The sequence below is a fragment of the Adiantum capillus-veneris genome, chromosome 22 (assembly GCF_014529385.1).
Source record: "Adiantum capillus-veneris isolate H3 chromosome 22, ASM1452938v2, whole genome shotgun sequence".
Classification (NCBI taxonomy): Eukaryota; Viridiplantae; Streptophyta; class Polypodiopsida; order Polypodiales; family Pteridaceae; genus Adiantum; species Adiantum capillus-veneris.
In genome coordinates this window covers 95,576,771-95,720,949 of record NC_140952.1, presented here as the reverse complement: position 1 = coordinate 95,720,949, position 144,179 = coordinate 95,576,771, and positions in this window count along the sequence as shown.

Here is a 144,179-nt window from a genome sequence, read left to right as displayed (position 1 = left end):
CTCTCCCATACGAGAGGAGGAATCCAAAGAACAAGAAAGTAATTTCCATCTCTCTCTCTCTCTCTCTCTCTCTCTCTCTCCTCTCTCTCTCTCTCTCTATGTGTGTGTGTGTGTGTGTGTGTGTGTGTGTGTGTGTGTGTGTGTGTGTGTGTGTGTGTGTGTGGGTGTTTATAAACCATCCCAATTACCCTTTCTCTCTCTCCCCATGTGGACCGCCCCCATCCTCCTCTCTCTCTCTCTCTCTCTCTCTCTCTCTCTCTCTCTCTCTCTCTCTCTCTCTCTCTCTCTCTCTCTCTCTCTCTCTGTTAGGGCAGTTACGCCGCTAGCGGAAGCTAAATAGCGAGAACTCAACCAACAACAGAATTTGTCAGACGAGGACGGAGCTTGACCCGCAGGCGCATGGAAACAACTAGGTGGGTGTCAAATCACCTACTCGACCTTCTAATGACAATCGCTACTAAGGAAATCAAATCTAAGTTCTAAAATACGCAAGTGACTGAAATCCGTACTACGAACGAATGCTATACGAAACAGGATCTAGAATCATTGAATCGATCTCAAACTCGAGGGGAAGTCTATACACTAGGTAAGAACAACACCCTAAAGACTTGAACTGCAAAATCAACCTATAACCACTCCGTGCGGCAAACGCGTATGAAGACAGGCCGAAAATTACAGGTGATCAAAACTTGACCCCGATGGTACTAATGCGTAGCTCTACTTGTTGTGGTTCTATAGATATGCTGCACGCTCTATTCCGACACACGAGTTGGAAGAAAACTCACACCGAAGCTCGTAGGAACTTACCACACATAGAAGCCGATAGCGCGCACTCTTGGTATCTGTGTGTAGCTCTCACCGTTGCTAACACAATGGCGATGTCGCTTCTCCAATGGCGGCCCCATAGCTCGCGTAGCAAGGAGATAAGACTCTCTCTCTCTCTCTCTCTCTCTCTCTCTCTCTCAGACACAGTCACGGCGCTCAAAAAACTCACTTTGATTAATAATTGAATCTCTCTTAGGTTACAAAACTTTGGCTTATATACCTCAGCCTTGGAGGTGAGAACATCTCTAAATATTTACATCAGCAGGTGAAATTACGTCGGGATTACAGGCTGGAAACTCAATTGAGTCCCGTTACTTAATGAATGGCTCAAATCAAAATTAATGTCGAAAAGACATTTATTACAATCAATGGTTACAAAATGATGGGTGTGAGCAAAAATGTGGGTGTGATCCTCTGCTGGCTCAACACTCCCCCCCTCCGCGTTCATGTCGTCCCTGACATGACTTTTAGGCTTGGTCAATAGAGTCCTGTCGTCTTGAGCATCTGCAAATGTGATTCGTAGCGTAGGTTGCCGATGGTCAAGGTTGGGCCGAATATTTTGCTTTCGTGAGTGAAAAAGCCGGTGTAGAAAGATTCTTCGAATGTTTGCATGTGGAAGCTAGGCAAAAACATAATTCTTTGGTATAAGAGATGTAACACCTTTGGGGATGGCTGCAATGAAAGATCATACATCATATCCGTCACTGTGTCAGCCGTTGATAGTAGACTCGAGGTCGTGGCTTTATCTGGCGCGAACACTTCAATGCATGCTAAGAGAGTCCTGCAATTTTCTTTAGCATCTGACACGAAAGGTCAGGAGAGCCAGTAAAGAGTTTGATGGTGCCCGTTAGGGTTTTCACCATGTAGGCTTTACCTATTCTCTCTCCTTCCTTTGGTCCTGGCATCCTGGGATAATTAAGCCAATTTGGCTTCTTTTCTGCAATCCTGCCATGCTCTTTCCAGCTTCTGACTCTTGGCACCGGGCAGAAGGTTGCATCCTCCCGAATCTCCTTTGGAGCCTCTACCAAGTAGATGAGGTAGGCTGGGTATTTGTTCAGCCAACCTTTCCTCCATCTAGGTTGAGAATCTACAATCTTCTTTGATTGTTCATCCTTTGTGATGTCGCCTTCGTAAAGAGCGACATACTGCTCCTCCTCTATTCTCTTTTTCGTCTTTATCACTTCAAATTTCATCAGAGGGAAAGGCAGGCTGGGTTGCATCCACTCTTCATGGAGCACTTTTGTGTCTAAACCTTGAAGTCTAATGGAGATGAGGAGTCTCCTTTCCCATTCCATTTCCGCCTTGGCACTTTCCTCTGTTGACTTTTCTATTTGGTCCTGGAGCCTTTGTTCTTCTTCTTCAGAGATTCCTGAAGTCGAGGCCACTTCTTGAACTGGGGCTGGATCTTCAATTGTGGTTGCCTCTCCAGTTTCTGGTAGCTCTATGGCTGCTCCTCCTGCTTCTTCTTGTGGTGGCTCTGTTTCTCTTCTTTGTTGCTCTTGGAGGTCTTGGAGCTGTTTGCGGAGGGCCTCATTTTCTGTCCTTAGTGTTTGGTTTTCTGATGTGAGCCTCTCCTCTGCAGCCAATGATCCCTCCGCCATGTGCAATCTTTGCACTTGCTCTAACCTTAGCTCTCTTTGCAAACTTCTGACCTGATCTTCCAGAGCTGGTACGAGGGCTCCCTCTTGTTCTGTTCCTGCTCTGCTAGCTCTAGGGGTGGTCCTGAGTCTCATGATTGTCCTTTCTTGAAGTTCGACTCTTTCCCTTAGCTCAATGAGCTCATCCTTGGCTGCCTCCAGCTCATCTTCTATTCGCTCCTTTGCTTCCTGTGAACTTGTTACCTCTCTTGAAGCTTCGGCTAGTTGGAGTATCAAGCCGTCTCTCTCGTTTTCTGCGTCGTAGAGTGATGCTTTATGACTTTCAGATTCAGTCATAGCATTCTCTAACTTCTTCTGCAACTCTGCTTCCTTTTGTTTTGCTGTCTCAAGTGCTACTTCCTTTGCTCTGGATCTTTCTTTAATCTTGCTGAGCAGTTCATGCACCATGTGCATGTCTTTTTCATCTTCATCTGTCAACTTGACAGCTCTTTTGCCACCACCTCCAATGGCTTCGGCTCTTCTAGTATGTTCTGTTCGTCCATTTTCTCTTTACTCTCCATTGTACCCTTTGTCTTTTCCTTCGTCCCTTTCCGATCATCTTGTTTCCGTAGGGATATCCCATAAACTGCCTCCAGGGCCTCTTCTTCACTGTATCCGATCGCTACCAGATCCTCATAATCATCTTTCTTTTGCTGAACTGGATCTATCTCCTTTTCCTTGGTCCCGGCCTCCGGCTTTTCCATAACTTCTGTTTCTATTTCTATTGTGGTTTCCTCCACAATAATTTCCATCTTCTTCGGGCTTGGTACAACAGTAAAGGAGGGCTGATTGTCCTCAGTCATCTTGGCTTTCCCTTTGTTTGCTTGCCCGTCTTTCTCTTGAGGTTCAGTAGACTCATCTACTTTCTTCTTCCCCTTGTCGTCCTTTTTCAGCTCAGCTTTTAAAAGCTGTACTTCCTCTTCAGTATAAGGCTCGACAGGTTGCTGCTCCAGTATGGCCTCCGACTCCTCATAAGCTCTAATATATTGATCATATTGATCAACATGTGGCCTGGCTGAGCTGGTTCCGACTTTAGTGGGGTCTGGCACCCACATTTCTTCGAAGTCCCCCTTTAGAGCTCTTTCCGCTCTAAACTGCTCTACCAGCCTTTCCATTCTTGCGGCTTTTTGACTTTTGGTTTGCTTGGGATCGGCCTTCTTCTTCACTTTCTTCTTGAGCGGCTCGTCCACAGCCTCTTCAGGTTCTGAAACTATTTCTAGTTTTTGGCGTGCTCTTGTGGACGCCCTCTTGGATACTTCTTGCTGTTCTTCCTCCTCATCGGCTTCTCTAAGCCACTCATTCTGGGAGGGAACCCGTGGCCCTTGATCCCTAGCTCCAATAGCTTCATAAGATATTCTTGTTAGGATTTCTCCTCCTCCTATGTACTTTGGCTTCTGGTTGTGCATGGCGATTACTTGTTCGTGGATGTATTGAGCATAATTCACCTCTTTTGGCACGTTGCTCTTCAGTGCCCATGTGATGGTTGTCGCAATGGCATGGGGTGGTGTAGTATACTTTTGCGGTCTTTTACTGCACACATGGAAAAACTGGTTGTATAATCGGCAAAGGGTTGCCGCTCGTTGATCTGCCATATCTCCGTAGGTTGTATTTTGTTTCTTTGATCCATAGACCTCTATGGCCTCCCTTCTTTCTCTGACAGAACTCCCTTTGTTGTGTAGCTTCAATGCATCTGCAATGAGCTGTGGAGTGATCTGTACTTCAACTGTTTCTCCATCCATGGCTGTCAACGTGGCTTTCCCATCCTTCTGAATGGATGTTGCCAACTCATACACTCTTCTTGTATCACACCTGATGGTCTCGAGGTGAAGAACCTGTGTAAGTCAGCCTTTTCCAGGTATCTGCTGATGTTCTCTGACCTGCTATAATCCACTAATTCTCGTGGGATCATAGGTACATCGACCGATTGCCCTTGAGGATCTCTGAAAGTCCCCTGGTAGATCTTTATTCCCTCTTTTTCTAGTACTGCTTCCTCCACCCAAGTCTTGGTTGGCTTAGGGTTTCTGTTGGAATATCAAAAGGTTCTGCTTCTGCAAGAGCATCCTTGATGGTTGGTCTTTTTCTCTTAGTTGCCGATGACTTAGCGGAATCCATGGATCCTGTAACTCCAATTTCAGAAGTTAGCGTCTTTTTAGTACTGAAAGCCGAAATGAAGCTTTTAACTATTCAAATGACTTGAAAATTGAAACATGAGCTATTCAGGGCCTAAGGATGCAATGTAGGTGAAAAAATATGCAAACTGGGCTCAAAATCATGCTGGAGACATCATACGCGTATGATGTCTTTTGTGTCAAAATGACTTCATATTGGTTGTGCTTGTAGCTGATAGTGTATACATGAGTATCATATGCTTGGATTTGAGTTTGGATCCCATTTGGTCAAGTTTTGGCCAGTTTAGTCCGGTTCAGGCTCTTGGCAAAATTTTGAAAGGGAAATGGATTTTATGATCCAAATTGTGTAAAACTTGGTGGATTACTTTCAAATGGCATGTAGAACACTTCTGTTTGGTGGTTGAAGCCCTGAGGTGCCAAAATCACATAGTGAGACATCATACGCGTATGATGTCTTTTAGTGTATTTTTGGACCAATTTTCTCTATAAGCTTGGTTTTGGCTTTAGATAGGCTTATTCAGTGGATTTATCAAGTTTGGATAGAATTTGGACTAAAAATGGCTCTGGAGACATCATACGCGTATGATGTCTTTTTCATCAATTTTTTATGGGATTGGTTCTGTGGACTCTCCATGTGCTAGTGAAGGACTGTTTATACTCAAATCTTGGTTTGTACTTGAATATGTTGGATTTGGGACAAAAATAGGCTTTGTATGAAGGATTTTCTCTTAATTGGGCTAATGGGGTGATCCACTTGACCAAATGGTTCCAAACTTCATATGTAGCATGTATTAGATATATATAATGGATGTATGATGACAAATGAGCATTTTTGGCTCTGTAAGTGCAAATAGACATCATACGCGTATGATGTCTTTTGTGTCAAAATGGTGCTTTTTGGTTCAAGATAGCTTGTAGATGTGTTAATCAACAATCCTACAAAGTTTCCATGAGTTTGGAGTTATTTTGACAAAATTAGGACCAAAAATCAATTTTATGGCCTACTTTGCGTCTTTTTGGTTTTCCTTGGGTTTTCTAACTCCAATTCTCATGATACTTGGTTCATAGGATGTGATTAACATGTGGAATGAGGCTATGCACTCAAATGTTGAAATGGATGTGAAAATCATGCTGTGAGACATCATACGCGTATGATGTCTTTTCTTGAAATGTTGGTCTTTTTGTGCAAAGAATGCTTTGTGCTAGTGCCCTAAGCCCTGCTAACTAGTTTTCAACTTAAAAAGTCATCAGTTTAGCTAAAAAGCCCCCTTATAGGCATTTCAGTCTCCGAAGTCGTCTTTTTGCCTTGGAGTTGAATTTCTTCAACTTTTCTTCTTGAGAGTTGCATTTCCAGCTCATTGGATATGTTGTGAAGCCATCCAGTTGGTTGGACTTGACTTTGGCTCCCCGTTCTCCATCTTTCTCCATTTGGTTGCCCGAAAGCGTCTTTTTCACCATCGGTAAGTGAATCAGCTTTCTTTTGGGTTTTGCTTGCAAACATAAGTCATCCATGTATAGTTGAAACTGCTTGTGAAGTTTCATGTCATTTGGTCGTCAATTTTAGCCGTTATGCCAAAATGACGCTTTGTGTGTCCGCGCCGAATCGGTTGTTCCGACCTACTTTTGGTGATCCAAACCCGGAGATACTCCATGGTTGCATTGCCCTCGATGTTGTTAAGCTTCCTGAGAAGTTTTGTGTCGTTCCGACAACTTTTTTCTGTTTGCCTCTTGCAGGCTCTGTTGACCTAGGGTTTTTCCAGTCGTTCTTTCTCGAGCTTTGAGTGCTAGAAACTCATCTCCTATACTAGGGTAACCCACCTCTAAGTTCTTGCAAGGTTTGGTTAGGCGGTTGTGCCCCTACCTAGCGTTCTTCCCCATTCCCCGTCTGCTCTTGTTTCTTGGTTTTGGTGAGTTTTCGCGACAAAAGTTAACGATAAGCATCAAAAGCTTATGGCAACGAGTCTACCTCTCATGTCTGGTGTCCTCTGAGCTCTCGTAGCAGTCGTAGAAGGCGGTAGAAGGTCGGATGCTCCTGTGTGCTCTTTGCTCTCTCCAAGAAGGTAATAGTGGAAATGAGCTTGATAGTGAAGTGAAAAATACTTAACTTCGGGCTTCCCGGATCACTTGTTACCAAATTTGACATGTGCTCCTATCTCGTCGTGAAATGCACTTTAGGATTTGAAATTTCTCAATTTGGACTCCGTTTGACCTGTTTCTGAGAAATCTGTCCACTTTGCCAAAATTCTGTCATTTCGGGCTTTCCGCAACTTTTTCAGAATTGTACCCCATTTTTACCATGGGTTGCCCTTGTCATTAGGATCATCACCGTCTATTCTTTTCTTTTTTCCGATCTCATTTCACCTGCTTTTTTATTTTTCTTTTATTTTTATTAAGAAAATCATAAAAAATAAAGGAAAATAGCAAATTGAAGCCAAAAAATTCCAAACATACACGATAAATAGCTGGTAACCCTGTGTATATGAATATACACTTCTTTGTGAATTCTGGACTTGGATTACCACTTTTTTCCACTTTTTAGCCCAAAAACACTCTTATTTAGTGATATTTACACATCTAGAGACCCAAATTCATCATTTGATCTCTTCTTGTTGCAAAACAAGGTATATAAGGGCATAAATATTATCAATATCCGCAATCAAACATAAAAAATTGCAAAATCATGTAAGACACTGCCCTTGTAATATAATTTTTGTTTTTCTTTGTTTTTCCCGCTTGTAGCTGCTTTGTAGCTCCTGTATACCTCCCCCCCTCCTAGTCTGAGTCCTCCCGGACGACTATGAAGTGTCTGTGGGTGAAGCATTGTAGTTGTTTTGGTCATAAGTTCCCAATGCAATTGTAGAGCGATGATACAACAGTCTTTCCAATAAAGCTGCTCTTTGTTTGATTGAAGGATTGGTGGTCGGGTTTTGGGTTGGTTTTGGCACTTCGGTAGTAGAATCAGTAGATGGATTCTTCATTACCTTGTTGTCTTTTTTCACAATCCAAATCTGCTTCCGCTTTGCTTGTGCTTGCCACAAACTCTTTGCGACCCAAACCTGCTTTGTTCTGTGTGTTGATTTCCTCGCCTTGAAATACCTAGGAGTTTCCGTTGATTGTATTGAAGGGAGTTCCTGTTTACAAATCTTTGGGATCCAAATTTGCTTGCTATAGCTTTGTGCCGTCATGAACTTCTTTGGAATCCAGATCTGTTTCACTGTCCTTGATTGTCTGGAATCACTCTGTTGTCTGGTATTGAAGACTCTGTTTTCCACCTTTGTGTTCTCTGGCACACCTTTTTTGGTCTCCATACCAACTTTGACTCCGTTTTTTTCCAAGGTTGAGCTGTTATATTATTGCTTGTCTTCCTTATCCACTGTTGAGAATTCCTCGTCGAAGAGTAATCCGGTTGTATAGAAACTTTTGGTTGCCATTGCTTCTTCTTTTTCTCTGGTTGTTGTTTATCTTTGTCTTTGGATTCGTCCTTTGGAGTTGGCTCTTCTCCTTTGGTGAACTTAACTGATTGACTTTCACCTTCGTATTTGATAAGCACTGAATTAGAACTCCAGTCAATCATTGCATTGTATTGCTTCTGCCATGGTTGTCCTAGCAATAATGGATGTTGTGTAGCTTGGTCTTCAACCACGTAAAACATATGAGGATACACATATTGGTTAATCTGTATATGTAAAACTGTGCATCCGACAGTTTTGATTGAATTCTCAGAGTAACTCTTTAACTCTTGCTTGGCAGTTTGTAGTTTAGTGTCATTTGTCAATTGTCTATACAAACTGAGTGAAAGTAGGTTAGCTTGAGCTCCTGAATCCAATAGTGCTCTGGCTTTGATTTGGTTGGTTCCTACTTTGCATTCAATGATGGGTTCTTCTTTGTCATTCCCCATTTCTGTTATACTAACTGCGTTTATTCGTATTGCTCCTTCATTGCGCTGTTTCTGACGCAGTAGTCTTCTTTTCTCCATTCTTTCCTTCGCCTCGGCTTGCGCTTCCTCCCAATCTTTTTCTTTTTCTGGACACGCAGCTTTTCTTGATGTATTTTGAGAAGCATGTCTTGTGTTAGCGGCAACAGATACTTTTTCACTCTGCATCCACTAATCCAATTGGGCATTTCTTCTCCGTCTAATGTAGCAAGCTTGACGGCTCCACTTGGTGATAGATCTTTAATCACCAGAGGTCCCATCCCTCGCTTTTTAAGCTTCTTAGCATGCTGTTTCAGAGTGTAAACTAGGACATAGTCCCCAACTTTAAACTCTTTAGTCCGCACATGCTTATCAAAAAATTCCTTTTGTCGCCTTTTTTGAGCGTAGATGGAAGCTACTGCTTTTAGGCGAAGCTCATCTAGCTTTTCCAGGTCATCTATTCTATCAGAGAGCTCGTGCCCTGTCCACTCTAGATCCTTAGCCACCCTTAAGGTTGAAATCAAGAATTCTATTGGTAAGATAGCATTTAGCCCAAAAACCATGTTATATGGGGTCGTTCCTATTGATGTTTTATATGCTACCCTATATGCCCATAATGTTGAATGCAACTTTTGGTCCCAGTCAGTTCTCGACTCAGATACAATCTTCGTAAGGACCGTGCATATGGTTTTGTTTGTTGCTTCAGCTTGTCCGTTTGCTTGTGGATGATACGGGGCTGATTTCCTATGGATTACCATGAATTCATCTAGAAGGATCTTTATCACTCATTTATAAAATGTGTGCCTCGATCACTCACAATTTCTATTGGCAATCCATATCGTACAAAGACGTATTCATACAGAAATTGTGCCGTGGTCCTGGCATCTGCTTTTTGAGTTGCCTTTGCTTCGACCCACTTTGTTAGATAGTCTGTAGCCACAATGATGTATTGTGCATGAGTCTTATATGCAGGAGGTGAAATGGGTCCGACATAATCAATCCCCCATTTTGCAAAAGCTCTTGCCCCCATCATTGGTCTAAGCGGCATATCATCTCTTTTAAGTGGTACTTTGGTCCGCTGACAGTCATCACACCGTTTAACGTATTTCTCAGCGTCCATATGTAATGTTGGCCACCATATTCCTGCGGCTAAGACAAGTTTTGCTGTCTTATCACCTGAGAAATGGCCTCCACCTACTCCTCCATGAGCTTGCTCCAGGATTATCACATACTCAGACTCTGATGCGCAAATCCTAAGCTGGTTGTCTTTACCTCTCTTATAGAGTTGATCTCCTATTAAAGCGTACTCTCTAGCTTCTGTCTCTACAGATTTCTGACGAGCTTTTGACGTTCCTTCTGGGAAAGTTCTATTTGTGAGATATTCAACAATATACTGACTCCATTCTGGAGCGATCATTATCTGATATAATGTCGAATACTCGGCTGGCGGTTTTGATGAACATACAATACATACTGTGACATATTCATGTACGCTTTCTTTCATTCCTGGCCAATAGACTCCCAATTGTAACAAATTCCTATATGTGTTCCTTCTTGAACAATGAAATGCACATTCCTGAACATGTGCTTCGCGCAGATATATACTATATTCCTCAGGATTGATGCATAGTCGTAAAACATGATCATTTCCCAATTGATACAACCTTCCTGCAACCAATTGAAGATTCTTGGATTGCTGAATAGCAATATGTTTCAGGTTGTATTCTCTTCTATCGAACTCTCCTCCATAGGTTAATAGGTTAACGACATTTTGAGACCACTTAGGTATCATTTCTATGTTGAACAAGTACGCGTCTGGCATGTCGTCATCTACTCCTATAGGGTCTTCTCCATTCGTCAATCGCGAAAGATGATCAGCTCTAAGATGTGTTTTTCCTTTCTTTACTACTACCGTGAAGTCGAATTCCAGTAAGATAATGAACCATCTCACTATTCTCCCGGTATTGCATGGTTTATTCACTAGGTAGAGCAAGGCTTGGTGATCCGTAAAAAACACAAACTTGTTGGCTAGAAGATAATGCCGAAATTTCTTCACAGCATAGATCATTCCTAATCCTTCTCGCTCTGTTGTGGTGTAATTCTTCTCTGCATTGTTGAGCTGTCGACTGGCGTAACAGATAGGAAAATCCATGTTTCCTTCTTCTGGCTGAGCCAGAATGCATCCTATTGCATATGCCGAAGCATCTATGTGCACATGGAATATCTTCTCCCAATCTGGTGATTTCAAGACTGGAGCAGTAATGAGTGCCTCTTTTCAATTCTTGAATGATTCCTCACACTCCTCTGTCCATTCAAAAGTTCACTTTTAGCCTGTAAAGTGGTTGGCCTATTATAGCGTACATGTAAATGAATCGTCTATAATATCCGCAATGTCCCATAAAGCTCTGTACTTGTTTCGCATTGGTTGGTCTAGGCATATCCACTATAACTTTTATCTTCTCTAAATCCGTGGATATTCCGTTTTGTGAGACAATATGTCCCAGAATTCTGCCCTGTCGGACCATAAACACACATTTCTCAGGATTGAGACAAATGCGATATGTCCTACATTTCTCAAATACTTTTCTTAGGTGTTCTAGATGCTCATCTCTCAGAAGAGAATGTACACATAAGTCATCCATGTATATTTATAGAAACAACCTTAAGTATTCTTTGAAAGCATGCGTCATCAGCCTCTGGAAGGTTGCGGGAGCATTGGTTAGACCAAAAGGCATAACCCGATAAGCATAAATTCCCCACTCCGTTGCAAAAGCTGTTTTATGTTGATCTTCCAGTGCTATGGCTAGCTGGTTATATCCTGAAAAACCATCAAGAAAAGGAGTATGCTGTTTTCCCTGATACACGCTCTAGAACATGATCAGTTATCGGCAGGGGATAATTGTCCCTGATTGTTGCAGCATTCACTTTCTTTAAGTTGACACACACTCGGAGTTTTCCGTTCTTCTTGGGTACTACCACAATGGAGATACCCAATCGGTGTGTTCAATCTCGTATATGAATTCAGCTTCCATTAGCTTATCTATCTCTTCTTTGATTCGCTTAGCAAACGTATCATTATATGTGTATGGTCTCTGTCTGCTAGGCTTTGCGTCTTGTTTTAGTGGGATTGTGTGTGGCATATCGATGGGTCAACTCCCTTTAAGTCCTTATAAGACCATGCAAACACATCCCTGTACTCTCTGAGAAGACTCAAAAGTCTCTCTTCCTCGCCTGGAGACAAATCTGTGGCTATGTACACCGGTCTAGGTGTCTCACCTGGAGCTGCTAAATCAACTTTTTTTGCATCCTCCGGTCCGTCATAAGATTCGTTCTCCTTTCTCTCTCGAATAGGTTGGGTTAATACCACCTTCCTATCCTCTATTGTGAATTTCCTATAGTGAGAGGGAACATCCATGTTTTCCTTGATTTTGGCGTTTTCGTCCTCTCCACTCTCAATTTCTGTCGTCCAAACTTCTTTCAGAGTTTTCTTGAGCTCTCTGTACTTGTTTCTACGTTCTAACTTGGACTCCGTGTGTTCTCTGTTGCGCTTGTTCTTTTCTGATTTTTCTGTTTCAGTTTTCGTTCCATTCCTTTGAACTTGATTTCTTGAGCCTCTTTTGTCTTTTCGTAAGCTCTTTTGATCATTGCCTCTCATTCTTCCAAGAAATCTTGTCCTTAACACAATCTTCGCCTTTACTAGCATTAGGAATTGATTTTTTCCTCTTATTCTAGGCATCGGATTGGTTCTAACCCCCTTTGTTTTTCTCTTTGCTCTATAGCGTTTCTGGCGTTGTTTAGTTTGGTTCGGAAAATCATAAAATCGGAACATCTCATTATAGTTTCTTCGTTTCGCTTGTATTGTCGTTGGACTCGTGTCTGCTTCATTTCCCCACTTGAATGATTGGGAATGTCGTGTGATCACACCTCTTTCTTCATCTTTCCTTTTCCAGTGTATTCGTTCTTTTCTGTTTCTTTTTCGAGTACAGTTCTCAACATGAAATACGGAACCACGTCGTTCCGTCCTTGTCGCAAAATTTCGTTGTGGGACCATCCGGAATTGCACAAACATCTAGGGTTGCTAGAATGTGTGTCCATTCTAATGGTTCAAACGTGTCCTCTGGAAAGGGTTCTCCTACATAAGTTTCGTCTTCGATAGCCCTTTCTAGTACACATTCTTCTCGTTTCAGACTTCCACATTTCGAAGCTCCACACATCCATAACTCCTTGGGTTTACCTAACCAAGCTGGAAATTCGGATCCCGCCAAAGTAGCTGAATCAAACTCCTCCACCGGTGTTCGGTTCACATCTTTGTAGCTATGGTCTTTTAGGTTCACACGTGTAGTGGTTTCCATATTTCTCAAGTATATGTGATCGTAGCCCCAATCTTGGACCATTTTCAACTGTCTCATGAATGGTCTTCCCAATATGATATCATAGTTATTCTCCTTGGCAAAATCGACAATAGCAAAAGTATGTTCGTATTCAATGCCGCAAGAAGTCACTACAACTTTCTCTAATAACCCATAGGTTTCTCCATGTGTCCATCTGCTAATTGGAGTTTCAACCTAGTCTTCCTTATTGCTGGTTTCCCCCATTTTTTCCAGATTTCTTTTGTAGCAATGGCTACCCCAGGTCCGCTGTCTAGTATTGCCATCGTCTTCACTCCTTGGAAATCAACTGGTAAGGTTGTATTCCCCTCTTCACCTTCGCAATACTCTCCGACCTTGTTTAAGGGTACAGGCTTAGCGTTCTTTTGTGGCTTGCTCAGCTCCTCTATGCTCTCTTGCAATCTCGATGTTGGATCTTTTATCCCGAATTTCTCCAAGCATTTTCCTACAGTGGTCCACATATTTGGTCTTAGCCTCAAAAGCTCAGCTAGAGTGATAGTGCATGTCACTGGTGTTGACAAAATCTCTATCAATCCTTGCGAGTCCATGACTTTTTCTGATGAGATTTTTCGTGAGGGAAGTGCTCTAATCTCAGATTTTGCTTCATACTCTCCTAAGTATGAAGGTAAGGTTTTCAGTGAATGAGGTTTGCTCTCATTGTTCTAACAGAGCCCCCATCTCCCCAGTAAGATTGCAGATCCAAGTCCACTTGAGATCCTGCCTCAAATTCCACTATGGGAGGATTCCTGATGTCCTTTTCCCAATTTGTCTGATTAGCTTGGCAACTTAGCTCGTTTGCAAAGTTTGCCTCTCTCACTTGTTTCCAAAATTCATTGTAATCCTCATCTTTTCCGTAAATCCTCTGTATGACTGGATGAAAACTCTCTATCTCCAGATCGGTTGTGTTCAATACTATGCGGTCATCCTTTTGTGTATTTTCAGGCTTTTGTGCACTGGGAGTCTTTTCAGCTACCCGTGAAACGATAGTCTCTTGCTGAATTGGGTTTTCCTTCCCACAATTCATTGTTTCTTTTGGTGGTTCTAATAAGGCTTGTGCAGTCTCGATCATTCTCTGGCACATTTCAAGTCTCTGCTTTTTCAATTCCGCGTTTGGGTATGTCATCCACCTCTGTTCTTGTGTTTGGTTGTTCTTTAACCTAGCTTCGTAAGCTCTCATCAGTGCGTCCAATGGTTCGTGTACTTTGTCGACAGTCTAGCACTGATCCCCCTGAGCTTAAGCTCGTTGTTTCTTTGATACTCTTTTGTTTCGTTCTTTCCGGGCTCATCTCTCGTTTCCCGTTTTGACTCTCAAGTTTTTCTAATTTAGCTTTAGTTTGCTTTAGTTCCTCAGCTAGAATAGCATCTTCACGTTCTTTTCTCAACTTCATGCGTGCTTTTCTAGCTTTCCATGTGTTTTTCTGACTCCGCGGTCCTTGACTAACCACTTCAGTCGCTAACTTTCCATTCTCAGGTTCTCTAGTGGTTTTCTTAGCTTGAGCTCTAGTAACAACTTGCGTTGGTATCAGAGTTTCATTTTCAGATCCACTGCTGGTAGGAATAGTTTCTAGCATATTCAATGTCGTCTTTTGCACTTTGTTTGGATTCTTTGAACAATCCTCAATGAAGTGAGTAACCCCACACTCAGTGCAATAAGCGTTAATTCTAATGATTTCCGTATGTGGGCAAACATTCATCAGATGGTCACCTCCACACTTGTAACAGGGTCCTAGTGCTGGTCTTGGTCCCATTTGATTCGTCCTTTGTGGATAGGATGGTCTTTGTCCTGTTAACCCTCCATGAGCTATGAACATCAATGTTCTTGCATCCAAATTGTATCTCTCTTCATCAGAAGCACTTGTAATTGTTGGTATTCCAACATTCCCCATCATGCCCCATGGTTCTGGTTGTTTTGGTTCTTCTGGTGGGTAATACATTGTCGGAGACATGTGTGCACCCGATTCTTCATAATAGGCTTGAACAGGCACTAAGGCTTGTTCTTCCTGATTCTCTAAGGTTGGTGCATATCTAATGCCCACTGGTCTTGCTCCTGGTAAAGGTGGTTGTTGTCCCAATACCGGTTGCGGTCTTTCTATCCCCATAGGTCTTGGTACATTTCCCGTTGGGTATCGAGGTACTGGATGTATCTGAGGTGGTGCTAATTGAGCAGGAGGTGCATACTGGCGCTCCCTTACATACCCTTTGTTGTAATGGCACTCCTCTGTTGGATGATTTGTCCATTTTTGTTCAATAGCACACCATTTCAGTGTTTTTGGCAATGGTTTTTGGTATGGTGCCATCCTTTTTAGAGCATCTTCTATCATTTGCTCTACATTTGGCATGGTTTTTGTTTGAACATTCTTTTTAGTGGTAGTCTCGCTCGCTACGGAGGAGGAGCTACTGGATGCAAAATCTGTATCCGCTGACACCTCTCCATAAACCGTACAGTTATCCACTAAGTACAATGCCTCTCTCGTTACTTGCTCGAAACTTGTACAAGCTTTCAAGTGCAAGTCCTTCTTGAGAGTGTCGTTCCTCAGTCCCTCAATAAAGAGAACAGATAGTCTGTCATCTTGTGGTCGTTCACGTACTGGACATCTCTCAATGTATTGTTTGAAGCGAAGTGAAGCTTCCTTCACTTTTTCGTGTTCTCTCTGTTTAAAAGCATATATTTGTGAGACCGTATTGTGCTTAATCCCTCGTTTTGAGAATTCCTCAGCAAACTCTCTTAGCAAATGGTCAATGTCATGGAATCCCCCTATGTTCATTGGTTGAAACCATGTCAATGCAGTACCTTCTAGAGTAAGACCAAATCCCTCGTATTGTGTATGGAAATCTGTTATCTGCTCAGCTCTTAAGACTTGCTTAAAGAGTGACACATGTGCATACGGATCTCCTGAACCACCATACTTCTTTGGCATACACTTGGCTACTTGAGATGGTCTCATACGTCTATGATCTGCTACCAATCTCATTGCTCCTGTGTCTCGGCTAAAGCTTTCTCTAGCATCATGGACTTGATGGGTTACCCTTGTCGGTTCCTCTGCCCTGAATCTACTACTGGGAGGTAAATGTGATGGTTCCGCTTCAAACCTTGGACCTGGAGTGGTATAGGTGGGGATTGGAACTACACTACCTCGATTCGTCTCCATTGACTCTCTGGAATGTAATGATCCCATTGGTCCGAGCTTCGAGTCCCAAGGTTGACTGAAAGAGTCAGCAACCTGAGTTCTTTGTCCTCCTGTTGTCATGGAGTTTTGCACTCCAGTTGTTGGTGCTGGTCTATGTGAGCTAGAAGTAACATAATACTGATGTAGTGGTCCCCCAAAGTATGTATATCCTTCTAATTCTTTCTTGCCCATTGTTGAGTATTGCCTGCCATACTTATCGTAAGCGGCAATTTTCACTTCCGATCCCTCTGTGTAGGTAAAGACATAGAGTCTTTTTTTGTCTGTCAACTCTCCGGTGTAGGGTTCTTCACATCTATAATAGAGATCTTGCTCCCCATTATTATATTTGTATAGCCCCACATAGAGGTTATCAGTGTTGATCCTTGTAGTTTCATTCTCTCTTCTTAGCCTCGCATTAGGGAAGTTCATTATTGGTGCTTTCTCCTCGAGTTCTTCATCTATTTTGGCTTTGGTGCCCATCAATCCCCACTTGTCCACAATGTTAGGGTTTAGGACTACCAAGTACATGGTACCCTCGTCATCTAGATATCTATCTCCGCTATAGCTCACAGGCACTAAGTCCTTGAACTCACTAGGTCTATCTTCTATCTTTACACAATAGCGGTCCATTCCATCTTTGTAGATCTTGGCACCTTGCTCATTGTCGTACTGGTATTTTATGAACAATAGCTTCATGGTGGCGGAAGGGTTTGATGATCCTGCTGCCATATTTTCTCTGTTGTTCAGGTTCAAGTGTTCCAAGTTTTCGGTGAAAATCTCGTAAGATCTCTCCGAAGAAGTATCAGAGACACTTCCTTCAAAGATCGGCTCTAATGGTGGCACCCAAGTTTGGTTTACACTTCCCTCGGTTGATATGGCACTTGCTGGTTCCCCTTGTTTTGGTTGATTATTCCGGAGATTCCTACCCGATCTCAAATTCATCAATTCCCCTAAAGGACTGTAACTTTTCTGTCTCGGCAATTTGTTTTCCCCAAGTTTTTGTGGTCAGAATTGATCCAAACTGATTGATACTTGGTCAACTGTTTAATCTTGTCAGTTGGACAACTTCTGTTTCATCAAGTGAGAATTTTGTCGCAGTTATGCTGAAATAGACATTATACGCGTATGATGTCTTTTTTCACAGATTTGGACAATTTTGGTTATGCTCACTCTTAGTGGCCCCTTTATGCTCTGTTCACTCACAAAATTCAGTTTGAACTCTGTTTGAGCAAGTTATGGCTAGTTCAGGCTTTTCTTGGCAATTTTCCGCTTTTGACTTGTTTTTTGGGTCAATTGTGATCCAAATGGGATGAAACTTGAAATATAACCTCTAGACAGCTATTACCATGGATCTGTGTTAGCAAAGTATCAAAATATGTCCAAAATTATGTCAAAGACATCATACGCGTATGATGTCTTTTTCATCAATTTGGGTCCAAACTTGATATTTGTGCTTTCTACAGTGTTTGTAACAATCTTGTCAGGTCAGATATCAAAATTAAGCAGTGGATGTGCCAAAAGACATTATACGCGTATGATGTCTTTTGTCCCAGATTTTGACTATTTTTGGTTTTAAGCCTTCTCCAATGTTTATAATTGAGTTTCAAGTGTTTTTGTCAGGTTTGAATGTAAAAACAAGATTTGAATCCAAAATTTCCTATTCTTTGCGTTTCTTGGACTTCGACTTGTCGTTTTGGGTTTCTTTGAGTGTTAATGTTCTTGTTTTAAGTTGATCTTAGGGTAAAAACCCCCCTTCTAAACACTCTGGCAATGTCAAATTTTCAATTTTAATCTCTGTTTAGGTCCTAAGACATCATACGCGTATGATGTCTAAAGTTGCAGATTTCCAGTTTTTCAGCACAGAACTCTTCCAATAGCTCTTTTAAGTGCTCAGCAACAATCAGTTACACAGAAAATTTTTCTGAACTTTGTTTATTGCATATTTCACTACCAAAGCGACTTTTTCAGTGATCTAACATGCAATCAAACACATCAAGCAAATAGAACACCAATTGATAGCTCTAGATCAGGATCAAATCAGGCCCTACCTAAGCTACTTCTAATCATAAAATGGATTTTTTGCAATTGAAAATATAAAGAGATTTACTACCACACAAAGAGTAGCAAATGCTTTTTATGTCAACAACCACTTAAACACCATCGAAAACAATCTAATCTAAGCTAAACTAAAAATACTGTCAACACGGAAGACCCAGGAATACCCCACTTCCTAGTATCTCTCGAGACCTTCGGAGTCGACCACTCCTAGATCTTTTCTAACTAAAGTATACAAAGTAGTTTATACGACTCACCTCGTAGGAATAGTCTAAGGTCACCTACTTAGGGCTCTCGTCCCCGGCAGCGGCGCCAAATGTTAGGGCGGTTACGCCGCTAGCGGAAGCTAAATAGCGAGAACTCAACCAACAACAGAATTTGTCAGACGAGGACGGAGCTTGACCCGCAGGCGCATGGAAACAACTAGGTGGGTGTCAAATCACCTACTCGACCTTCTAATGACAATCGCTACTAAGGAAATCAAATCTAAGTTCTAAAATACGCAAGTGACTGAAATCCGTACTACGAACGAATGCTATACGAAACAGGATCTAGAATCATTGAATCGATCTCAAACTCAAGGGGAAGTCTATACACTAGGTAAGAACAACACCCTAAAGACTTGAACTGCAAAATCAACCTATAACCACTCCGTGCGGCAAACGCGTATGAAGACAGGCCGAAAATTACAGGTGATCAAAACTTGACCCCGATGGTACTAATGCGTAGCTCTACTCGTTGTGGTTCTATAGATATGCTGCACGCTCTATTCCGACACACGAGTTGGAAGAAAACTCACACCGAAGCTCGTAGGAACTTACCACACATAGAAGCCGATAGCGCGCACTCTTGGTATCTGTGCGTAGCTCTCACCGTTGCTAACACAATGGCGATGTCGCTTCTCCAATGGCGGCCCCGTAGCTCGCGTAGCAAGGAGATAAGACTCTCTCTCTCTCTCTCTCTCTCTCTCTCTCTCTCTCTCTCTCTCTCTCTCTCTCTCTCTCTCTCTCTCTCTTAGACACAGTCACGGCGCTCAAAAAACTCACTTTGATTAATAATTGAATCTCTCTTAGGTTACAAAACTTTGGCTTATATACCTCAGCCTTGGAGGTGAGAACATCTCTAATTATTTACATCAGCAGGTGAAATTACGTCGGGATTACAGGCTGGAAACTCAATTGAGTCCCATTACTTAATGAATGGCTCAAATCAAAATTAATGTCGGAAAGACATTTATTACAATCAATGGTTACAAAATGATGGGTGTGAGCAAAAATGTGGGTGTGATCCTCTGCTGGCTCAACACTCTCTCTCTCTCTCTCTCTCTCTCTCTCTCTCTCTCTCTCTCTCTCTCTCTCTCTCTCTAGTTATCACCATTTTCTGTTGCACACACGTTTCATACATACACTTACTTGTTTTCATAAGAAAGGCTTTCCCTCAAATTCCCTTGATCTTTTTTTCAGAAGAAATGTTGCACATGCAAGAAGAATAGTTCGAGGGCTCATCAAAGCTCCCATGGAACTGGGGTCCGACCTCATCTTCTGTGGCACCCGGGAATCGCTCACCTCCTTTCTCTAACTAAGCGCACAACCTCCACCACTCCCCTCCTCCAACTAGAAGACTCATGGTTGCATCTTGTTTGCCTGCTAGTGTAAACAAGTTGCGCATCGGCCTTTTTGTGTCAAGGAGAGCCATGGCTCTGGCTAGTTTCCCTGTGCATCTGCCTCTATGCGACAAGGAGACTCGTGGCTCCGGATAGTTCGCCTATTGGTTTAAGCAAGCTGCACATCTGCCTCCTTGCAGCAAGAAGAGCCATGGCTATGGTGTGTTTCTATTTCTCTCCCTCCCTTTCTCTACAAAATCTGCATGTTTATATTTGCAATTTTGATTCCCCCTCTATCATGCCTAGCACCTAACACAATCAGGAATCCATTTCTTAACAGTTTATGTATCTCTTCACACCTGCTTATTTTGCAAACTCAAAGTTTTATGAGCATCAAATTTCTGGGAAGTATCTTTTTAAAAAAATTCATGCCTTACAGCTAGCTGCGGCTTACTTTGATTGGGATGAGAGCCTTATGGATCTAGGACACTCTGCCGATAATTTCCACCCCTCTGTAATTGTCCAAGGTTTGCTCTTTGTATTAGCAAACCTAGCTTTCACTCGAGTCTGCTCAAAATTGATGCCGCTATCACTTCTCAACAAGCTAAATATACCACAATCCTATCTACTCTTGACCTTCCCGCGTGGTTTCTCTTGTACACAATGGCACGGGAAAATCCACCTACTGCAATTACCTGCCTACACGACTTGGATGAAAATGTTCCCGCGATTGTTGATGCAAATGAGTGTCAGTGGAAAGATTGGCTCGAGCATGCACCAAGTTTGATGCGTGGCTTCATGGAGGGTTATGGAAAGCGGCTGCAAAATGACCCACTAGCCTGACAGCCAAAGAGGCATTTGGTTAATGGTTTTCTGGAGATCATCACAATGCCACCAACTGCTATTGAGAGTTCACTCTTACCTATGGATCTTGACAAAGAGGAACATATGCTTGCAAACAAAGACTTCACCATTGCCACACCTAGTCAAAGCCTCACCACAAAGCCCTTTAAAACCTATACCCATCCCTTCATCTCAAGCCGGATTTTGGAGATGTTTTTGGAAAAATCTCACTACGAGGCTTGGTCCTTCAATAATTTTACTTTACTTGCTTCCCTCCCTGAGAATATTCTCCTTACTCTACTTAATGATCATGATAAGACTGCATTCAAGCAAGGTCTTATGCAGATTCTTGAGGGAAATAACTCCAACCTCTTTGAAAACACTCTAATTGCTACCCCCTGTCTCTTTGTCGTTTTCTGAACCATGCCATTGCAATGCCTTTTGGTTGTGTCATAATAATCAATATCTAATTCTCCTAAATGATTTTCTCATAATTAAACTGATCATTTAATGTGGGGAAGTGCCAAGGGAGAAAAAGCTAGAATATTGGTTAAGTTAGCAGACCGGCCACAGTAGGGATCCAAAGGGGGGGCCATCTGCAAAAGAGCCATGTGAAACAATGGGCCAAAAAGACCCTAAGGTTCAGCCCATTAAGACTTCCAAAATGCTAAGGTTCCAAAATTCAAAGGTTGTGTCCAAAGGTCAACCCTAGGGAAAATTGGATGCTTAGTGTGTGCCCAAAAAGTCTTTGCATATCCCTACATGGGAGGGGGCGAGCCCCAAAGCTAGGGGATGAGAGAGAAAGCCACACACACACACACAGGCTCCCTTTACACAAAGGGAATGAGGGACACATGTCAGCTCCCTAGGCCAGATGCCCACAAGGTGTGCCCAATTCCTATTGGAAGACCCTTGAAGTGGACCAATGAGAATTAAGCTAGAGTAAATCTAGTCTAATTAATTTAAAAACATTTAATAAAAGAAACCAATAAGAATTAAGTGTCCTAGAAGACTATTGGGCAGTCTCCCAAGGGGTCCAATGAGCATTCAGGAGCCCCATGGCTTGCCTGATTCCTATTGGCCAGGAGGCAAAGGGGTCCAATGAGAGTTTAGTTTAATTATTTAATTACCTAAATCTCTCACTAAAGGGGAAAGGGGGACACATGTCAGAAGGCTATCACTTATGCTGCTTAATCCCTATTGGCTTGACCTGGGGAGGTCCAATGAGGCAAAAACCAGACTTACTTAGCAGCTAGGGCTCGCCCAAGAGAGAGAGGGGGCTGATTTTTGCTTGGCATTGACACACACACTCTCACACTTGACCATGTGTGAAGGGAAAATACTCTATCTCCTCCCAAGCTTTAATGGAGAGCTCATCACCTACTCCAAGCTTGTGAGATAGAAGCCTACATCAACACTCTCTTGGCATGTGGATGCAAATCCAACCAAGAGCCAAGCTTCAATGCATGCTCATCTTCTCTACCAAGCTAATTACTAAGCTAAGCTATGCTAATATGAGTGATTATGTGAGGAGATGTACTTCTTTCTCGTAAGATACTTCTTTTTCCTCTCAATCTACTCTCATACCCTGCTAGCTCTCACCATCTTCGAAGGTGTGTGAGGTCTTGGGTCTGAGAACGGGGATAATTCAAGTTGTGTTTGATTAAGTGTTTTGCTTGGTGTATGAAGCTTCCATCTTCATTGCACTAGCTAGTCTTGAAGGAACACAAAGAATTGTATTGTACAATGTCTCTCTTGATGGGAGAAACCATAATACAAAGCCTTTTGGAGGGGGGACCGGCTCCATGCAAATCCGGTCCTCAACTGTTGTCAATAGCTTAATTGCTCTCTCTTTTGAAAGTATTGTCGATGCTATCTAACTAGGTGTTATGCTTTTTGTTGCTCTCTCCACCCAAGCACTCTTGTAATTCTCATTAAGAATCAACTCTAATGAAATGCCCACTATGTTCATGCTAAATTCCGCTACACAAAAGATTTTAGGCCATTAAATGTTACATTGGTATCAGAGCTCAAGGTTTCTCTTTTCTTGCTCAAGAAGGGAGGTCCTCAAGCTAGCTACAAATGGTTGGTATTATTAATTGCCTGTGAGTAAGTAGAATAGGGATTTTTCAGCCTTGCAGTGCGCCTGCCTTTGTGCAGTTAACGGGGCATCACCGTCGAGAGCTATGGTCTTAATAGTGGAGTCCTACGGGCTTGCCTACGGCTTAACCACTATTGAGCTATTAGAAGCTTGACAGGAGCCGGTGCTGTTTTGGTGTCGAAAGACCCTCTCTTCTATTCCTTGCAATTAATGGTATTCGAGCCGCGGGTACAGTAGCTTGAGTGCTTTTTCTAAAGGGGTAAAGAGGAGTAGCAACTAGGGCTTGAAGTGCCAAAGTACACCTAAAAAGTTTACACCTAAAAGTTGTTAGAATGGCTGACAATAGTAAAGAGAGTGAAATTAATGTTGATAACTTTGATTTTGCTCATGAGCAAGCTACTAATGATGCTTCAATGCTTGTTAACTATCTTGTTTCTAGGCTTCAACAAGCCATGTGCAATCCATCTCTCCAAAGTGAAGTGCAACGGCAGCTCCGTGCTCACGGGATTCTCCAAGCTCATCACCATGACGAGAGAACACCTAGGAAGCCTCCTTGTGAGACTACCAAAAGAGGTCTCTCTCCGATTCGGGAAGAAGAAGAGAATCCATATGAAGGGCTCAAGAACTTACTTCTTGATGATGCATCTCCTTCCCAAAGGAGAACTCAAGAGCCTCCACCGAAGGAACGAGAAAGAAGCGAGTCTCCCGCCACCTCGGCGGAGATGGCTCCACGAAGACGGCGGGCTAAACGCTCTCCATCACCACCAAAACGGAGAAGACCATCATATTCTTCTCCTCACCACAATTCAAAGAGGGATGATAAAAAGCAAGAGAAGAAAAAGGCGAGAAAGAGGACACCCTCTTCTCCATCTTCTTCATCCTCTTCCTCTTATGAAAGCTATGGTGAAGACAACAAAGATCAAGACAAGAAAAAGGCGAGAAAGAGGTCACCCTCTTCTCCACCTTCTTCAAATTCTTCATCTTCTGAAGAAAGTGATGGTGCAACTTTTGAACCATCAAAAAGAAGAGGCCATAGGAAATCCTATGCCGCATGGAAGAGGTCGTCCAAGCTGAAGAAATTCAAAGAGGGAGGGAAGAGCATCTCTTTCCTTACCTATGATGGCACCTTCGGTGCTACAGACAAAGTTTTGGCCTTTATCCAGCAATTCGATGCGGCGTTTGGAGATGAGGGCTTCACGGAGTCCTCTAAGCTACGCCATGTAGCTATGCACTTTCAAAAGTCCGCCAGACAATGGTGGTCTAGCCTATGAGCCAACGGTGAAGCTCCACGAACATGGAAGGCTTTAAGAGCTTCCATTATGAAGCAGTTTTTGGCCACCGATGCCAAAGACAAAGTACTCACCGAATGGCGAAGCTTAAAGCTCTCTCCCAATGAATCCATCCACAAATATGTAGACAAGTTTTGGGACTTACAACTCAAAGCCACTGTCTTCAAAAGGTTGGATTTTGGAGAGCAAAAGCAACAATTTTGTGCGGGCTTAACCGAAGAAATGGCGGAGTATGTCAACTCCCAAAGGCCACGTACCATATCGGCGGTAATACACCATACTATGGTGGCCTCGCGAATCAATTTCCAAACGGGGGGTAAAAGAAATAATAAGCCCCCGGAAAACAAGGGTTCCAATGAGCCTAAGGGGAAGGACAATGTCCAAAAGTCTCCTAAGGGCAATTCCAACAAAGCCAAAGAGAAGGGAGTTTACAAAGGAAAGAATAAACTCTCTCCTGAAGAGCTTGAGCGTTATCGTAAAGATAACCGGTGTTTCAAGTGCGGCGAACAAGGGCATGCGTACCGCGCTTGTCCCCAAAAGAACAACCGCCAAGATCCTCCTAGAGCTTCTTTGGTTGAAATCCAAGAGGAGGAGATTCACCAAACTCACCACAAAGGATCTCCTCTATGCCATGCTTGGGGAAAGGTAAGAGAACATGATGCTTTTATTCTCTTTGACCCTGGTTCTACTCACAATTTCATATCTATGGAGTTAGCCACCAAGCTAGGTATACAATCCTACGAGATGGGAGATATCCTACCCGCAGACAGTGCCTTCAAGGGGCAAGAAGCTTCAGTCACTCCCTTAATCGGGAAATTGAGGCTTCATGTCCAAGGCTATGTGGACAAAGAGGACTTCTTTATCTCTCCTCTCAAGCATGAGGATGTAATCCTAGGGGCACCATGGTTTGACCGTCTGGCTGCCCATGTTAAATTTCCTGAAAGGAGAATCTCCTTTAAGTTCAGGGAAAAGGACATGTATATAGATGCTAGGGAGATGGGTAACACCATCCCCATTGTACATACACCAGCTTTCAACAAGTCAATAAAGAGCTCTATTTCCGTGTACATGATTTTTGTTAAAGATTCTCAAAATGAACCTAATGCTTTAGCAAAAGAAAATAAAAGCAACCAAAAGGAATTAGAGTTATCCAATTTTCTCAAGGGGTTTCAAGATGTCTTTATTAACGACATCCCTTGTGAGCTACCTCCTAAACGAGGTAATGACGACCATGCAATTGAACTTCTTCCAGGAAGTTCACCGCCTAACAAACCTCCTTATAGAGTTTCTCAAGCTCAACAAGAGGAGATTATGCGGCAAGTGCATGAGTTAATTGAGAAGGGCATGGTTAGGCCTAACTCATCTCCATTTTGCTCACCTGTGCTATTAGTGCAAAAGAAAGACAGCACATATCGTATGTGTGTCGACTATAGAGCACTAAATAGGATCACTATCAAGAATAGGTTTCCCGTTCCATGGGTAGAAGACCTATTTGATAAGCTACAAGGATCGCCCTACTTCAGTAGGATTGACCTAAAAAGTGGCTATCATCAAATAAGGATAGTTGATCAAGACATTGTAAAGACCGCATTTCGTACTACATTTGGTCTTTACGAATACATTGTCATGCCTTTTGGCTTGACTAATGCACCAGCCACATTTAACCGCTTGATGGAGAAGCTGTTCAGACCTCATCGAACCTTCACTGGAGTGTTCTTTGATGATATTATCATCTACTCTAATTCATTAGAGGAACACAAGCAACACCTCCAGGTAATATTTCAAGTTTTAAGAGAGAATAAACTTTATGTTAATCGAAAGAAAAGTGAATTTTTCTTGCAAGAGATTCAATATTTAGGTCACATTATCTCTCAAGATGGAATCCAAATGGATCCATCCAAGTTAGAGGTAATAAAAGGATGGCCTAAACCAAGGAATCTTCATGAACTAAGAAGCTTTATAGGTATGTGTGCATACTATAGACGCTTCATAGAAAAGTTCTCACAAATTGCGGGACCATTACATGACCTAACAAAGAAAAATGTTAGGTATACGTGGTCTGCTAAGGAGAACAATGCTTTCGAAAAGCTTAAAGAAAATCTTATCTCTCAACCTGTGCTTACACTACCGGATCTCTCAAAACCATTTGAGGTCCAATGTGATGCTTGTGGTGATTGCCTTGGGGCTGTTCTACTCCAAGAAGGGCACGCCATAGGCTATGAGAGTCGAAGGCTCGACCCTGTTGAGCAAGCTCTAGGCATATACGAAAAAGAACTCCTTGCAGTTCTACATGCCTTAGACTCATGGAAGCACTATTTATTGGGGACTCCTTTCATTCTGCGAACGGATCACCAAAGTCTTAAGTACTTCATGACGCAGACCAAGCTCTCCGACAAACAAATGAGGTGGGCAAATTTCCTTTCGCAATTTCATTTTCATATTGCTCACATTGCTGGCAAGCATAATCAAGTAGCCGATGCACTCTCAAGACGACCGAGAGTGAATGCGGTTTCCATAGCAACTCACAATGATCTATCTTTAATGATAGATGAGTATGCTATTGATCCCGATTTTAGAGATGTGATTTCAGCCCTTGCATTAGGGAAGAAAGAAGAACCATTTACTTTACAAGATGGTTATCTTCTCTATGGCAATAGACTATGCGTTACTAACTCACTACGTGAGAAAGTAATGTATGAATCTCATGCTCCCCCATATGCGGGGCATAGAGGGATTCAGTCTACCCTAAAGGGAATTGAAACATATTTCTATTGGCCTACCATGAAAGTGAACATACACGAGTATGTTTCCAAATGTGTGGTATGTCAAAAGACAAAATTTGATAGAGGGAAGCAACTTGGATTGCTTCAACCCTTGCCAATCTCTAATTCACCTTGGGAGAGCATATCCATGGATTTTATCTTTGGATTGCCTAAGTCTATCCATGGGAATACGGGAATATGGACGATAGTAGACAGGTTCAGTAAACAAGCTCATTTTATACCTGTCAAAAAGACTATCAAAGCCCATCAAATGGCAACCCTCTTCATTTCACAAATTTTCAAGTACCATGGCTTGCCAATGTCCATAGTGTCGGATAGAGATCCTAGAATGACGAGTAATTTCTAGAAGGGTCTCTTTGAGAATTTAGGAACAAGGCTAAACTTCTCTTCGGCCTATCATCCACAAACTGATGGCCAAAGTGAAATAGCTAACCTAACTATTCTCGATCTACTAAAAGCCTATGTAACGGAAGTAGATCAAAGATCCCAATGGGAGAAGTACTTACCCTTAGTAGAGTATGCTTACAATAACACTGTACATACTTCTACAGGAAAAGCACCTTTCGAGGTAATTGAGGGAAGATCAAAAAGTCCCTTGCTACTTAAGGTACATGGGAAGATCTTCGCTGCAGATGAGTATAGCCGAGACCTACAAGAATCTTTCCAAAAGATTAAGGATGCTATCTCTATCTCACAGCAAAGGCAAAAGACTGCTGCTGACAAGCACAGAAGAGCCCAAGCCTTTAAAGAAAACGATTAGGTCTTGTTAAAGTTTCCCAAGGCTCGATTAAGGCACACTACGGGCAAGAATCCTACGGGCCACCAAAAGTACTATGCTAAACTAGCAAAAAGGTACTATGGTCCCTTCCAGATTCTTAGGCCAATCAATGAGATGGCCTATCAACTTAAGTTGCCCAATCATTGGCTCATACACAATGCTTTTCATGTGAGCCTCTTAAAGCCTTACAAAGGAGAGCCACCTCAAGAACCAACTATTGAAGACCCACCGGAGATCGAGGACCAAGAGGAGGTGCTGCAGTCCGAGTCCATTCTCCGACATGAAGACAAGGTATTAAGAGGCGGTAAGACTATCAGACGATATCTTATTAAGTTTAAGAATTATCCTTTTGAAGATGCTAGATGGATGCAAGGCATACAATTAAAGGATAACCTAAACCTTGTCAAAGCTTACAATGCTTCCCAAGAGTAAGCAAATGTACAAAATGTTAAAAATGAACAAAAAATTTTGTCTTATAAGACTCCCTTTTTCTTTATTTGTGCACAAAAATGAAGTAGTATGCATGCTTAGATCAAGTTTGCGGGGACGAAGTCTCCCAAACACCAAAGTAGGGCTTGTCACTCTACTATGGAAGACTGATAGGACTAATGTGCAGACATGCTTGCGGCAGCCTCAGGCTCTCAAGCGCCAAATGGACTAGTCATCCATTATGGAATGATGTCGTAGGGTAACATAGGGATCCTCTACCCGCTAAGAAAAGGACTCATGCGTATGCTTTATCTTCTCTACACCATAGTCGAGGACGACTATGATTTCAAGAGAGAGGTAATGTCATAATAATCAATATCTAATTCTCCTAAATGATTTTCTCATTATTAAACTGATCATTTAATGTGGGGAAGTGCCAAGGGAGAAAAAGCTAGAATATTGGTTAAGTTAGCAGACCGGCCACAGTAGGGATCCAAAGGGGGGGCCATCTGCAAAAGAGCCATGTGAAACAATGGGCCAAAAAGACCCTAAGGTTCAGCCCATTAAGACTTCCAAAATGCTAAGGTTCCAAAATTCAAAGGTTGTGTCCAAAGGTCAACCCTAGGGAAAATTGGATGCTTAGTGTGTGCCCAAAAAGTCTTTGCATATCCCTACATGGGAGGGGGCGAGCCCCAAAGCTAGGGGATGAGAGAGAAAGCCACACACACACACACAGGCTCCCTTTACACAAAGGGAATGAGGGACACATGTCAGCTCCCTAGGCCAGATGCCCACAAGGTGTGCCCAATTCCTATTGGAAGACCCTTGAAGTGGACCAATGAGAATTAAGCTAGAGTAAATCTAGTCTAATTAATTTAAAAACATTTAATAAAAGAAACCAATAAGAATTAAGTGTCCTAGAAGACTATTGGGCAGTCTCCCAAGGGGTCCAATGAGCATTCAGGAGCCCCATGGCTTGCCTGATTCCTATTGGCCAGGAGGCAAAGGGGTCCAATGAGAGTTTAGTTTAATTATTTAATTACCTAAATCTCTCACTAAAGGGGAAAGGGGGACACATGTCAGAAGGCTATCACTTATGCTGCTTAATCCCTATTGGCTTGACCTGGGGAGGTCCAATGAGGCAAAAACCAGACTTACTTAGCAGCTAGGGCTCGCCCAAGAGAGAGAGGGGGCTGATTTTTGCTTGGCATTGACACACACACTCTCACACTTGACCATGTGTGAAGGGAAAATACTCTATCTCCTCCCAAGCTTTAATGGAGAGCTCATCACCTACTCCAAGCTTGTGAGATAGAAGCCTACATCAACACTCTCTTGGCATGTGGATGCAAATCCAACCAAGAGCCAAGCTTCAATGCATGCTCATCTTCTCTACCAAGCTAATTACTAAGCTAAGCTATGCTAATATGAGTGATTATGTGAGGAGATGTACTTCTTTCTCGTAAGATACTTCTTTTTCCTCTCAATCTACTCTCATACCCTGCTAGCTCTCACCATCTTCGAAGGTGTGTGAGGTCTTGGGTCTGAGAACGGGGATAATTCAAGTTGTGTTTGATTAAGTGTTTTGCTTGGTGTATGAAGCTTCCATCTTCATTGCACTAGCTAGTCTTGAAGGAACACAAAGAATTGTATTGTACAATGTCTCTCTTGATGGGAGAAACCATAATACAAAGCCTTTTGGAGGGGGGACCGGCTCCATGCAAATCCGGTCCTCAACTGTTGTCAATAGCTTAATTGCTCTCTCTTTTGAAAGTATTGTCGATGCTATCTAACTAGGTGTTATGCTTTTTGTTGCTCTCTCCACCCAAGCACTCTTGTAATTCTCATTAAGAATCAACTCTAATGAAATGCCCACTATGTTCATGCTAAATTCCGCTACACAAAAGATTTTAGGCCATTAAATGTTACAGGTTGTATAGTCAGGGTCAAGGGTGTCCTCTCTACCACAAACCAAGACACTAATTATACTACACCAATTATGGAATGTGCACCGACCTTTTCTTAAGTGCGGTTGCGAGCATATTGGGAAAGGAGATCATTGCCGGGATAACAGTGTTTTGTGGTTTGATCATGCTTTATGGCTTGTTCTCAATCAACTACCTCGCTTCTTCCGTAGCTCAAACCTTTAACGGTCTACTATTGCCTTTATGAGTTGGGTAGTTAAAGAATCCCAAGAAGTGATTAAAGCTCTCCTCCTCCATGTATTCTACAAGAAAAATCTAAAAGATGCTACCACTCATTCTGTTTTGTTTAGTCACACAGCACCTTCTTGCAGTTCCATCCTCGAAAGTGGATACTTTTGTGAATGCAGCAGTAGCTCCAATTGCGAAGGCACCCTATGATGCTCCTTGATCCAAAAGAGCACACAGAGAAGGGAATCAAACCACACATAGAAGAGGAAGGAACTTCCCCTTTTAGTGCTTGAATACCTCTACTACACCTCCAAGATGGAAGGCAACCTCCCCAGCCAACTCCACCGCTAGTAGACGAACCCCTCAACACCCCACCCCCACTTTCCCACCATACTTCTCACAGGCTTCTGCCCCACCCCCCATCCCAACTACAAAAACAAAAACCACTGTTACTCAGGCATGCATAACTAGTGCTAAATCCATCCTTTATGATTGATGCAGGTTTCCAAAGATTTGCATGGACGCTTTTGGTTCCTCCCCAAGAGCAAAAACTCCTACAAGGCAACAATTTTACATCATCTCCTCTCAGGATTGAAGATGCTACAGCCCTTGTCATAACATTTCTCCCTCAATACACTTTTCCCGAAAACCACTCCCTCCCCTATCTCACCTGCCCGGGGAGGTCACCTAATAAAAATGTAACCTATCACTTGAGTTCAACAGAAGGGTATTTAAAGTTCTTGAAACTTACAGAAATATATATACAGAAGAGCATTATGTTTTCAAATTTGAAAATAACTTATAGATTTAAAAAGAAAAGGATACATTATATTCCTAACAAAATTCATAGATAAGGGGTTTTACAAATATGTCTTGAGCACACGTGATATGGTAGTTTTACACATAGTGAACCCCCGAGCTCACCGGCATATACAAGCTGCATAAAGCCTCTTTTAGATGGATAAAATGTGGGGATGCCTGTTTTTACTTAGAAATCTCTACACTTATGGCTGGCTTACTAAAAACTTGTATACCACTACTCAAGGAACAAGCCAAAAAACTTAACAACAAAGCACTTTTATGTCACCATGTTCATCTACAATCTTGGTGGATTGTGGATTCAGTTTACAATTGCATCCTCAACCTCCCCTCTCCTGCAACACAAATTTATTAGGGGATGTGAAAAGATGCCTCGAGAACATCCCACACTCAGGGGTACAAGGCCTAATCCATCATCTCACCTTGTTAATATCCTATGCCTTCTCTGCATCTCTAGAAACGTTCATCTATTTCAAGAGTTCCCCTCCAAATGCATAGAAGGCACTTGGTCTTCCTATAGATACAAATCAAGCCTTTCATTTAACCTCAAGGAAGTACTCCAACTAAACGATTGGCTCATTAATAACATGGTTTTAAAATGTCAAGGGAAGATTTATTGGCAAACTAATGGAATTCCAATGGGACTTGCATGCTCCCCCGTATGGTGCAATCTCTACCTCTACTCCTTAGAGTTTGAGTTCCTCTCAAACACTCTCAACACACATAGTGCTAAAGCGATCCTCTCAACTTTGGGCCATTCCTTTAGATATTACGATGATATCTTACTCATAAACTCTACAAACCCATCATTCTTCATAGAGCAACACAAAATCTACCCTAGTTGCTTACCCATTCAAACCACCACTGGTAACTCTACTAATTTTCTAAACCTCCATCTCTCTACCCAATTTGGCTATCCCACAAAAAGCCTTGCACCAAAAGAAGATAAACTCCCTTGCACACCCATAAGATATCTCAAAAGATCCAGCAACCGACTTTCTAATTGGGAACATAAGGTCATTATCTCACAACTCAAAACCACTACTCTTTTTAAACTCCAATGCTACGGAATCCGCTAAAGACATTAAAATGAATGTGGACTCTTTTTGTAAAAATGGTTTCAAGAGAGTTAAACTTTTGAGACTTGTGAGAAGATTCTTTTCAGAGAGTTCAGCTTCACAATTCTCATGCCACCCCACTCTACTCTTGGACTTACTAGACTTTGGAGGGCCCACGACCCCTTGGGGGGCCTAGTGCCCCCTTTGGGACAAACCCTCATCACTCCTAGTGCCGGTGGAGGAGGGTCTCTCTCACTAGCACAAAAACCACCTTTAAAGGATAATCTAGCACACCCCTTAGAGCCTAGACCAATCTGCTCATAGGGTAACAAATTTTGGATGGACGTACCCTTTACTTCAACCTCACCCCCCAATTTTAAAAAATAAACAAGACTCCACTAGCCCCACTCTACCCCTCCCTAACCATGCACTTTTTGGGCTTCCCTCTTTTTTTTGAGGTTTCCCCCTTCTTTATCTCTAGCCTATAAATATGGAGGCTTGGTTCTCCTTTCAAGGTGACATTTTAGTTCACAAACAAGCTGTCAAAAAAAAAGAGAAATCTCACCACACCCTCTCACCACTCCGCTCAAATGGAATCTTCCTCTCAGGTTTGTAGCTTACCCTTGCTTTTGATTGTTCTTTTTTAGCCTAACATCTATGACATGTTGGATAATCCCATGACACCTGCCTTCCACCATTTTCTACTAAAATTTTCATGTTTGTTTTGATGGTGATGGTGATGGTGACAGGTAATAGAGTCTTCCTTTGGCTAAAGCATTGCAATCTAGATCAAGCTCCCAAAGTTTAATCTTTTCTCTCTCTATTTTTTTGTAAACAAGCATTTTCATAATAATGGCTTTCAATAAGAGTTTTTTCTAGCATTCCCCATCTCTGTGTTTTAATGGTTAAAGTGGTGTCTTTATCTTGTAACTTCTTAGTAGCCTACTCTCTCTCTCTCTTTCCAGTGAGAACCACCCCACATCTCTCTCTCTCTCTCTCTCTCTCTCTCTCTCTCTCTCTCTCTCTCTCTCTCTCTCTCTCTCTTCGGCTAGATCTTTAAGGTCTCTTGGGATAGTTTCCTACGATGTTGAAAATCTCTTTTTCTTCTTCTTCTTTGTTCTTCTCACGTCAACGACCATCCTTGCGGAAAACATGGGTAATGATCCTCTTACCAATCTCTTTGGATACGTGGTTGATAGTCACATCTCATTTTGTTGGATTGATGCACATGTTGTGCCATACAATCACTTGTTGTCTTGCATCTCCCTTTGCTATCTTTTGGCCAACCTGACCATTAGAATTAATATGATTGCATGGCAAAACTAAGGACCTCTATAGCTGAAAGAGGTTACTATGCCCTTTTTGTCTAGGGGAGTTGGCCTATTGGTAAAGGTGAGGGGATCTATGCGCACTCACTATGGTTCAACCCATGAGACATGTGGGTGTGTGTGAGTGGGCGCAATCCCGTAAAATTAGTCAAAGTGAAGCTTCGAACGGATTTTAAAAACAAGGTGAGGAAGCATGAAGACTTGCTAAGTTAAGAAGAGGATGAGATTTATGGAGAGTAAGTTTTAATGAGTGCCTAAAATCACATGAATTTTTTGTTGTATTTTAATATAAAATTATATTATCGATTATACATACATAAGCACAATTGGTTTACCAAAATATCCCTATGATTTGTGGAAATTCCCAAAATACTCCTCAAACTTCAAAGATTCTCTAAACACCCCCAATATTTTGTCATAAATTTCCAAAATACCCTTTAAAATTTTCAAAATTATTTGATTGTGGGATTAAATATCTCCAAAGATTGAGAAAATTGTAAATTTCCATAGAAGATTGATTGTCTATCAATACAAGATGCTAAACTTAGAATTTGAGATGGTTATGTAGTCTCGAGTGATGAATTGCTTCATTGTTTTTAGACATAATTGCCTTTTTGGCGAGGTAATTTTTGAAAAATTACATGCTAAAAAACTAAAACAAAAGAATATTTTAATGTCTTCATAAAAAAGGATAGATTAAATAAGCATAGAAAATATTAAAACAATTTAATGAATCAAATTTTTGTGAAGTCCTTAAATGGAAGAACTCTTTACAAATCAAAATATTAAAAAACAAACATTGAGTCAATACTTCACATCATGGATCAAACTCCTATAAATACACTCTTTATTCTTTTTTGGCACTATCTTTGGCACAAAGGGAGTGGGAATTGCTAACCTGGTACAACGGTGCACCCTTTACAATTTTTGGAATGTATGTCCTATTTACTCCTCTTCAATCTATAGTCTCTCTTCTTCTTTGCTTCCTTCTCTCTCATACGTCCTCTCTTTTTTCTCTCTTTCTTCAGAAAGAGTGAAAGGCAGTGCCAAAGTCTGTCTTGAGATGCCTTGTTCTCTAAAGCCTTTTTCAGCAAAAAAATGAATTTAGCTTTGAGAAATAGCATTTGAAAGAACATGAACTCTTTTTCTTCAAGACTTTCTTAAAGGACACATGTCTCACAACTTGAACTGAATGACCTTCATATATATGGCCTAAAAGACCTTCATGCATATGGATATTAAGGCCTTTAGCAGGCCCAAAAAATCATAAATGCTCTTTCTAGCCATTTGCAAAAACGCATAATTTTTTTATTTTGTGAAGGGTATATTGAGAATTGTCTCCAAATTTGAGCGGTATTTGGGGAATTTTTCAAATTGCAGGGGTATTCAAATTTGAGGGGTACCTTGGTAATTTTCACTTCATTGTTTGTGAGGAATGCTTTCTGTTGTGGCGTTTGCATATCTATGTAAGGATAAAGGAGTTAAGCTTGGTTTGTAATCATCGCCATCGTCTATGTGAGAGACAATATAAAAAATGAGTTAGCATGTTAATTTTGTTGAACCTTAAACCTTAGCACCATAGTATCCATTTAGAATCCTCTTCAGCCTCGGTCACATCGCATGCAGAGGACAAGTACCCAGCAACCCCAAGTACCCGGATCCATCAAGTGCCCACATTTAGCACTGTACCATTGTGCAACCTAAAGAAACTATCACACTAGCAACAGAATGGGGATCTTAAGAGGCTAGTTAGGACCCCATCTGGCATCCTTCTTGCTCTCTCTCTCTCTCTTTGCATACACAAGAATATCATTCACGTCTTTTTTCTAAGGGAAAACATCTATTTTCCGCACATAAAGAATCATTGAATTCTACTATTACTATTGGGCACTGACGATGTTGTAAGGATGTTGTAGTATGTCGTCAATAATATGCATGATGGAGTTGATGGTTGTATAATCAAGTCATAGTATGTGGTCAATACTATGCATGATGGAGTTGATGGTTGTATTTTCAGTACATAAAAAATCATCGAGTTCTACAACCACTATTGGGCAGTGATGATGTCATGGGGATGTCATAGCATGTGGTCAATACTACACATGATGGAGTTGATGGTTGTATATTCTTGAGGTTGACTGCCATAAGCTTGTAGCTGCACTGTTCATTTAGGGTGAATTTGGGCTTTTGCCAGATGCATATATATATGTGCCTCTGTTCTAAAACAATTGTGTTGCACATTACATGTCGAGTCTTTGCCTATTTAAGTAAATGTTGAGAAACTATTTCGCAATTCCCACCCTTGTGATTGATCTAGCACATAGATTCTAGATGTGTATACCTGTTTGGCATGAGACCGGGTAGATTTTTGTCCACGCATGAATTTACAAGATTACCTTGTTTCTGTTTGATCATTCATACAATGAGGGTTATGATAACCTACTATAAAAGGTGCCCAATGGTTCAAAATTTCATAATCCCAGAGCTTATGTTCAAGTCAAATAGCATCCAACTCAACTTGCCTGGGTGGTACTAAAGGGATTACCTCTGAAAAGAGTTAAGAAACTGCTCTTTCGGGGGATAAACAATTTTCATCTGCTAAAAAGTTGAGGGTTTCCTTCTCTTCTTCCTCAAGAAGGTCTAGATCAAGAAGGGGATTAATAACCTTATTTGAGTGCTTGATTTCTATAGGTACCGCTGGAAGGTTATTGATAAAATATAACTTGTTCACAATAGTGGGTAGAGAAGTAAAATAAAAATCAAGATCTGAACTATCCTGTGCATCAATAATGGGTAGCGTAGCTAGGAAGGTATTAAAGGCCTCTAGAAGCTTATCCTTCTCTTTTCTGGAAAGAATCAATAAGGAGAGCCAGCCATTTATAGAAGCAGTGTTTAATACCGATATAGAGTGGGTGCTTATAGCTTGTTTTTCAAAGTCAAGCAATTTTTTTTGAAATTCCACACCTTTTAAACAAGAACTTATACATTGGGTACCAACAGGTGGAATAGGAATGCCTTCTTTTATTCCATATCCCAGACGGGTGAGAGATGGAATCCAAAAAGCCTGAATAAATCACGATACAAATATTAAACCAACAGTTATTTTTATAACAGTACTAAGTTTCCTCAATATATGATGGATACCGGACCAAAGGTATCCCAGGAAAATTGTGTGTGTGTTTGATTGTAAAATCCCATCATTTAGAATCATACACTTAGAGAACTTAAATACTATTTTCACTTACGATATTGTGTAAAGAACAAAGCAAAGTATAACTTTTTGATATAAAACTTATTACAAGATACTTCGATACATGAAAAAGTAGGAGCTTTAAGCCAGAACTCCTATCGGATGAAAGCAGGGATCTTTACCTACCAACCAACCACAAGTACAGTTAATTAGAATTAATTTGCACTAAATGGGTGGCAAGTATATCAAGCAACCCCCACTGCTTGTTATCACTATCACACCCTAGACCCAACCCTACTCCTAGTCATATGTTATGTTTTCTTTTACTTATCTATGCAAGTAGGGTTGATTTACGATCTGTGACAGTTTCTATAGGTTTACAAGGCTTGGAGATGGGGTCTCTAATTGCTATCGACTTGGTTTACTTTTTCCCTTGATGTGCCACCATGAGCTTGTCCCGAATCTGTTGTAGCTTAAATACATCTCGAGTGATGCTCATCCTAGTTGTCTGCATGTACTCATGTTTGTCATCAATGGTTACACATATGAGTTTAGCATTCTTAGATACTATACTAGATGTTGCCATAGGGGCAGCCCTATATCTATGATTTATAAGTAAGAATTCCAATTTGTAAGTATATCTAATTTGTGAAAATTTTGGTAGCATTTTGTTTGTAAAACATTTCATTTTAAAAAAAAAACCAGTCTTACACAATGACATCTGTCCTCACAAGAGGTTGTCATATACCCTCATTCAAATCATTGATACATTTTTATGCTAGATAGTAATCATAAAGAAAAGCAGATAAGGAGGGGAAAAAAATCGTTTTAACATCATTGCTTACAAAATAATTGTACTCAAGACTTTCTATACCAATTTACAGAGTTTAGCATTCTTAGATACTATACTAGATGTTGCCATAGGGGCAGCCTTATCTCTATGGTTTATAGGTAAGCATATAGGTATATCTAATTTGTGAAAATTTTAGCAGCATTTTGTTTGTAAAATCTTTCTTTTTTTTAAAAAAAACTTTTCTTTACACAATGACATCTGTCCTCACAACAGGTTGTCATATACCCTCATTCAAATCATTGATACATTTTTATGCTAGATAGTACTCATTAAAAAAAGCAGATAAGGAGAAAAAACCTTTCATTTTAACATCATTGCTTTAAAAGAAATTGTATTCAAGGCTTTCTGTACCAATTCACCTGGTTATTACTTGCAGTAGACATCTGTAGCACTCCTCTTTCACACTTAGTGCTCAACATAGTGCACCACTTGAAACTGTTACCTTCAAAAGTCGCATAATTTTGTGTAGAGATATTAGTCCGACAATACAGATTTTAAATTATGCATATTATATACCCGGTTTATATGCCAATATGATGCTTAAATGTGCTTATGAATGCCAAACCGTATGTATAAGTATGCCAATACCCAAGCTTGTTCTTGTCAATGTATTCACCTTGTGTCTGTTATTCATAACTTATTGCGTACACCATTTACACGCATTTGGAGCTACCGATTTTTGTAATTGTACGTGAGAATCTCTATTGTTAGTCTATGCATGTATATGTAAGCGTAACGTGACAATGTGCATCCGTTACTTTACGGACTTCATGAACGTAGCTACGTCTTATTTTTACGGCATAAAACTCAATAGCTAGCTTATGATAACTTAGTGTCTTACCTTTTTATGTGTGTACCTATATCTGAGCACACCCTTTGTGTGCAACTGCAAGTAAGTGGTGTTTTGAGATAGTGTAATGATTATGCTATGAGAACAAATTGAGGGATTGATTGTGTGTACAAATCCTCTTGGTTCATAGCAAGATAACTACACTTACATCAAAAGAAAAGTTATAGTCTATAAGAGGTAGTATGATGGGGATCCGGTGAAAGAAGTATTTCATTTAGCCTTTCTGGGCCGAAGAAAAACGCTATACGTTGTTGAAAGTGTATTTTACAGCTAGTCCATACGTTAATTCTAATAGACCGCACAGAGTGGAAGCGATAGAAATTCTCATCATGTGAATTATTCATTTAGGATAGTATGTCAGAAATGTAGATATGAGAGAAGTGAAGAGATGAGAAGTTTCCCTCCCAAGCCCTTTTCTTGCTCGTAGGCAATAAGGGCAATAAGGATACTGCAGAGAGAGATGTAACTGTAGCAAGGAGAATCTAGAATTTGTAGAGAGAATGAATTTCTAAGAGTGAGAGAGCTAGGTTTGGTTAAGGAGATGAGATTAGGTATATATGTGTTGGATTAGAGATGAAAAAGAAAACAACAAGAAATCAACAAAGTATCAATGTAGAACACATCTTACTTGTCAAACCCTTTGGCACCATTTTTGATGGAGAGAGAAGAAGAGGAGAGAATTCAACTTTAATTGATACACCAAATCCAAGACCTTCTTTGATTAGAGTTGATCTTCCAAGAATAACTTACAAGAATGGCTAGTCTTCCTCTAGAAGAAAGTGTAGGCTTAGGCTTATGTTAATGGCTAAGTACAATTAAGCATTACTACTCACTCCCTCATGAATTCCTCTCATCAATGGCTTGAATGGCTTGAATGCTTCAATGGTTTTCAAGGAAGAAGAGGTCCCCTTTTATAGGTGAGGGGAACCCCCAAGGGTTTACACAAGAAGAGAAGAGCCAGTGTAAATAGAAACTGGAAAAGTTGGAAATAAGTTGTCCCTGCATGATGTGGGCAAACTGGGTCCAGTATTTTGATCATATCTCCTCAACTGTGGCTCCAAATAAAAAAGTACAAATATGGGCAAAAAATTCAGCTCATTAACTACAACTGCCATTTAATATACTTTTCCAATTCGTATTGGAACCTTGTGTAAAAAATCATCAAAATAGGGTAGAGTTTTGGAAGCAAAAGTCTTCTTGTGAGCCTAGACTTTCATTTGATTCCAATGGATACCTCATGCCATATGAAAGCATGACATTGCTCCTTGACAAAGTTTTGTAATCATGCTTGCAATAATGCATTAAAATAAGTGTATCTTTGAATCATACCACCTAGTGTCCCACTAGGATTTGATTCCCTCCTAGTAGCTATTTAAAAAGAAATATAAGAAAAATAGGAAAAATACATAGAATATATATATATATATATATATTGAAAGTTACCCTAGATATAGGATCTAGCTAGGGTGTGAGATAATAATGAGATGGTAGAAAGAAAGAATCAATGCTTTTTGTCCCAAGTTAAAGACGCGGAGCTATTGACGTTTTCCCATAGTACTTTTTGACGGTAAAGTAAGAATACGTTACCCTTGAGATAAATAATAGGATGAGATAAAAAGATTATTATTATACTTAGATATGTATATGTACATTATAGAAAATATAATTATGTATCTAAAAAGTTACAAGATAGTTCTTGTAGCATGCGTTCCCACTATGTATGTGTCACAGCACGACATCCACCCCCTCTAAACCTGCACATCCTCCGGTATGTGCCACATTCTCTCTTTGTAAGATCAGTCCTCTTGTACATCTTCCTTGATTTTTTCTTCACTGGATGATTCCAAAGCTTCTTCTTCACTTTGATCTTCACTTGTGTTTTGTTCTTCCTTCTCGTCAATATCTTCTGGATCTTTGTCTCCTCTTCTCTTAAACATTTTGATCCTTTTTCCTGCGATGGGAATCTTTACTTCTATAGCATCTAGTTCAGACAAGCTGTAAGTAACATTCTCATGCACATGCTTTACAACATACGGTCCAAACCATCTTTTTGAAAACTTACACATGACTGTGTGCTGATTATCAAGGCTACTATCATATACTAAAACCAAGTCACCTTTGTCAATTTCTTTGCTCCTGAGCCGATGTCGCTTATCAAAGTAGTCCTTATTTTTAATCATTGCATTTTTGAGTCGTTCTTTTGCAACCTCAATGTCTCCAGGTATTCTCTCTAGTTGCCTTATGTGCAATGCAAGGAGACCTTCCCCTCTAAGCCCCTCTTGCCAAGGTAGCACATTCCATGTGGGAATTGTATCTTCAATTGGCATCACTGGATTTTTACCATACATTAGCTCCGCAGGCATGTATCCAGTTACTGAGCTATGTGTTGTACGATCAACCCATAAAGCATATGGTAACAGTTTTGGCCACTCACCAACTCTTCCTTCACAAGCCTTGGCCAAAGCTTTGATGATAGGAGGATGCCTTCTTTCACTCTTTCCATTGCCTTAAGGGTTGTAAGCTGTGTAAAGAATGAGGATGCAAGAGAGCTACACAAGACAAGCACAAAGCACACAGAGATGGAAAGCTTCTTCTTCTTCTTCACAGAAAAGAGAGTACAAAATGACTAAGTGCTAAAGCTGAAAAGTAGCACATATGTACATGCGGTCACTAAGTGTGAACTCACTAGAAGCTTACTAGGCTGGCACTATAAGTGTAGTCCAGCTGTAGAATCACTGGCAGAGATCCTCCGTGTCGGTCACCTAACACGCCTGTGAGTAAATGCCGTAAGCGGCCAAGACCCGTAGTGGATGCTAGCTCAAGGTGTAGAGCTCGACATCTCAACACTCCCCCTCGAGCTCTGCATGTCGCAGAGTCCAAGCATAGTCCAGAAACATTGAAGCTTCTCAGCTCCGAGGGCCTTGGTAAAGATATCCGCTATCTGCTCCTCTGTGCTGACGTAGACCAAGGCAATGTCGCCCGCCAACACTCGCTCTCGAACGTAGTGGTAATGGACCTCTATGTGTTTGGTCCTAGCATGGAACACTGGGTTCCGAGCCAACTGCATGCTGCTAAGGTTGTCACAATGGATGAAAATCTGCTGCTCCACCTGCACTCCCAAGTCCTCAAGTAATGTGCATAGCCAAGCTACCTCGCACGCCGCAACTGCTGCACCTCTGTACTCGGTCTCTGTGCTCGATAAAGCAACCGTAGGCTGCTTTTTGCTGCTCCAAGTAACAGCAGCACTCCCAAAAGAGAACATGAAGCCACTCGTAGATCTCCTATCAACAATGCTACCTGCCCAATCTGCATCTGTATACCCATACAATGCTAATGGTGCATCTGCTGCATAGAACAATGCGTAGTCAAGAGTACCTTGCACATACCTAAGTGTGCGTCGTACTCCATCCAAATGTGGCTTCCTCGGAAGCTGCATGAACTGACTCTCCAAGCCTACTGTGTAGCTCAAGTCTGGCCTCGTGATAGTCAAGTAGATTAGACTACCCACAATCTTCCTGTACATGTTGACATCCTTAACAACATCACCCTTCTCTGCACTCAGCTTTGCATTCACATCCAAGGGAATAGAAATTGTCTTACAATCAGCCATACCATACTTTGACAACATGTCCAAAGCATACTGTCTCTGTGATAGCCATACACCCTCTGGAGTCCTGATCACCTCAATGCCAAGAAAGTAGCGCAACTCGCCTAAATCTTTCATTTCAAACTCCTGTTTGAGAAGACCCTTCACATGGTCAATCTCCATAGCATTGTCACCAACAATAATAAGGTCATCTACATATATGGTAATGACCACAATCCCCACATCACTCTCACGTACATAGAGTGAATGATCAGCATGAGCTCTCCTAAAACCAATACTGACAAGATACTTGGCAATCCTGTCATACCATGCTCTAGAGCCCTGCTTCAAACCATACAAAGCTTTGAGAAGTCTGCATACATAATCTGGGTAACCTGGATCGACATAACCAGGTGGCTGATCCATATACACTTTCTCTTGCAACTCACCATTCAAGAAGGAATTCTTTACATCCATTTGATGCATAATCCATCCTCTAGATGCAGCCACTGCTATGACAGCTCTCACAGTCATCATCTTTGCCACTGGAGCAAAGGTCTCCTCATAGTCTATATTGCCATACGTCTGTGCATAACCCTTTGCGACCAGCCTTGCCTTCTGACGCTCAATGTTACCATCAACCTTATGCTTGGTTTTATACACCCATTTATAGCCAATAACTTTCTTGCCACTTGGCAATGGCACCAACTCCCATGTGTCGTTTGCTTCCAATGCAGCCATCTCTTCATTCATTGCATCATCCCAATGCACATTTCCAACTGCATCCTCAAAACATGTGGGCTCCACATCATGTATCACCTTAGCCATGTAGGCTTGGTGATGCGCTAGATACCCATCATAAGTCAATTTCTGAACTGGATTTCTGACTCTATTAGATCTGCGTGGTCCTGGATCACTCCTTTTCCCTCTAGCATCTTCTTGTACTTTCCTTACACCAGGTGTCCTGATAGTCAGAATTCCAAATTCCTCATCAAGACTTTGTTCAGAACCATCTGAATCCATGTCTACATGTGAAAAACCTGATGATGCATAAGCCATAAAAAGAGGTTCATCAACCTTTTCCTTTCCTTTTCGTGATACATTCCCTGTACCTGTTGGTGGAGTAACCTGCGTACGTAGTCTACCATTCCATGGTTTCTCAACAGAGCCACGAGAAGAGGACTCTTGTGGTCCACTCAAAACCTATGACTGTGGCCTCACATTTTGTACAACCACATCATCTTTTACATCAGCCCCAATAGTGCCATGTGCATTACTGTACCAGCTGCTCATCTCATCAGAGACTACATCTTTGCTCACTCATAATTCTCGTGTAGTAGGATTGTAGCACCTGTACCCCTTTTGTTCAAGGGAATATCCCACAAGAATACATTTCTCTGCTTTAGGATCCAATTTCCTACGCAACTCATCTGGTACATGCACGTAAGCTATGCAGCCAAACACTTTCAAGTGTGCCAAATCAGGCTTTGTACCTGTAAACTTTTCCTCAGGTGTTACATCATGCACCGCAGCTGTAGGTGTCCTATTCATAATGTACACAACTGTATTTACGGCTTCAGCCCAGAAATGATGAGGCATGTTCTTCTCATTCATCAATGCACGTGCAACCTCTGCAATGTGCCTGTTTTTCCTTTCTGCAACCCCATTCTGTTGTGGAGTATATCTGCATGTAAACTGCCTGCGTATACCATGCATTCGCAGAAAATCTGAAAAATCATTGAAGAAGTACTCTCCCCCTCCATCTGACCTCAATGTCTTGATTTGCATATCTGTCACCTTCTCAATCATGACTTTGAAGTCTTGAAAGTGACCAAACACTTCACTTTTGTTACGCATGAAGTAGACCCATACTTTCCTTGTATGGTCATCAATGAAAGAGACATAATACCCGCAACCATGTATACTTGCAGTATCGGTTGGACCCCAAAAATCTGTGTGCACCACCTCAAGTGGCTTTTTACATACATTGCGCTCATGTGGAAATGAGCCCTTTGACTGTTTTCCAAACTGGCATGCTGCACACACTTTATGCATACCATCCACCTTGAATTTGGGCAAACCTTTTACAATCTATTTTGATTGCATGCTGCGCAATCTCTGCTCATTGACATGGCCAATGCGTTTGTGCCAAATGTCAACATCAGCCACAACACCTGTGCCCTGTGCAAATAATGCAGCTTTTACCTCAGGCATGTCTACATTCAGCGTAAACATTCTGCCCACACATTTGCCCTCTGTGATCAACTTACAGCCATTCTGGAAATCTTCTACATAACAGCCATTTGGATTGAAGCGAACCTGCAAACCCTGCTCAACCATTTGTCCAACAGAAACAAGATTCTTTGTAATGTTTGGGACATGAAGTACATCTGCTAAGTACTTTGATTTCCCACTCTTCGTATTTAGAGGTATGTCCCCTACATGAGCAATGGGGTGAGCTGTGTCATCTTCTGTCTGCACATAGCCTGACACATCTGGTTTGCGCATATCTCTAAACCACTCTCCACGAGACGTCATGTGATTAGAGGCACCTGAATCCACATACCAAACATCATCTTGGGTGGAATTCTCTGCAGTCATTGTATTCATTACATTCTGCATAACAAACATGCGCTCGTTTTTGCTGTCATCTGCATCTCTGCTAGTAGATGCATAGTTGCCCTGTTCTCTCTTTCCACTTGCTTTTCCCTTTGGACAGTCACGTGACATGTGACCTCTTTCACCACAAGTCCAACATTCTCTGCTATCTGGAGTATGTTGCTGCCTGCTTGATCCTGCACCACGACCTCTTTGACTCCCCCTTCCTTGAGACTGGTTTCCCCTGCCACCTGTATTGTTTTGATTTGATTGACCTTCCAGAAATTGGCCCCTGCAACCCCTTGGGCCTTGACCACGACCTCGACCTCTACCTCTACCTATGTTGGAGTTAGAATAGAAGGCCTGTTCAGAATTATTTCTGCCTTGAGAAGAAGATGTGTCAAGGTTCTTCTCCTCAAGAATAAGCATAGAAATCAAATCTTGGAACACGGGGATGTCATCTCTTGTATTCATGGAAGACCTAAAATGTACATACTCATCTCCTAGACCATCCAAGCATGCACAGACAATGTCATCGTCTTCCACTGAGACTTTAATAGATCCAAGAGCCTCAATGATACTCTTGATCTTCAAGGCATAATCATTGATTGAGAGGTTGTTCCTCTTAACCTAATTTAGCTCCGACTTTAGTTGAAGCTTCCTGGCCTTGGTGTTCACCTCGAACACTCTGCCTAAGTTTCTCCATGCAATGGCGGGGGTTTCAGCATCCTGTAGATAGCCCATCATGCCATCTGTGATGCTCATAGAAAGCCAATACATCACTTTTCTCTGGCCTTGTTGCCAGTCCCTCAAAGCTTTCCTTTGTTCTGCTGTAGCATTTGCCTCGGGAATCTCTAGTTCCTTTTCATTGTCTCCTTCTACATAGTCCCAATAACCTTTTCCTTTTAAGAAATTTGTTATTCTGAACTTCCATGTAGGGTAGTTATTTTTCTCAAGCTTCTCAGTAACAATCTGACTGAAACCGTCAGACATCTTGAAGCACTAAGACAAAATAGCTGCAATCTGCAAAAACCTGCAAATCTGTTGAACCTGCTATCGTGGTACCTGTAACGCTTTCTACACTCAACGAGTGTCCACAATCAAGCGTAAATACAACCACTGTACTTGTACAGTAAATCTCTGTATACTGCACTTTGGAGACCTGTTCAGAAACTTGTGCGAAAAACCCCTAAAATTTTTTTCGCTGCGCAAGGTGCCTTCGGCATCTGGTCCTGGATTGCAAACGAAGGGATTGTGATGCTCTTGCTCTCTTAGCCTCTCTTGCCTGCACCAGGATCTGATACCATGTAAAGAATGAGGATGCAAGAGAGCTACACAACACAAGCACAAAGCACACAGAGATGGAAAGCTTCTTCTTCTTCTTCACAGAAAAGAGAGTACAAAATGACTAAGTGCTAAAGCTGAAAAGTAGCACATATGTACATGCGGTCACTAAGTGTGAACTCACTAGAAGCGTACTAGGCTGGCACTATAAGTGTAGTCCAGCTGTAGAATCACTAGCAGAGATCCTCCTTGTCGGTCACCTAACGCGCCAGTGAGTAAATGCCGTAAGCGGCCAAGACCCGTAGTGGATGCCAGCTCAAGGTGTAGAGCTCGACATCTCAACAAGCTGTAGTGAGAGAAATCTTGATTTCTAATTTGGAAAAGAACTCCCTTGCTTCCTCGGCATCTAGTTCACCTCTATCTGCATTGATCTTTCCCACACGACCATAAAGCAAATTAACTCATCAAGAAGGAATTTTCACAGAGCTTCTGTGGTTTTAGATATTAATGCTCTTCCTTCAACCTGGTTAGTTAGGTCCTCTCATGCAAGAACCAAGTATTCATTTTCCAGAGTCCTAAAGGCATTGTGACTAGATCCACAACCCATTTATAGTGCATGGATATTGGATATGTAGGGTGCAATCCATCACGCTGTCGGACACTTGAATATATTTGACAAGTTACACATGACTCTACAAATTGAGATATATATTTATACATACCCTTCCACTAGTATTTTTATTTCAACTTGGAGAAGGTTGCCCACACACCCCTATGTCCAGCCCATAGACTCTCATGAAACTCTTGCATGAGCTTTACTTGAGTCTCTTTTTTACATATAACCTTTTGTGGTGTAGCACCCTTTTGTTTAGGATGCTTCCACAAGTAACCATCCCTCAAAAAGTACCCATATTCTTTCCTACGTATCCTCTTGAATTCTTGTTCAGACCAATCATCGTGTTTTGTTAGAGTAATCAAGTAGCTTCCAATAAGAAGCCAATCACCTTCATAAAGAACTTTCAAGAACAATTCAAGTGGATTAGTCATGTAGACATTGTTACCTTTGACATGAGAAATGGAAAAGAACTTTGTGTCCACATAATCTCCCTCTTCATTCATATGTGACTCATCTTCATACCTTGCCCTTGATAGCATATCTGCCACTGTATTGTCTTTACCTACAATGTGCTTAAACTCGGGATTTAAGGACTTAATGTATGCAATCAATTGCAACATAGCAATGTCTGGCGTTGAACAGCTTGTAATCATCCCAAGAAGTGGTAGACAATCTGTTTCTACAACCACACATGCACCAATTAGGTACTCTTTCCCATTTTTCAAGGCTGTAACCATACCCCATAACTCTCTCTTTATCTGTGGGATAGTTTCTTTGGCGATCACTTAGTACCTTTGCTCCAAATCTTACCACATACCGGTGTCCTTCTTGGTCATCTTGCCCTATTTCCCATCCAATCCATGTAGGACTGGTGTCTACTGTCACAATTACTGTCCTTTCACACTCATAGTCTACCTTTCTCAAAGTTGGTGATTGATGACTGAAGAAACTCCTTTAGCTTTCTCATGGCTTTTACATGTGCTTCTGTCCATTTAAACTTTTGATTCTTTCTAAGCAGTTGATAAAGTGGATCAGCTACATGTGCATAATGTGGAATCCAAATAACATAAAAGACACATGCTCCCAAGAACCTTCTAACCTCAGTGATGCTAGTGCATGTTTCTTTGATTCTTTGGATGGCACCTACCTTTGTTGGACAAGGTTTCCTACCATATGGTCCGCACATGTGCCACACAATGAGCACTTCATTGACACCAAACATAGACTTTTTCCCTGACAAAGTAAGATTCACTTCCTCCAACCTAGATAGAACTTTATCACAATCATTTATGTGATTTACCACAAACCTACGATTTCCTCTGAGATCCAAAGCTTCATCTTTCTCACTTTCTTCACATACTTTGATAGGAAAATCATCAATGAAAGGCATTGTGATTTGAGGAATAAAGTCACGTAAGACCTTATTCATCCCATTCATCATATGTGCAACCGAGGTGGTTGCTCCCTGTGGCAAGGTACACATCCTTACCAAACCCAAAGGTGTCCTCATGGTTGTCAAGTCTCTACTTTCGATTGCAAGCTGAAATTGATCATACCGTGAGTAGAGATCCCCCATCAAGTAGATTGCTCTCCCTGCAAATGCCTTTGCAAACTCATCCACCATTGGACCTATACCTACATTTCTAATTGTCACCTTGTTCACTGGTTGCATATCTTGGATGAAGCGTAGAGAACCCTTCTTCTTTGGAACTGTGAACCACTTGTTTGAGTATGGAGCACAAGAAGGCTGAAAAATTCCCATTTTGATCTTCTCATTCAGTAGCTCCACTAGCTTTGCAAAATGAGCCTTTGGAACCGGAATAGGCTGCAAATTCCAAGGCACATGAGGTATTGTGAAAATTACCATAGGAGCTACAATAGAAGGATCAGCACATCCTATCTCATGTGGCTCAAATGCAAAAGCCTTACCATGCTTTGAAAGCATTTCTTTGAAGCACTTTGTCTCCTGCTGTGTTAGAAACTCCTCGTGACCAATCCAACTCTTGGAAAGACTCCTTTGTGAAGGTATGACCAATCTTTTTAGGATTCCTCAAACTTGGTTGTAAAGAAGCATGTTCAATCTTTTGATTATTGTTGGGTGGTAAGGGTGAAGCTACTGGTTTCACGTTCTTTGCTACACTCTTGTATTTAGTTTCAACATGGACTTCTGGGCCAATTGTTTGGTTTTCTTTAAAGGCTTCGATTACTTGATACATTTCCATAGAGAAAACTTCCACAACATCATTTTCAAGATGCAAACTAGACCCCATTATAGCATCAAGTTCACCCATAGTATCTACAAAAGAAACTTGTTCACACAAACCCAAAACATTTTCAGTAGGCTCTAGCAACCCACTCTTTTTCATGCCTATTTGTACATTATGCACATATTGCCTCTCACATCTCTTAAAATCTTCAAGTTTTGTAAAAACTAATGATCCATTCCTTGTTACCAAGGAGCTCGTTGAGAAATTTTCACCTATTTTTTGTTCAGGAAAGACCCTTTTTCTTTCTGTACCACTGCAATCCCACTTTACAATGGTACTTGGCCAAAACCGATCATTTCTCTATGATCATGAAACTCTTTGCTCACCTTTGGTAGAGGATGTTCTCTAAGGTTGTCATGATTTCTTTCATGGTTTACACAAACTGTGAGAAATTGGACAGCTCAATTACCATCTTTGCTACGTATCCTAGCATATGATGAACCATCATCCATTACCTTTGTTTTCATTCGAACTCCCACAATGTAGGGCTTTCCAAGGATGAGATGATATGAAGATGTATCATGTACAAAGAAGTTTTTTACATCACCTATTGTCACCTTCACACCTGGACATGCTGCATACAATTCACCGGATGAATTGTTTGTCAATTTTAACATCCAACCATGATCTGTGTCCATCGGCCATTTGCACTTGTTGTAGAGACTCTTTGACAATATGTTTATTTCTGAACCATGGTCAATCAAGGCAACAAATGGCTCTTCAAGATCACCTGCCTTGACCAAAGTTTCTATAGTAGCCCTGGCCCAGTGACTTCGTGAATAGTAGCTCCTAGGAATAGCTTCAACTTCTTCATCATCATTTGAGAAATACACTTGCTTCACTCTCCCACTAGATTGGTAGCATCCTACCATAGCTCCATCATCCTCCTTATTTTTCAACTACATCCCTAGTGTCTTCAAGGTCTCTCCATCAACCTGTGGACGAAAAACCTCAGCAAGAGTTTGCCTCTTTCTCTTGATGATGTCAATGATCTCCTCATGGAATTCACGCTTTGCAATGCCAAGGACTTCTCCCAAAGTGAACTTAATCTTGCTATTCAAAATCCTTTCCGCCAAGACTTTCTTTAAATCTGTAGCAACCTCAATATCATATTGTAGTTTATAAGTTGGGCCTTTTGTCTTACCTTTTGTTGGCTCTTTCTTCTTTCCTGTTGTAGACTCCTCCATAATTACTTCAGGTGGAGATGCTCCTTGCATCGAGGGTGTTTGAGAAGGCATTGAGTCGCTTCTTCCCCCACTTCTAGAAGCTCTTTTTGATGGTATTTCATCAGCATTCTCATGTCTGCGTCTCTCTTCTACAATAGCCTCATTTTGTTGACATTTTGTAATGTAGGCATGCACTGACAATGAGTCCACTGGATCATTCCATCCTGTTTCTAGACGTATGCAATCACCTGCTTCATGTAGAATCTCTTTTGTAAGCTTTCCCTTTTTATCTAATTGCATGAATTTGGCCAAATTTGACCATGATGGTCACTCACCTCTTCATCACTAAGATGCTCAATTTTTACTCCATAAGTAGCTGCCTCAACTGAAGAGGTGGCATAGTTAGTTTCCATATCTTCAACTAAGGTTTGCATTCCCCCCTTGCCAGAGTTAGTTCTCAAGGGTAGAACTATCTCTCTTAAGTGTATTTTACCATCCTTAAAAACAAAAACATCTTTTGACAAAGCATCACTAAAATCATCACAATCCCTTCTTACATGGTCGTACTATCACACCAAATACATATGTTAACAAACCCTTCTTTGGGCTGTTGCCTTTCCCTTGGAAGTGTCCCTGACGGTTGGCCTTTCTCTTTAAGCTTTGCAAGCTTCACCTTCAAGTCACGCATTCCCTTCACAAGCTCATCTAGCATGGACTCATCAAACTTAGGAGCGATAAAAGTAGGCTTTATCATTTTGTGAGAAGTTGAGGTGGAAAGACTTATAGTGTTTACTACCATCTTGTCTCTTCTTCTTTGTCGTTTGGCAAGCAGTGAGACAGCACCTTCAACCTCATTCTAGTCGGTCTTTAGTCCCTGCTCAACATCTTTATCTTCAAGAAGAAGCTCCAAATTTTCTTGAGACTCTTTAACTGCAGCTTATAAGAAAAGATCTGTCTTCTCTACATCTAGTGTGGCCCTTTCTGTCCTAGTGAGTTTTGCATAGCACCACTCAAATTCCCTAAGTAGCTCTGTTATTGATAGTCCTTTCTTTGGCTTGACTACCCATTCTAAGAATGTCCTTTTGGTCACTCTCTCAGAGTCCTCCATGAAATATTCCTCCTTTAAAGCTACTTTGAGTTCTTCTCAATTTCTCCCATGCCCATCTTTAATTCCCCTATGTTGTCTAATTTATGGAGCAACAACTAGCTTAAAGCTTTGAATCATCTCACCTTCTGACACGCGATGTAGCTCCATCTCCTTCACATACTCGCGTAAGTACTTGGTTACATCTTTGCCATTGAACTGATCCATTCTATTGATGACTGCTTGTATGGCCTTCATTGTTGAAATATCCCTTCTTTCAGTGGCATGTTGTTTTTGCATGAACATTGCAAATTCTTGAAACATTTGCTTTGTTGCTGGGTCAAAATGCATACCCAGTTGCTCAACATGATCACCCATGGTTACCCACAAACTCTCACCCTGGGAGTTTCACGCCGGGTTCACCAAAAATATGTCAAGAAATTTGTGGTTTTGCTAGGGTGTTGTGAGAGTTTGTGAGAGAACTCCAAAAACTATATGAAGGAGTTAAACCATAGATGTCATGAAGTATAGGGTTTGGAAGGAAGTGCAATCAAAGAAGCTTCATTCTTTCTCTCTTGTACTCATACACACAAAGAAAGAACACAAAAGAGAATATCAAAACAACACAAAGATGAAAACATCAAGGCTATGGTCATACCGTATCATGGGTAATATGACAGGGTTAATAGATGAGTTAATGGCGTTCAATTTTTGCCGACCAAATAGGCTACAAATTGTTCTTTGGAATTGTAGTTTTTTGCTCACCATAATATATATGTTTTGTCTAGTGATTAGGATTAATTGTGTGTACAAATCCTCTTGGTTCATAGCAAGATAACTACACTTACATCAAAAGAAAAGTTATAGTCTATAAGAGGTAGTATGATGGGATCGGGTGAAAGAAGTATTTCATTGAGCCTTTCTGAGCCAAAGAGAAACACGATACGTTGTTGAAAGTGTATTTTACGGATAATCCATACGTTAATTCCAATAGAGCACAAATAGTGGAAGCGATAGAAATTCTCATCATGTGGTTTATTCATCTAGGATAGTATGTGAGAAATGTAGATATGAGAGAAGTGAAGAGATGAAAAGTTTCCCTCCCAAGCCCTATTCTTGCCCGTATGCAATAAGGATACTACGGGGAGAGATATACCTATAGCAAGGTGAACCTAGAATTTGTAGAGAGAATGAATTTCTAAGAGTGAGAGAGATAGGTTTGGTTAAGGAGATGAGATTAGGTATATATATGTTGGATTAGAGATGAAAAAGAAAACAACAAGAAATCAAAAGTATCAATGTAGAACACATCTTACTTGTCAAACCCTTCGGCATCATTTCTGATGGAGAGAGAAGAAGAGGGAACAAATCAACTTTGATTGATACACCAAATCCAAGACCTTCTTCAATTAGAGTTTATCTTCCAAGGATAGCTTACAAGAATGGCTAGCCTTCCTCTAGAAGAAAGTGTAGGCTTAGGCTTATGCTAATGGCTAAGTACAATTAAGCATTACTACTCACTTCCTCATGAATTCCTCTCATCAATGGCTTGAATGCTTCTTTGGTTTTCAAGGAAGAAGAGGTCTCTTTTATAGGTGACGGGAACCCCCAAGGGTTTACACAAGAAGAGAAGAGCCAGTGTGAATAGAAATTGGAAAAGTTGGAAATAATCTATCCCTGCATGATGTGGGTAGACTGGGGTCTAGTATTTTGATCATATCTCATTAGCTACGACTCCCATTTATATACTTTTTCCAATTTCAATTGGAACCTTGTGTAAAAAAACATCAAAATAGGTACAGCTTTGGCACAACAAAAGTCTTCTTGTGGTCCCCTTAGCCTAGACTTTCATTTGATTCCAATGGACACCTCATGCCATATGAAAGCATGACATTACTCCTTGACAAATTTTTGTAATCATGCTTGCAATAATTCTTAAAATAAGTGTATCTTTGAAATCATTCCACCTAGTGTTCCGCTAGGATTTGATTCCCTCCTGGTAGTGAGGCGGTCCGGGGCGGGCAACAAGAAGAGTGGCCTCTAGACACCCTTCAAGGCTCCCGTGCTGCTCAATGGGGCTGGGGCACAACACAACACAAACCAAAACAACAAACCCACCGCCAAATCCCAACTACACAAGGGGCACCACCTAGTTTAAGAGCGAACTAGGACGCAAAAGAGGAGAATTGTTAGAGCAACCCACAAACAAGCAAGGAATTTACACTAACCCTAACCCCAATGGAATACTCTCACACACTAAAACACGAGAGAGAGAGAGAGAGAGAGATAGTGCTCGGGCTGCTTTGAAACGTATCGGCAATGATCAAGCAAACACAACTATATATTTAAGAAAGAGAGAGAAAGGGGGAGGGGGTGCTTGTTGCATTAATACCTTCTTACAAATCTGTCATGACAAATCAAAGTGAGATTAGTACTTGTTCAACATAGCTTGCGTAAATTTCACCACAACACATCACTAGAAAAGCCACCCCAATCACTGTCTTAAGGCCAGGGGAGTCCTCTCCACCCTGTCGCCCTCTTACAGTATGTGGGATTTATGGCTAGATTGATGACAACACCAGAGACAAGCTATCAAGAACTTAAAAAAAACCAAGACACTTACGCATCATTGTTGTCCATTACTTCACGTTGGAAAGGAGACAAAATATCCAAGATTAGTCCAAATCCACCCTCCTTGATTCAGCGAATGTTGGGCTTACACTAGTAGGAGAAATGATAGATTTCCTACTCTCAATTGAATGATCACTCTCTCTCTTACAATGGCATAGATTTCCCTTGCTAATCCCCTATTACAACACATGCACATGCATAAGACAATGAGCTTCCACTCAAGAGCTCCTTCTAGAGAGGTTGAGCTATGCTTCTCAAGCTATAGCATAGTGCTCTTGCTTATGGCTTCCCCCTTTTATGCTAGCTACACCCTCCTTTTATAGCAATTTTGAAGGCTAGGGTTACTCCTCTAACCATGGTTGAGTTAGATTTTCAGCAATTTATCTAATTTCTTTTGCTTGGAATTATCAAGAAGTTGGTGGGGAAAGAGAGAGGAGAGAAATGGAGGTGATAGGACTTTTCATAGTGGGTTAGTGTTAGTAGAGTTAGTATTAATTTACAAATGGAATTGAATATTTACAATGGGAGTATCCATGTAGGATACAAATAAGGAAGAAAAACTCTTAAGAGGTAAGAAAAGGTGGATTTCTTACAAGGTTGATGCTCCAAGTGTCTTGAGTAGGGCCAATTTTGACGCTTGTTGACGGTCCACTAGCTTTGACGGTACATTTTTTCTCCACTCTTGACCTTCCTTGAGAGACAAGGTAATTGAAGCTGAGTAATCAACCACCATGATGCTATCTTTTAAGAGAAGAGGCTGAATTTTGTGGTTTTTTGATAGATATGGGTAATTTGGAGGAGGAAAAATGAGACTAGGTGGTCAATTTTGGAATGGAATTGTGTGTGGGAGGTATGAGTTCACCATGGTTTCTCTTATTCTTCAAGGTTGAGGAGAAGGTGAGTAGTGTGCAGAGAGGAGTGGTGAGAGAGATGGGGATGATGAGTGGAGAAGTGTGTGTGAAAGAGAAAAATGATAAAGTGGAAGAGAGAGTGTGGCTGCATAGCATGGGAAAACTGGGGTCCACTAAAAAAATCATAGCTCACAGCTGGTAGCTCCAAAAATCATGAAAAAATTTGAGGTGATTATTCAGAGCGTGGGCTACATTTTCTCTTTTGACCACCGCTCCAAATTCGGAGTGGAGATAGGTGCCAAAATTCTCACCAAAAAGCCTGTTTTTTATGCCTGCAAAAGTCTTTTAGTGGTCCCCTCCTTTGTTGAATTTGTACAATGCATCCAAGAGTGAGCCCCTCCTTTGTCATATTATAATACAAAGCATTCAAGTTGCCCTTGACCCATGCATGGAGGAGGATTATTGGTGAAATAAGAAATATATACATGGTGGGACTAGTGTATGGACTATTCATGGACTTTAGCTCAATGAGCACATGGTGTTAGAATAATGAGTAAAAATAATAATAAAAATATGGAGGAGTTATGGATATGGAAAGATATTGGAATCATATGATATGGTCCCTCCTTGAATTATTTTGGGTGAAAGAGGAAAAGGTATGCAAGTAAATAATATAATAAAAGTAACCAATGAGTAGAAATCAATTTTTTGTTTTCACGAGGGTGAGGGTGAAAATGTGGGAGTGATTTGTATAAAAGAAAAATATGAGGTTAGAGTATGTACATATTGGCAAAAAATATAATTATGGTGTAAGAGGATGAAAGAAGGTGTACATAGGTTTAATAAAACACACACCTAAGTAGAAATATTTAAATAAAATACCAAAATAATTATAAAAAATCCCTATATTTAGGCCATATATACAATGAAATATTTACACACAAAGAGGCCATAATATACTTTATTTTATATATATATATATATATATATTTTTTGGCTCACCTAGCCCAGTGACTAGCTAGCTGAGGGTTTTTAAGAAAATATGGGGAAAGTTCCCTAACTCACACACGCCTATATATAGTGAAATGGTAGGGATAGCCACAGTGTTTGGGTGATTTTGGTAGGGTGAGGTAACTCACTATGGCAATTACAGAGAGCCGAAAAACGGCTATCATTAGCCCTCCCCCTGGATGATGGTATATTCATGTACCATCATAGAGCATCTTTTCCAAAGAGAGTGCTTCAGAGTCCTTGACGAGATCTTCATTGTTTAGCCCCTCAGAATTTTGGCTGGAGTTACACTCATGCTTCATGTAACAATACTTACATGAGACAGCGGCCTTTGGACAGATCTTTGGTAGATCCTTTGGTAGAAGGCGACTCAAATAGGGCTTCAAGCGATACCCGTTTACCTTCCTGGAGTGCTCTTTACCATTCAAGTCCATAAGCTGATAGTAACTAGAATTGAAAGCCTTCTTGACTATGTATGGCCCTTGCCATCTAGTTTCAAATTTGGCATCAAAACGATTGTCAAGTCGATTGTCATACCTTAGCACAAGATCTCCTTCATTGATGCCTTTGTCCTTCAGTTTCTTGTCGTGCGTTTCTTTCGCTTGTGTGGATTTCCTCTTGTAGCACTCGTATGCTGCTTCTCTTTTCCACTCAAGCTCCACTAACGTAAGAAGTCGATCCATCCATACCTCTTGATCATCTTGCAGTGCTCCTTTGCCATGAAGTCGCATTGTTGGAATGTTGAGCTCGATAGGCTGCAAAGCCTCTTGACCATAGACCAAGTGAAATGGTGTGAACTCCGTGGCTTCCCTATATGTGGTTCGATACGCCCACAAGGCACCATCCAAGAAGTCATCCCACAACTTTGTCTTGTTTTTCACCATCTTTCTAATGATGCCTGCAATGACACCATTAGCTTTTTCTACCAAACCATTTGATTGGGGATAGTAGGGTGTACTGTGACGATGTAGAATGTGAAGTTCTTCACAGACTTCTGTGAGCAATCCCTTTCTAAACCCTGGACCATTATCAGAAACAATCTCCAAAGGTGTGCCAAATCTACAACAAATGTGAGTGTAGACAAATTTGCTCACTATCCTCTCATTCACCTTTGCCACACTTTGTGCTTCCACCCACCTAGTCATATAGTCTACAGCCACTAGAATGTAGAGTTTACCATTTTTTGTCCTAGGCAGAGGACCCATAGCATCAATGCCCCACTTTTCAAACGGTCCATTTGCAAGCACGATTTGCCTTGGACCATAAACCAATCTTCTATTCCCATTTACCTGACAATTGTGACAACTTTTACACCAATGTTGGACATCCACATGCAGACTTGGCCAAACATACCCCGCAAGCAAAATCTTCTTCACAGTTTATTCTTGGGCAAAATGACCACCACATGCCTCTTCATGCAAACCTTTTAGAATGGCTGGAATTTCCTCAATAGTTGGTACTCTTCTGCATACTTGATCCTTCCCTCTTTGATAGAGGGAGCCTTCTAGGAAGAGATACATGCTTGCCTTCTTCATGAGTCTCCTCTTCTGAGCCTTCGTGAAGTCTTGTGGAAACTCACCCTCCAAAATGTAGCCGATAATGGGAGCCAATGACTCCAATCCCTGGTATCTCGGTTGCTTGATAGCTTCTGCCACCATGATGACCTGCACTTCTCTCTCAACACATGTAACTGCTTGTTGTGCAAGTAAATCGGCATCTTCATTTTGTTTCCTCGGAATATGATATAGTTGCACTTCTTCAAACTGATTAAACATCCTATGAATGGCATGAACTTTTGTCCTTAAGCTTTCATTCTTGCATGCCCAAATGCCTAAAATCTGTTTAACAATGAGAAGTGCATCTCCTTTTACCATGAGACGTTTTATCCCTTGGCCAATGCACATCTTCAAACCATGAAGTAGTGTGTCGTATTCTGCTTCATTGTTGCTAGTTGAACCTGGTAGATTGACCTTCTCTTTCATGACCACCTCTCCACTTGGGTTGAGCAACACTAGCCCTCCCCCTGCTTTCCCTGTGGCTCGACGAAAAGCTCCATCAAAGAACAAGGTAAAAGCATTGGGAATACTTTTTGGTGGTGTCAATGGTAGGGTCTTTACTTGAGGCACCTTAATTTCCTTCTCATGTACCCTATAAGTGAGAATCCCTGCCAATTGTGCACGCACACTATCTTCTACCTTGAAAGAGTATTGGAACTCTTGCAACTCCATAATCCACTTTGAGATCCTAGTACTAAGATTCATTTGAGATGACACCCAAGGGAACAAATTTTCTGCAGTGAGAATTACAAAAGGTTTTGGTAGTAGGTAGGATCTAAACTTTCTCACCGCAAACATGAGAGAAAGCATCATGAGTTCTGCTTCTGTGTAGTCTCTCTCCAAAGCATTCAAGACCCTACTAGCAAAGTAGATGGGTCGCATCCTTGTACTGTGGGGATCTTGTTGTAGCAATACAGCACCAATTGTTTCCCTTCCAACACTAGAGCTAACAAAGAATGTGTACTCCCAACAAGGAGGCATGAGTGTTGGTAGCTCTGACAAAATGACTTTAATGTTACAAAAATACTCTTCAAGCTCATCAGACCATGCAAATTCTACTTGTTGTGTCAACTTTTGCAAAGGATGAAGCAACTCCGAGGCTAAGTGAATGAAGCGTGACATATACTTCACCTTCTGAATGAAAGAGATGACCTCCTTAAGACTCTTCGGTGATGGGAGCTCAATAAGAGCCTTTGCCTTTGAAGGATCCACCTCAATGCCTTTATAGGAAACCTTGTGACCAAGCAAGATTACTTCATCCTCACCTATATGGCACTTGTCGGGGTTGAGTTGACCTCCCATGTCGTAGAGCTTCTTTAAACCTTCTTCTACCCTTTGTAGATGCAATGATTTTGAGCTATAAATACAGAAATCATCAATGAACACCCTAATTGACTTTCCAAAGAATGCTTGAAACACCATATTCATGAAACGTTGGAATGTTGCAGGAGCATTTATCAGACCAAATGGCATGACTCTAAAAGCATAACAACCCCAAGGAGTGATAAAGGTTGTTTTCAATTGATCCTCCAGTGCAATCCCTATTTGAAAGTAACCTGAGTAACCATCGCACACAGTGTACTTCTCATGACCAGCTACCTCATTTAGTATCTCATCCTGGAATGGGAGGGGAAAGTGATCTCTCTTTGTTGCCTCATTGAGGGGACGGTAATCCACACACACCCTCCACTTGCCGTTCTTCTTAGGAGTGACAACAACAGGAGAGACCCACTCTGAATTCTCCACTAGATAAATGAACCCTGCTGCTAGAAGCTTTCTTACCTCCTTGAGTAAAGCCTGCTCCTTGATGACTCCTAGCCTTCGTAGCTTCTGAGCCTTAGGTGTGGCCTCTGGCTTCAACTCAATTTTGTGCTGAACAGCATCTACTCCACGCACATCGGTGTAGTCTTTAGCAAAAAGCCTAGGAAACTTCCTTAGCACACATTTGAACTCCTCTCTTTCATTCTTTGTAAGTGTTGTTGATAGCATACCTTCCAGCATCCCTTCATCTTGATCACCTTCGTTCTCTTGAGGACCTACCTCCTCCAAGCCTTGACAAGAGGTCTCTTGGTTGCTTGGCTTAAACCTTACCCCCATGACTTCGATGGAAGACTCCTCTTCAGTAATGCTGCCGCTACTTTCTTCTTCTGAAGTGCTATCGGTCCAACTTTCTTCCGTCTCACTTTGAGATGATTCTTCATGGAGCTCCTCTTGGCGTTGCTCCTTCATGTCAAAGACAACCGTCTTGTGATTGTCATTCCTGCAAATTAGCTTTCCACTCTCCCAATCCTGCAAAGCTCGCATTTTCATTAGCCATGGTCTTCCTAGGATAAATGGGTAACCATTTCCCTTGGTAGACATGACATAGAAATCCACTGCCTTCTTAATGCCAAAGGCCTCCACAAAAACATTTTTACAAATGCCTACGCACCTAGCCTTGCTATTGTTTGCCATCTTGACCCTAATTTCAGGTGTCTCATGGATGTGCATGCCTAGTTTTTGCATGAGTCCCTCTGTCATGATGCAAATTTGTGCACCCCCATCCACTAGACCTTTCCTAACCAATCTTCCTTTGATGTAACAGTCTAGCACCGGTGTAATGTCCTCATTCATTTCAGCTTGTGCAATTTTTACAACATGCACACTCTCTTTTACCTTTCTCCTAGTGCTAACTGCCCTTGTTAAATCCCTCCTAACTTGTGGACATAATGCAAGAAATTGAGGCCATGAAATATCAGGACCCTTACCTCTCATGTCTTCCAACAAGTTGTACGGAGCCATACCATGTCCAAGAGGGAAGTCTTGGAGGTTGATACGACGTCGAGTCCTCTTGGTTTCCTTGGTTTCCTTTGCCTTCTTGCCTTGTCCATGGTCACTCTGTGATGTGACTCCTTCTTTCTCTTTACCTTTTCGTCGGCCACGCTTAATGCCATTGGCTTCCATGTCAACCTCATTTGAATTTGTCACCTCTACCACATGCACATTTGGATCTGGCAAAGGTGGAACTCCTTCTACCCCTTGTGGAGGTGGTCTTGGTCCATTTGGCCTTTGTAGAAGCCTTGGTTGTTGACCAGCTCCTTCTCCTGCATTCATCACTGGGTAATTCAAGTTAGGTCTCCCTGGCTCTCCACGGGGCCAAGGACAATTATACATCCCATGTCCAGACTCTCCGCAATTCCAACATTGCAAGACTCTCCTAGGTCGTGGGTCTCGCTCTTCAGACTTCTTTGCTTGTCCCTTTGGACCTACGGCTTGTTCAAGGTGAATTGACAGGCTGCTTAAGGATTCATTTAACTTCTCAATCACTTCAACCGTTACCTCAGGAAGCTCCTTAGATGTTGATGCTTGTGACTTACCTTTGGGTCTAAGACCTTCTATTGGAACCTCCCCCCTTAAGCACTTGAGTTTCCTATATTTCTCAGCAGCCCTAGTTTCAGCTGCATCAAAGGTAGCAGGTGCACCCGCCTCAACTTTTACCTTAAGGTCAGGAAAGAGTCCGGCTATGAACCTCTCCTTCTTTAGAAATTCTGCACCATCACCAGGGTTAGCAACATTTCGTATCCATAGAGCCCAAAGACGTAGGAACTCTTGCTTGTACAAGTAGTAGTCATCTAAGTCTTTTTGCTTATGAGAAACAATGTCTTGCCATAGCTTTTGAGTGTTTTGGGGATCAAAGAAGTATCTCTTGAAATGATTGACAACTTCCATGTAATTTTCTTTAACTTCCTCAGGCAAAGAGTCAAACCAAGTGCTAGCATCTTTCCTAAGGACTACCTCAAACATTTCTACACGTTCTTGATCAGTTACTATCCTCTTGATACGACAAGACATCTTGAAATTTGCCAAAAATAATTCTGCATCCTCTCCAGGCTCTCCAAAGAAAAGAGGATATCCAGACATTTGGCGTTGGTTCTCCATTGAATTGATTTCAAAGTGACGCGTTTTGTTTTTTCTTTCTTTAAAAGATCTACACAATAATATTCTCTAAATTGCAATCTATTCTACAACAAAATAAAAATATTCACATCAAATGACCTATGATAATCAATGAGAGGTAGGATGACAGGGTTTGGTGACGCGAAAATTTCTCCTACTCTTTGGGCACCAAACATGAACACCATACGTTGTTGAAAATGGATTTTTCTACTAATTGCAATGTTTATTCTAATGTGTGGAGTGAAATGAAAGGGGAAAACCTCTATTCTTGGGCCATTATCCATTGTCTATGCATGACCTTATGCTTAAAACAAAACAAAAATATAGACGTCCAAACTAAGGTCGTACCTAATGAGAGGCAAAATAAAAGGATTTACTAATGCGTTTATCTCTGCCAACCTAAGAGGACCTAAAATTCTACGAATTACACGTTGAAATTGCAACTTAGTACTAACAATTATGTGTACCTTTTGCCTTGCAATGGGAATGAAGGGATCGTACAAATTCTCGTGATTCATGCAAGCTACTTGATTATGCTAAAGGTTGAGCCTACACAAAACATACACAAGTCTGTCCTCAGTGGGGGCACCAAATTGAGGCGGTCCGGGGCGGGCAACAAGAAGAGTGGCCTCTAGACACCCTTCAAGGCTCCCGTGCTGCTCAATGGGGCTGGGGCACAACACAACACAAACCAAAACAACAAACCCACCGCCAAATCCCAACTACACAAGGGGCACCACCTAGTTTAAGAGCGAACTAGGACGCAAAAGAGGAGAATCGTTAGAGCAACCCACAAACAAGCAAGGAATTTACACTAACCCTAACCCCAATGGAATACTCTCACACACTAAAACACGAGAGAGAGAGAGAGAGAGAGAGAGAGAGAGAGAGAGAGAGATAGTGCTCGGGCTGCTTTGAAACGTATCGGCAATGATCAAGCAAACACAACTATATATTTAAGAAAGAGAGAGAAAGGGGGAGGGGGTGCTTGTTGCATTAATACCTTCTTACAAATCTGTCATGACAAATCAAAGTGAGATTAGTACTTGTTCAACATAGCTTGCGTAAATTTCACCACAACACATCACTAGAAAAGCCACCCCAATCACTGTCTTAAGGCCAGGGGAGTCCTCTCCACCCTGTCGCCCTCTTACAGTATGTGGGATTTATGGCTAGATTGATGACAACACCAGAGACAAGCTATCAAGAACTTAAAAAAAACCAAGACACTTACGCATCATTGTTGTCCATTACTTCACGTTGGAAAGGAGACAAAATATCCAAGATTAGTCCAAATCCACCCTCCTTGATTCAGCGAATGTTGGGCTTACACTAGTAGGAGAAATGATAGATTTCCTACTCTCAATTGAATGATCACTCTCTCTCTTACAATGGCATAGATTTCCCTTGCTAATCCCCTATTACAACACATGCACATGCATAAGACAATGAGCTTCCACTCAAGAGCTCCTTCTAGAGAGGTTGAGCTATGCTTCTCAAGCTATAGCATAGTGCTCTTGCTTATGGCTTCCCCCTTTTATGCTAGCTACACCCTCCTTTTATAGCAATTTTGAAGGCTAGGGTTACTTCTCTAACCATGGTTGAGTTAGATTTTCAGCAATTTATCTAATTTCTTTTGCTTGGAATTATCAAGAAGTTGGTGGGGAAAGAGAGAGGAGAGAAATGGAGGTGATAGGACTTTTCATAGTGGGTTAGTGTTAGTAGAGTTAGTATTAATTTACAAATGGAATTGAATATTTACAATGGGAGTATCCATGTAGGATACAAATAAGGAAGAAAAACTCTTAAGAGGTAAGAAAAGGTGGATTTCTTACAAGGTTGATGCTCCAAGTGTCTTGAGTAGGGCCAATTTTGACGCTTGTTGACGGTCCACTAGCTTTGACGGTACATTTTTTCTCCACTCTTGACCTTCCTTGAGAGACAAGGTAATTGAAGCTGAGTAATCAACCACCATGATGCTATCTTTTAAGAGAAGAGGCTGAATTTTGTGGTTTTTTGATAGATATGGGTAATTTGGAGGAGGAAAAATGAGACTAGGTGGTCAATTTTGGAATGGAATTGTGTGTGGGAGGTATGAGTTCACCATGGTTTCTCTTATTCTTCAAGGTTGAGGAGAAGGTGAGTAGTGTGCAGAGAGGAGTGGTGAGAGAGATGGGGATGATGAGTGGAGAAGTGTGTGTGAAAGAGAAAAATGATAAAGTGGAAGAGAGAGTGTGGCTGCATAGCATGGGAAAACTGGGGTCCACTAAAAAAATCATAGCTCACAGCTGGTAGCTCCAAAAATCATGAAAAAATTTGAGGTGATTATTCAGAGCGTGGGCTACATTTTCTCTTTTGACCACCGCTCCAAATTCGGAGTGGAGATAGGTGCCAAAATTCTCACCAAAAAGCCTGTTTTTTATGCCTGCAAAAGTCTTTTAGTGGTCCCCTCCTTTGTTGAATTTGTACAATGCATCCAAGAGTGAGCCCCTCCTTTGTCATATTATAATACAAAGCATTCAAGTTGCCCTTGACCCATGCATGGAGGAGGATTATTGGTGAAATAAGAAATATATACATGGTGGGACTAGTGTATGGACTATTCATGGACTTTAGCTCAATGAGCACATGGTGTTAGAATAATGAGTAAAAATAATAATAAAAATATGGAGGAGTTATGGATATGGAAAGATATTGGAATCATATGATATGGTCCCTCCTTGAATTATTTTGGGTGAAAGAGGAAAAGGTATGCAAGTAAATAATATAATAAAAGTAACCAATGAGTAGAAATCAATTTTTTGTTTTCACGAGGGTGAGGGTGAAAATGTGGGAGTGATTTGTATAAAAGAAAAATATGAGGTTAGAGTATGTACATATTGGCAAAAAATATAATTATGGTGTAAGAGGATGAAAGAAGGTGTACATAGGTTTAATAAAACACACACCTAAGTAGAAATATTTAAATAAAATACCAAAATAATTATAAAAAATCCCTATATTTAGGCCATATATACAATGAAATATTTACACACAAAGAGGCCATAATATACTTTATTTTTTATATATATATATATATATATATTTTGGCTCACCTAGCCCAGTGACTAGCTAGCTGAGGGTTTTTAAGAAAATATGGGGAAAGTTCCCTAACTCACACACGCCTATATATAGTGAAATGGTAGGGATAGCCACAGTGTTTGGGTGATTTTGGTAGGGTGAGGTAACTCACTATGGCAATTACAGAGAGCCGAAAAACGGCTATCAGTAGCTATTTAAAAATAAATATAAGAAAAATATGAAAAATACATAGAATATATATATATTGAAAGTTACCCTAGATATAAGATCTAGCTAGGGGGTGAGATAATAATGAGATGGTAGAAAGAAAGAATCTGTAATGGAATTTGCCTATTCAATGTGAGAGTAGCGGAATTTAATGAGAGTACTTTCAAGAAATGATTTTGTGAGCATAGCGGATTGACATAATTGAAGATAGCAACGTAATCATAGCAATTAGTTAACTTGGCATAGACAATACTTTTGCAAGAGAGAGAGTTTAGAGAACATGACAACAATTGAGGACCGGATTTATGTGGAGCCGGTCCCCCCTCCAATAGGCATTTGTATTATGATTTCTCCCATAAAGAGAGACTTGTTACAATACAGTCTTTGTGTTCCTTGTGACCTAGGTGATGCCATGAAGATGGAAGGCTTCATGCATCACAAACATAACATAAACTTGAAGAAAGCTTTAACTATCCCAAGCCTCAGTCCCAAGACCTCAAACACCTTCGAAGGTGGAGAGAGCTAGCAGGGAATGAGGGTAGGGAAGAGGAAGAAGAAACATTTCGTAGGAGAAAGAATTAGTTCCTCACTTATCATACTCTTGTTGCTAGCATACATAATAGCATAGTAATGAAGAAGAAGGAGATGGCAAGCTTAAGCATTGAAGCATGGCTCTTGGTTGGATTTGCACTCCATAGCCAAGAGTGTTGGTGTAGGCTCTCAACCTCTACTTGCTTGGAGAAGGAGAGGGAGCTCTTGCACTTTGCATAGTACACAATGAGAGTGTTTGTGAGTGTGTGTGGGTGAGTATACCCCCTAAGCATCCCCCTAGCTTGCTTGGGTCGACCCCCCCTTGTAGCTCATGCTTGAAGCTCATTGGACCCCTCCAGGCATAGCCAATCACAAGCAGGAGCCATTACAAGCAACAGGGGTAGCCTTCGGACAAGTGTCCCCCTTTCCCCTTTGAGAGAGAGGACTTGATAAATGCAAAATCAATTAATTAAATATCCTAAATTATCATTGGACCCCTTGGGTGGCCAACCAATAGGCTTCAGGCACACTATGAGGGCAACATGAGGAGGAACTTGACAAGTGTCCTTGCTGCCTCTTCAAGCTGGGGCTTCTCTTGTGTGTGTGTGTGTGTGTGTGTGTGTGTGTGTGTGTGTGTGTGTGTGTGTGTGTGTGTGTGTGTGTGTGTGTGTGTGTGTGTACTCTCTCATCCTCCCCCCCCCTTGTAGGCTTGCCCCCCTCCTTGTAAGGATATTTTTGACTTTGGATGAGCAAGCCCCTTAGTCATCAAGCATGACTAAGCACTTGAAGTAGGGGGTGTTCCCACAAGCATCTCAGGCAAGCTTCTCAAGGCACCTCAAGCACCTTAATCATGCACCAAGTCAAGCACCTCAAGCATGGAGCCAGTCAAGCACCTCAAGCATCTTAATCAAGCACCTCAAGCATGACAAGCACCTCAAGTAGGACAAGCACCTCAAGCACGACAAGCACCTCGAGCTTGGGCCGGGTTCCCACCTCAAGCTCAACCCTAGCTTACCTAAGGTCAAAGGACTTTTACACACATTATTGGAGGTCTTCAATGAAGCTAACCCTAAGGTCTTATGCTCCATTGGTTAGCCTTGCTCTTGATAGACCATCTCCCATTTGGGCCCTTTTACTATTGGCCCCGTGTTGAGATAAATCTATAAGCACATATCTATATCTTAACACTTGTTCCCGTTTATTCTCCCACATTAAAACATCAATTTAATATGAGAAAATCATTTGGGTTGGTTAGATATTAGATTTTATGATAGAATCAATGCTTTTTGCCCCAAGTTACAGAGGCGGAGCTATTGACGCTTTTCCCATAGTACTTTTTGACGGTAAAGTAAGAATACGTTACCCTTGAGATAAATAATAGGATGAGATAGAAAGATTATTATTATACTTAGATATGCATATGTACATTATAGGAAATATAATTATGTATCTAAAATGTTACAAGATAGATCTTGTAGCATGCGTTCCCACTATGTACGTGTCACAACACGACAACGTAAGCAAATTTTTGCATAAATGAACTGTTTAAATAATATTTTGTTACTGTGTAGGTATTTCCTTTGGTCCGTGTACTCTTTAAAAAAACCAATTATTTGGGTTTAAGAGTCTTTTTATATACTCAATGCCAGTGAAACCCTGATAAAATCAAGGTACACATGCTTCTGAAAAAATTCCGAAACAAGTTACAAATTGAATTAAAAAATAAAGGCTTGTCTATGCCAGCAATTACAAATGAAAGATAAAAACGGGAAGGGGTTCTCTGCCTTGCAATCCATCATCACGTCCGGCTTTTAGATATTATCAATTTACTACTTGACGTAGTAAAAGGTAAAACCTTTTTCATGAGTGAGTCAATTATCGTAGAGTGAACGCTTTTAACGAGTATATTGTAATTGTGCTGGTATTACCTTTGGGTCCGTGTACTCATAAAGTAGGTGAAAAAAAACCAGTTATTTGGGTTTTGTAGGGTTTTTATACTCAATGCCAATGAAAACCTGATAAATTCAAGGATGCATACATGCATGTGGAGAACAAGTTACAAAATAAGGGGCTTGTCTATGCCAACAGAAAAGAAAAAAAAGGGGGGGTTTTCTGGCTTTGAAATCCATCATCTCGTCCTGATTTGGAGGCATCCGGCCTTCTATCACTCTTCTGCCAATGATGTTGTTGCCTGTGTCATGTTTAGTAAAAACTTGTTAACAAAACTTACGTCTTTTTTTCAATGGTAATATGTAAGCACGTGTGTATTGTGTGGTTGTGTGTCCATAATATCACCGAGTGTTTGTTACCTTGCATCCTGTGTTCCATATATTGCGTGCTTGTGTGTGTGTGTGTGTGTGTGTGTGTGTGTGTGTGTGTGTGTGTGTGTGTGTGTGTGTGTGTGTGTGTGTGTGTGTGTGTTTTGAAAGATGTGTTTATACTTCAAATATGCAAGCATTGAGCCGAGTATGGCAAGCAAGGAGCAGATCTAAAAAATTAGGGCATAAAGTGTCGAACCTAGAGCAAGGGGTCAACCTTCTAGGCATGGGTGTGTGGGGTGGGAATTGAGTGGGTGTAGATGTGTGCAATATCACAGAGTGTTGGTCAACATGCATTCTATGCTCCATATATATTGTGTGTGTGTGTGTGTGTGTGTGTGTGTGTGTGTGAGAGAGAGAGAGAGAGAGAGAAAGGTTATTTTTGACAGCTGCTCACATTGAGATATCCTCACTTTTTGGTAAAAGATGATTAACAATTTTTTTCTTGCATTCAGATAGAAGGTCAACTGTATGTACACATAGATTCGGATAGAAAGAAGGAGAGAGAAGAAGAAGAAGACAAATTCTACCCCCAAAATAAATCTTGGACTCTTGATCTTTTCCTTCGAAGAGAATTGGGATCACCATTCTAACATCTATGCCATAAAATTATTTTTTAATTGCTCCTCCGTCTCTCTCTCTCTCTCTCTCTCTCTCTCTCTCTTCTCCAAGGAAAAGTGATAGATTTATATTAGTTGAAAAAAGGTGAAAATTCACTATGTCCTACATTAAGGCTATTGATAAGAATTTTCTAATAAAAAGATTCTTTGAGAAAAATAGAAAATGACACTATTATTTTTAAACATGTAATGTCACAATACAATGTTATGTTTTTGGCTTTCTACGAGATGCCTTCGAGATGAGTTGAGTTAGGCACACTTTCAATGTTTTCAATGATGATTGAGACTTACCTTAAATGTTATTTTAATTTTCAAATATTTTTGGCTTTCTAAAAGAAACCCTTAATGTTGTGTTAGATTAGGGAGACTTTCAGTGCATGGGAGACTTACCTTTCATTTCACAACCTGGCATGTCTTTAATTTTCTTGCATTCTATTATTTTGGAATGCTAAAGTGAAGCTTCACCTTGCATAATTTTAGTAAATTTCATACACACACACATATATGTTTTTTTGTTGCATTCTATTGTTTTAGAATGCTAAAGTGAAGCTTCACCTTGCATAATTCTAATAGATTCTATACACACACACATACATATTGATTAGTTCTTTTTATTTCACCTTTCATTTTAGAACTTCACATGGCTTTACATTTCTTGCATTTTATAGCACACACATACACATACATATTGATTAGTTCTTTTTATTTCACCTTTCATTTTAGAACTTCACATGGCTTTACATTTCTTGCATTTTATAGCAGATACCAGTTCAATTCAATCTAGCAATTTTATCACTTTCTTATTGTTTTTGAAAGCCATCGTGACCCTTTCACTTGTTTTGTATTCTATTGTTTTAGAATGTTAAAGTGAAACTTCACTTGTATAATTTTAGTAAATTCTATGGATACACACACACACATATATATATATATTAATGAGTTCTTTTAATTTCACATTTCGTTTCACAGCCTCACATGGCTTCACTTTTCTTACATTCTATGACTTAATTCTAGTCAATATTCTAGAAAGTCTCTTTTATTAAGTGGTCATCGACGGGGATAATAAATATGTGAGCTTTTTAATTAGAGCTTTTTTGAAAAATATAGAGCTTTTTGGGCTAGGAGCTTAAGTTCACCTTTCATACTTAATAAATGGTGTCTTTTGTGTGAAAAAAAATATCTCTTATGTGTGAGAGTGTGTGTTTGTGAGTGCATGGTTGAACTCATGTTTCAAGGATAGTAATGAAGAGACCTAAAAATATTCCACCAAAATAGTGAAACAAGATATAGTAGGCATAGATGATAGGGCGTGAATAATATATTATGACTAGACTATTTACCTAATGGGTATCATCAAACACATAATGATCTCACTACAAATAAATCTATATATATATATATATATATATATATATATATATATATATATATATATATATATATATATATATATATATATATATATATATATATATATATATAGAGAGAGAGAGAGAGAGAGAGAGAGAGAGAAAGACTTGTAAAAAGTGGGATTTCTTTTGTTGGAATCTTATGTATCCACCACAAATCATTGAATGAAGGTACACTGCCAGGAAGACAAGGTTTTGGAAACCAACGCTTTGATTAGTTGGGCACAAAGCTGTTATGCACGAGCCATAGATATGTTTAGGATATCTTATAGGGGAAAGAGTTTTGGGATTATGAGAATGTCTTAAAAATTAAACATCCATGATTAGAGAGGGTCATTCTGCCATTGTAAAGAGCTTTAGCTTGAATTGAGTTAGGATAATCTCACGGGTAGAGAGATGGGTGGCCATGTATCAAGAGGAAACTCAAGAATTTTGATTGTAGGAACAATGTCACAACCATACAAAGTGCATTATGGCCCCTAAACAAAGTCTAAGAAGATCACGGTCCCTCTTGAGGTAGGTTGTGCTTTGGAGTTGATTTCTATATGCCCCTAATTCGAAACATGGGTATCCTTTGACTAGGAGGTAGTTTAATTTTAGGTTCCAAAGCATCCCTAGAACTCTGATCTTAGCTTTCATATTGTAGGTTGATGGTTGAAGGAGATTCAAATCTGGAGATATGATTTGGATATGGAGGAAGGAGGGTTCACAACCAACATACCATAAAAAATATAGCACATACCTCTGGTGACAGCTTAGCTGCATCCTCTTTGCCTTGTACCTCCAGAAGCACCTGTTTTTTTACCAAAGTCTCTTCCACGTGCATCAACTCCTCATCCCACTCCATGACTAGAGCATCCTCAAGACCATCCAAGCAAATAGATCCATAAGACTCCGCCATTTCCTATGCCATACCATCCTCTCCAGCCTATTCTTCTTCCATAACCACAATAACTCTCTCTTTCTTGGCCAATATTTGTATATGTTACACTACCATCGCAAATTCTATATAAAATTTCATAAGCATGCTCAATAGAATAGTCCCATGCAGCACCTTCATTTGCGCATCTTCCTCCACTGACTCTGACACTTTGACCTTCTCTTCAACTAGGACAAAAACCAAAAGAGCGGCTGAATGAGATGAAAGGCAGGGAGATTATAAAGATGGAGGACAAGAAAGCTTGAATATGGAATGGATGTGTGCATTGCAAAAATTATAAGGAAGGGACAACCTTTTGCTTTATCAAACCTCCCTCTTTCTTAAAGCTTCCAATTGGTTTTAATAAATCATCTAACATAAAATGCTCAACCTCAATGAGAATTTTCAATAATATATCAATAATCATTATGATATTCATATAATGATGTTGCCAATCAAGGATTGACATAGCTTGATAAAGCGGCCAACATTGAAAACAAACCTTCCATCTATGTTTATCTATGTGATTTATTAAAGCCCACTCGTACACACACACCATGCTCAGTTATGCAACACTCATATATGAAATAAGGTCGCAAAACATAGTAGCCATCTAAATGGTGCATTGAAGAATAATAATTTTTGAAAATATTTGTAATATAATCCCACATAGTGTTTCATAACATCATGAGCTATGACAAAGGCTAATTGTCTGGCATACTTGGGAAGGAGACCCAAAAATAAAGTAAATGGCGCTTGCTTGCAAAACATGCATATGAGAAATGTTAGAGCACATTCGCACACTAGGTTGCAGCGTTTTAGGTGAGGTCAGTTCTGCATGTAAAGATGAGAGAGAGCAACGTGCACAGACTTATTGTTTTTGCACTCTAGATGAGAGAGAGTATAGAGAGATGGACAGCATTTTTCCAACTCTTCCAAAATTGGTAGAGTGTTTGATTGGTCAAAAAAACCTTGTAATATAATCCCTCATAGTGTTTCATAACATCATGAGCTATGACAAAAGAGGGCTCACATAGGTAGCAAGGAGACTAAGAAAGAAGGTCAATGACACTCACCTTAGAAAACATGCAAATGAAAAAGGGTAGACATAGGTAGCATTCAGACTTTCTGAACCACGAGCTATGCCATCTATGTGTTAGCTTGCAATCATTACAAAAATCTTGATGACGTTTCAGACCTACTGCAATAATCTCACAAATTGTTTCATAGCATTATGGAGCTATAACTAAGGAGGGCCCGCATAGCTAGCAAGGAGACCAAGAAATAAGGTCAATGGCACTTGCCTCAAAGAACATGCCTAAAAGAAAGGTTAGACATAGGAATGTTCAATCATGGACATGGTAGCTATGTCATGGACATGGTAGATTGCGATTCACCAAAACAATCTTGATGATGCTCTAGAACAACCACGAATACAGGTAGCCCCCAACCCTCGGAACAAATAGATATCCACGTTGTTTGCAATGGGAATTCTATCAATAGTGTAACTAGTAGGCCCGTCTATAATTGACCCTTCTTGTGTAGGGTTGCAAAGAGGAAAAGGGGTGTTGAGGCACGGGTATGTGTGTAGTCTAAGGTTGGGTTCAAACTCGGTGAAAAATTCCCTTTCCATCTTGTGGTTTCCATCAAATTGTGTATATTCTCATCCTTCTCTTACTTTTTATCATTGTATAAATCATGTAATGCAGCTAGTGCATATGCCATGTAATATTACCCCATCCTACTGACTACAAACTACTAACACTAATGACTAACCCTTATTGTAAATTGCACCCTCTACTATCTACTAGAGTAGGCACTTCGAAGTTACTCACCTCTCTCTCCTTTTACTCTCAATAATTCTCCCCTTGAGCTCACACCAATGCGACTCAAGGGATAAGGAAGACCCATTTCCATTTTGAAAAGCACAAAATATTTCATAATATTTTGTATTGACAATAAATTGATTAGGTCTAATCCTAATCAAGACCCCCAAAGACCTATAAATAGAGCCCATTCTTCATTTGTAGGCATGATCTCTACACTATTACTCACTAATTTGAGCATACCATTCTCCATCTTAGTTGTAGGGAGAGAGAGTGAGCTCTCTATGCACCATACTTGTGGTGTTTAGGAAAGCTTCTTTGAGCTAGTTGTAGTGTTGCAAGGGAGTGAGCGATTCATAACTTCCAATCAAAGTTGTACCTGCTCTTGCACATCAATTGAATCAATAACTTGGGTGCAACCATGGGTTAAAACTCTCTTGAGTCTCTCAAATCCATGCTTGGTAACCTCATCTCATTTGGTTTAAGGTGACACATTTTCATTTTGAGATTCTTGTAGTATTTTCTTGTATGTGACTCAAGAGCTTTTGTGTTTGCTTTTGTTGCTTAGGAGAACATTATAAGAGGGATGTATGGTGAGAGGGTGTTGACGGCGGGTCAACAACACGACATAACTCAATGCACCAACATGGACAACTAGGTCATGTCAGGGATGACATGATCATGGAGGAGAGGAGTGTTGATGGCGGGTCAACAACAAGATATAACTCAACAAAGCCTTATTCTCTGAGAGTTATAAAATGCTGCGGATTATGGTTAGAAACATCATTGTAATAAGTAGCTAGTCTAGTTGTAGAAACCGGGGTGCAATGGCACTTCTAGATTGTAAATACCAAGCCATTTGACCCCTTGAACTCTATTTTAGGTTTAACCTAAGGTGACCTTAGTATATAAGGTACTTAGGTCATTTTTGTGAGGACACTTCTATCATAGTCATAGTTTTAGTGATGCGTCTACTGTGTGTGACAGAGGAAGAGAGAGAGCATGAGCATCATCCTAGCACTACTCCCGCTCATTCATCACATTTTAGATCCAAATGCACCATTGCACTAGCCTCGGCAAGAGCTATGTGACAACACCAAGAATTCCTCATCGAACAGAGCATACGTGCTTGTGCATCTACGAGCTATTTGTGGATATGAGTATATCAAATGATGTTTGTTTTTTGCGTGCAAGTAGTCATTAAAATCATGGCGACATAAGCTACACATAGGTATTCATATTTTAGGAACAAACACTTTCAAAAAAATTCTCTGTCTTCATACACGTTTTCTGCAGATGGGTCTAGAGCTAGGATGTTGGGTGTAGAGGCTTAGGGATAGGTGATCCTAGAGGGGATAGTGTTCCTTGAGTTTTGTACGATTCTGGTATGATTGGTGAGTTTCCCTCCGCTATGTGTATGTGGCTAGGTGGTATAGTTGAGAGTAGTGAGACTATAGATTGTGGTTTAGTTGGCCTTCTAGAGTGTTGTATGTGTAGGATGGTCTCAACCTGACAAGCTAATGATATTTCCTCCCTGTGTCTACCGTGTCATCTGTGTCCTCGATTGACATTATGTTTATCTAGGTTGTTCTGCATGCACTTTATGGGTAGTGTGACTCGCTCCCGCAACATTTGGCGTCATATCCGGGGATACAAGGACTTACGTAGGTATTCCTACTAGCACTCATGTGATGGTTGCTTGCTTTAGTTTTGGCTAAAGAAAGCATTTTTCTTAAGCGGATCCGGAAGGGTTATTCCGAGATCAAGTAGATAGCCAGGAAGCATGTGTCTTGCCGAGGGTCTTTGACTAGGTAGATTTAGCCAGGATTTGTAGATTAGAGTAGTTGTTGTGTTGTTCAAGTGGTTTGTGAGGTGATAAAAACGTTTGCTAGTCAGTGTGTGGCATTGAAGCATTTTTCTACTCATTGATGCAAAACCCCATATGTTTTGTAGGAGTAGCTTTAGGTAAGTAATTTGATTTTGATCTAGAGCTATTCATCATTGATCTATTTGCTAAGTGCTTGTTTGCATTTGAAATCACAAAAAAGTCTGCTTTTGAAGGTAAAAATGCAATAAACAGCTTTGTGTGGATAGTTTTTCATGAGTGATTGATATTGAGCATATAAGAGGGCATGTGCAAGGGTTCTATGCTAAAAAAACTGTAATTCTGTAAACTTGGACTTTATGCGTGTATAAAGTCTCAAGGGGTATCTGGAGACCAAATTTCAAAAATCTAATTGCACCACTGTGTTCAAAAGATATCATTTACCGTAGTAACACCTTGAGTGGGGAGTTTTTGCATAGATTAGGGACCAAAATCCAAAAGATAGAGTGGTTGTGACTCAAAAAGCAAAAACTTGTGTTTGTGAGCACTTTTGAGCTTTAAATTTTACTGTAAACACATGAATATGTTACTAATGATAAGGGGAACTTAGAATAGAAACATATTTGAAATCTGCGACAGTAACCTTTGTACGCATATAAAGTCTTCAGCACCATCTTGAGACAAAATTTTGAAATTTTGATTGCACCAGTGTGTTCAAAAGGAGGGTTTTACCCCAAGTTTACATTGAAACTAGAGTTCTGACCAACTCTAGACCCCCAAAAGACAAAAGACGGAGTGTCTGAAATGGGAAAAATAGAAGCTTGAGATTTTGAGCATAGTTTTGCATGAAAATTGCTAGAAGTTCTTGAAATATAGTGCTAGAGGCTTGGGGATACCTGTGAATGAGTTGTGTCCATTCATCAGTAGACATCATATGCGTATGAATTCTCAAGGGTGATTTTGGTAGCAATTTCAAAGTTTTGACATCATACACATCTTCTGCATGTTGTGTTGAGCACAACCACCAAATCTCATCTCATTTGGACTTATAGATTGAGAGTTAAGGGGATTCTACTCTTTCAGAGGATTTCCTTAACAGAAAGTGATGATTTTGTGCAATTTTGACATCTGAAATTTGCTATGAGCACATATTTTTGTTCTACACAATAAGGGGAACCTCTCGTAGAAATAAAACCAAAGCTCAAAGTTTTGGTTTTGAGCGTTGTGTGTGTTTTCATCCAGCTACATGTACCTGTGTGAATCACTTGTAGCTATACATGTCCCTGTAACCTGTAACCTGTAACCTGTAACCTGCAACCTGTAATCCTGAATCTCGAAGCTTGAAGCTCGAAGCAGAAGCTACTCGAAGAAGATCCTCCGTGGGGGCGCCAAAAGAATGTGAGCGGGATGAAAACACACACAACGCCTCTATAACGACCCGACACACACTCCTGGGAAGATACACACACACACTATGGGGCACCACTCGGCTTACACAACCACCTGGCCGAGACAGGAAACACACCTATGGAGTGAGAGGAGAGAGACTATGCACTTGCCCACTCCACACAGAGACACACACATACACACACACACTTAAAAATTCAGCTCAAAAGAGGAGAATTTCTGATGTTTAGATACAAATGAGCTTGGGCCAACACCAATGGGGCAAACAGCTCACACAATATGGGTAAAAGATACCAGATACAATCACAAATTGGAGCGGAAGCTTCGCTCATAGGAGAAACTTACACAGCAAAAACAGCAAAAAAAGAGTGAGAAATTGGCAAAATGGACAGCGCCATCACGTCCGGAACGGCCCAAAACCCCAGTCTACAATGTCAAAGTGCTCAAATCCGACCTCGGATGAGCAGTTTACGGCCAAAACAGGCTCCAAAATGAGTAAAAACACACCTGCGGCTGTTCCTCCTCTCTTCTCCACGTTTTTTTTGTTCTTCTCTCAGTTTTTTCAGTTCCCACACTTAGATTTATTAGTTGGGCACCCTTGGCCTTTTAGATGACCTCAAACGGACCCTGAACAGGCCAAAAACTGACCTTGTAGTGCATAGTTGTCACCTTTTTGCATCATCCGCACACCTGGCACTCAGCATTTTTCAATAATGCGTCTCGCAACCACATGAAGTGGCCCCAAAAAGTGGTCCTCATGATGACCTTTCTACATAATTATCACAAAAATACACCCACGTTGTGTCCGTACTTCTCCGCGTGCAAGTATTGACCCCATCCGCCCTCCTGACGCCACTAGATGCCATCTGATGCACCTGCTTACCTCATGTCGTCGGCCCACCTATAGCTTCCTCGAGAAGTTTTACGCGCTACCAACTCCTCATTATTGTAGAAAAAATACACTGGTACTGGTAACAGTGAAAATCGATGCACTATGTACACCCTGTCCTACCTGTACACATGTGGGCCCCACGTAACCCCCTGGCTCTGGAAAATGGGCAATTCTTTATTTGATGCACCATGCATGTGTATGTACATATGCACAATCCCTTGCTCCAAAAAAATCCTGACATAATTTGCCCGCCTCCTAGCCTGCTAGATCATTCATGATCAACAGCAGCAAAAAGAGATATTCATGCCACCTGGATCCCACACAAAAACACTTTGCCTTCCTTGCATCAAAAGCTTAATCAAGGTTCCACCTGGTTCCCAAGGAAAACCTGTAGAGATTCCATATATCAACTTTGCATCAAGAAAATAATCAATTACTTTGGCATAAACCTGCATGTGCAAATATATCTCCTTCTCCATAGCTGAGAGGTCTCCACTAATCATTTGTGTCATCAATTCCTACTTCTTTGACAATTCAACCTTTGATTGCATCAGCCCTTCAATCACTTCATAAGGCCCTTCACTTTCATCTTCAACCTCATTTGCAAATGCGACTAAACCAGACTCCTGGATTTCTTTGTCCATCAAAAGGAATGCAACATCAACATCCTCATCATTGCTGGTAGTACTAACGCTGTCCTCATCAGACACTGTGGAATAGTCTTCATCACTAGACTCATCCTCATCTTCATAAAGCTCCTCCAATCGTTTCCTTGTGTCCATATTATAAAGCTTCTTGGCACCTGTCTTTCCATAGAGGCTAATCGTACCATGTCGCCAATCTTGAACAACTCCCACTACACGTAACCATGGTCTACCCAGTATAATAGGATATGATCCCAACCCTGCTGGCATCACATGAAAATCAACCACTACCTTTGCATCATATGCCTCCACTTCTAAGCTCTTTACAACACCCAAGCATTTTACTTTTTGATGGTTTTCCAATCTAATCCGGAAACCTGACACCCCAGCCACTGTGAGACCCATCTTCTCAACGCATGAGTGTGTTATGATGCATATTTGGGCTCCGCCATCCACATAACCTTGTCCCAAATTTTTCCTTTTATGCCACACATCTACTATTGGATAAATGACTGGTAGCTCATCCATTGCCAACACCTTTACTGAACCTCTCTCTGGCTCTTTCTCCATTGGGTTAACCATCCTCTTCCACTGTCGCTTTAGCTTAGGCACCATCTCTATAAGCTGCCCAAAAGTAACATCTGCCTTCCTGCTCATCAGATCCTCCTTCAAGTCATAGCTTAATTGCCCATCCCCTAGTGGAAAATCTGAAAAATGAAACTTTCGACGAGCTCTCCTTTTCCTCTTGGCCTTGACATCCTCGCCTTCATGGCTCTTTCCTTTCTTCTTACTAGGACCTGGGGCACTTCTTCCTTCCTTATCCTCTGTGGTCCTCTTCCCAATAGGCATCACTAATGTATCCTCTAGCTTTGATGCCTTCTCCAAGGTGACTACACTTAGCACTTTTGTCTTTCCCTTTTCCTCTTGGGTCAGTCCACTGGTTCCTTCGTCTCCCTTAATTTCGATGCCATAATCATTTGACCTAGTTAGCACCTGTCTTGGCAATGGATACATGTCTCCCCCCATCCTTGGTGGCTTATCACATTGCGGGCTGATGTGACCCAACTCTCCACAATTATAACATGTGGGCGTCTGCCTCCAAAACCTACCATTGCTTTGTCCAACACCATTCCTAGGCCTTTCTTCACCTCCTGGCTGATTTTCAAACCTCCCTCGACCTCGATTATTTCCCACTTGACCTAGCATGTTTAGGCTGAGATTCTTCATCAAATCTACCACTTGCCTCATGTCTTGCCTTAGCCCATCATCTTGCACCGATGTAGTGACCACTGCTGGCATAACCTGAGTAGTAACAGGAACCACTGGTTCATGATGAACCCCTGACATGTGACCTTGTAAAGAGTCCATAGGCTGAAATTCAGACCTCATGGGCAAAGACTCCACCCCTAACTGGCTCATTTTCCTCAATTTCCACTCTTTGTTCCTTGCTACCTCTAGTGCATCTTCATATGTCCTAGGCTTCTTTAGCTCCACTCTCCAACGTATATTCTCCCAAAGACCAGCCAAGAACCTGTCCTTCTTCATCATGTCAAGCGGGGGTACCTGTGGTGCTAAGGCCTTGCACATCCGCTCCCATGCCAATGAGAACTTACGTATGTACGCATCTACTGGCTCACCTTCCTTTTTCACCAAACCTTGTACTTCTTGCCACACTTTGTCAGGATCTTCTATCTTCACAAACTCCACTTCCAACCCATGCCGTAGATTGTCCCAACTCAATCTTACAGGTGGATCAGCCACATGTAACTCCTCTTCAAATGCTTTAGACCAAACTTGTGCATCACTCTTCAAACAAATTTGGAGAAGACGTAACATCTGCGCAGGGTCATGAATCTGGTTGCTAATGCAGGCAACCTCCATCTTTTCCAAAAAATCTTCCACATCTTCATCACTTCTTCCATGAAACTCCGGATAAGAGAAAGCCATGGCTACCCAAGTTACAATGCTTTGAGAACCCCTTTGAACACACGTGTAAGAACCCAAAGCTTTTGACTACCCAATCCCCAGAAACTTCAATGGAGCTCAACTTTAGATAAGGACAAACACATGCACATCAAATGAGTTTTCATAGTTGATCATCGGAATTACAACAGGCAAAGGACATTCCAAGATCTCTCGTAATCTTCTTGGCCCGAACATAAAGACTATGCGCTGCTGGAAAAAAATCTTCCTTGACACATGAACATTTATCTGGATTCTTTGAGTTAAATGAAATGGAGTGAATTGAGGGCCATTTTGATCATCCATTAAAGCCAACCATGAAGCTCCCAAGAAGGCACACCTGACTTAACCTCTGATTTTGCCAAAATTTCAGCAGCATAACAGCATAAATGGCTCAAAAGACCAAAAAACCAGCCATCATAACTTGGAAAATTTTTGGCAGAGTTTCCCCAGAAATAGAGCAGTAGGAACCCAAAATATAGATTGTATATGTATGCATAAACTGTCAACAATAGAACCCGAGCATCAAGTAGGACTCACTAGTACATAGCCTATGGCGAGGTCACAAAAAGGGTGCTCCAGCTACCTGTATCACCGAAAGGATCTCCACATTTGAGAATCCCCCAGCTCAATAAAAACCTCATGCTATCGACCCTCACACGAAGGCTAATGCAAATCGCGTATAGTCAAGTCTCAGAAATGACTATCTTCCAGACCAAGTCTCAGAAATGGTTGGGACTGCCAAATACAACCAAGGATGGCTCCACAAATGCATACAATGGCAGTTTCCACAAGTAACGTACAATCCAACAGACAATGCGCTCAAATAGGCGCCAAGTGATGCATACCCACAACAACTGCAAGTGACATCACTGCTAGTATATCACTGTACTCCAGCTACATGTACCTGTGTGAATCACCTGTAGCTATACCTGTCCCTGTAACCTGTAACTTGTAACCTGTAACCTGTAACCTGCAACCTGTAATCCTGAATCTCGAAGCTTGAAGCTCGAAGCAGAAGCTACTCGAAGAAGATCCTCCGTGGGGGCGCCAAAAGAATGTGAGCGAGATGAAAACACACACAACACCTCTATAACAACCCGACACACACTCTTGGAAAGATACACACACACACACTATGTGGCACCACTCGGCTTACACAACCACCTGGCCGAGACAGGAAACACAGCTATGGAGTGAGAGGAGAGAGACTATCCACTTTCCCACTCCACACAGAGACACACACATACACACACACACCCAAAAATTCAGCTCAAAAGAGGAGAATTTCTGATGTTTAGATACAAATGAGCTTGGGCCAACACCAATGGGGCAAACAGATCACACAATATGGGTAAAAGATACCAGATACAATCACAAATTGGAGCGGAAGCTTCGCTCATAGGAGAAACTTAAACAGCAAAAACAGCAGAAAAGGAGTGAGGAATTTGGCAAAATGGACAGCGCCATCGCGTCCGGAACGGCCGAAAACCCCAGTCTACAATGTCAAAGTGCTCAAATCCGACCTCGGATGAGCAGTTTACGGCCAAAACAGGCTCCAAAATGAGCAAAAACACACCTCCGGCTGTTCCTCCTCTCTTCTCCACGTTTTTTCTGGTCTTCTCTTAGTTTTTTCAATTCCCACACTTAGATTTATTAGTTGGGCACCCTTGGCCTTTTAGATGACCTCAAACGGACCCCGAACAGGCCAAAAACTGACCTTGTAGTGCATAGGTGTCACCTTTTTGCATCATCCGCACACCTGGTACTCAACATTTTTCAATAATGCGTCTCGCAACCACATGAAGTGGCCCCAAAAAGTGGTCCTCATGATGACCTTTCTGCATAATTATCACAAAAAGACACCCACGTTGTGTCTGTACTTCTCTGCATGCAAGTATTGACCCCATTCGCCCTCCTGACGCCACTAGATGCCATCTGACGCACCTGCTTACCTCATGTCGTCGGCCCGCCGATAGCTTCCTCGAGAAGTTTTACGCGCTACCAACTCCTCATTATTGTAGAAAAAATACACTGGTACTAGTAACAGTGAAAATCGATGCACTATGTACACCCTGTCCTACCTGTACACATGTGGGCCCCACGTAACCCCCTGGCTCTGGAAAATGGGCAATTCTTTATTTGATGCACCATGCATGTGTATGTACATATGCGCAATCCCTTGCTCCAAAAAACTCCTGACAGCGTATGAAGTCTTAGAGGCCAGATCTGAGGTCAAAAGTCTTTTCTAAGTGTACCCTTGTGATCTATAGCATTTACGAAATATATGTGCCAAATTTCATCAAATTTGGATTAATTTTGGGCTTGCAAAGGCCATAAGATGCATCTAGGCAAGTGAATGCTTGTATTGGCCATAATTTGCTCAAAAAGTGTTCAAAGTGAATTTGAGACTTTTTTGTGAGTTGCTAGTGTAGTGAGGAACCTTTGGAGTAAAACTCACTTCGTTCTAACTAGTTAGACATCATACGCATATGAAGTCTAAAGGGCACTTTTAGAGGACCAAAATTGAAATGTGAGCTTACCAGGGTGTTAAGCAAGATTACTCACCAGATTTTGTCAAAATGTGAGCACATAGACTTTATACGCGTATGAAGTCTCAAGGCCAAATCTGACAGTCAAAGTATACTTTTGACCACATAGGGGGTTGAGAAATGATGTATTAAGCTTTCTTGCAAAATTTCAACTCATTTGGACACATGTTTTTGCATATACAGATACTCTGCAAATGCAAGATTATAAAGGTGAAAAAGTGGTGATTTTGAGCAATTTTGACATCCAAAATTTGTTGTAATCACATATTCTTGTTGTATGCATCAAGGAGTACCTTGGGTAGAAATCTAAGTGAATTTTGAGCCAGTAGACTTTATACGTTTATAAAGTCTCATAGGCCATATTTGGGTCATAACAGACATTTGAGTATACCTCAGTGTCCTAGAGCATAAAAGAAGTCCCTAGCCAAATTTCATAGAATTTGGAGCTCATTTGGGCTTGCAAAGAGCAAAAGACAAAAAATTGCAAATTCAGCCCTGTATTGGTCTTAAATTGTTTAAAAAAATGTCCAAATTGAATTCTGAAACTTGCTGCAAGTTGCTTGAGTGATAAGGAATCAGTGGAACAAAAGTCACCTCATTCTGCCACAAAAGACTTTATATGCGTATAATGTCTCAAGTGTCAAAATAAAGGTCAAATTCACAAACTGAGCACACCAGTGGGTAGAGGACATCAAGGAGAGCTCACATACCAAATTTTGTCAAATTTTGAGCAAAAAGACATCATACGCGTATGATGTCTCCAGCCCTAATTTGGAGGTGAAAACGAACATTGAGCTTCTAGAAGAGTTAAGCACTATAAAGTAAGCCTACTGACCAAGTTTCAACAAATTTGGGTCACATTTGGTCAAGATACAAGAAAAAATCCTTGATCCTGAAACTGTTTTGAATGTTGTTTCAAGTGCAATTCACCAAAACTGCTCTAACTTTTGATAGACAACTCCAAATTGAATCAGGTATAGCTAGGAGGAAAGCTTGTGGGCAATATGACACAACTAGACCAAAATTTGAGAGGTACCCATAACTAGTTTTGAGAGACCAAAAGAGTCACAAATTCCTGACTTCTGAGAGACTTGATCAAGGACCAAAGGTGCTTGTTAAGGACTATCAAAGTAGAGAGTGGGCCTGACATTAAGAAAGCTAAGATCATCAGGATGGAAAGCCAATCTACCAATCCTTTTGTAGATATGACCAGAGGTATGGCCAGCCAAGCTAGAAGTGTTGAACTGCCAATCTATCCACTTTCTAACACAAACCCACACAATGCCATGGATATTTGGTCAATGAAGGACCACAGATATCTCCACCAAACATGAGAATTCCTATAAGAATTCCAAAAAGAGAGCCACCTCGATTCCCTTCTAGAGCAATAACAAGAGATGAAGTGATCATAGAGATGGTAGGCATGCCTCCTCAAGTGAATCTACCTAATGGACCATGGATATACCCTGATGCAGCCATAGATCATGACTTTTATAGAGGTTGGATTGCACTCCACAACAAATTTAACAACATCATACATGTAGAGAGCCGTTACCAAGGAGTAGAAATTAACTAAGTGGGGTTAATCCAATTGAATCATGTTGTTGAGATTCGTAATTAAAACTAATGACGCATTAGTGACAACAGTGGTAGCCATCAATGTAGTCTCCTACGCCTTGAACTTCTTCCATGACTTTATAACCTGATGCATAATCTCTTCTACATTTTCAATAGAGCACATGACCATGAACTGCTCCATATCAACCTCCAACTTGACACTCTCCTCCTTGAATCATCTATCAACTTCTCCTAATCATGTGGATGTTCCGATTCTGTTTTGATGCTATCAATTTCTTCAGCACTGAGATGCTTCAATCAATTCTCAAGGCATAGGAAAGATTTTGAATTGATCTCATCACCGTTGTGATGCTCAAAATTTCTATTCTTGATGAAGATCAGGGAAGACTCTTTAGCCCTCATCATACTCTTGAACTCCCTACGCATAGTAAATAGAAAATTGACAAAATATAAATGACCTTCATCTTTGAGCATTGTAAATTGATGATTTTCCCTCCTCAAGTGGATTGTTGTGTCCAGTGATGCCATGATTTTTGCAGGCACCATGCTGCAATTGCATCCCTCATGGCCCTAGTTGGTTTACTGACATTTGGTATGTGTGATGTAGCATCTGCCAACCATGTCATAAATTCATCCATGGCCTCTTTATATCGAGCGTTAACGACCAACGGTATTAACACTCATTGCTGCAAGACTACAATGCCCTTTGAAAATCTAAAATTTGATGTCCAATCTGGCTTATTAAATTGCAAAATTGTGCCTCGCAACTAATGACCATTGGCCAGTGTAGCTGTCCATCACTAAACAAATCTAGTCGTCAGTCAGGATTGCTATTTAAAATTCACAAAAAACCGATACTTCCAAGAATGTGAATCTGCAACAAGGAACCCAAACCAATAGTGAGTAACCATTGCCACACCATCAGTAGTGGAATATTTTAGCATCACAATAATCAAATAAGATACTATAATAAGAGCATGTTGTTGATAACCAACTCCATCCAATCCAAAAAATTTCGATGCCACCATACATTCACGCGAGTTAAAAGTGAGATTCAAAAATGTTGGCCTAAACATGTCATTTTTGGGACTCTATATTCCAAGTATTCCTGCTAGTTCTAAGTTTTTGGGTATGCAAGCCAGGTAATGGCGTCTAGCTTGAGGGAAAATCCCCTTTTATGAAGCATGCAAGTGGATTCACTTGGAGTCCAAGTTATGTATGGCAAGTTTGCCTTTTATATTGTAGGCTTTAAATACAATGAATAGTGTGTCTCCTTCTTTTTATCTTGCTGCATCGAGTTCTCTCTCTCTCTCTCTCTCTCTCTCTCTCTCTCTCTCTCTCTCTCTCTCTCTCTCTCTCTCTCTCTCTCTCTCTCTCTCTCTCTCTCTCTCTCTCTCTCTCTCTCTCTCTCTCTTTCTTGTTTCTGTTGCACCTTCTCCTAGCCATGGCACACCCTCGGTGGCATCCACCATAGGAAACCCCAACAATTGGTATCAGAGCAAGGTGCTCTTGGCCTTGGCTCGACATGGCCTAGGAGCAACCTCCTGCAGAGAGGAAGCACGCCTGTCGAACTGCATCAAAGCGAGCAAACTCAGCATCAGTGGATTCCCCCTGGCCTAAGTAGCAGCCTTCGACACTAGAACAACCTCCAATTTCGCTTCTGCTTGCTGCTTTGAGAAAAAACGCCATCGTCGGTGCTGTCTTCAATAGAACACGCCATTTTTTGATTTGTTTTATGTTCACACTTTCATAAAGTAATTAATCTTTCAAGCAAGGCACTATTCCAACACTCGGGTATCCTCGACCCTACAGTTCGGTGCTTGTTAATGCTAACAGCCGCTACAACCCATCAGTTGGTATTCAATCATCATCAAAGTTGCTTCTTAGAGATCCAACACTACTTTTTAGTTCTTGCTTGTTGCTTCCGACACAACAAACTTTTTCCCTTTTTAGTGGTGAAGTTGGTCGTTCAAGGCACAGCCTAGTAAAGTGTTGCTTGGAAATTGTGAAGCAGATAACCAAAAGAAATGTGCGGTTCTTTTGATGATGCTCATACAGAACAAAGTGTATCAAAGTACTGCAAAGACAATTGTTTGCAAAGCTTCTCGCTTCATGGTGATACCGAAGAAAAGCAAAAGTGCGACTCCAAAATCAAAGAAACAAGGTCAGAAGTGCTCCATCAACAACATTGACGTTGTCCTCATCCTCTAGAAATGAGAGTACACTTGACTTATGGAATATTGCATTACTTGAAGAAGAAAAAAATCAGAAGGTATACTCCTATATAAATATTTTTTTGCTTCCCTGTATGAGAATTTCATGTGTATATACCAACACTTGGCTTTTATTTCTTGTAGCTCGTAGTCTATGATGATAAGTTCATTCCTTGTCCCCGTGGACAAGGTAAAGGAGACTTGGGAAAGAATTCCTCTCTTGGTCAGTACTTGGAGAATTTGAACGCTCCAAATTTCCTCTGCTTCCATTCCAGCTTCTCCGAAGACAAAGCTGAATTTCCCCTTTTTGTATTGAAAACTCTCTCAAGATATCTAAGAAATGCGGTCATCAGATGGAACGCAGACAAGGTGATGATGCTAGACAAGCAAGCAGCGGTCTCAATTTTTGGTGTAGGGCCCGGCATGTATGAACTACGCAGTCGCTACTTTTTGACACATGTTGCGTATGGTCTAGCTTGTGGAATCACATACCCATGCCAGTTGCCATAATATGGAAAACATGATCTATTGAAACAAAAGCACCCAATCATTCAACTTATAGAAGAGGCCCCGCATGTTGAGGCAACTGAGGAGACCCAATTGCTCGACCTCAATGTGCTTGCGATGGATGTTGATGACGCAACACGTCATTCAAAGAGACCAAGGCGCGAGGAAGAGGGTCCTTCAAATAAGGGCAAGAGGCCAGAATATTATGTATCATTTCCAGATGACTAGAAATAAATAGAATGTATATGTTTTATGCATCAAAGTTAGACTGATTATGTAACAATGTTCTGCAATGTATTTTTTTTGTTGCAACCATCATTCACAATATAAAAAGTTGAAATTACATTAATTCTTCTAGATACATTAAGTTTGCTGTTTGGATCTTGCTATGACTGAGAGTTATGGCATAACTTGCAACAGTGTTGTTCAAACCCTTCCAACGCATTGTTTTTGTAGCCACCCATCCACATGTTGCCTAGCCGTAGACGATAACTCCCATATCTCCTTTCTTCGCCATTTTTTGGCTAATCTCACCGTATGGCCAATCTGACTTTTTTTGACTTGTCCCTTGTGATGTGACATGTGCATTAGTTTCCGATACGTCCATTGGTGTATCTCCTCTAAGCTATTTTCTTTATCCACACCACCTTCATGTTGAGTGTGATTGAAGTAACCAGTACGAGCTTGGTAGTGGATTTTTTCCATGCCCTGTGTAGACCAAACACCCAAGCTGCCATATTGCCTTGCAAACCAAGGTATGTGGTTACAGATAATGTGTTGCACATAAAGCATGCAGACATTATAAGGAGAATTATTCACATTTCAAAAGATTATCATGTCTTCAAACAAATTACAGTACCATGTAGTGAGTAATATATTGATTTTTCCACTTATGAATGTTTTGTGGTAGGTCTCCATGGCTTCTTGGAAATTTGTATAGTCACCATCAGTCCATGAATTCAATTTGAAAAACCTGAATATTGCATCCAAATTTTTCCATACCTTTGCTTTGCGAGTCCTTGCTGCACCATTGTCTGCATGGTCAACTACAACATTGTGCAGAGTTTTCCACCTTTTGTATCTTAATGCTTGTCTTTCTTGTGCACTTTGGCTTTTGTGTTGTCATCCAATTGTGGGTACTGAAAGGAAGATTCTGGCTTTCACACCACCAATGGATAGCTTCATTGGAACATCCTGGCCATTTTTCAATCTCTTCTCATCCTACTCTATCTTAACGTGTCCTTCGTGCAAACCCATTTCTAAGAAGGCCATCTCTAAAGCCGAGATTGCCCTTTGCTTTGCAGATAGAGGTCAAGTGGTCCAGGCAAAGCAGTTGTAGAGAAACATTACTTTTTCTATTATTCTACAAAGTGCATACATTGTGCATATGTATACTCTAGATAGTGGGATATCCAAAATGGGTCGAAAGTTAGGGTCGCAGCAGATGCCTATCCGGAGCTCTCCTCCAAAATGGTTTGTCAAGGATGTGAATCCCTCCCATGCAATATAAGCAAGGGCTTTTGCTTGTTGCTCCTTTGGAAACATTGTACATGCATTTCAAGGTTTTTAGGTCTCCAGCCATGTGCCACTCAACATTGTAGGATCCCATGCCCTCCACATCCAATTTCTTTCCGTTTCTCTGTTTGTTTATTGTTTCTTGTATGTTTGTTTGATGAAAAACCCAATCCAATATATCGAAGTTCTCGGTGGGCACCTGAAAGGATAATTTTGAACTTTTTACAATGCACATTCAAAAGAATTTAACTGAAACATAACGATAAATTATCTTAAACATAACTTTTACGAACCTTGAATGTCACAAGACACAAAATGTTGTGCTTAGATTGCACACTAAAGTTTCGAGGATCATCTGGTCCAATGCTTGCATCTAGAGCTCTATTCATAAGTGTGATTGTGACTCGCTCAACCTTTGTCTCCTTTACAAGCTCGCACTCATCTAGCTTGATGAAAAACTTCAGGACGTCGTTGCACTCTTCAGCAGTGACATCGAACAACTGCTCAATGTATGTTTGCAACGTGATGATATCATACAAAATATTGTTATAATTGTCATAGACCATTTCTTCTCCTTTTGGCAATCTGTATGTTGATTCAATGTGGAAAGGACTTTCAAGTGATCAAATCAAAAATTCATATCAGCATTACCCAGGTTTGTGCATGAGGTGTGTGCATATGCACGTCTATGTGCATGCAAAGGCTTCAAAACTTGAGCTCAAATGAGTGTTTCTTTTTGCCTTAATATCCAATCATTTCCAACTCAAAAACTACATAGACCTTGCTAAAAAAACCTAAGGATTCAACTCCAAAACACCATCAAATCTCATCCCAAGAAAACCAATATGAAATCCCATCTTCATTTAAAGCTATCCAGTTTAAGTGAACATGTGAAATATCCATCAAGGACTGTGCAAGGCTCCATCATAGATATCTCAGACATGGTAACCCAGAAGATCAATGATCTTCAAGCTAGTAAACCCAAAATTTCTGTTTAATAAGACGTGAGTATGTGCACTAGATTTAAGAACCCAATTCCTCTTGCTCACTGAAAAATATCGAGGTGCATGAACCTACCAGCCTATATGCATATGGAAAACTGAAATTGCCACATCAAGGTATATTCCAAAACCGTTATAATCAAAATCACTCTTATCTAGTTATAAAAGTTAAAAGGCCAGATATTAATTAGGTGCATAAGCACCTACCTGTGTGCTGATAAGAATGCGGCAGGGCTTGAACTCATGTCTATACAGGTAAAAAGGCTTAATTGTGTTAATTGTGTATACAAGTAAAAAAGCTAAATGTACTAAGTAGGTGCACAGGCACCTACCTGTATGCCACCCGAATGCTACCATCCTTTGACTATTTGAAGTTGTTTCCATCTCATGAGTTGCATCGATGTGTTTACATGCTCTCCAGGTCATGTGTGCGCACGCTTGGCACCAAGAGAGGCTAAACGGTATTGGTCCAGTTAAAGACCATGCATATGCAAACGAGTTCTAGACGAGCATGGACTACTAGTTTCTGAAAATGCACCTGCATGTATGTGTGTTCAATGCACTCAACACTTTGTGTGTGTGTGTGTGTGTGTGTGTGTGTGTGTGTGTGTGTGTGTGTGTGTGTGTGTGTGTGTGTGTGTGTGTGTGTGTGTGTGTGTGTGTGTGTGTGTGTGTGTGTGTGTGTGTGTGTGTGTGTGTGTGTGTGTTGAGTGGATCTTCGTGCGCAATATCATTAGTAAGACCTGGTGAGGGAAAAAAGAAGGCATCCATGTGTACTTTAAAGTCAAAGAAAACATTCCCATGTGCAATTATGAGGCCAACAAGGCAGCTGAGAAAGGGAGTTATGAGAGTGCATGTAATTGTGTGGGTTGGTGTGGCACATACCGGAGGATGTGCAGGTTTAGAGTGGGTGGATGTCCTACTATGACATGACATAGTGGGAACGCATGCTACAAGATCTATCTTGTAGCTTTTTAGATACATAATTATATTTTCTATAATGTACATATGCATATCTAACTATAATAATAAGCTTTCTATCTCATCCTATTATTTATCTCAAGGGTCACATAATCTTACTTTACTGTCAAAAAGTACTATGGAAACAGCGTCAATAGCTCTGCCTCTTTAACTTGGGGAAGAAAGCATTGATTCTTTCTTTCTACTATCTCATTATTATCTCACACCCTAGCTAGATCCTATTTCTAGGGTAACTTTCAATGTATATATATTCTATGTATTTTTCTTACATTTCTTTAAAATGGCTACTAGGAAAGAATCAAATCCTAGTGGGACACTAGGTGGCATGATTTTCAAAGATACACCTATTTTAATGCATTATTGCAAGCAATATGATTACAAAACTTTGTCAAGGAGCAACGTCATGCTTTCATAAGGCATGAGGTGTTCATTGGAATCAAATAAAAGTCTAGGTTAAGGGGACCACAAGAAGACTTTTGCTGCCAAAATTGTACCCTATTTTAATGATTTCTTTACACAAGCTTCCAATCCAAATTGGAAACAATATATAGAATGGGAGTCATAGCTAATGAGCTGAATTTTTTGCTCATATTTTTACTTTTTTATTTGGAGCCACAGTTGAGGAGATATGATCAAAATATTGGACCGCAGTCTGCCCACATCATGCAGGGACAACTCATTTCAAAGAGGAATCCCAAAATCCGAGCAAATAAAATCGAGCAAACCATGAACTGAGCAAAACCTGCAATGTTTTGTGACACCCTTGTGCAATATATTTGTTATATACATATTTGAGTTTTACTGGTAAGAAACCCTTCATAGTTTCTTTACCTTAGAAAGTTCTTTTTGAATTGTTCATTCACTCACATCAACAATGAAATCGACAAAAAAGTTGTATTTGCACCTACAATTCAAAAAAATGTACAATGTACAAGAATACTTTTGATCAAGAATATTTGACACAAAATTTCACGCCCATAACCATATATCACCAAAAAATCACTTCTCCAAACCATTGCAAGGTACACAAGCCTTCATCGTTGCATCTTCACCCGTGCATCTCCAAGTGCTTGAACTAACTCTATTTATGTTAGAGCAGTCTGATGCATGAACTCATGAGTGTGAGGATCAAGGCCAAGGACTTGCAAAAATATGAAGTAAATGTGCTTACATGGCATATATACAAGGCGTTTTCTTTTATATTTTTAAAATCCTCGCAAGTGCATCTACGAAAATATGACATTGTCATATTTTCGTAGATGTACTTGCGAGGATTTTAAAAATATGAAGTAAATGTGCTTACATGGCATATATACAAGGCGTTTTCTTTTATATTTTAAAATCCTCGCAAGTACATCTACGAAAATATGACATTGTCACAGAGTATGTCACTCCCTTTGCACTTGACCCTGCATTCTTAACATAGCAAACATGTGCTTCCTTGCAAACCACAATGGCCTCTCATACCAACTTTGGTGCCATGGTTCTATCTAGTTCAATCTTTCCATGAAATTCCTTTGTTAATCGTGATCTTCACTTCACAATCTTTCCATCTCTAAAGTTGGGACGAATGCCGCTAGCAACTGTTTGGTTAAATGGAACTGTTTCATGAATTCTTGTTGCTAACATCACTCCTCCTTGAAAAACAAATCCATTGTCTTGCAATTGAGCTACCTCTTGAGGTTCCAAGCTTGTGCCCTAATTTGCGACCACCCAAACACTAGGAGCTGGACCTGGTGGCCCTTCAACTATGTTGTGAACCTTCCAAGTGTGCATGTTATTGGAGTTAGAAAACCAAATGGATCCTTCTACAAGACCTCTTGGGTTTGAATCAAATTGAGGATATTTCCTGAGACCCCAAAAGCAAGGAACGAGCATCCCATTTTTGGAATCCATAGAACAATCATTAATAAACCTCCCACAACAATCTCCATCTTTTGACACCACACCAAAACAAGTCATCTTTCTCAATGTTAATGCAACGCAAATGCCCATAGCATCTGCTAAATCTAACAACACTAATAAAACTATCACCACTACAAGTGACATAATCTATCCACATGTGATTAACATGTCTTAGCTCCATACCACTCATATGTCATGTAGCCATCATATTTAGCTGGGAGCTCATAAGTCTGGACCACCTTCTTGGCTTGATGGAGTGCAATATATAAGCTTCTTTGTGGTGGTACTCACTTAATCATGCCAATCACACTTGCATTGATCTTTGAGTGATCTAAGTTGTGTAGATCATCATTTAAATGATCTCCATTGTTGTCTTTCTTGTCTTGAGAAACTTTGTCGATGCTTGCACCAATTTGATCCTCACTTATAACATCTATCTTGTAGAAAAAGTGCATCTCATGATCGAGCATAAAAGTTTGTTCATCATCATTTGATATTGTAGCCTCCAGCTTTACTTGCGGTCCAAATAATGTTAGTGATCAAAGATAGAAATTAGCATTACAAAGCTCAAAATGTTCTTGCACAGCAACTACTAGTGAATAAAACAATAGTACCACCTTATGTCCACGTCATGGCCCAAAAATTGTAATACATCTCCCCATGGGTTAATAGTGTGACAAGCATACTTTTAGAAATATTGATACAAACAACAAGGAAGCAGTGGTAGTGTATAGATTGCTACAAAAGGTTGAATCAAAGTTTTAAATTTCTTCTGAATTTTTTTACTTGAAATTTTAGTCATCACTACAAGCCGCCTGAGGAGCTTATTCGCACGTTCATGTAACTATACTTGCCAATCATGGCTTTCTTTAATATATTATGAAAGAATGATTCTCACTGTATGAATTTTTACAAAGTGAGATCAAATATTTAAAACAATTTTCCCGAATTGTTTAAAAAAAAATGTGCCCTATCAATTAATGTTATAGAATGGCAATTTTCATCACCCTCCTGAAATCCAAACCCGACCGTATGCCCTGCATTTCTCCTGCGCAAATCTCCAAAAGAAACTTTTGATTTCCCCAATTCATGGAATATCTTACTTCTCACGCAAATTAATTCTTCTGCTCATGCATCCTTCCTAGCTCTAAAGAGCTCCACTGTCTCTAATGGTATCGTTTGGCTGAGGATAGATTTTGAGCGCTCCCTCCAGTGTAGCAGGAGGGGGCCCATTGCCACCTCAGTAGGCTTGCCATTGTGGTGTGAGCGCAAGAGATTTCTCTCAAAAGCTGCACAGTGAAGTGCTCAAACTCTTGCTCCTGCCTCGTACGACCCCCAACTACAGGTCGCCAGAAGACAGTTTTCATGGATTGTTAGAGCTTATTTAGCACTCACTATCTTTATTTAGAGAAAGAGAGAGAGAGAGAGAGAGAGAGAGAGAGAGAGAGAGAGAGAATGAATTTTCCTAACAAGGGCAAACTTGAAATTCTCCCAGCCGTCAAAATTTGAATCTTTTGTCGGTAATTACACTAACACTTTTGTAAATTCACGGGTTTCCTTAAAGGCAAGCTCAAAATTTAATCGAGATTTTACCATTTCAGTTGGTTAAAATAGGGTAAAGGTCGTAAATAAAAGACGGGTCTCTCTTCAGGACCCGTCGACCCCTTATTATTTAGCTATGTGTGTGAGTTCTAGGACAAGCTCATACATTTTCTTGGATATTGGTTAGAGAAGCAGGGGGACGATCATGACCGTTGGATGTTGGGTTCAAGCCTCATTGGCCGCAACGTCTCTATTTAACCCCTTGATAGTCTTCTCAATCGTAACCTATTTTGTTCCATGCAAAAATGTACATCTTCTCATGCGAGTGCTGATCGAGCTGAAAATTTTTTTGAGGATAAAAGTTCATTTGGATCAGCAAAAAATTGTCTAAAATATACTTTACATTGCCCTTGTCACATCTGGCATTTAATCAATCCTTGAAACTCTTCATAAGTTGTATGATAAGAGGAAAAATATAAAGAGCCATTTGAATTAGCAAAAATTGATCAAAGTACAATTTTCTCCTTTAAAAGATCGTTAGGGCTCAAAATATTGTTTTTATAGAAAAATGGTTGTGCCAACTTACTAACCCTTGGTTATCTGCCTTTCTAGCAACTTCTCTCCATAATAAGTTGAAGGTTCCTTCTCCTAACTTGAAGAGCCATGGTGACCAGGGGGCAATGGAGCATTTGAAATACCTCATAGTCTCTCGTTAGAATGCCGCTTTGTTGGACTTTTGTATCACCTTCTTTTTGTATCCTCCTAGGTTCAAAAACCTCCACCTCCTGCTAATAATTTATATCTATAGGAAATCTCTCTTTAAAAAAACCTAGGTTTAGTAAAATCCCACCTACACATTTTTAGATTTTCCTCTAAATTTTAATTAAGAAAATCTACAAGAAATGTAAAAATCTACAATTATTGTCAATCTACCTTCAATTTCTCTTTAATGAAGAGTTTTCAAGTCTTGAGCCTTGGAGCAATTTTTGGGAAAAATGTGTCTCGGCTTAATATCATGCCGTTTTTCAATTTCGAGATTACTGATCGAGGTCAAAGGGAAAAGGAGAAACTCTGCCCCAAAATATAAAAAACTAGTGTAAAAACCCAAAAAAATAATCTAATTTTCTTAAATTTCATCTTGGCAAACTCAAGAAAAGGAATTTTGTCTATTTGGAAAAATGATTTTTTTTTAACACTACCTTGGAGTCTTAGTATCATAGACACTCTCTCTCTCTCTCTCTCTCTCTCTCTCTCTCTCTCTCTCTCTCTCTCTCTCTCTCTCTCTCTCTCTCTCTCTCTCTCTCTCTCTCTCTCTCTCTCTCTCTCTCTCTCTCTCTCTGTGTCACACACACACACACACAAACACACACACACACAGAGTAGTTCTGGAGGACGATTGTGACTTGATTAGCTTGGTAGCTTTTCATGAATTCTGGAGGACGACTGTGAAATTATGGAAAATTGATGTCGCCAGCGTGGAGAAGATGCCAGGATGGCACAAGGACTTCAAGCACTAACTCAGCTGAGCGCTTGAAATATATCCTCATCCACCTGTGTCAGGTGGGCAAATGAAATGAAGGGCTGAAAGCTTTAATGAGTTGCCATCGCCATCGCTATCGTTGCTAGCACCGCAAGAGCCTTCAGCAGCTTCTGAACGACCTACTACTAGTAGCTAGTGTGGTTTCCTATCCAATAGGAACACAACCGTGCACAATAACCTTATGCTATGTAAAACAAACTGCCTGTAGCCATCCACGCCGGCATGGATGACTACAGGTAGTTTTCAGAGGTACCTAAGAGGCTCGTAAATGATGACTCTCTCCTTCCCATGAAGAAGCTTAAACGATACGGGTGGCATTTCAATTGCCCACCTGGAATAGGTTTTATGAATGTTTCAAACCTGATCTAGTGGAGAGAGGTGGCAAGCAAGAGCTGGCTGCTTCAATAGCATGGCTACATGACCCGTATGGCAGACCTCTTGGTGGATGTAGCAGGGCTCCATTGAAGATGTTTGTGTATGTGAGATGGCGCGCATGCCCGGCCCAAGTTGCAATGGAACCTATGCCCAAACCTCAAGGTCTCCTCCACGACTGCAAAGACTTGTTTTCCATTGACAAGAAGCAAATTAGAGACACCTCCTTCCCCTTTCTATAAGCCCGGCCTGGTCTCTTCCATTATCATCCACGGATCCGGTGGCATCTGGACGCATGAAGCTTCTAGACTTGAGCTTCATCTATTTGATAAGGTGGGTTTAATTGAAGTGTGATGTAGTAGTAAAAGTAGGTCGTTCAAAAGCTGTTGCAGGTTGTTGCAAGGCCGATTATGAGGATTTTTGGCCTAAAATATATTGGTGGTGATGCCAACAAAGATAGCGATTGCGATGGCAGCTCGTTAAAGATTTCCATCCAACATAGGTTTTATGCATGCTTCGAACCTGATCTAGCGGAGAGAGGTGGCGAGCGAGAGCCGACTACTTCAATTGAATGGCTACAATATGAGCCGTACGGCAGGCCTCTTGGTGGATGAGCTCCATCTACTGGACTTGCACGGTAGCTGAGGTCAACTCGGCTTGGGCATTGAGCGCGGTGTGCTATTGATAGCTTTGCAAACTACCTATAGCAATCCATGCCGGCGTGGATGGCTACTGGAAGTTATTTTTCCTAAGCGTGCATGCCTCCTCATAATGTCGGCCAGCTACTGCAGTTCTATGATCGCATGCACTGGCTTCTTCTTGCCACAACAAGATGACATATTGTCACCACTAATATGCTTGACCCTATAGAGATATCACTAGGCGCCTGCATATATACTCATTTGGACGCCTACCTGGATTACCTTCGAGTTTTGGGCTACACCAAGGGACCATGGGTTTGGCCTGAAAAGGCATCCAGGGATGCCCGTAGGCACATGCTCTGTGGGTGCATAGAATATTCCAGTTCAGACAAGTACCATGATTGGCAAACCATAGTTTTCCATTATATAGTGCTCTTAGCCAACCAAGCTTATCATTACAAGATCTTTTGCCCCTTAGTATAAGCTTGTATTTGTCATGAAAAATAGCCAGCTTTCAATTTACATGAAGCAAGCCAAAACGCAGACATCACCTATGCATGCCTGCTCCGTAGCGCCACACGCGAGCCTGCCTACTCCTTAATCCTATGAGGAAAAGTCCAAAGGAAAGAACTAGACCAAACATCTCGTTTGCAAAACGCCAAGCAAGCAGGGACTCTGGATGAGTCAGATAAACTCTTTCAGGTAATATTTTGGGTATTCTGAACCCTTTGCAAGTCAAGCTGAAAACAGCTTTAGTGGCTTCCCTTAACATGTTTACAAGAGTCTAAAGTGCTAAAATTGAGCGACACTTACCTTGATAGCTTGTTGCAACTTGATGCCTGAATAACATGGTGATAATGGTGCTAATCTTTGCTGCTAATTGTGCTCTAGATCATGCAGCTTCTACAAATGGGGGTCAATCTCATGATAGTTTTGCAATAGTACATGGTCGGTTGTGATTGATCAAGGGTGGCCAAGCTAGTGTTGCTGCTTCCATATTAAGATGAGTATGATAATGCAGAGCTAGTTTCTTGGTTGAACATGAGAAGAGGCACCATTATTGTGAGAGCAATATTCCCGTCATATCATCAAGAACTTTACCTTTGCAAACTCTCTATACCCATCCACGCCAATGTGGATGGCTACATGAGGTTTTCTTCTCCTAAGTTTTTAAGTACTATATAATCAATGAAATTAAAGCTACTGGTGTTTCATAATTCTCAAAAAAAAAAATGAATCATTGTTGTAAATCAAAACGTACCACTGTGATAACACACGCGATTGTTTTTAAATTTGGTCATCACTTGCTAGAATTTTTTAGCTCCTTCAAGCCATCCAAGGTAGCATAGATATTGCTGACATGGTAGGCTAGAAGGAGTTTCTGAGTTAGTTTTTTTATTATTATTATTGTAGTGAAATTGGTTTGGTATTGCAATAAAGTAAGAAAATTGGTTTTTGCTGTGTTATGCTAGTCCTTCTACTCGTGGACAAGGTCGGAGAGAAAGACGACCTTCTTTAAATCAAGCTTCAAGTGTTTTAGAAAGTAGTGATGAAATAAGTGTGGTCTCTATCATTGATATGACAGAAGGCTTGGAGACACAAGAGGAGGAGATGCAAAGTCAAGACTGGGGACTTGGCTCCATACATGAAGTTGATGAGTCTCCTTCTCCACAAGAGGCATGCTTACAAATAGTGCCCTATGTTGTAAGAGATGAAGTAATAGTAGACACAAAGTTCGGGGATGAGCACAAGCTCTATATGCATTGAGGACAGGATATTATTCAATATACTTCTTGCATTTTTAGTTGTTTTGATTGTCCACCAATTACTTTATGTCGATTGAATACCTATGGAAGGGTGAGAGGTTTAAGCGATCGATGATTATGGTGGATTGAAAGATGCTTTTGCAAAGGAGGGCTATATGCAAGAAAAAGGAGCTTTCATTGTTTCAATTTGGAATTGTAAGAAGGAGGAAGCTTATGTGATAGGCATTTCATTTTCCTACTTCGGTCCTTCTTTGGTTGCTAAGTGTTCTTTGTTGTTGTCATAAATAGTTGCTAAGTGTTCCTTTTTTGTATGTCCTTATGTATTTTATAGAGGAGATTCTTCCATCATGGGACCCAATATGGGTTGATATACACAAAGACTTCAAGATAGAGATTTCTAAAAGACCTTTTGTACATATTATATATTTGTGAGTATGTGGAAAAGGTGCAAATGTCTAGGGAATTGAGCCAGAGAATAGATTATGCTAGGCAGACAATGACAAACGCCTAAGGAATTGAGCCAGAAAAAGGAAGATCATGCTAGGAAAACAATGACAAACTAAGGACTTAAAAGGAGGAGGAGAAGATTCAAAATGATTTAGCACTCGAATATGGAGAGTGTTGAAAAGGTGATTGCTTTGTATTTGTTTATGTGTTCTACGGATATCGATAATATTTATTGAAGCCTGGTTTCTTTGTTCATCACTAACAAATTGTAGTTGTTAAATATTGTTGATCCGAACCTTGGACCGGATTGGATGGTTCGAGTCCTTTCACTCAAGTTGGGTGTATTGAACTTGATTGCTATGCATGATGCTCCTGTTTTGAGCAAGCTATTATGGGTTTCTCATTATTGCTCGACAAATCTTGCGTTAAAATTGTAGTGTTGATTTTTTTTGTGGATCATGACATGGTTTTCATACTTGTATAACAACTTTGCTATTCGCTCGGGTTTCTCATTGCTCGACAAATCTTGCTCGGGTTACGATAAGACTCATTTCAAAATTTGCCAGTTCCTGCTCACACTGGCTCTTCTCCTTCTTGTGTAAACCCTTGGGGGTTCCCTTAACCTATAAAAGGGGACCTCTTCTTCCTTGAAAACCATTCAAGCCATTGATGAGAGGAATTCATGAGGGTGTGAGAGTAGTAATGCCTAATTGTACTTAGCCATAAACATAAGGCTAAGCCTACACTTACTCCTAGAGAAATACTAGCCATTCTCATAAGCTATCGTTGGAAGATAAGCTCTAATCAAAGAATGACTTGAACTTGGTGCATCAATCAAAGCTTGAAGTCTTCCCTCTTCTTCTCTCTCCATCAAAAATGATGAATAACTCACAAAGGGTTTGTCAAGTAAGATAATGTTCTTATTTGATAGTTTGTTGATTTCTTGTTGTTTTCTTTTTCATCTCTAATCCAGGATATATCTTTAATTTCATCTCCCTCTCTAGCTAAACCTATCTCTCTCACTCAAGAAATTCATTCTCTCTACAAATTCTAGGTTCTCCTTGCTACAGATACATCTCTCCCCGTAGTATCCTTATTGCCTACGGGCAAGAATAGGGCTTGGGAGGGAAACTTCTCATCTCTTCACTTCTTTCATATCTACATTTCTTACATACTATCCTAGATGAATAATCCAAATGATGTGAATTTATATCGCTTCCACTCTGTGTGATCTATTATGATTAACATATGGATTAGCTGTAAATACACTTTCAACAACGTACAGTGTTTCTCTTTGGCCCAGAAAGGCTCAATGAAATACTTTTTTAACCGGATCCCTTCATACTATCCCTTATAGACTATACTTTTCTTTTGACATAAGTGTAGTTATCTTGTTATGAACCAAGAGGATTTGTACACACAATTAATCCCAATCACTAGACAAAACATATATATTATGGTAAGCACAAAATTACAATTCCAAAGAATAATTTGTAGCTTATTTGGTCAGCAAAGATTGAATGCCATTAACTCATCTATTAACCTTTTCATATTACCCATGATACGATATGACCATAGCCTTGATGTTTTTATCTTTGTGTTGTTTTGATATTCTCTTTTATGTTCTTTGTTTATGTGCGTAAGTGCAAGAGAGAAAGAGTAGGGCTTCTTTGATTGTACTTCCTTCCAAACCCTAGACTTCATGGGATCTATGGTTTTAACTCTTTCATATAGTTTTTGGAGTTCTCTCACAAACTCTCACAGCCGAAAGCCCGATGCTTTCCTGGAAAGACCGCAAATTTCTCGACATGTTTTTGGTGACCCGACGTGAATCTTCCAGGGTGAGAGTTTTTCAGTAACCATGGGTGATCATGTTGAGCAACAGGGTATGCATTTTGACCCAGCAACAATGCAAATATTTCAAGCATTTTCAATGTTCATGCAACAACAACAAGCCACTAAAAGAAGGAAGATTTCAGCAACCAAGGCCATACAAGCGGTCGTCAACAGAATGGATCAGTTCAATGGCAAAGATGTTACTTATGCGAGTATGTAAAGGAGATGGAGTTGCATCACGTTGTTGGGAAACAAGAAAACTGAAACACCTCTATAGTGATGTCACCCAAGAGCGTTGAAAGAGCACAAAAAGAACACCAAAAGCTTTGGGAAACTCCTTTGAAACACCACTAGTCCAACAAGAGTAGTCCCCTTGGGAATTTACTGGTCGTTCGCCCACCCAAGAGACTATGTCACATAGGAGCAAAACCCTGTCAAAGCATGGATTTAGAGCACACGCCGACCAATGCATATGAAGACAATTCCCTCCCCTTTCATAATTGAACATCACCAACCCACAACTTCAACATCAATTCCACAATTCATACATACATGCCCTCCCAATCTGCCTATACACAATTTGCCACAAGGCTGCCATAGCCATAACCCTACAGAGAACTAGTCGTAACCTGAAGAGCACAACTCCAATTAAGGCACTTTAAAGATTGGAAAAAATATTAAAAATGACTGGCAAGAAATCTGAATATGACCAAAATTGATTCCATACGCTGCCATGAGCAAAATTGACGCGAACAGAAAGGTGTCCCAGCACAACTGTACGTAGAGAAGGCTAGTCGGGGCAAAAAACTGCATCCAAAAGCACCAAGGAGACACAACGAGCTAAAACCTGCAAATTTTTGATCTTTGGCTGAACTTTTTTAAGTTTGTACATGAGTTTAAGTTATATACAAGTCTCGCTTCAAAAAACTCACTCGCGGGCACTTACAGTAGCCCGACAGTTGTCACTAGACTAGCGACTTGCAGTGCATGTACATGTGCTTGCTAAAGCAAACTAAAAACCCCACAAAAAGAAAGCCCACGCACCCTTTTGACATCGGGCGTCATGTCTGTATGTACAAATTTACAAAAAACGGGGTGTCAGAAATGCGCCCAACAACGTGTCAGAAGGTGAGATGATTCAAAGCTTTGAGCTAGTTGTTGCTCCAAAATTAGGGAACATGTTAAAGGAATTAAAGATGGGCATGGGAGAAATTGGGAAGAACTCAAAGTAGCTTTAAAAGAGGAATATTTCATGGAGGAGAGAGTGACCAAAAGGACATTCTCTCCTCCATGAAATATTCCTCTTTTAAAGCCAAAGGAAGGACTATCAATAACAGAGCTACTTAAGGAATTTGAGTGGCGCTATGCACAACTCAGCAGGACAAAAAGGGCCACACTAGATGCAAAGAAGACAGATCTTTTCTTACAAGATGCAGGTAAAGAGTTCAAAAAATTTTGGAGCTTCTTCTTGAAGATAAAGATGTTGAGCAAGGACTAAAGACCGCCTGGAATGAGGTTGAAGGTGCTATCTCACTGCCAACCAAACGCCAAAGAAGAAGGGACAAGATGGTGGTAAACACTACAAGTCCTTCCACCTCAGCTTCTGACAAAATGGTAAAGCCTACGTTTAGCTCCTAAGTTTGATGATTCTATGCTAGATGAGCTTGTGAAGGGAATGCGTGACTTGAAGATCAAGCTTGCAAAGCTTGAAGAAAAAGGCCAACCATCATAGCCACTTCCATGAGGAGATCATTGACATCATCAAGAGAAAGAGGCAAACTCTTGCTGAAGTTTCTCATCCATAGGTTGAAGGAGAAACCTTGAAGACACAAAGGATGCCGTTGCAAAATAAGGAGGATGATGGAGGTGTGGTAGGATGCTACCAATCTAGTGGGAGAGTGAAGCAAGTGAATTTCTCAAATGATGATGAAGAAGTTGAAGCTATTCCTAGGAGCTACTATTCACGAAGTCACTGGGCAACGGCTGCTATAGAAACTTTGGTCAAGGTAGGTGATCTTGAAGAGCCATTTGTTGCCTTGATTGACCATGATTCAGAAATAAACATAATGTCAAAGAGTCTCTACAACAAGTGCAAATGGCCGATGGACACAGATCATGGTTGGATGGTAAAAGTGGCAAACAATTCATCCGGTGAACTATATGAAGCATGTCCAGGTGTGAAGGTGACAATAGTTGATATAAAGATTGACCAAAACTTCTTTGTACAGGATACATCTTCATATCATTTCAACCTTGGACAGCCCTACATTGTGGAAGTTTGAATGGAAACATAGGTAATGGATGATGGTTTAGCATATGCTAGGATACGTAGCAAAGATGGTAAACGTGCTGTCCAATTTCTCACAGTTTGTGTAAACCATGAAAGAAATCGTGACAACCTTAGAGAACATCCTCTACCAAAGGTGAGCAAAGAGTTTCATGATCATAGGGAAATGATGGGTTTTGGTCAAGTACCATTGTAAAGCGGGATTGCAGTGGTACAGAAAGGAAAAGAGTCTTGCCTAATCCAAAAATAGGTGAAACTTTCTCAAGGAGCTCCTTGGTAACAAGGAATGGATCAGTATGTTTTACAAAACTTGAAGATTTGAAGAGATGTGAGAAGCAATATGTACATAATGTACATATAGGCATGAAAGAAAGTGAGTTGCTAGAGCCTACTGAAAATGTTTTGAGTTTGTGTTAGCAAGTTTCTTTTGTAGATACTATGGGTGAGCTTGATGCTATAATGGAGTCTAGTTTGCATCTTGAAAGTGAATTTGTGAAAGTATGCTCTATGGAAATGTATCAAGTCATAGAAGCCTTTAAAGAAAACCAATGTTTCAAGCAAATAGTTGGCCCAGAAGTCCATGTTGAAACTAAATACAAGAGTGTAGCAAAGAAGGTGAAACCACCCTTACCACCCAACAAAAGGGAAAAGATTGAGCAGGCTTCTTTGCAACCAACTTTAAGGAATCCTAAAAAGATTGGGCATACTTCACAAAGGAGTCTTTTCAAGAGTTGCAGATTGGTTGCAAGGAGTTTCTAACACATGAGGAGACAAAGTGATTCAAAGAAATGCTTTCAAAGCATGGTAAGGATTTTGCATTTGAGCCACATGAGATAAGATTTGTTGACCCTTCTATTATAGCTCCTATGGTAAATTTCACAATAACTCATGTGCCTTGGAATCTGCGGCCTATTCCGTTTCCAAAGGCACATACCCGAGGATGTGCAGGTTTAGAGGGGGTGGATGTCTTGATGTGACACGTACAAAGTGGGAACGCATGCTACAAGATCTATCTTGCAATATTTTAGATACATAATTATATTTTCTATAATGTACATATGCATATCTAACTATAATAATAAGCTTTCTATCTCATCCTATTATTTATCTCAAGGGTCACATAATCTTACTTTACCGTCAAAAAGTACTATGGGAAAAGCGTCACTAGCTCTGCCTCTTTAACTTAGGGAAGAAAGCATTGATTATTTCTTTCTACTATCTCATTATTATCTCACACCCTAGCTAGATCCTATTTCTAGGGTAACTTTCAATGTATATATACTCTATGTATTTTTCTTACATTTCTTTTAAATAGCTACTAGGAAGGAATCAAATCCTAGTGGGACACTAGGTGGCATGATTTTCAAAGATACACCTATTTTAATGCATTATTGAAAGCATGATTACAAAACTTTGTCAAGGAGAAATGTCATGCTTTCATACGTCATGAGGTGTTCATTGGAATCAAATAAAAGTCTAGGTTAAGGGGACCACAAGAAGACTTTTGCTGCCAAAACTGTACCCTATTTTAATGATTTCTTTACACAAGCTTCCAATCCAAATTGGAAATAGTATATATAATGGGAGTCGTAGCTAATGAGCTGAATTTTTTGCTCATATTTTGCTTTTTTATTTGGAGCCACGGTTGAGGAGATATGATCAAAATATTGGACCCCAGTCTGCCCACATCATGCAGGGACAGCTCATTTCAAACTTTGTCAGTTCCTGTTCACACTGGCTCTTCTCCTTCTTGTGTAAACCCTTGAGGGTTCCCTTCACCTATAAAAGGGTACCTCTTCTTCCTTGAAAACCATTCAAGCCATTGATGAGAGGAATTCATGAGGACGTGAGAGTAGTAATGTCTAATTGTACTTAGCCATAAACATAAGCCTAAGTCTATACTTACTCCTAGAGGAAGACTAGCCATTCTTGTAAGCTATCCTTTGAAGATAAGCTCTAATCAAAGAAGGACTTGAACTTGGTGTATCAATCAAGGCTTGAATTCTTTCCTCTTCTTCTCTCTCCATAAAAAATGGTGAATAACTCACAAAGGGTTTGTCAAGTAAGATATGTTCTATTTTGATATTTTGTTGATTCCTTGTTGTTTTCTTTTTCATCTCTAATCTATCATATATCTTTAATTTCATCTCCCTCTCTAACTAAACCTATCTCTCTCACTCAAGAAATTCATTTTCTCTACAAATTCTAGATTCTCCTTGCTATAGGTACATCTCTCCCTGCAGTATCTTTATTGTCTACGGGTAAGAATAGGGCTTGGGAGGGAAACTTCTCATCTCTCACGTCTCTCATATCTAAATTTCTTACATACTATCCTAGATAAATAATCCAAATGATGTGAATTTCTATCGCTTCCACTCTGTGTGATCTATTAGAATTAACGTATGGGGATGAGCCGTAAAATACACTTTCAACAACGTATAATGTTTCCATTAGGAAGTGAATGGGATCTTCTATGGCCCTTTTATTTGGACGTTTAGTGAAGTGCTTAAAATGATAATCCAGCTTTGACCAAGCTAGAGCCAGGCCTGAAAAATGCATATTTTCTTTTTCTCAAAAATAAGAGCTAGCAAAAAGGAGATTTAATGAGTAGATCCAACCTGTATCTAGCCACTTTTTAAGGAATATAGCCTTAACAACCTGGAGGGTACTTTAAGGCTGTCACACCCTGTCCTACATTTCCCATGTGGCCCCTACACATTCTCCCGCCCCCTAGATTTGAAAATCACGTATTTTCTCTCCAATCTCCAACTCCATCTTCATCACCACTCCACTCTCCATTCTCCCCCATTCTACAACGTCAAGTCTCCTATCATCCTCAACTCTCTTTGCATTCTCTATCTTCACCTCCATCTTGACAGAGATGGTTGAAGCTACCATCATGTAAAGTATGCCATTTCATGTCATCACCAACAAGCTACCTAAGTTTCGTTTGCACATCGACCTGAAAGCGGAATATGCAACCCTACAAAGCAGACGTGTTAGCCCAATGATTACCCATGAGCAACTTTGAGTGCAAGGAGAAAGGGCCATTGATCTTTGGACATATGGGAGTCTTTATCCAACAGACCCCTTATCGAATGCACCACCATCATTCCAAAATGTTACAATGCTTATGCGCTTTGTTGGTGATGGGTTTAATGGGCTACTTGGTTACTGCAGGAGGTTGTACACATTATACTTAGAAGAGCTAGCAAGACGGAAGGAACTTCAACAATGTTTTGAGAGACATCAAGCATCTGCAACAGAGGAGATTGAGAGATTGGCACATAGGATTTATGAGATTTCAAAGCAACATGCAGAGTAGAAGAAGAAGCTTGAGGAGCGTGCACACACCATTAGTCAAGTTGCAGACAACTACATGCGTCTTCGATTCTCAACATGCAACCTTAGGTGTCATGTTGATCACTTCACACACCTCCCCATTGGTTATAATGCAAGGCAGAGAAAGCGCAAGGCAGTTGGTCTCCTCTCCAGACAAGGAGGAGCCCGCAAAAGGCGTGTTAGAGCAACCAGGTATGCAACTTAACTTACAATGGCATCTCAGGTTAGGAATTACCCACAGGGCTTAGCACAGTTTAATTCATTTTTTCTTGCTTTTGTAGGGAATGTGCAGAAGCTATACTAGGGTGCAATGGCAAAGATGGGACAGTGCAAGACTCCATCCTTGAACACATTTTTAAGGAGAAGGATATCATGAAAATGATATCTAATCCATCCAATGACAAGTTACGGCAAGCCATTCGCCAACATTTGCTGCAGGACCTAAAGAATATTGTCACACCAAGGGAGATGCTTGATGTATGTGATTCAACAGGTATCAACCAAAGAGGTTACATGGCTATGTATCGGTCTGTGACTTTGGGTCTTCGGGCAAAGGGTTTGAAGTGTTCTTTGATTCCCTCTCCGTACAACATTTGTATGGCACAAAAATCCGCTAACAATGACATTAGCAGCATGTTTGGTGGTTACAAATGGGTGGAGGATGCTATGCTAGTGACGTCCACAAAGACCTTTCAGTACAAAAAATTCAACAATGTCTACATTGATGTGGAGGCACTTCGACGCTCCATGATTCAATTCTATGACCTCACCCCCGAAGAAACAGATGGAAAAGCCATATTTGTCCTCAAATTGGACGAGTGTCAAGTGGTCAAGGGTCAACGAGTTGAGCGTACGAGCCTAACACTAATGAGAAGGGCTCTATGGGGAAAGTCTCTAGATAGTGCAGAGGAAGCAAATATAAGTGAAGGGAACCAGCAATCAAGGGCTAAACATGACTACTTTGGAGTCCAATCAGAAAAGAACATTTGGTGGCAAGAATCATGGGCCCTTCCGCATGAGAACCATGATACCCTCAGTTGGTACTTCACCTATTCAAGTGTGCAAGACATTGTGTGTCAACAGTTCAATGGTAAACAGCTTGAAGTACCTGGCATTGGGGTGTTCGATGTTGAATGGCACCTTGGTGGCGATTTAAAAACTCTAAAATGTATGCTGGGATGTAAACACAGAGCAAATACTTTGTTTCCCTGCATATTCTATTGCCATCCAAAACTGCCAGTTGAAGTCTCAGGAAAGAAGGGTAAGGCACCCACCAAAGGTAAGGCTGGCAAGCAGGCAGTGGGTTTGGCCAATGCTGTGAAAGGAAAAGGCTCAAATGAATGGTTCAATGGCATATTGAGTTGTGACACATCCCAACCACCTTGTCGTGATAGGGAGGACAAGGATTGGAACCATATTCTCAGCATTCCTCTCTGTCGGGTGCATGTTTGTACCTTGCATGCACGACTTAGAATTTTTGACAAACTGTTGATGCTTCATGTGAACTACATATGGAACATGGATCCAGCTGAGCGGTGAGAAGAATCTATTCAAGCTCTTGAGGAGATTCTATCCACAATAGGACTCCACGCAAGAGCTGTGACCCTAACAAAAGACCATAAGAACCCAAATTCAATGCAAGACAACCCCAACAAAATCTGCATGGGGGGCTCTAAGGCAAGACACTTGCTTTCAAATCACACAATCTCAATGATCCATACCAAATTTCAAATCTAGAAGAAAGTGTGTGATGTGATAACATATAGAGGAAATGATGCAAGGTTAGGAATCAAGCGTGCACGTGTGTAGGAGAGTTGTGATGGTATGGTCAAACTCCTCGGAAGCCTCTTTTGCGAGATGATGAGGTCGAGGCGTTTAAGCAAGCTATTCACAATTTTACTGTGGCAATGGTTGATGCTTGGGGAGAAACACACATCACGCACTACATGGTGAGGAGAATCTTCCCCAGGGTAACAAATGGTCACAAAATACTAATCAAATTTGCATTGTTTTGTTTGCAGCACATTTTATATGCACATGGACCATACTTTGTGGAGGAATATGGCTCTCTTGCTCTTTGGAGCAACTAGGGCATGGAGAGGTCACACTACCAGGCAAAAGCGGCCAATTTCAAAAACACACGACACAGTGGTGGCAAGGACCGAAGCAATGCTTTGGATGAGATGTTCAATTGGTTCTACCGAGCTCTAACTGGAAAGAGTGAAAGAAAAGCACGTGGCAATTTGTCTCTAAGGCAACAGATAATGAAAGTGGTGAGCCAGTGCCGAAGACAGGGATATCTGAGTTCCAATGCTCGTGAGAGAATCCGATCATGGATAGCTAGTTGTTGACGGTGTGGCTCTGTTTGGGCCCGTAATCCAAAATTGTATACACAACCCTATTTGCAATGTCAACTTTCATTAACAACTTAAAAAAGGCCCTTTATAAGTGAAAAGTTCCATATTTTGTTATTTTTTAAGTCATTCTTGCTTTTTCTCCAGAGTGCAGAGTGCCGCACTGAACGTGCTACAAGAACCTTCCAAGGATATCCTCGTCTCCCTTTTCAACGACTTTGTATATTGTATGGCCCATGCCAAGAGGGTAACAATCAAGCCCACAGATATGAGACTAGCTCATATGCTTAGGAAAGACAATGCCCTCCAACACTAGATCAGTAAAAACCCCCTTGTATATGTCTCCTGGCAATCGATGTAATCTCTTTTTAGTAATGAAGAATCTATGTCGATATCTTGTCTCATGTCTTGATCGTCTTTTTTGTTCAAATTAGTTCTTTAAGTATAGTCTATTTGTGCAAGGTGAATGACACACACACAGAGGATGTCCATTAAATACATACTGCGGAAGCACAACTTGGATTTGGGTAGCAATGCCAATCACATGTGGTCGGAGGCTTGCAGAGGGCGTGTAGACACCACCGGGCGGGAACGGAGCGCATCGGAAGGCAGTCTGGCGACGCGGCCGACTCGGGTTGCCAAATTTTTGGACCAAATGGTCATCGGAGACGTCTCAGAGCGAGGGGAACGCCAGGGGGGCTGCGCGAGCAAAAAGAGGGCTAAAACATGCCCTGTGCGCCACGGTGCGACCAGGGCAATTTTGACAAGAAACCATATATTTTGCAAGAGATAAGTCCTCAAGTACAACTACAAAAGATTTTAAATACACATTAATGTTGAGAGTATTGACAGAAGAATTCTTTGAATGTACAATTACAATCACGAAAGACAATAATGTAAAACATCAAAGAGATGTGTTTTGCCAAAAAAAGTTATCTTTGTATTCATATGCTGTCTTTGTTTTGCCAATTGTCTTATGGAGAAATTCCTAGTAGCATGACAACAATCAGCACAATCGCAATGAAAAGACCAGCAAATCAAGAAGATCACAATCAAGAAGCTCTGAAGCCTGAATAAATTGTAACACATCTGCAAATACGAAGTGTGCAAAAATGGTGTAAATAGTTGCAACTTGCACCACTGCTGTGCAATAGTTACCTCACTCAGAACCTTTAATTTTTGCTAGAAACCAAAAACATGGGACATAGGAAAAGGAACAAGAAAGAGATTTAGAAAAGACTCTTGAATTGATTGATGAACATAATTTCTACATTGCCATGAGTCACTTTACATGGATACATCGGGGAAATGGGATATTCAGACAAAGATAGATTCGCTCCTTTCTCTTACGTACAGGCTTGCCATCAATAACAAAAGTGTATTCGCCCTTCAATCCAAACTTTAGGCCCACGTACTCACGCAGGTTTTCCAAATTCTAGTCCTTATTCACTGTAACATCCCAGACATCATCTTGCACGTACACCTGAATATCTACCTGCTCCACATTTGTCATGTCTAAATCCAAAGCTTCCCAATGTCCTCGTGTATATTTCCATCTTCTCTATGGGAAGAAAATAGAAAGTTACTGCTTTGCAATGTTATAGCGGACAACGACCTTGTCCATCACCACCATGCATTTGATTTTGTCGCCATTGTTCTTAACAAGCTTCAACTCCCATGAGTGAGGAAGGAACTGGTTAAGTGTCATTACCCCTTAGCAATCCACATGGTTGGAGTTCGATGTACTTCCCATCCTTCAAACAAAAACACAAAGACATGTAAAGGCATGAAGGATGTTAGAGTTGCTCTGTGTGATCCATATGTGCACTTTAGTGCATTCTGAATGTCATTCTCAATCCTTCGATTACTAAATTTGATTGAGGCGTGATCAGGGATCGGCCAGTCAAGGTCAGCTATAGTTGATGTTGGGATAGCCTGCAACCTACCCCAACCATGCCTTGATGTGTGGGCACATACTCGGTCTCAAAGAAGAAAATGGCATGCTCAAGAAGGTCTAAAGGGGAGCATCCAGAATAGACCATTGCACCAATGTCGACATGGTATGCCTCAAAGGTTCCACTGAGCACCGCCAAGGGCTCCCACTCCATAAATGCTGATGGGAAGATGTCTGCAACAAGAGCAGATTAAACCAAAAAACACTAGCACTGTAATTTAACAAAGACAAGAGTGGTGCAGCAAATTATGGATGAGACTAACAGTTTGTAGGGAAGCGCTTGTGAGCATCCTCAGCGATTCATAGTTGGTTGGCCTTGTACACGTGTTGAACCTTGACCATCTTGTTTCCATCACTCGCTTGCTTAAGATCCATAATGTAAAGAATGAGGATGCAAGAGAGCTACACAAGACAAGCACAAAGCACACAGAGATGGAAAGCTTCTTCTTCTTCTTCACAGAAAAGAGAGTACAAAATGACTAAGTGCTAAAGCTGAAAAGTAGCACATATGTACATGCGGTCACTAAGTGTGAACTCGCTAGAAGCATACTAGGCTGGCACTATAAGTGTAGTCCAGCTGTAGAATCACTGGCAGAGATCCTCCGTGTCGGTCACCTAACGCGCCAGTGAGTAAATGCCGTAAGCGGCCAAGACCCGTAGTGGATGCCAGCTCAAGGTGTAGAGCTCGACATCTCAACACTCCCCCTCGAGCTCTGCATGTCGCAGAGTCCAAGCATAGTCCGGAAACGTCGAAGCTTCTCAGCTCCGAGGGCCTTGGTAAAGATATCCGCTATCTGCTCCTCTGTGCTGACGTAGACCAAGTCGATGTCGCCCGCCAACACTCGCTCTCGAACGTAGTGGTAATGGACCTCTATGTGTTTGGTCCTGGCATGGAACACTGGGTTCCTAGCCAATTGCATGCTGCTGAGGTTGTCACAATGGATGAAAATCTGTTGGTCCACCTGCACTCCCAAGTCCTCAAGTAATGTGCGTAGCCAAGCTACCTCGCACGCCGCAACTGCTGCACCTCTGTACTCGGCCTCTGTGCTCGATAAAGCAACCGTAGGCTGCTTTTTGCTGCTCCAAGTAACAGCAGCACTCCCAAAAGAGAACATGAAGCCACTCGTAGATCTCCTATCAACAATGCTACCTGCCCAATCTGCATCTGTATACCCATACAATGCTAATGGTGCATCTGCTGCATAGAACAATGCGTAGTCAAGAGTCCCTTGCACATACCTAAGTGTGCGTCGTACTCCATCCAAATGTGGCTTCCTCGGAAGCTGCATGAATTGACTCTCCAAGCCTACTGTGTAGCTCAAGTCTGGCCTTGTGATAGTCAAGTAGATTAGACTACCCACAATCTTCCTGTACATGTTGACATCCTCAACAACATCACCCTTCTCTGCACTCAGCTTTGCATTCACATCCAAGGGAATAGAAATTGGCTTACAATCAGCCATACCATACTTTGACACCATGTCCAAAGCATACTGTCTCTGTGATAGCCATACACCCTCTGGAGTCTTGATCACCTCAATGCCAAGAAAGTAGCGCAACTCGCCTAAATCTTTCATTTCAAACTCCTGTTTGAGAAGACCCTTCACATGGTCAATCTCCATAGCATTGTCACCAACAATAATAAGGTCATCTACATATATGGTAATGACCACAATCCCCACATCACTCTCACGTACATAGAGTGAATGATCAGCATGAGCTCTCCTAAAACCAATACTGACAAGATACTTGGCAATCCTGTCATACCATGCTCTAGAGCCCTGCTTCAAACCATACAAAGCTTTGAGAAGTCTGCATACATAATCTGGGTAACCTGGATCGACATAACCAGGTGGCTGATCCATATACACTTCCTCTTGCAACTCACCATTCAAGAAGGCATTCTTTACATCCATTTGATGCATAATCCATCCTCTAGATGCAGCCACTGCTATGACAGCTCTCATAGTCGTCATCTTTGCCACTGGAGCAAAGGTCTCCTCATAGTCTATTCCATACGTCTGTGCATAACCCTTTGCGACCAGCCTTGCCTTGTGACGTTCAATGTTACCATCAGCCTTATGCTTGGTTTTATACACCCATTTGCAGCCAATAGCTTTCTTGCCACTTGGCAATGGCACCAACTCCCATGTGTCATTTGCTTCCAATGCAGCCATCTCTTCATTCATTGCATCATCCCAATGCACATTTCCAACTGCATCCTCAAAACATGTGGGCTCCACATCCTGTATCACCTTACCCATGTAGGCTTGGTGATGCGCTAGATACCCATCATATGTCAATTTTTGAACTGGATTTCTGACTCTATTAGATCTGCGCGGTCCTGGGTCACTCCTTTGCCCTCTAGCATCCTCTTGTACTTTCCTTACACCAGGTGTCCTGACAGCCGGAATTCCAAATTCCTCATCAAGACTTTGTTCAGAACCATCTGAATCCATGTCTACATGTGAAAAACCTGATGATGCATCAGCCATAAAGGGAGGTTCATCAACCTTTTCCTTTCCTTTTCGTGATACATTCCCTGTACCTGTTGGTGGAGTAACCTGCGTACGTAGTCTACCATTCCATGGTTTCTCAACAGAGCCACGAGAAGAGGGCTCTTGTGGTCCACTCAAAACCTGTGGCTGTGGCCTCACATTTTGTACAACCACATCATCTTTTACATCAGCCCCAATAGTGCCATGTGCATTACTGTACCAGCTGCTCATCTCATCAAAGACTACATCTCTGCTCACTCGTAATTCTCGTGTAGTAGGATTGTAGCACCTGTACCCCTTTTGTTCAAGGGAATATCCCACAAGAATACATTTCTCTGCTTTAGGATCCAATTTCCTACGCAACTCATCTGGTACATGCACGTAAGCTATGCAGCCAAACACTTTCAAGTGTGCCAAATCAGGCTTTGTACCTGTAAACTTTTCCTCAGGTGTTACATCATGCACCGCAGCTGTAGGTGTCCTGTTCATAATGTACACAGCTGTATTTACAGCTTCAGCCCAGAAATCATGAGGCATGTTCTTCTCATTCATCAATGCACGTGCAACCTCTGCAATGTGCCTGTTTTTCCTTTCTGCGACCCCATTCTGCTGTGGAGTATATCTGCATGTAAACTGCCTGTGTATACCATGCATTCGCAGAAAATCTGAAAAATCATTGGAGAAGTACTCTCCCCCTCCATCTGACCTCAATGTCTTGATTTGCATATCTGTCTCCTTCTCAATCATGACTTTGAAGTCTTGAAAGTGACCAAACACTTCACTTTTGTTACGCATGAAGTAGACCCATACTTTCCTTGTATGGTCATCAATGAAAGAGACATAATACCTGCAACCATGTATACTTGCAGTATCGGTTGGACCCCAAACATCTGTGTGCACCACCTCAAGTGGCTTTTTACATACATTGCGCTCATGTGGAAATGAGCCCTTTGACTGTTTTCCAAACTGGCATGCTGCACACACTTTATGCATACCATCCACCTTGAATTTGGGCAAACCTTTTACAATCTGTTTTGATTGCATGCTGCGCAATCTCTGCTCATTGACATGGCCAATGCGTTTGTGCCAAATGTCAACATCAGCCACAACACCTGTGCCCTGTGCAAATAATGCAGCTTTTACCTCAGGCATGTCTACATTCAGCGTAAACATTCTGCCCACACATTTGCCCTCTGTGATCAGCTTACAGCCATTCTGGAAATCTTCTACATAACAGCCATTTGGATTGAAGCGAACCTGCAAACCCTGCTCAACCATTTGTCCAACAGAAACAAGATTCTTTGTAATGTTTGGGACATGAAGTACATCTGCTAAGTACTTTGATTTCCCATTCTTCGTATTTAGAGGTATGTCCCCTACATGAGCAATGGGGTGAGCTGTGTCATCTCCTGTCTGCACATAGCCTGACACATCTGGTTTGCGCATATCTCTAAACCACTCTCCACGAGACGTCATGTGATTAGAGGCACCTGAATCCACATACCAAACATCATCTTGGGTGGAATTCTGTGCAGTCATTGTATTCATTACATGCTGCATAACAAACATGCGCTCGTTTTTGCTGTCATCTGCATCTCTGCTAGTAGATGCATAGTTGCCCTGTTCTCTCTTTCTACTTGCTTTTCCCTTTGGACAGTCACGTGACATGTGACCTCTTTCACCACAAGTCCAACATTCTCTACTATCTGGAGTATGTTGCTGCCTGCTTGATCCTGCACCACGACCTCTTTGACTCCCCCTGCCTTGAGACTGGTTTCCCCTGCCACCTGTATTGTTTTGATTTGATTGACCTTCCAGAAATTGGCCCCTGCAACCCCTTGGGCCTCGACCACAACCTCTACCTCTACCTCTGTTGGAGTTAGAATAGAAGGCCTGTTCAGAATTATTTCTGCCATGAGAAGAAGATGTGTCAAGGTTCTTCTCCTCAAGAATAAGCATAGAAATCAAATCTTGGAACACGGGGATGTCGTCTCTTGTATTCATGGAAGACCTAAAATGTACATACTCATCTCCTAGACCATCCAAGCATGCACGGACAATGTCATCGTCTTCCACTGAGACTTTAATAGATCCAAGAGCCTCAATGATACTCTTGATCTTCAAGGCATAATCATTGATTGAGAGGTTGTTCCTCTTAACCTGATTTAGCTCCGACTTTAGTTGAAGCTTCCTGGCCTTGGTGTTCACCTCGAACACTCTGCCTAAGTTTCTCCATGCAATGGCGGGGGTTTCAGCATCCTGTAGATAGCCCATCATGCCATCTGTGATGCTCATAGAAAGCCAATACATCACTTTGCTCTGGCCTTGTTGCCAGTCCCTCAAAGCTTTCCTTTGTTCTGCTGTAGCATTTGCCTCGGGAATCTCTGGTTCCTTTTCATTGTCTCCTTCTACATAGTCCCAATAACCTTTTCCTTTTAGGAAATTTGTTATTCTGAACTTCCATGCAGGGTAGTTATTTTTCTCAAGCTTCTCAGTAACAATATGACTGAAACCGTCAGACATCTTGAAGCATGTAAAGAATGAGGATGCAAGAGAGCTACACAAGACAAGCACAAAGCACACAGAGATGGAAAGCTTCTTCTTCTTCGTCACAGAAAAGAGAGTACAAAATGACTAAGTGCTAAAGCTGAAAAGTAGCACATATGTACATGCGGTCACTAAGTGTAAACTCGCTAGAAGCATACTAGGCTGGCACTATAAGTGTAGTCCAGCTGTAGAATCACTGGCAGAGATCCTCCGTGTCGGTCACCTAACGCGCCAGTGAGTAAATTCCGTAAGCGGCCAAGACCCGTAGTGGATACCAGCTCAAGGTGTAGAGCTCGACATCTCAACACATAATGCGATCCTTCCAATGATGGGATCGCGAACCAATGGGATGACGAGAGACTTTGTGGTCTCCTCTTGTGCTTGGCTTCATCGTCACCCACATTCCTTTTGTATAGATGATGTTGAGCCATCTCTCATCTTCATCTTGGTGGTTGATGGTGTAGAAAGACTCTATTCGAGAGCGGGGTCTACGACTCATTGTCTTGAGTGTTGGGTGCCTAGGAAGAGAAAGGAAAACCAATGAGATGTGTGCAGGACATGAGCTTGGTGCAGAGCTATAGTTTAATGCTCGTGATTATCAAAGTAGATATGGAGGTTGTGCTTGAAAGAGAGCATTTAGGAGACTTGCACTACAGCAAGGGCAAGATGAAAGTAGTCATGGAGAAAGGTGGGTTGAGAGGGAGGAGAGGGGATGTTTTCGAAGCTCTCCATAGCTAGAAATGATGCAACAACTCAGAACTTGGCTTGGCGGGTAAGGGAGGGAAAGATGTGAGAGAGAGGAGGTAAAAGGTACTCTGCCATCTAGAGAGAGGGAGTGAAAAACGAGTTTGGAGAGTCTTGCGTGAGGAGAGAGGTCAGATCCGTTGTCTAGAGAGATAGGAGTGTGGAGGGAGGGAGTGTAGCAATGAATGAGGAGCAATGAATGAGTGGGGGCGTTTTTGAGTCTATCCCACTTTTTGAGAGTGGCCCATTCATGGCTCCAGGCTTAGTTTATATTTAAATGAGAGGAAATCCCAAATTATTCAAGATTTTCTCTTTTTTTAGTACATTTTTAAAATAGAGAAGTTATTTTTAGCCCAGGCTTCCAAGTTTGACCCCTAGTTTTTAGGCTCTTACAAACCCAACATTTCTGTCCACATGGCTTTCACCCATTTGCCTATTCCTTAATCACCTTGATTAGCTTGGGGCAGATTAAAGGGCCCTAGAAGACCCCATTCACTTCCTAATGTCTTTGACCCAGAAAGGCTCAATGAAATACTTCTTTCAACAGATCCCATCATGCTACACCTTATAGACTACAACTTTTCTTTTGACGTAAGTGTAGTTATCTTGCTATGAACCAAGAGGATTTGTACACACAATTAATTCCAATCACTAGACAAAACATATATATTATGGTAAGCACAAAATTACAATTCCAAAGAGCAATTTGTAGCCTGTTTGGTCGGCAAAGATTGAACGCCATTAACTCATCTATTAACCCTTTCATATTACCCATGATATGATATGACCATAGCCTTGATGTTTTTATCTTTGTGTTGTTTTGATATTCTCTTGTGTGTGTGAGTGCAAGAGAGAAAGAGTAGGGCTTCTTTGATTGTACTTCCTTCCAAACCCTAGACTTCATGGGATCTATGGTTTAACTCCTTCATATAGTTTTTTGAGTTCTCTCACAAACTCTCAAAGCCAAAAGCCCGTTGCTTTCCAAGCAAGACCGCATATTTCTTGACAAATTTCATCCATATAAACAAGATAAGAGATTCAGTAGTCTTGAATACGTATTACAAGTGTCAACAAATCTATCAGTTGTTATCCATGTCCTACTTAAAACCTTTTTAACTTATACCTACCATCCATGTAGTGTTAAACATTAACAAGTATCCATTATTAAAATAGTAAGCCACAAATGAAAGTGACATATGTATGCATGTGTGCATGTGTGTGTGTGTGTGTGCGTGTGTGTGCGTGCCTGCCCTAATCCAAGCACCATACAACGAGTTGGCAGTAGGCCCATTGAGTATGGGCCTACTGTCTCATCAAGTTGATGAGAATAGAACAGTTAAGTATGAAGCCAAAGAGTTGTATCATATCAAAAAATCCATGAGTCTCATCAGACCTATAAGTGACAATGTTAATAAAGAGAATTATACTCTAGTCGGAGTTTTAAGGCTTTGTTATCCAATAGAGAATAGCATGGATGCAGTTCATAGTCACTCGTAGAACTTTTCCATGCTTTAACCAGTTTTAATGGATAGTCCTCAAACCAGCCATCCATCTATGAGTAGTTCGTTTATAGGTAAAATGTTCTTGAAATCATAAGAATCAAAATAATTACACAATGGTAAGTAATTTTGGATTAACCTGCAACCTAAAACCAACACAGTCAAAGATTACAATAGCTATGAGCATGAATCCAATCTACAGACAAGGAGAGACCACCTAACACCTATCAACCTAACAAAGAATTATAGACAGTGGGTCCATCGAAGCCTACTGACAAAAATCTCCAAAGCTAGCATCTTGGTTTCCCAATTTTTTGGGAGAACCTTGTGTTTAGAACATATGTGTTGTTGTTTTTAGACTTATACTTATACACAAAAGAACATAATAGTTCAAAAGACAGTTGGCTTTAGAAAAAGGACAATGATTATCACAAAAACAACTCAGTCTTTGATTCATTTTTATACATCATAGTGAGAAGGAGGTATCATTCTAGTGTTTGTACATAAGATAGTTAAGAACAACTTATTCTGAAGTGAAATATGCCAGATTTGATAGTGATGGACAACATCTTAGCAAAAAATATCCTAAGTAAAGCTAGAGTCCTCACCTGCATCCATATAAACAAGACAAAAGATTCATTAGTCTTGAATACGTATTACAGTGTCAAAAAACCTATCAATCATTTCCATGTCCTACTTAAAACCTTTTTAACTTATACCTATCATCCATGTAGTGTTAAATATTAGCAAGTATCCATTCTCAAAACAGTAAGCCATAGAGAAAGTGATGTGTGTGTGTGTGTGTGTGTGTGTGTGTGTGCGCGCGCGCGCGTGCGCGCCCTTCCTAACCCAGGCACCATACTCAATGATTCGACAGTATGCCCATTGAGAATGGGCCTACTGCCTCATCAAGTTGATGAGAATAGAATAGTCAAGTCTGAAGCCAAAGAGCTGTATCATATCAAGAATATCCATGAGTCTCATTGGAGCTATAAGTGACAATGTTAATAGAGAGGATTATACTCCAATCAAATTTTTAAGGCTTTGTTAGCTAGTAGAGAATAGTATGGATGCGGTCCATAGTCAGTCGTAGAAGTTTTCCATGCTCTACTTAGTTTCCATGGATAGTCCTCAAATGAACCGTCCATCCAAGAGTAGTTTGTTTATAGGTAAAATGTTCCTGGAATCATAAGAATCAAAATAACACAAGGGTAAGTAATTTTGGATTTAATTGCAACCTAAAACTAGCAGAGTCAAAGAATACAGTAGTTGTGAGCAGGATTCCAATCTATAGACAAGGAAAGACCACCTAACACATGTCAGCTTAACAAGGAATTATAGATTGGGGGTCCACCAAAGCCTATAGACAAAAATCTCCAAAATTAGCGTCTTGGTTTCCCATATTTTTAGGAGAAACTCATGTTTAGGTCATGTATGTTGATGTCTTTAGACTTATACTTCTACACAAAATAACATAATAGTTCAAAAGACATTTGGCTTTAGACAAAGACAATGATTATCATAAAAACAACTCAATTTTTTATTCATTTTTGTACGTCATAGTGAGAATGAGGTATCATTCTAGTGTTTTGTACATAAGATAAACAAGAACAACATATTCCAAAGTGAAAGAGGCTAGGTTCGACAATGATGGACAGGGTTTTTTTTTTTTAACCTACCTCATAAGCTACGTTACAAATGACATACTACTCAAAAAATGGAACTCCATATATGTCAGTGCAGAACAGGTCAAACTTTAAAGGATTTTTGTAGAACAAAGGCATCACAGTATTTTACACTTAATTTCTTTAAATTTTGTAGGATTTTTCACCTTAAATGTTTCTACTAAGAGGTTAATCTCAAAATTTTTATGTCACGGATTACTCTGCATCTAGGCTTCGAAGGGGCTAGTCCTCTCTCTCTCTCTCTCTCTCTCTCTCTCTCTCTCTCTCTCTCTCTCTCTCTCTCTCTCTCTCTCTCTCTCTCTCTCTCTCTCTCTCTTTGTGTGTGTGTGTGTGTGTGTGTGTGTGTGTGTGTGTGTGTGTGTGTGTGCTTGCTCTATTGTAGGCCACACTTGCCATGCTTAAGCTATCTAGCTCCCTCCTTGACACAGGCTATTAGATGATTGTGTAATCGACAAAAGAGAGAGCTGCGAACATGAGAAGATCAGGCTCGAATAGAACCATCTCAGAAATAAGGAGAGGGAGGAACAAACCCTATGAAAACAAAAAATTCACTGGATGTTGATTCTACCTGACGGTCACTACAGGTGAAGAATAAGAGTCAATAGTGAAAGGAGGAGAATCTTACGCATCATGGAGTTGGAGTCAACATAATATTATCAAATTCAATCATAATTCACTTGTGGACACAAGGCTTGCACATGGAGTCAAGAGGGGACCATGTAAAAGACTTTTGAAAAGGAAAAGAATGACGCATATTTTGTGGGATTTTTCTCTATATTTTTCATTCCGAATTTGAAAAAACTTTTCAACAAAAACGTTGTAGGCGTTGAGCTGATTTGTCCCTAATTTATTTACAATTTTTGGAGCTATGTTTTGGGAGATATGGCTGAAATGGTGGAGTCTATCTGTCCACATGGGGAAGAAGTCATGATTATCCAACTCCACACACACAATCTCTTATAGGTTTCTCTCCATTATTACTGTATTTTCTCAAATATGATAAGGAAGCTCTTGGACTCAAGCTATGGAAGGTGGCATGGAGACAAAGCTCGCCATGATGAAGGCGATTAGGAGGAAATTGATCAATAAGGAGGACACATGGAGCTCTCTCATTGGAGGAATATCTCTAATTGAGGTTACTTTGTAATTACCCCTCTTACTCATAATCTCTTACCTAATCACTCTCTTGGCCTATAAAAGGAGGCCTCCTCTTTTGTTAACATACACACAATCAAGCTTTGGCACACACAAAAAATCAAGTTCTAACGCTCACTCTCTCACATGTACATCCTTGTGTATGCACCTCTACACACAAATAGTTCTACTATGGCATCATTTGGCTATGATCATTTGTTTCGGTTTCTTAATGGCCAAGAGGTTAGAGTTACCATGTACACATGAGTTTGTGAAATGTTGATTATGTGAAATTCCTCTCGTAAATGTTTGTATGGTGTCTATGAAGCTTATATTAATGAAGCTCTAATTATCTTTTCCTCTCCCTCTCTCTCTCCTTCTCTCACATCTTCCTTGTGCTATGTGCCAACCCCCCTACCATGCGTCCTCGCCGCATTCCAAGCTAGGTGGTGCCCCTCATGTGTACCTCCCATGATGAGGCTATAGTGCATAGTCTTGGTGTAGAGGCCATCGGCTCTGTTTTGCACATCCACCTCTCAGAGGTATCGCAGAGCCTACATCTCGCCCTTGTGTTGCAGGAGTAGCGCATGCACACATGAGATCAATAATCCTAGGACTGTGCAAAGATGAGGGAAGAGGGGCAGGGTTTAAGTAAACCCATGTTTCCTATAGTTGAAGGTGACGATAAAGGTGTGTACTATTGCAAAGGTCTCGAGATGAGGTCTTGCACTCTCAAGGTGGAGAAGGATGCGTCCGTTCCTCCCTCACCTCAAGGTGAACATTGCACAATGATACAAAAAGAAGGAGGGCACATGATTGCGCCTACAACTCAAGGCAGGAAGCCAAGATGGCCACTGACGTGGAGAACATGGAGAAGAGAAGGAGACTGGAGTGAGGCACGGATTTGCAACCACATGGCGCTCACTCATATCCTTTTAATATAGATATATATATCTATGCTCTATACTATTATAAAAGGGGGAGAGATTCCCTTCCCTCCCTCCTCCTCCTCCTCCCCCCCCCCCCCCCCCCCCCCCCTCTCGACACATGGCAAGCGCAGCTTCATTCGACCATGTCTGGCACTGTTATGCGCTCAGAAAGAGAGAGATAGAGATTGCTTGCACACACACACACACACAGAGAGAGAGAGAGAGAGAGAGAGAGAGAGAGAGAGAGAGAGGCGATATAAGATATAGATAGACAATAGTGATATCTATCCTGATGTAGAGAATTTCACCAATGAGCTCACAAATAAACGCATTTGTGTCTATAACTAATGAAGCCCACGATACCATGTCATATATGAAGAGTTGCAATAAAAAAAGTCTTTGAAAATGTTTGCGAGATTAACAAGGCAATTTGATCCTTTCTCACATCCACATTTTTTATGCGTAGTTGACAATATGCTAAGTTCATTTAAAAATAATTGTGGAGAGGTAATGGATTCTTGATGGAAAGCAATATCTCCTGTAGTAAAGCAGATGCTTGATCAATTATATAATTGCTTGCTATTGCTAACAAACAAACACCCATGATGTGCGATAATTGTGGACAGGTAATGGATTCTTGATGGAAAGCGATAGATAGGCCTACACTATTATCTAGTGTATAAAACAGATGCTTGATCAAATAATTGCTTGCTATTGCTAACAAACAAATACCACTGTGGATAGACATGATGATGTATGTCCCAAAGATGGGCACATATTCAATACCTTTGAAACAGAAAAAGCCATGTCAAAGGCTCCTTAAATAAGAGTTTATTATTTGCATATCCTTTCCTATGTCAAAATTGGGCGGGCCTACTTGCATATCCTTTCCTATGTCAAAGTCTTGTCATATACCAAAAGTAAATAAATAAGCATAAAATCTATAGAGCGTCCTACTTTTCAACGCTCAGAGTGGCTTAAGCAAAAGTTTTCTTTACATTTGAATTGGATTGGTTACATAGTCACATCTGGCTGGAAGTAGCCAATCATCTTGATGCAAAAACAAGTCCTCCCCATAAGTACAAGTAGAAAGCTCTCTTTTGGTGTATCGTGTTAACCTTCCTCCTTTGTTTATAGTTTCGTGCGGACAGTTTTGATTTGGATTGACATTGTTTTGAAATTCGAAGGAGGCTGCACGGCTCGCCTCGTGACTACATGGCACGGGGTCTTAAATGACCCCTAGCCATGGGCTCGACGGTGGATGATTGAGGGTGGGGATCTCGAGGAGATCGTACGGCGATCAAAAATTTGGCAGTGGGTGACCGGTCCGTATTCGAACTCAAACGGGTATTGTGGTAGCCCAATGCCTTGACCGAACGCGCGTAGGCATGTCTTTGAAAGATACGGGGTCATTTAAGACGTTGCATTTTAGTGTATTCAAAAGCTAGCTAAAACTCTACATTTTCAGTCATTTAAAATACACTAAACCCCTATTTTTTGCAAATATTGCCCACAAGCATTGCAAACACAAAGTCCTCATGCACACGTTTTTATACTCTAAGCTAGAGTTCAATTTGGTACCCAAAAGACAAAAGCCGGAGTGTCGAAAACGAAAAAAATAGGAACTTGTGATTCTGAGCATATCTTTGCATGAAAATTGGTAAAAGTGCTTGGAAACTAGTGTTGGAGACTTGGGGATGCTTGTGGTTAAATTTTGGCCAAAAAACCATCAGCAGAAATCATACACGTATGATGTCTGAGAAGTGAATCTAGTAGCCACACTGAACTTTTGACTTTACACCCATCTTTTGCAAGTTGTGTTGAGCACATACACCAAGTTTCATTTCATTTGGACATATGGATTGAGTATAGAGAGTATTTTACTCTTTCGGGGAGATTCCTTGTCAAAAAATGGTGAATTTGTGCAAGATTGACTTCCAAAAACATTTGTGAGCATGCACGTTGTACGCATCAAGGAGCACCTGGAATAGATACAAAATTCCATTCTAACCAGAAAGACATCATACACGTATGATGTCTTTGAGACCAGATTGTGAGCCAAGCGATACATTTGTGTGCACCCTTGTGATCTAGAGCAGTTAAGGAGCAAATAGGAAAAAATCCTGAATTTGAAGCATTTTTGGGCTTGTTTCACATGTGGATATGTGGGTTGACGAGCACTTAGGAGCTTTGCTCCAAATCTCACTACATATCGCTCACCATCTTCATCATCTTGGCTAATTGCCCATCCAATTCCTATGGGGTTAGTATCCACTATCACAATCACACGTCTTCCACATTCATAGTTTACTTTTCTCAAAGTTGGCACATAAGCTTGTGTAGTGGAAGACCTCTAGAGTGAGTTTCACTTCATTTGGACCAGATAGACATCATATGAGGATGATGTCTTCAAGGCAATTTAAGGGACCAAAGACAACATCAGAGAAGACCAAGGTGTTTAGCACCACAAAACAAGCTTAGAGACCTAGTTTCATCCCATTTGGAGAATCTTTGTCTTAGATAACCTCCCAGGGAAGTTGATAGCAACAACTAAGACAAAATTAGGAGTAATAGACTTGCCAAGGGATGTCAAAATCACAAAGCAAAACTTGGGATGAATAGAGCATACCAAGGAGAGTCTAAACTTGAAGTTTGGCCAATTCTTAGCTTAGAGACATCATATGTGTACGACATCGTAGGACATAGATAGGAGCCAGATAGAGATTTAACCAGCCAAGATCCTTCCTTGTGACCCTAGGATCCCATCTATCCTTTCAAACTAGTGCATAGAGAGAATTGATTCCTTATATACAGTTGTTTGGTTGAGATTAACCCTCTAGTTATACCGACCGACACCATAGAGCATTTAAGTGAGAATCACTACTTTGACAAAAAATTGCAAAGTCAAAGTTTTGTATAGATAGCCAAAACCAAGGATCCTGTAAGTTGATGATCATTTTGGAGTGCAAAGTACTTTACAAGTGGAGAAAGTGGTTTGAAAGAAAATCAGAGCAAAGAGAAGTTGGAGGCAGACATATGCCTGAGGTAAGAGGTTTGGGTTGATAGTTGTGTGTGTGAAATATTTGATGAATTTGAGATCTGGTAGGTGCCTTCAAAGAGACCGAAGAGTGGTAGGAGATCAAGTTAGCTTAGTGTCGACAGAAGAGAGGGTAAACCAAGCAAGGATAGATCCGCTAGCACTAATCATAGAAGAGGGTAGTGATACTGACACTTCTTCCGAAGGATCATATCAATGGATGTCTAACCCAACAACTTGGAGGTTTCCAACAGCAAGGGACTATGGAGAGTAGCACCTCCCAAAAACTTTTAAGCATACCAAAATACACAAAAATATTCCTAAAGGGGACAAATGGCCTTGGAGCCCTAATGTATATTGATGCTCGAGGATGTCAATGCATCTGTATTAAAGAACGTCCAACGAAAGGTTTTCCAGTACTCATGGTAATCGATGATGGTGATAGGTTCTGAGATGAGGAGGGAAACCACTATCTCATTGTCAAAGACCCAAAAAATTACTTCGGTATGGAGACAATGTAGCAAAAGCTAAGATGGTTATGGAGACCCAAGAATTGCCTCCTAAACTCACTCTTTCTGGAGCCTTCTAGAATGGCTACAATTCAAGAAAATATTGGGATTTACAAGCACAAGGAGGGAAGAGTCACCTCTTACTACCGGTGCGTGGAACCCCATGTGAATGAATCAAGCAAAGACAAAGTCCTGTACTTGTTTTCTTATGATTCTATAATTAGAACCCATATTATTTTTGTCGATAAGTACGGACAAGATTACGAGCCAATTCATCAAAAAGATGTAGGGAGATTAATAACGCCAAAGCTGATGGTGCAAGCTTTGGAAGAGAAACAAAAGCCCATGGAAACCCCTAGCAAGTCTATAAATCCCTTCTCAGATTAATAGGACACCACATCGCAATCAAATAAAAAAACACCCTCAACATCGTCTCTCTCATTTCAAGCATGGCTCAAGCAATTTGCAACACTAGACCTGAACACCAAAGGGGGTGGATATCAATCCATGTCAAGGCTAGAAGCACTACCAATACCACCACTCCATCAGCAATACCAAGATGAGAGTAGAACAATAATGCCAAATCCGACCACGACTGAAGCACCACATAGAGAACGAGAACGAGAACGTGAAGAAAGGGTCTGGGTAGATGAACAGCCACTTGCTAGACCAATCAGGAATTATGGACTAGGAGCACCCCTAGGCGAGGAACATGTACCATATCCTAGACCAAAAAGGGCTCATAGAGGAGGAATGGGGGATCCCATGTTTAGAATGATGGATCACTGGAGGATCAGACCTTAAGTCCAAAAATGGGTTAACAAGAAATTTTTCAAAAATAGGGACCCAAGGGACCACATGGCAGCATTTGTGTGCATCATCACAACTGAAAAAGTCCTAGAATTTCCCACGCAATTTGTAGGATTTGGGTTAACTCTAGAGGAGGATGCCGCCACCTGGTTTGATTCCGTTGAACGTAGAGATTTCCAGTCAATGGAGGAGGTATTTGACAATTTTATCGAGGAATTCTTTCAAAGAGGGATAGCTCATAATATGGTCTCGCAAATCCAAGTACTGAGAAATGTAGACATTTAGAAGGATCTACATATGAAGAGGAGCACAGCTCTAAACGAGTTGACTAAAGAGTCTATATACCTAGTATACAATTGTGCAGTCTACAAGGAAGGTGACTATAAATATTTAAATGATGATTTTTCATCACAGCAAAGTGGATCTAAGTCCACAAAATCAGGTGACAAAAGAACAAGGCACTTGTAAGTCAAGAGCAACTTATTGAAGCCCATTTGCTAAGCCCTAGGCTAAGCAACCCAAGTGGTGTGCTATCGCGCAAAAATGGACTAATCATGGGATGGAAGAGTGTTACTACCACAAGGGATATGTGAGAGAGCGATGGTATGCTCGACCAACCCAAGTAGCACCTCCTCAAGTACCGCCAATGCGTAGGTATACAACGGGGAATTTTCTAGGACCAATAGGGGTTGAACGGCCAAAGTCAGTTTTGGGGCAACAACCACCCCTCCCAGTAGGTGTAAGGTATGAACCATCTGTGGAAGAACTGGAAGAACAAGCCTTACTGCCGGTGCCATCATACTATGAAGATCCAAGTGGATATATGGCTAGTTCAACATACTATCCACCCAAAGAGTCGAAAGCACTAGAACCTTGGAGCATGATTGGAAATGTTTGTTGAGATGTCGAGCTCTACATCTTGAGTTGGCATCCACTACGGGTCTTGGCCGCTTACGACATTTACTCACTGGCGCGTTAGGTGACCGACACGGAGGATCTCTGCCAGTGATTCTACAGCTGGACTACACTTATAGTGCCAGCCTAGTACGCTTCTAGCGAGTTCACACTTACTGACCGCATGTACATACGTGCTACTTTTCAGTTTTAGTACTTAGTCATTTTGCACTCTCTTTTCTGTAAGAAGAAGAAGAAGCTTTCCATCTCTGTGTGGTGTGTGCTTGTCTCGTGTAGCTCTCTTGCATCCTCATTCTTTACATGGTATCAGAGCCTCGTGCAGGCAAGAGAGGCTAAGAGAGCAAGAGAATCACAATCCCTTCGTTTGCAATCCACGACCAAATGCGGAAGGCGCCCCGCGCAGCAGAAAAAATTTTAGGGGTTTTTCGTACAAGATTCTGAACAGGTCTCCAAAGTGCAATACACAGAGATTTACTGTACAAGTACAGTGGTTGTATGTACGCTTGATTGTGGACACTCGCTGAGTGTAGAAAGCGTTACAGGTACCACGATAGCAGGTTCAGCAGATTTGCAGGTTTTTGCAGATTGCAACTATTTTGTCTTAGTGCTTCAAGATGTCTGACGGTTTCAGTCAGATTGTCACTGATAAACTTGAGAAAAATAACCACCCTGCATGGAAGTTCAGAATAACAAATTTCCTAAAAGGAAAAGGTTATTGGGACTATGTAGAAGGAGACAATGAAGAGGAACGAGAGATTCCCGAGGCAAATGCTACAGCAGAACAAAGAAAAGAGATTCCCGAGGCAAATGCTACAGCAGAACAAAGAAAAGCTTTGAGGGACTGGCAACAAGGCCAGAGCAAAGTGATGTATTGGCTTTCTATGAGAATCACAGATGGCATGATGGGCTATGTACAGGATGCTGAAACCCCTACCATTGCATGGAAAAACTTAGGCAAAGTGTTCGAGGTGAACACCAAGGCCAGGAAGCTTCAACTAAAGTCGGAGCTAAATCAGGTTAAGAGGAACAACCTCTCCATCAATGATTATGCCTTGAAGATCAAGAGTATCATTGAGGCTCTTGGATCTATTGAAGTCTCAGTGGAAGGCAATGACATTGTCCGTGCATGCTTGGATGGTCTAGGAGATGAGTATGTACATTTCAGGTCTTCCATGAATACAAGAGACGACATCCCCGTGTTCCAAGATTTGATTTCCATGCTTATTCTTGAGGAGAATAACCTTGGTCTTGACACATCTTCTTCTCGTGGCAGAAATAGGTCTGAACAGGCCTTCTATTCTAACTCCAATAGAGGTAGAGGTAGAGGTCGTGGTCGATGCCCAAGTGGTTGCAGGGGCCAATTTAAAGAAGGTCAATCAAATCAAAACAATACAGGTGGCAGGGAAACCAGTCTCAAGGCAGGGGGAGTCAAAGAGGTCGTGGTGCAGGATCAAGCAGGCAGCAACATACTGCAGATAGCAGAGAATGTTGGACTTGTGGTGAAAGAGGTCACATGTCACGTGACTGTCCAAAGGGAAAAGCAAGTGGAAAGAGAGAGCAGGGCAACTATGCATCTACTAGCAGAGATGCAGATGACAGCAAAAACGAGCGCATGTTTGTTATGTAGCATGTAATGAATACAATGACTGCAGAGAATTCCACCCAGGATGATGTTTGGTATGTGGATTCAGGTGCCTCTAATCACAGAACGTCTCATGGACAGTGGTTTAGAGATATGCGCAAACCAGATGTGTTAGGCTATGTGCAGACAGGAGATGACACAGCTCACCCCATTGCTCATGTAGGGGACATACCTCTAAATACGAAGAGTGGGAAATCAAAGTACTTAGCAGATGTACTTCATGTCCCAAACATTACAAAGAATCTTGTTTCTGTTGGACAAATGGTTGAGCAGGGTTTGCAGGTTCGCTTCAATCCAAATGGCTATTATGTAGAAGATTTCCAGAATGGCTGTAAGCTGATCACAGAGGGCAAATGTGTGGGCAGAATGTTTACGCTGAATGTAGACATGCATGAGGTAAAAGCTGCATTATTTGCACAAGGCACAGGTGTTGTGGCTGATGTTGACATTTGGCACAAACGCATTGGCCATGTCAATGAGCAGAGATTGCGCAGCATGCAATCAAAACAGATTGTAAAAGGTTTGCCCAAATTCAAGGTGGATGGTATGCATAAAGTGTGTGCAGCATGCCAGTTTGGAAAACAGTCAAAGGGCTCATTTCCACATGAGCGCAATGTATGTAAAAGGCCACTTGAGGTGGTGCACACAGATGTTTGGGGTCCAACCGATACTGCAAGTATACATGGTTGCAGGTATTATGTCTCTTTCATTGATGACCATACAAGGAAAGTATGGGTCTACTTCATGCGTAACAAAAGTGAAGTGTTTGGTCACTTTCAAGACTTCAAAGTCATGATTGAGAAGGAGACAGATATGCAAATCAAGACATTGAGGTCAGATGGAGGGGGAGAGTACTTCTTCAACGATTTTTCATATTTTCTGCGAATGCATGGTATACGCACGCAGTTTACATGCAGATATACTCCACAGCAGAATGGGGTCGCAGAAAGGAAAAACAGACACATTGCAGAGGTTGCACGTACATTGATGAATGAGAAGAACATGCCTCATCATTTCTGGGATGAAGCTGTAAATACAGTTGTGTACATTATGAACAGGACACCTACAGCTGCGGTGCATGATGTAACACCTGAGGAAAATTTTACAGGTACAAAGCCTGATTTGGCACACTTTAAAGTATTTGGCTGCATAGCTTACGTGCATGTACCAGATGAGTTGCGTAGGAAATTGGATCCTAAAGCAGAGAAATGTATTCTTGTGGGATATTCCCTTGAACAAAAGGGGTACAGGTGCTACAATCCTACTACACGAGAATTACGAGTGAGCAGAGATGTAGTCTTTGATGAGATGAGCAGCTGGTACAATAATGCACATGGCACTATTGGGGCTGATGTAAAAGCTGATGTGGTTCTACAAAATGTGAGGCCACAGTCACAGGTTTTGAGTGAACCACAAGAGTCCTCTTCTCGTGGCTCTGTTGAGAAGCCATGGAATGGTAGATTACGTACGCAGGTTACTCCACCAACAGGTACAGGGAATGTATCACGAAAAGGAAAGGAAAAGGTTGATGAACCTCGCTTTATGGCTGATGCATCATCAGGGTTTTCACATGTAGACATGGATTCAGATGGTTCTGAACAAAGTCTTGATGAGGAATTTGGAATTCCAGCTGTCAGGACACCTGGTGTAAGGAAAGTACAAGAAGATGCTAGAGGGCAAAGGAGTGACCCACGACCGCACAGATCTAACAGAGTCAGAAATCCAGTTCAGAAATTGACTTATGATGGGTATCTAGTGCATCACCAAGCCTACATGGCTAAGGTGATACAGGATGTGGAGCCCACATGTTTTGAGGATGCAGTTGGAAATGTGCATTGGGATGATGCAATGAATGAAGAGATGGCTGCATTGGAAGCAAATGACACATGGGAGTTGGTGCCATTGCCAAGTGGCAAGAAAGCTATTGGCTGTAAATGGGTGTATAAAACCAAGCATAAGGCTGATGGTAACATTGAGCGTCACAAGGCAAGGCTGGTCGCAAAGGGTTATGCACAGACATATGGCATAGACTATGAGGAGACCTTTGCTCCAGTGGCAAAGATGATGACTGTGAAAGCTGTCATAGCAGTGGCTGCATCTAGAGGATGGATTATGCATCAAATGGATATAAAGAATGCCTTCTTGAATGGTGAGTTGCAAGAGGAAGTGTATATGGATCAGCCACTTGGTTATGTCGATCCAGGTTACCCAGATTATGTATGCATGCTTCTCAAAGCTTTGTATGGTTTGAAGCAGGGCTCTAGATCATGGTATGACAGGATTGCCAAGTATCTTGTCAATATTGTTTTTAGGAGAGCTCATGCTGGTCATTCACTCTATTTACGTGAGAGTGATGTGGGGATTGTGGTCATTACCATATATGTAGATGACCTTATTATTGTGGGTGACAATGCTATGGAGATTGACCATGTGAAGGGTCTTCTCAAACAGGAGTTTGAAATGAAAGATTTGGGCGAGTTGCGCTACTTTCTTAGCATTGAGGTGATCAAGACTCCAGAGGGTGTATGGATGTCACACAGACAATATGCTTTGGACATGTTGTCAAAGTATGGTATGGCTGATTGTAAGCCAATTTCTATTCCCATGGATGTGAATGCAAAGCTGAGTGCAGACAAGGGTGATGTTGTTGAGGATGTCAATATGTACAGGAAGATTGTGGGTAGTCTAATCTACTTGACTATCACGAGGCCAGACTTGAGCTACACAGTAGGCTTGGAGAGTCAGTTCATGCAGCTTCCAAGGAAGCCACATTTGGATGGAGTATGACGCACACTTCGGTATGTGCAAGGGACTCTTGACTACGCATTGTTCTATGCAGCAGATGCGCCATTAGCATTGTATGGGTATACAGATGCAGATTGGGCAGGTAGCATTGTTGATAGGAGATCTACGAGTGGCTTCATGTTCTCTTTTGGGACTGCTACTGTTACTTGGAGTAGCAAAAAGCAGCCTACGTTTGCTTTATCGAGCACAGAGACCGAGTACAGAGGTGCAGCAGTTGCGGCGTGCGAGGTAGCTTGGCTACGCACATTACTTGACAACTTGGGAGTGCAGGTGGACCAGCAGATTGTCATCCATTGTGACAACCTCAGCAGCATGCAGTTGGCTAGGAACCCAGTGTTCCATGCCAGGACCAAGCACATAGAGGTCCATTACCACTACGTTCAAGAGCGAGTGTTGGCGGGCGACATCGACTTGGTCTACGTCAGCACAGAGGAGCAGATAGCGGATATCTTTACCAAGGCCGTCGGAGCTGAGAAGCTTCGACGTTTCCGGACTATGCTTGGACTCTACGACATGCAGAACTTGAGGGGGAGTGTTGAGATGTCGAGCTCTACATCTTGAGCTGGCATCCACTACGGGTCTTGGCCGCTTACGACATTTACTCACTGGCGCGTTAGGTGACCGACACGGAGGATCTCTGCCAGTGATTCTACAGCTGGACTACACTTATAGTGCCAGCCTAGTACGCTTCTAGCGAGTTCACACTTAGTGACCGCATGTACATATGTGCTACTTTTCAGTTTTAACACTTAGTCATTTTGCACTCTCTTTTCTGTAAGAAGAAGAAGAAGCTTTCCATCTCTGTGTGGTGTGTGCTTGTCTTGTGTAGCTCTCTTGCATCCTCATTCTTTACAATGTTGGACCACCAATAGCAGCTCATGCTCTGCATGAGAAGGTAGATATAGCCTGGATGAATGCACATTGTTGCTCATAGCCAATGGTGGCTTAGCAGGACAAAGATCTGCCTATCAATAGTGAGCAGCTCTAGGAGTGCCTCGACAACCATTAGTTCCGTGCAATAAGTGTGGTGGCAACCACCTGATAAAAGACTGTCCCATATGGAATTCTTTATAGTGAATGTGCACTATCCTGATTGTGGCATCACTCATTTGATTAGTGACTGCCCAAAAATCCCAAACAAAATGGTGAAAACAATGTTGAACATGTTAGAGGCAATCCCATCAAGTAGTGGTTCTGAAAATGAAAGGGTGATACCTATACAGGTCGTCACAAGCGCGCAAGCTCAAAAAGAAATGGAAGAACCAATAATTGAGGAACCAAGAACAGATACACCTAGTCTTGAACGGAGAAGTCATTACAACACTTGGAAGGCTAGGAAAGCATGCATGAAATCTAGGAAGGAACAAGAACAAACTTCCTTAGTAGAAGAGATCACAAAAACCAAGGAAAATTTGAGAAAACTAGAAGGTGAAGTCAACAAAGGAAAGGAGACCCATGACGCAAGGCTAGAGAAGAATGGAGAACCAAAAGGTGCAGGCTTGGGAGGATCTGTACTAGTTGAAAGAGAGTGAATAACCTCTAAAATCACTTCTAGAAGCATATGAGGCACGGTTAAAAAATAACCAGACCCAAGAACAAAGATGGATGACGTACCCATATGCTGACTTGGAAAAGCAAAGGTTGGAGATGTGTCAGAAAATGAACCAAAAGTGCTAGCTTTGTTAGAGCCACTAACAAGAAAACCAAAGGGTTGGATAAAGATTCTAGCTCCAACACCAGTGATCCCACCAAGACACGAGCCTAAAAGGATAGCTTAGATTCCCGCAGTTGAGTTAGAACCACCGACATTAATCAAAATGCCAAGAGAGTGATGAACACCATCGATCAGGCATCTGATGGTTTCCATCCCATCATGCCGAAGATATAAAAAAAATACAATGGCTTAGATAAACTTTGGAGACCAATACAAGAAGAAAATGAAGCAAATGATCTAAGTCAAAAAGTGAACAATACCAATAATGGGAGGAATGTATTTCTTCTCCTATTGAGGAGTTTGAGGTAGGATCTCAAGAAAACCTATATATTCTCTCATATTGGGGAGATAGAGGATTTGTGAAGATCCTTAGAGAGCCAACCTTAGTTTTTGATAACCTTACCCTCTATCATGGTAGAATATAAAATGAAGTTTGACTTGCACCATTACACTAATTGAGCTTCTTCGAATACGGCCAAACATGTGGGAAATAGTTGGAAAATGCTTAGAAAAGTTTGGGGTAAAAGATCCAACATCTCAGATAGAAGAAGAGATTAGAGATCTAGAAAAGCATCAGATAAACACGCAATCAGTACCCTTAAACAAGATAGGCAATAATATGCTTCATGTTGCATTCCAAGGTATTACAACCATGGAAATTCTTGACAGTGGGGCTGGTGTGGCCATTGCAACCAGAGAGATATGGAAGAAATGGGAAAAACTTGCCTTGAGAGCCACAAGGATGAAATTGCAATTAGCATACGGGTATATGCAGAAACCCCTCAAACTTCTAGAGAAGGTGATTGTTACTTCTTGCGGCATTGAGTATGAGCATACCTTTGCTATAGTGGATTTACACCATAATACTTGGATGACCATTCATGCGCCAGCTGAAGATGGCCCAAGACTGGGGATATGATCATATATACCTCAGACACATGGAAACCACAACGCGCATAAACCTTAAAGACCATAGTTACAAAGATGTGTACCAAACCCTAGTTGAGGAGTTTGATTCAGCAACATTGGCAAAATTTGAGCTTCCAGCTTGATTAGGTACTCCAAAGGAGCTATGGATGTCTGGTGCATCTCAGTGCGGGAGCCTAAAATGCGAAGAGTATATTCTGGAAAGAGCGATTGAGGATAAGGACTACATTCATAAACCCTTCCCTGAAGAAATTCTAGAACCTTTCAAATGGACACATATTCTAGCTACCCTAGATGTGTGTGCTATTTTGGATGGTCCCACAACAAGGTTTTACAAAAATATGGCTATGATGTGGCTCCATACTATATGGTTAGCGCGGTAAATGGGAAAGAGGAGGAAATAGTCTCTGAACATCCTAGAAAAGACAAATCGATGAAAGTAGACGAAGGGGAGTTGTTTTACAACTCACCATAGTATCTTGAGCAAGATGAGGATGTAGATAATGAATTCTATGACAATACAAGTGAACCAAAGAAAACAATAGCCGATGTCAGATTCTATGACTTTCCAAATCAAAAACCTAAACGTCAACAATGCTATAAGAGCAAGAGAGCTAAACACAGGGCTAGAGAGAATTTGATGCCTAGAATAAGAGGCAAAACACAATTTTTTATGTTTGCAAAAGATGAAAATTGTGTTAAGGACCAAGTTTTAGGAAGATTCTCTCGAGCTCAAGATCCAAAGATACGAGACATCACAAAAAACCTGAAAAATAAACTCAAAAGTCTGAAACTGAAACAAAACTTAAAAAAGACAAAAGAACCATAACTAGACGAGTTCACAGAAACTAAATGGACCAAATTTGACACAAAGAAGAAACACAGAGAGCTCAAGAAAACTCGGGCAAGTGAGGACAACTCAAATTGAGAGTGGTGAAGAAGAGAGTGTGAAAAATGACGACAAAATGAGTGTGGCTTCCCACTACAAAAAATTCACTATCCAAGACAGAAAGGTAGTGATGACACATTCCCTACGAGAGCAAAAGGACAAAGAGTCTTATGAAGGGCCAGAAGATGCAAAGCAGATAGACTTGACAGAGCTAGGGGAAGAGCCAAGGCCACTCTATATAGCAATTGATCTGAGTCCGGATGAAGAGCTGAAGCTCATAAGCCTTCTAAAGGAGTACAGGACGTGTTTGCATGGTCATACAAAGACTTAAAGGGAGTAGATTTGACAATTACCAACACACAATCCCATTGAAACCTGATGAAAATCCTAGCCAACAGAGACCATACGCATATAATGATACATTTTCTAAGTGCATCAAGAAAGAGATTGATAAATTGAAGGAGGCTGAGTTTATCTATGAGATAGAACACACCAAATGGGTATCTCCAACTGTGGTAGTGCCTAAGAAGAATGGTAACCTTCGAGTGTGTTTCAATCTCACGAAGGTTAATGTAGCCACAGTAAGGATAATTATCCCTTACCTACTATCACTGACCATGTGTCCTGGAACGAGTGGCAAGAAAGTCGGCATATTCCTTCTTAGATGGATCTCTGCCTACAATCGGTTTGCAATTTCTTTTGAAGTTCAATATAAGAAGGAATTTTCCACTGAGTGGGTATATATGGATATAGGGTAATGCCATTTGGATTGACCAATGTCCCAGCAACATTCCAGAGATTGATGGCACGTGATTTTAAAGAATATTTGAGGAACATACAAAACACCTCAAAAAAGTATTCAAGAAGTGTAGGACGTATAGGATCTACCTTAACCCAAAGAAATGTGTATTCATGGTTACATAAGGTAGAATCTTGGGACATATTGTCTCAAAAAATGGTATATTAGCTGATTTGGATAAGATGAAAGTGATCGTAGAGATGCCTAGACAAAACAACACAAAGCAGGAACAATGCTTTATGGGACATTGTGGTTATTACAGGAGGTTTATACACATGTATGTGGTCATTGCTCAACCCCTATATAGACTTATAGTATTCTTTGTGTGGATAGATGAGTGCAAGGAGTCATTCAAAAAATTGAAGAAAGCACTTATATCTGCTCCAATTTTAAAAGCACCAGATTGGGAAAAGATCTTTTGTGAGGTCCCCAACCCCGAGAAGATTGGGGAGACTTGATAGATGGCCTTCCCTTATTCTCCTTTTCCATTGACGACACCCTACCATTTTCACAAAGTAGAGATATGAGCAACAGAAGAGAGGAAGTCCTCTATCCATCGTTTACGTGGTTATAAGGGTCGTACGCCACAAGCCAAGTCGATAAATCTAGGAATCCAATGAAGCTCTTTCCTAACATAAAGATGAAATCCCATTGACATATTTAGAATCCATAAACGACGCCTTTTTCCCCACGTTTAAGAGGCACGGCCGCCGTCCATAAACCATAAATATGATATGAGACTTAGTCCAAACTAAATAGTAATTTTTGTCACGTAGATTTGGGCTATCTCGTCTCATGGCACAATGAGTCTCTAGTTTCACTTCTTTTAATAAGAGGGAGTGGAGAGTTTCTCGACTAATCGAGACCACCCATCCTTGAATAGCAACCTGAGCCAGCCCCCACTTTCCACCCTACACTCACACTTTTTATCACACTGTTTAACATATACAAACAGTGTTCCTTAATTAATTCCAAACATAGGTTCTTTTATACAACCCTTCAAACAATACCAAAACAATTCAAACAACACATAATGAAGACAGCCCTATTATTCAACAAAAATAACTTTTTCAATTTCTCTTGAGTTGCCGCTACCCGCGGACTTTCTCTGTCTAACCAACAGAGCCTTTGCAAAGGATTTATTTGCTAACCACCAATTGTGCAACCTTCCCATCCCGCTAACCGTGAGGCATCTTGCTAACCGCGAGGCATCCCGCTAACCTCCAGGCATCTAGCTAACCACGCCAAGCATCCCGCTACCTGCGAGGCATCTTGCTAACCACCAGGCATCCCGCTAACCGCCGCGAGGAACAAAAGAGAGCCGATAACCTCAGCTTAATCTCCGCTAACTGCAGAATCATCTCGCTACCCGCGAGGAACAAAAGATATTCTTTCAACAATTCTTCTCTTTAAATGATTCTTCAAATATAATCACCCAATTCTTCATATCAATAAGAATCCACTTATCAAACAATATCAATTTATTAAGCAATACCAATTCAACAAATAGTGACAATTTCTTTCACTAATCTATTAAAATATATGCTTGTTTCTTGTGATAGAATCACGTTTCTCGGACAGTTTAAGGGGTTCCCTATGCTTAGCTTCCCAAGTCAAACATGAATAGAAATGCAGAATTATAAATTTGTCTTACTGGATTTGGAGTGCATGCGGCTAACTCCTGTACTAGAGGTTGGTCGGCTTCGACTTCTTCTTCGGTTGATGCTTTCGCATGAGATACGTTCGGAGTAGACACCTTCCTTTCCACCTTCCTTGGTGGTGCAACGGCATGGCCATCCTCAGAACTTTGCGTTACACGCTTCAGAGCCATAGCTTTGGAATAGAGAAAAGAAAAGCGCGTTGTTGTAGATAGAGAGAGTGTGTGTTCACAAACCGTGAGACGACACGTCGACGATTGGAGATGGAGATGGCTTGAAGGTGAGAGGTTAAGGGAGAGAGCTTCCCTCCGGCACGTCATTGCAAGAGAGCTTCCACTTTCGTAGATGTGTGTGTTCAAAGTGAGAGGAGAAGGGTCCTTTATATAGGCCCTAGGGGAGTGCTAATAATATTGAGAGGGTTTAAAGAATAGGAGAAGGAAAAGCTCGCGCGTCGTCGTGGCTCTAAAATTTTTTTATTTTTATTTTTTGTAAAAAAATTATTTTTGACGTTCACGAATCTTATGCGCGATTTTTAAAAAGCTCTATACTTACAAGTTCCCATTCCATCTTGAGAGAGAGAAAGAAAGAAGTATCCTAATTTTGACTCACTTCTCTTTCTTTCCTAGAAATACTATCTTTAAGCTTTTTCTTCACACATAGCTTAGGTTCCCACATAAACCTATTGTTCCACATAAAGAAAGATCATAAATAAATAGATTCTGAACCCGATTTCAATCTGATTGTTGCCGTGATAAACTCATGATGACTCAAAAAATTGAGAATCTCAATTACTTTGCAAAATAATTGAAATGACTTATATGAATAAATGTTGGGTACATTACATCTTTCATGCTTATATTGATGCTTTGACATTTTCTATAGGATGCATCTTGGCTCAACCAGGAGAAGGAAATAGAGATTTCCAAGTTTGTTATGCCAGCATAGAGCTTAACAATGCTAAAGAACTACACTACCACTAAGAGCAAAGGGCTAGTGTGATATATGATGTTAAGAAATTTTGACATTATCTCCTTGCAAACCAGTTTGTGTTTTTCACTGATCATCAAGCCCTCTTATACCTTGTAAACAAACCACAGAATACCAGACGCATTGTACGATGGTTTATCATATTGCTGGAATTTGACTTTATAGTAGTGGTTAAAAAAGAGAAGACACATCTCTGAGAAGATCCTCTCTTGAGATTGCCAAATGGAGAACCTCCAGAAGGTGTAGATAATGGCATCCCTGATTTCAATGTTGAAATGGTACCCAAGTGGTCTCAGGAGATAGTAAGTTTACTATGCTATGGGGGAGAATTTGATAGGACTGAGCAAGAAATTAATGACAGACGGTTTGGAAATCCAAGAATTTTTAATTAATCAGCAGATGTTTGTATCATTTAGGCTCAGATAACATTTTACGATTATGCATGTCCAGAAGAATATGATTCTTATCTATTAGAATCACATGTTCAGGACTTATCATTTCAAAACAAAAACATATCAATGCATGAAACAATTAGGAGTTTATTAGCCAAATATATGCGCCGATGTTCATGAGTATGTTACTAGTTATGCTACATGCAGATCTACACCACCAATAGAACATGCAACACTGTTTCAGGTGAAAATTGCACCAAAATGGAGTCAACATATGATTGACTATCTGACAACGAGAAAATTTTTGAAAATACCTCAAGAGCACGTCAAAGATCTATAGAGATAGAGGCTCAAGACTTCACAATGATTGAAAATCAGCTCTATAAGAGAGGAAAAGATAATCAGCTCAGGATATGTGCAACAAAAAGCATGTATCTGATGATCCTAGAGCAGGCACATGGAGGAATAATTGGAGGCCATTTCTTAAGGATAAAACTTAACCATGGGAATATGGTGTCCCAAATACGTTAAAAGATGTGAGGCTTGCTAGCATACCAAAGTGTCAATAAAGAGGAACAAGATGCCATTAAGATGAATGATGGGAGTTAGAGCTTTTGCTAAGTGGGGTATAGACTTTATCGGACCAACTTCACCCCCCCCATATAGGAATCATGCCCAATATATTATTGTTCCTACAAACTATCTCACTAAATGGGTTGAAGTTAAATCTACACCAAATCTTCTGTAAGGACCAATCCATAGTTTCTATACAAAAATGTCTTTGTTAGATATGTTCTACCAATAGAACTTGTTAGTCATCGTGGCACACATTTCATTGATGAAGTTATTGAAAATCTTCTAGATGAATTCATGGTAATTCATAAGAAGTCAGCTCCATACCATCCACAAGCTAATGGACATGCAAAAGCTACAAACAAGATCCAATGCGCGATATTGATTATAAAGAAAAAGTATCATATTCAAGGACGGATTGTGATCCTAAGTTGCATTGTACATTGTGGGCTTATAGGATAGCATGTAAGACATCTATTGGAACAACACCGTATAATATGGTGTTTGGTCTTAATGCTATATTGTCCTTGGAGTTTTTAATCCCAACGCCAAGGATAGCTAAGCAACTAGAATGGATAGGCCATGAATATCTTCAAGAATAGATGACCTTGAAAAGCTAGATGAGCTTCGCTTGAAAACTTCTATCTATGTTCAGAAAAGAAGGCACAAGTAGTTTATTGATAATCATGTGCGCTCAAGGGATTTAAAATAGGCGATTATGTCTTGGTTTATACATTAAAACATGTCAAAAAACTTAAAACTTTAGGGATGGGACCCTTTGTGATCAAAGATCTATCGTCAAGTGGGGCTGTCAAGCTTGCTACATTGGCTGGTGAAGAAATGACAAATTGGATTAGTGGATGTAGGCTTAAAGAGTATCACTTCCGCCAACCCAAGACGTGCTCATAAAATCCATGAGGAGAAGAAAAGGATGCAAGAAAAACACCAAATAGTTGAAGAATATCAAGTGAAAGCAAAGAAACAAATGGCAAAGAGAAAGCTTCTACATCAAGGGCAACAACAAGGACCACCATTGCGATGAAAAGGCGATAGTGGATCCCACAATCAAAGTCAAGGTGGGAGGTAATCAAGTAGAAGAAAATGCATTTCTAGATTCAAGAGATCTTATTTTCTACAGCTTAAACAAGTAGCTTGCACCTACGGAACAGCTCCAGCCCACACAACAGGACATTCAAAGCTATTCGAGGCATTCAATCAAGGCAATGGAATGGATAGTCATACTTGTCTAAATTAACCAATATGTCTACCCACATAAATTTTATGTGCTAGAAGATAAGCTAGTGTAGCATCCATTATAAATCGATCATCCATGGCAGAGAAAGCACAATGTATATATTGATTGGAGCTCTAATAAAGTCCACATTCAAAATATCAATGTTAGCCAAGTGGTTCCATTTTCTACACACAAAGCTGACAAACCATAGGCAGTGGAGTCAAGAGATAAGGGCAACCAACCCTTTTTCACAATGGTCCAACAATTGTTACCAAAGAGAACCTCAAAAGAAATCCCTTTTGCATTTGTTCCACCCAAGGAAGTTGTGTCCAACAAAGGAAAAATGTTAGTGAATATTTCAAGGAAATCCACAAAGAAAACGTAGTGTCATAGCCTACAAGAGAACCTAAGCAAGTTTGGATAAAGAAGGATGAAGTCGCTGAATTTTGGTGGACCGTGTTTAAAGCCACCCCTCCAATGACATATGATACACCCAACAAACAGAGCCCTCATTGTATCACAAAAGTATGGATGTCAAAGACGTTGATTGCAATCCAAACGAATCAAGAACAATCTAGATTTCAAAGTGACAGAACAGGAAACTCCCTTCAATACAAAATCCGAGCAAGCACTAAAAGGGGATTTTGAAGAATATTGGGTGCCAGACACAAAGAAAATGGGTGGCACTTCCTCTCAACCCTTGAAGGACAAATGTGACCACTACATTAGAGCATATGAAGAGTCTGAGTGGGTTTTTGAACAACAGAATCTAGAGCCATTCACCGCTGAGGAGGTCCAAGATATTAAGAAGAAGCTGCAAGAGCAGCTAGAAGCACAAGAAGCAAAAGGAGAAAAAGAAGAAAGAGATACCAAGGCTAAGGGGGGCAGTGCCACATCATCAACATCTCCCCTTGAATTCAACCAACCACCAAGATCAAAACCCCCCAACATCCCAAAAAAAGGATCTGCCAAAGATGTAATCAAAAGCTGAGCCAATGCTAAAATAAAAAGAAAAGACCAAAAGATGCACTTATGAGCATCTCCTCAAAGCGGGATACACATTCGAGGATGTTTCTAAGGTAGTATATGGGATCTCTATCCCATCATGGACTCCAAAAAGAGAAGCAAAAGCTGAGAAGAAGCCACAAGACCAAGGTACACAAGGAAGGGCACCTAAATTGCATATATCACCATCGGGAGTACCAAGGTTGGTACCAATCCCAATAGTGCCAAGATGGAGACCCCTGTAGAGACTGTGGTGTCCTCCTCCAATAGGAGTGCTACTAAGCATGGGCCACCAAGTCCCCTTAGCTGGACCACTACCAGAGGCAGTAGCAAGGTGTGGTAGCAGCAAACAAAGATGATGTGAGAGCTGCCCACCAAATTCTAGACCGAATTATAATTAGAACCCTCACTATGGTAGAAGAGAATAGTATGCAACGAGAGATGAGAACATGATGAAAGAGCATGACAACCTCTAAAGAGAGATGCAAAAGTATAATCAACAAGTAGAAAGTGTTGAGAGAGCAAGAAGCACAAAGACAAATCCTACAAGAAGTTAAAGCTAAGAGGGATACCCTCACATTGCAGATAGCTGAAGTGTCAAAGGAGATTGAAAATTACAAAAGGGAAAAGTAAAGACTTAAGATTAGCTGGAATCATCTCCAAAAAATTTTATGGAGCTAAAGGACAAGTTAGAGCTCCAAGAGCTAGAAATACAATTATTGAGAAGAAACCCAAGGGCTGCTAGAGAAAGGGCAGGAGCGGACAACCAGGCTGTACAAGCCTTGGAAGCCCAAGGGAATTAAAGTTGGAACAAAGGCAGAAGGATCTTTAGTAGTTGAAGATAGATTAAAATCACAGCAACAAGAGCTACAAAAAGAGAACAATGAGCTAAAACAACAATTGGAGATGTTGCAAGACTTGCTAGTCAACAATGCAGAAGAGGCAACAAGAAGGGACAAGAAGGTCCAAGAGTAGCTCTAGAAGACCTAAGGCAAGAAGTAGAGCTAAGACCTAAGATATGAATCATATTTGAATATGATTAAGCCACTGGGGTTCTATTGAGTAAAGGTTCAACTTGAAGAACCTACAAAGATGAAGACCCGTCATGTCAGGCGATTCGAGAACTTTGGTCTTGATTTTGTTAGCATGAGCGTTATGGATTGTTTCCCAATCGTGAGCACATGGGATGTCCGGGTTTGATTTCCTTGAGTAGTGATTATCTTAGAAGGTTGAGTAGGTGATTGGCAACCATCTATTTGATTTCATGTGCCTGCGGGTTGAGTTACGACCTTGGCCAATATTTTGGTATGTTGGTTTAGTTCTCACTATGCTAGTGTTTGCTTGCAGCAAATCCGCTAACAAGGTCTCATGGCATTTGGCATGCATGAGCTTTGGATGTAGATTTTCTGGGTGATTAATACAATCAGCTCACAATTGTGAACATTGCCAAAAAGTTTAATCTAGTTGAAGAAATCACCTCTCTCTCTCTCTCTCTCTCTCTCTCTCTCTCTCTCTCTCTCTATATATATATATATATATATATATATATATATATATATATATATATATATATATATATATATTCTCTCTCTCTCTCTCTCTCTCTCTCTATATATATATATATATATATATATATATATATATATATATATATATATATATATATATATATATATATATATAAGGATATTGATTCAACCCATGCAAGTATTTCTTACATTTGCACACTTTATCTTCCAGCGCTTTAATGACAAAACCGTGAGGCTGTGTTACATAGACTTCCTCAAATATGTCACCATTCAAGAAAGCACTAACAATGTCTGATTCATGTACATCCCAACCAAAATGAGCTACCAATGCACATAGAAAATGCACAATAGTCATACAACAAGTGGGAGGAAAGGTCTCTTCATAGTCATGCCATTTTTATGTGCATATCTTTTTGCAACAAGTCAAGCCTTATAGCCATCAATTTCACCATCCGGCTTACACTTCAACTTGTAAACCCACTTTGTACCAATGGGCTTTTTCCCAGGAGGAAAATCACATAAAGTCCATGTGTCATTTTCTATAAGTGCATTATATTCTGATTACATGGAAGCCATCTAATTTCTTGAATTTTGTGCTTCATCAAAAGATAATGGTTCCTCAACATCACATATACTAGAATTAGCCAAAGCATAGCAATTTGATGTATAAGATGCATGGAAAGAACCTTAATGAGTATGACTAGACAAAGGTGCATCCAATTTATTGTCACACAAAGTATGCACCAGCTATTTCGGCATACCTCTAGCCAACTCATTCTCATTCCTTTCCTCATCAAGTACATCATGTATATTTTCATCAAAAATTGGCTATTCTGTAACATTTTCAAAAACCCCATAGGCTTTATATTTCTCTCATTGGAACTTACATTCGAACTTCCACCACTAAAAAGAGGTAACAACCTGTCATAAATGTCATGTGAGCTTACATTACTGTCTCTAGTACATGACAGCAAAGGCTAAATAGAATCCTCCACAAACACAACATCCCGTGAAACCAAGATATGCTTTGTTTGTAGATGGTACAACCTGTTTTGGCTTCAATTTTGGACGCTACTTGATCAAGTGATCATGTTAGACTTACAATAATGGCCATGCATCTTCTTATTTTCTTTTTCACCAGAATTTCTAGATGAAGTGTTGCAAGAAGAAGCATTAGGAACATGTGCCTTTCCACTCCTAGAAGAACCATGAGAAGTGGCTACATTATTGTTATCACTTTATATTTGAGCAACAATAAAGGCATGTTCAATTGCACCCTGTTTAGCCCTGTTTTTTTTGGAAAGTGACTCTTGCAACAGCGATATGTATAATGCATCAAACTTGAAAACTTCAAGATTTCCTTGGGTCATAAGTCTCCAAGTACTAGCAAAAGTCTGGTAAAAATCTAGCAAAGCATCAAGAACAATCTACACAAGGGAACTGTCAAAAATGCCTTCATCTATAGAAACAAGTTGCTTATTAAAATCCTGATACCATTAAGTAGAATGTCCATTTCATCTTTCTTATGCATAATGTCATAATAATCAATATCTAATTCTCCTAAATGATTTTCTCATGTTAAACTGATCATTTAATATGGGGAAGTGCCAGGGGAGAAAAAGCTAGAATATTGGTTAAGCTAGCAGACCGGCCACAGTAGGGATCCAAAGGAGGGAAAATAGGGGATCCAAAGGGGGGGCCATCTGCAAAAGAGCCATGTGCAACAATGGGCTAAAAAGACCCTAAGGTTCAGCCCATTAATTCAAAGAGGGATTATAAAAAGCAAGAGAAGAAAAAGGCGAGACAGAGGACACCCTCTTCTCCATCTTCTTCATCCTCTTCCTCTTATGAAAGTGATGGTGAAGACGACGAAGATCAAGATAAGAAAAAGGCGAGAAAGAGGTCACCCTCTTCTCCACCTTCTTCAAATTCTTCACCTTCTGAAGAAAGTGATGGTGCAACCGTTGAACCATCAAAAAGAAGAGGCCATAGGAAATCCTATGCCGCATGAAAGAGGTCGTCCAAGCTGAATAAATTCAAAGAGGGAGGGAAGAGCATCTCTTTCCTTACCTATGATGGTACCTTTGGCGCTACGGACAAAGTCTTGGCCTTTATCCAGCAATTTGATGCGGCGTTTGGAGATGAGGGCTTCACGGAGTCCTCTAAGCTACGCCATGTAGCTATGCACTTTCAAAAGTCCGCCAGGCAATGGTGGTCTAGCCTACGAGCCAATGGTGAAGCTCCACGAACATGGAAAGCTTTAAGAGCTTCCATTATGAAGCAGTTTTTGGCCACCGCTGCCAAAGACAAAGTACTCACCGAATGGCGAAGCTTAAAGCTCTCTCCCTATCAATCCATCCAGAAATATGTAGACAATTTTTGGGACTTACAACTCAAAGCCACTGTCTTCAAAAAGTTGGATTTTGGAGAGCAAAAGCAACAATTTTGTGCGGGCTTAACCGAATAAATGGCGGAGTATGTCAACTCCCAAAGGCCATGTACCATATCGTAGGTAATACACCATACTATGGTGGCCTCTCGAATCAATTTCCAAACGGGGGCTAAAAGAAATAATAAGCCCACGGAAAACAAGTGTTCCAACGAGCCTAAGGGGAAGGACAATGTCCAAAAGTCTCCTAAGGGCAACTCTAACAAAGCTAAAGAGAAGGGAGTTTACAAAGGTAAAAACAAACTCTCTCCTGAAGAGCTTGAGCGTTATCGCAAGGATAACCGGTGTTTCAAGTGCGGCGAACAAGGGCATGCGTACCGCGCTTGTCCCCAAAAGAACAACCGCCAAGATCCTCCTAGAGCTTCCTTGGTTGAAACCCAAGAGGAGGAGAATCACCAAACTCACCACAAAGGATCTCCTCTATACCATGCTTGGGGAAAGGTAAGAGAACATGATGCTTTTATTCTCTTTGACCCTGGTTCTACTCACAATTTTATATCTATAGAATTGGCCACCAA